The following is a 144,179-nucleotide window of genomic DNA, read 5'->3' on the forward strand; positions in this document are numbered from 1 at the left end:
CTACATTTTTAAAATCATATTTGCTCCAATATGCCTACTGCTGCTTTAACTGTTTATAACCAGCCCTTTTTTCTTTGCCAGTTTGGCAAAATGGTCATGTCTTTGAGTTCCAGCATTTGTATCTGTTGCTGTTTTTTTTTTTTCTTTTGTTACCTGTTGACCTGCTGCCTGCTCTGCCCCTTATGGTATTTGTTTGCCATTCAAATGACCCACACATTCACAGGAAATGATGCATGCATTAGTGTTTGTAATGTAACCCAATCCTTTTATTTTGAAGCAATGGGAAACAGCCACAGTGAGCTGTTAGAGGAAGAGCTACTGTGGTTTGGGTGAACCAGCAAACCTCGACACACAAACCAACACACCCTTGAACATTCATCCATCCATTATCTGTAACCGCTTATCCCATTTCGGGTTCGCGAGGCTGAAGGCAGAGACAGACAACCATTCATGCTCACATTCACACCTACGGGCAATTTAGAGTCAACAATGAACCTAACCTTCATGAACCCAAGATTAGATAACTCGAGTAACAAAGCACAGTCTGTGGAAAAATATCCTGAAACAGTTTGTTCATTTCCGATGTACCGGACGTGTCACGCTGGACAGACTCATTTGCATAAAGGACTGTTCCCGCCTTTTCATTTTGAAAGAGCAACGGCCAATGAGGAAACTCCAACACTTGGCCGACCAATCGTGTACCTTCATCAATCAGTCAGTCAGTGATAGATTTTTGCGTTTGTAGGGCTGGCCCTCTGCAGTCCAGCCAAAAAGCATCCATGTCAGAGCCTCCTTCCAACCTCCTGATCAAACAAAAGTTCAGGCTCTTTCACCACATGAGTGTTGCAATTATGATCTCAAACTTGATCAAACAAACCTTATTTGATCTATGGCCTCAGGGTCCTGAGGGGGAGTGCTGAAGAGACACAGTGACACACTGACAGCTGTTGTATGATGAGTAAGTGAGTGTGTGTGTGTGTGTGTGTGTGTGTGCATGTGCGTGTGTGTGTGAGTGTGTGTGGGTGTGAAGCGGAGGTGGGTTTCTCTATCAGAGGCTATTTATGAGATGCTGACTCTGGATAGTTCCACTCAGGATCATCTCGATCAGTCATGGGTCGTCCTGGGCTTCAGATGTGGACATGGACCCTGTGTGTCTTCTTCAGCTGGATGTGTGTGGGGGAAGCAGTGACAGGACCGTAAGTTTACTTGTACTGTCCAAACAAATAATAATGGCGTGTGATTGAATGAATATAAATCTCGGGTAATGATTTTTTTTGCTACATAATCTTCTGTGTTGGAGTTTCGTCCATGCCAGATCCAGTGAGATCTACTGTGTGTGTATGTTTCTGTGGCTGTAGGCAGTACATGGTAGCCATTCCTGCGGTTCTTGAAGCCGGAGCTGAGACCAAATTCTGTGCGAGTCTCCTGCATCCCAACGAGACTCTGGTCATGACCGTCACTCTGATGTCCCAAGAGGTGAATACAACCCTCCTCAAGCAGTCGTCCAGTGAAGACTTCCATGCCTGCCTTCAGTTTCAGGTCAGCTCTCCAGATTTGATTCATTTGCTCATTTACACAACATTCTTTGAACATGTTTTAATAGAAAACTCACACATAGAGTAAGACACACAGATTTGTAACACAAAGTACACGGTATAAAATAATAAAGTGTTTTTTTCAGTAAGGCAATGGCTCTCTTGGTGTCTAAGAAATATCTTTCTGTCACAGGTTCCGTTAGTGAAGAATGGAGCAGTGCATAATTTCGAGGTGGAGGTAAAAGGCGACACATTTTACTCAAAAGAAGTCAGGAAAGTCCAGATCAATGTCTATCAACCAATGACATTCGTCCAAACAGATAAACCAATCTACCTCCCTGGACAAACAGGTAACCACGAACTGATGATCTATGATGTTGTGCACAATATGGTACCATGCTGTTTATAGAAGGATTTCCCCTTTACAAATAATTACAGATGTGCATGCAGCACAGGGTAGAAAATTAATTTCCACAATGTCATCACAACTTATATATGAACATTTTTAGGATGTATAAATAAAACACCTTGCTTGTTTGGACGTAAATGTGTATGCAGCATTCATCCTTGCTTTCCTAAAACATTTTTACTTAATGTCACATGTCGACATTAACTCTCGCAGGTACAGAGAAATTCATTTTGTGTGTGTGCCCCAAAATGTCAACAGGCAGTACGTGTTAAATTCACAGAAGCCCAGAAACAACATGTTAGCGTGAAATACTATTGTTAGCATATATGAATAAGTAACATTAGCTTATAGGAAAAAAGTTACGTTAGCATATATGAAAAAATAACAATAGCTTACATGAAAAAAAGTTTTGTTAGCATACATGAAAAATTAACATTAATTTATTTGAAAAAAGTTACATTAACATATGAAAAAAGTTATGTTGGCCTACATGAAATTTCTGCTGTTTTCCTGCTGCACCAGTTAGGAGCACAGAAGTCCCCCCATTCTGGATATCAATGTCACAAATTTACAATATTCATTAAAAACATGTGAGCTATCTCACATTAAATGCAGCGCTGGAATGCGGCCTGCGCCAAGCTGCCATGCAATGTCTATGAAAAGCTGTAGCGGCCGCTTCAGAGTTCAGCGAGCTGCGGCCTTTTGATTCTGCAGCGAAGTGCAGCCAAACTAAAAGTTGGAAAACGTTGAACTTTTAGCGGCGAGGCGCGGCCAGAAAGTACCCGCAGTAAATCAGTAAACACATCCTGTGACCCCTGTGACCCCTGTGACACGGTGACGTTGACTGCAGTTTATGGCTGACAACAGGGGCTATAATGTAAATGCCATTAGTAAATTATCTATTTTTCTAACCTTTCCTAACTTGTAAATTTGATAGTAATGATGTAATGTCTGAGTTGTCAGAAGATCAGTTTCACTAGCCTGTGAGGATGTTTACCTCTGCTGTAGAAGAGCTGTAAAAGCACTGGACACTAAGATGAGACCTGCCAGTCAGCTGGTGAGTGTTTGAACAGTCTCTCCTTTCTTTAGATCTCAGTCATGAACCACGCTGAAGCTCTGGCTCAATAGTACAACCACAGCCCCTTTAGGTAAACCTGCCTGTACTGCGCTGAAGGTCTTCCAACATGTTTGTTGACCCAGTGATAAATCCATCAACCCCTAACACTAGTTTCTCATTTTGCAACATGTTGTCGCACATAATGTCATTTTAATTGGTAATAACAGTGGAAATATACTAAAGATTAAATAGAACTGTATATGTTTTTTCCGAATGACATACTCTGAAGACAATACTTTTTATGTTAATGTATGTCACATGTTTCATATTTTCAAATCATCAATACAAGAGCTGAAGTTTGTGTTGGCCTCTGCAGTAAATACCTGTAGATTGTAAAACATCCGAGCACTGCCTGCTCATCACCATTGAACCAATGATTTCTTAATGAAAAATGACGTGCAGTGAATCACCTTAAACTGAACTCATTAGCACACTGTATGACGAGAGCAATATATACCAGCTTGTCCTTTAACAAATCTCCCTCTTTCTTTCTTTTTTGCAGTACAATATCATCGAAATTGAGGTAAGACTAATAATAAAACTATCCACACTTTGACACACACTGAAGGTCACTTAATTTAAGTATACTTTCTAAAATACCATGTGCACCCCAGCTAAAAAAGAAGTGCACCGATGTTCACTTAATTTAAGTATACTTAGTATACTTCCATGTGCTCCCCAGCAAAAAAAAGTGCACTGAAGTTCACTTAATTTAAGTATATTAAGTATACTTCCATGTGCTCCTTAGCTAAAACAAAAAGTGCAGTGAAGTTCACTTAATTTACGTATACTTAGTATACTTCCATGTGCTCCTTGGCTAAAAAAAAGTGCAAGGAAGTTCACTTAATTTAAGTATACTTAGTATACTTCTATGTGCTACAAAATGTTTGATTCTGATATCAAGTTGTGAGTGATAAATATACAGTAGGTACTGTGGCAGGATATTTTACACTGAACAACTTGAACAGGGCATTTCTGAATGATGACAGTAAGTATAAAGTGTAAAAAGTAAATATTGACCTTGGAAACAAAACATCTTAAGTCAAAAATCATGTTTTACAGGCTGCATTTGTTTTTCTTATTTTTCCCTTAACCTACTTAAATCAAGTTATTAATGTAGTTTGACAAAAATCCTAAATCAAGCTCGACCTACAAGCATTTTCTGGAGATACTAACTGTCTTCATCAGTAGATGGAGTTTGCTCGGTTTTGTTGTTGTTGTTATAAAAGCTAATAAGTTAAGATTGCAGAAACTGAAAAATTATTATTATTATTAAAATATTAGCCTGCCAATACATTGATCAGAATCTGTTTGAGTGTAGTTTCAAATAGTATGTTATGAAAGTGTTCGCTTCAAGCTTATTCAAAAGTACACATGATGCTTTTCACAATGAGAGTCAACAAGTATAAGAAAAAGAAACAATCAACATGCTCTCCATGTATTCACATGAGTTTCCTATTTTTGTCATGAATACATGCTCTTCCCATTTATTTTATTCATTAGGATGCTAACAACAACCGGATTGGACAGTGGTTGAATGAAATATCCAACAGTAAGATACTGCAGCTTTCTTACGCCTTGAACTCCGAGGCCCGTGAAGGAACCTACAAAGTTACTGTGTCGATTGGGTCAACTAAAAGACATCACAGCTTCAAGGTAGAGAAATATGGTAAGTTCTTTTTTTTTACCTTGCGTTTCAATCCATTTGTAATGAAGCAAGAATGCTAATAATTATATTTTGTCCCCAGTTCTGGCTAAATTTGACGTAAAACTAGATGTAACCAATGAAGTAAGTATTGATCAGGAAGAAATCAAAGCTGAAGTATGTGCAACGTAAGTAAAAGCTCTTTCGCTCATTACACTCTTAAATAATCTAAAATGGGTCCAGATTGGAGAGTGAATGGCTCCTTTTCAACTACGCTATATTTTTCTTTGTCCATCTAATAGGTATACATACGGACAGCCTGTACCAGGCAGTGTTAAAATGAAGGTGTGCCGACCTCTTAATAGCTACGTGAGTAGAGTAGATCTAATCAACCCTGATGATCCGAATGGAATCCATGATATTACTCCCCCATGCTATGAGGAGACCAAGCAGGTACAGTTGCTATAATGACAATCTCATGTCTGCTGAAAGAAGATGCATATAAATGTAGACCTTACATATTCTGCTACAGAATGGATGTATACTGGAACATACTGTGCACATTTAACACTACATGGGGCGGCTGTGGCTGAGAGGGTAGAGCCGGTTGTCCACCAATCGGAAGGTCGATGGTTCCCCGGCTGCTCCAGGTCACATGTCGATGTGTCCTTGAGCAAGACACTCAACCCCAAATTGATCCCGAAGGCATAGCCATCGGTGTGTGGATGAGTATTTAGATTAGATCCTGATAGGCAAAGTTGGCACTTTAGCAGCCTCTGCCATCAGTGTGTGAATGGGTGAATACTGACATGTAGTGTAAAGCGCTTTGTGTGGTCGGAAGACTAGAAAAGCGCTATATAATTCCAAGTCCATTTACATTAGATCAGATATATTGTCATCTATCTTTAGGGTGACCAGATGAGAATGGGTGAAATTCGGGACAGGGGAGTTGGAGCCGGGCGTGGTCACGTGGCCACAACGGGCGTGGCCTCCAGTACATTACATTCAGAGTCAACGAACCGTAGGGACAGGCGATACCAAACATTTCTAAGTCGATACGATACCGATACTTTTTGTTACATTTTTAACGATATCGATACCGATACCAATACTGATACCAATAAAACACAAATATGAGTACAATTAAATAAAAATATTTGTGCCAAAAAAACAGTCCAGTATTTTACAGAAATACTATAATTAAATAATGAGCAATGCTACATTTCCTTTCTGCCATTCTCTCACATGTTTGATGTGGAAGTGTGCGACTGTACGCCGCTGTACGCTAGATTCTGATGTCACATTGGTTTCCACAGGCATGTGACACTGGCCAGCTAAATATTTCAGGGCTGTTTTGGCACAAATGTTATACAAAAGTAGTGAAAACGTTTGGAAGTGTTGTAACCACCCACGTTTGTATTTATATTAGGGCTGTCAATCAATTCAAATATTGAATTGCAAATTAATCACACATTTTTTATCTGTTCAAAATGTACCTTTAAGGGAGATTTGTCAAGCATTAAATACTCTTATCAACATGGGAGAGGGAAAATATGCTTGCTTTATGCAAATTAAGGTACATATTTATTATTTAGCAAAATAAATATGTTCAAATCATACAGACGTGGACAAAATTGTTGGTACCCTTCCGTTAAAGAAAGAAAAACCCACAATGGTCACTGAAATAACTTGAAACTGACAAAAGTAATAATAAATAAAAATTCACTGAAGATTAACTAATGAAAATCAGATATTGCTTTTGAATTGTGGTTCAACAGAACCATTTTAAAAAACAAACTAATGAAACTGGCCTGGACAAAAATGATGGTACCCCTAACTTAATATTTTGTTGCACAACCTTTTGAGGCAATCACTGCAAACAAGCGATTTCTGTAACTCTCAATGAGACTTCTGCACCTGCCGACAGGTATTTTGGCCCACTCCTTGTGAGCAAACTGCTCCAGCTGTCTCAGGTTTGAAGGGTGCCTTGTTGAGACTGCATGTTTCAGCTCCTTCCACAGATGTTCAATAGGATTTAGATCAGGGCTCATAGAAGGCCACTTCAGAATAGTCCAATGTTTTGTTCTTAGCCATTCTTGGGTGTTTTTAGCTGTGTTTTGGGTCATTATCCTGTTTGAGGACCCATGACCTGCGACTGAGACTAAGCTTTCTGACACTGGGCAGCACATTTCGCTCCAGAATGCCTTGATAGACTTGAGATTTCATTGTACCCTGCACATATTCAAGACACCCTGTGCCAGATGCAGCAAAGCAGCCCCATAACATAACCGAGCCTCCTCCATGTTTCACATTAGGTACAGTGTTCTTTTCTTTGTATGCTTCATTTTTGCGTCTGTGAACATAGAGCTAATGTGACTTGCCAAAAAGCTCCAGTTTTGTCTCATCTGTCCAAAGGACATTCTCCCAGAAGCTTTGTGGCTTGTCAATATGCATTTTGGCAAATTCCAGTCTCGCTTTTTTATGATTTGGTGTCCTCCTCGGTCGTCTTCCATTAAGTCCACTTTGGCTCAAACAGTGACGGATGGTGCGATCTGACACTGATGTACCTTGACCTTGGAGTTCACCTCTAATCTCTTTGGAAGTTGTTCTGGGCTCTTTGGTTACCATTCGTATTATCCGTCTCTTCAATTTGTCATCAATTTTCCTCTTGCGGCCACGTCCAGGGAGGTTGGCTACAGTCCCGTGGACCTTAAACTTCTGAATAATATGTGCAACTGTAGTCACAGGAACATCGAGCTGCTTGGAGACGGTCTTATAGCCGTTACCTTTAACATGCTTGTCTATAATTTCCTTTTTAATCTCCTGAGACAACTCTCTCCTTAGCTTTCTGTGGTCCATGTTCAGTGTGGTACACACCATGATGCCAAACAGCACAGTGACTACTTTTCACCCTTTAAATAGGCAGACTGACTGATTACAAGTTTGAAGACACCTGTGATGCTAATTACAGGACACACCTTAGTTTAACATGTCCCTATGGTCACATTATTTTACATCTTTTCTAGGGGTACCATCATTTTTGTCCAGGTCAGTTTCATTAGTTTGTTTTTTTAAATGATTCTGTTGAACCACAATTAAAAAAAAATGTCTGATTTTCATTAGTTAATTTTCAGTGAATTTGTATTTATTATTACTTTTGTCAGTTTCAAGTTATTTCAGTGACCATTGTGGGTTTTTCTTTCTTTAACGGAAGGGTACCAACAATTTTGTCCACGTCTGTAACATGGTAGACTGCAGCCCAACAGGCAACAACAGCTGTCAGTGTGTCAGTGTGCTGAATTGGCTATGACTTGCCCAAAAAATGCATGTGATTATCATAAGGTGGGCATGTCTGTAAAGGGGAGACTCGTGGGTAGCCATAGAACCCATTTTCATTCACATATCTTGAGGTCAGAGGTCATGGACCCCTTTGTTTGGAGGGTTATTTAGCCTCCTTCCAGAGGTTCCTTAGGTTTTGTAGTTTCATATGATGTCAGTATCTTCACTTTTTAAAACTGAGCCCGCTGCAACCTAAAAATTGCAAGATGCATTAATGCGTTAAAGAAATTTGTGGTGTTAAAATGAATTTGCGTTATCGCGTTAACATTGAGAGCCCTGATTTCTATAATTGTATTATCAATACTTTTTAAGGAATCAATACCAAATGAGTATCTTGTGAGTATCAAAGTATCGATACCACAGTATCGATCCGCCCATCCCTAACGAACAGTAGTAATAATAATAGTAGTATTCTTAGTAGTATTCTTTCCTACAAACTTTGCAAAATTTTTCTTTGGATCTTGTAAGGCAGCAATGATCCACGAGTATTTCCCTCCCCACTCCTCCCGGTACCTGCAGTAACGTGTTGTCTTTCATAGTTGTTAATCAATTTGTGGCACTACTGTACACAGCTAGCAAAAAACTACAACAGCTATAATTCATTTGGGTTACAGACATAACAGTGCCCATCTGTGGGCAACGCCAAAATAATGTTTCACAACAACACGTTTTCAATGTTTTATTAGACTTATTAACTAATCAAAACTCGGGATGTCTGGACACCCTATCTATCTTTTCAGTCTAATGTACAAATTGGGGAGCATAAAAGTTCATTTTTGACCATGGAAATAGTAGTTTGTCATACAAAAAGTTTAAATCAAGCTTACTGGCTTTTTGGGAGCTTCAACTGCATCTCACAGTCTTCACCAGCAGATGAAGCTGCTGCTCAGTTAAAGTACAGAACTTAAAGAAGGGAACTTTACACATAGTCACAAAATAACATACAAAGACAGATTATAACCTCTGTCTCAGTTCAAAGATGGTCTCTGATAGCCAAAGATGGCATGCTTCCTGATCCATACAGCAATGCTCCATAAATACTGGAGCATATGAGGCAACTTGTGAATTGTTTGGGTAATCTGTCCAATTATGCTGTTGGAGGAGATGTCATTGTGCTTTTGACAAACATTCAAGACTGGGGTCATCTTCACATCATATTTTAAATAAGTAGCAAAGTTTCCCCTCATCAGAGCAATTCCATTATGAGTTAAGAACTGTACTGAGCTATATACTATATTCTACTATAAACAGTAGTTTGACACTCTCCCTCAGGCAGCAGCAAACATTAGCTAAATAATAACTTCAAGCTACAGCAGTAATGTATGAAAAGGTAATGTTAGTTTGAAAGTTAATGTGTTAATGTATTTCATTGTATTTCATTGTGTTTTTTAGGCAGACAAGAAAGGCTGTGCCAATTTTATGTTCATGATGTCAACTTTCACAAAAATGGCGCAAAAGGCATTGATAGATACACTGGAAGTCAGTGCCGAAGTGGAAGAGGAGGGCACAGGCAAGTCTATTTCATAATTATATTTATATTTTTAAAAGAGAGTTAGTTTACCAAGACAATTACAATGCCATGTATTGAAACAATGTGTCATACACATAGTTGTAACATGGATGCTGCTTGTACAGGTATTACACGCCCACAAGAGAAGAAAATAAAGATTTCATATGTTATTGGAAAGCTGTCCTTCATTGACACACCCAAGATTTATCAACAAGGATCAGATGTGGAGAGAAAAGTAAGTGCATGTTAACGTCACTCATTCAGTGTGATTCTATACACAAAGCAATGTGCATTCTCAGTGATACACCTTTGTGCTTCCTACAGGTTGAAGCAGTTTATTACAATAATACGCCCATTCCTGGCACCTGTTTGAGGGTGAAAGGTGGTCAGCACGTCTGCTGCAGAATCTCACAACTGATAACGATGGTGTTGCCACTTTCTCATTGAGCACAGCTGACTTTAAAGGGGACATCCACCTCCGCGTAAGTAAGACTAGAACTCATATCTGTAATCCAACATTTGTCAGTCACATCGTAACCCTTTCATGAAGATGACAATGTAGGGATTTGGTAATAACAGGTTTGGTTATTAGCAAATTCATTAATAAATAATAATATAATTATTAATATTAATACAAATTATCAATAAACATAAAAAATAAACGGGGCACCACCCTAGAATCAGGGACCAATAACCAAAACGTTAATATAGTCTCATTAAATATACCAAATTATCAATTTGGAACGTTGATTAATAATTAAATTAATAACTATAACCAAAATAGATAGTAAAGGTTGAAGGATATCGGAGTTCTTGACATAGCAGAGGTTGGCATTATTCACTCTTGTACAACATTAAACAGATCTGCATGTATATTCCAAAAACATTTATTTTCAAGATAATAAAGGTTTAAAACACAATATTAATCTAACTAAATAACTAAACTAAACAAACCAAACAAAGTGTGTAAGCATGCGTGTGTGTTTGTGTGTGTGTGTGTGAGAGAGAGAGAGAGAGAGAGAAATAGAGAGAGAGAGAGGGAGAGAGACAAGATGGCTTCTTGTCTCAAGATGTCTGCCTACAGACAAAAGGGGCGAGCACTGTAAAACTACAAGGCCTCTTTGTTCTTCGGAACACATGTACTCAGGGGGGTGTAGTGGGGGTTAAGATTATCTGAAGCTGTATGTTTAAGTTTAACTAATTCACAGTTTCTGTATGCGATCTTTATGTGTGTCAGACAATGCAGTGGGTTAGAAAAGATGGTTAGTTTGCATGCAAGACCTTGTCTATGTGAAGCATAAACTAAACACATCAGATGTGGCGAAGCCAACTACCCGAATATCTTAATTACAAATAATATCACAACAGTCAAACTCAATGAATAACATTAAACCAAATCAATACAAGTACATTCTAGAAATCAAAGTTGAACAGTCTTGCTCAGCCATGTGCAGTTGCTACTGCTAAGGTAAGCCCAGTACGTTACCAATCCATGGAAGAAAAGGGTTTGTAATTCCATTTGTTGAAGTTGTGGTTCCAAGTCAAAGATGTTGTCTTTGCTGTGCTCAAATCAAGTTGTGCAGATTGGAGGAAGCTGAGCACTCCAATACTTCTTCCAAGCAGCTTGATACCTTGGTGCTAACTTCCTTGCGGTTTTTGCTTGAAGTTAGTTGGTAAAAAGGCAGGCTCTCGCGTCTTGTGCCTTAGAAGATCCTTGTGATCCAATGGCTGTTTCCTAACAGGCCATAGATCAGAGAGCTTAGGTGGGGAGAGCAGCAGCTCACCTCTGCAGGTCAGCAAAGGTGAGGAGAAGGAGCAGAAAAAAGGCAGAAAGAGAAGGAACAAAGAGATTCCTCTGGATTTGTCCTGGGTGAATTTCACACCTATATGTGAATGCTACAGTAGCCAATGGCTACTGAGCTGAGTCCTCAGCCAATGGCTACTGAGCTGAGCTGAGTCCATGGGTCAAGGATCATGTTACTGAGTTCATGTGGTCACTTGCCACCAGTCACATTGGTGGGTCCCTACAACAACCAGTCCAAGAGCATAAACCTAAAATGGTTTCTCAATATGCTGCAATTGACCAAGGTGTCACCATCGTAGCAAGTGGCCCCTTATGAAAAAGTAGTATACTTCAAGTTTATACTTGTAACTTGTAAATGTACTACTTTAATAATTCTTGGGTCTAAATTGGCCAACTTTTTAGTTTATAAAAGTATACTTTTAAGTATTCTTTAAGTATAAGAATAGTAAACTTTGAGTACATAAATAGTTTACACCCAAGTTTTATTTTGTACTGCAACTATACATTAAGTAAATGGATAGTTTACTAGTTGTATACTTGTAGCCCGCTTTTTAGTTAATGAAAGCAAACTTTAGAGTATACTCTCAGTAAACTACTAGTTTCATAGTTTTTATACTGTAAGTATACTTGTATATATTTGTACCCCACTTTATAGTTCATGAAAGTGCACTTTAAAGTATACTTTCAGTAAACTAGTAGTTTCATAGTTTTTATACTGCAAGCATATTCTATTGTGATACAGGCTACCAGAGACAGCTGAACTACAAACATAAAGATGGTGCTTACAGCACATTTGGATCAGGAACAGGAAACACTTGGTGAGAACATTACTGACCAATCATCCACTAAGATTAATTATGGTGTAAAATATTTACTACGTCGTACAGCCATACCCTTTATACCAGTGATTCTCAAAGTACAGTCAGGGGACTCCCAGGGGTCACATGTCATTGGGTCCACAGATTAATCTACAGATTGGGACAATTTGCACCAATAAAACAAGCATATTGTGTCCATTACCACAACCCACGTTAGCTTCACTCAGGGCGCAACAAACTGTTCCTGCTGCTGCTTAGCTTAGCTTATTAGCCAGTTAGCTAGCTGGCGAGCATGGAGAAATATTTGAGACAGTCCACATCGACAAGTGACGCTAAGCCCAAACTAACTAAGTTGAGAAAATATGACGACAGTTATATCGAGCGACAGCCGAGCTAAAGCAGCATCTGATTACAAAGCACCTGAATCCCAGCAGCTTGATAGCTTGGTGCTAACGTCCTTGCTGTTGTTGCTTGAAGTTAGTTGGTAAAAAGGCAGGATCTTGTGCCTTCTACTTTAGAAGAAAGTTCCTTGTGTTTCTATGTCTGTTTCCTAACAGGCCATAGATCAGAGAGCTTAGGTGGGGAGAGCAGCCGCTCACCTCCAGCAAGGCCAAAGGGGTGAGAAGAAAGAGAGGGAACAAAGAGATTCCTTTGGTTTTGTCCATGGGTCAAGGAGCATGTGACTGAGTTCATGTGATCGCTTGCCATCAGTCACATTGGTGGTTCCCAACAATATCTAACTTTGTTTTAACATCCTCCTCAGGCTGACTGCTTTCGTGCTGAGATCGTTTTCCAAAGCGATGTCGTTCATCTACATCGACCCAGCAAAGCTCGAAGAGTCTATGGTTTGGCTGACCGATGAACAACGAAAAAATGGCTGTTTTGAACAGTCAGGGAAGCTCTTTAACAACAGAATGAAGGTAATTAAAGTCCGTCTGGAGTTCCTATGAAAATTAGGTTACATGTTGATCTTCACTGCAGCAGTAGTTAAACACAAATGCACCTTCAGGACTTTCATTCATGGCTCAGTAAATGAACGGAATGTGCGACATGCAAGCAGCAATTTGCAGCATGAGATAATTCCCCCTCATATTGATTTTAACAGGTTTCTCTTATCAAAACAAACGCCATAATGGCGACTCATGCAGGATTATAGGAGAGTTCCGTGGGACTCACAAATGTATTTATACGTTTCCGAGTGACGACCCTTTGTGAAACAGGACACTGCCGCCATTTGCAAACTGCTCAAAATGACTTCTGTGAGTGTGGCCCCTGGGTGTTGGAGGTGCAGTGATGATCTGTGTGTCTGTATGATGCTTCCTCTCTACAGGGTGGTGTGTCTGACGAAGTGACCCTCAGTGCCAACGTCAATGCTGCCTTCTTGGAGATGGAGAAGCCCGTAGATGTGAGTAGACTCCTTTCACTACAAACATCTCATGCTGTTTTAACTGTAAATTGCTTGAAGGAAAGAATTTACTTTACAACATATACACAAACCAATAATTTTTACACTGACAAGTAAGAAATAGAACTATTAAATACTTGACAAATCTCCCTTTAAGGTACATTTTGAACAGATAAAAGATGTGATTCATTTGCGATTAATCGCGATAAACTGTGGACAATCATGAGATTAATCGCGATTCAATATTTCAATCGATTGACAGCCTTAATTATAATGTGTGCTTTTAATCTGTTCTAGGATCCTGTGGTGAAGCAGAGCCTGTCTTGTCTCAAGGAGACCACCAGTGACCTCAGCAACACCTACACTACAGCTCTGCTGGCATACGTCTTCACCCTGGCAGGAGACATGGAGACCCGTGCTCACCTTCTGAAGCACCTAGACACTGTTGCAATACAAGACGGTGAGTCATCCTCCTAAAGGAAATCATTCTGGCTTCATTACTGTGAATGTAGCTCACCTTGTGCCTGTTTGTCTGCTTGTGGATGGCTGTTTTTAGGAGGGTTCCTCCACTGGTCTCAGATAGCAAAAGACAAGTCAGCCTCCCTGTCTGTGGAAATCAGCTCCTACGTGCTGCTGGCCAAACTCAGCGCCGCTCCTACAGCTGAAGACCTGGGCTACACCAGCAGCATCGTTAGATGGCTGACGGGCCAGCAGAACTATTATGGAGGCTTCTCCTCCACACAGGTACGGGCAGCCCAAACAGCATAAAGCTGGACTTTGAATTAAACGTACTGCATTGTCTTCTGGGACAAATATGATGAACAAAGATTATTGAAATGTGTGTGCAATGCACTTTTCAGCTTATTCAACTGTTTCATTAACTTGTGAAGTAGGAACATTTTCTAAATGTATAAAGGAATACTAAATCCTTCAACCTATCTGAAAAATTCAAAATCACATAATTAAGACATTAGGGCTGTCAAAGTTAACGTAATAATAACGCGTCTTTAATGTATTAAGACAACTTGCGATTTTTAGGTTGGCAACTTACTTACGCTAAATTTTGGTGAGGAAAAACTGTCTTGGCTATTTTCAAAGGGGTCTCTTGACCTCTGACCTCCAGATATGTGAATGAAAATGAGTTCTATGGGTACCCACGAGTCTCCCCTTTACAGACATGCCCACTTTATGATAATCACATGCAGTTTGGGACAAGTCGTAGTCAAGTCAACACACTGACACACTGACTGGTTTTCACAGGAAAGCGACATGAGCCCACACCTAAAAAGTTTAATGTCAGTGATTATACCTGACCAAGGACAACAGCGGTGTTATAGCCCTTTAACTACAATTCACATATACTGAGCATACTGTCCTGTTTGAAATTGTAATTTTCTTAATTGATTTCTGTATGAAAATCAACAATTAGAACCTGAAATTGATAAACGTGAACTCCTACATATGAAAGCTATTGTATGTTTTAACAAAAGTCAATACATTTACATTTGTATAAATTTAAGCACATAAAGTATTTGGTATTTTGGTTTGTGTGTGTTGTAGGACACAGTGGTGGCTCTTCAGGCTATGACTCTCTACTCCACTCTGGTGTTCAGTCCAGAGGGTTCCAGCACAGTGACAGTCCAGTCTCCCAGTGGTGAGATCACATTTGATGTGAACCAGAACAACAAACTGCTCTACCAGGAGAAGCTGCTGCAGGACGCGGCAGGAAAGTACAGCCTGGAGGTGAATGGCACTGCATGTGCTGCAATGCAGGTCAGTGGTCACTGCAGCTCTACCTGGTTCTCTTTGCTATACATACACCATCACAAACACTGCTAATATAACTATGCCCTAATGTTAGCAGCTCAGTAGGAATACAGAAAGTTTGGAAGTTCCGTACTTCCATTACGCCTCCACCTGCATTATACTTTGTTTGATCTAAAAATAAGAGGTTGTACCACGGACACCGTAGATCCTATGTTGCACAAACCTCAGTCAGATAAAGGATCAATGAGTGAAGCAGACTATACCCCCCCTCTGCCCCTGAACTCTCTCTGCTACCAGGGGATGGAGAGGAGGGGGAGGGGGGGGGGGAGGGGTGTGTCTACAGCTAATGTAAAATGTCTTCACAGTGAATGGTTGTTTTCATTATTTCTTTCACAGGTTTAACAGGGAAGTGTGGTTAGTCCTCGCGCCGTCACTGATTCCAGTATAATTTAAAATGACTCGCATTTTATTACAGATATATTTGATGTACCTTTACACAACGTCTGTTTGTGTAAACATATACAAACAGTTAACAAGTATTTGCTTGTTAGTATTCTGCCACAATCCGTTGCAGCTGTGTAACTACTGTATGTGTCTGAGGTGAATTGCATGCACGATGGACAATAAAATAATTGTAATGTGAAAAAAAAACTGGTTTTGTGTTGACCTTTTTTAACTGTTCATCTTTCTGCTGTTTATTTATTGTATATGTTTCATCCACAGGCCAGAAGTTTGCAGTTCAGCTTAGTGTGGAAGGTGAAATACGGTTAAAAAAGAAACACGTGTTCTTATGGCTTTCTGAGGAGTCTCTAGTCAAGTCAAACTTTATTTATACAGCACGTCTAAAAACAACCACAGTTGACCAAAGTGCTGAACATAAAAATGAATACAAAGCGAGCAGCAGAAAGAACAGAGTGAAAACAATAAACATAATGTGCACATGACTTTGTTGCAGAGAACCCAATTATAAAACTGGGAAATGGATCTTGTTAGATGGCTGACGGGGCAGCAGAATTATTATGGAGGCTTCTCCTCCACTCAGGTACAGCCTAAACAACTGCATGCTGAACTTATACTGTAGTTCCCCTCCAGACACGTTCGGCTGCTATGATTCATATTTTGTTTAACATGGCAGTATAAGATATATTTTTGTGTGAGAAGGTGTATGAATTATATATTTAAAAGTCTGATTGCCTGGGGGAAAAAACTGTTCCTCAGTCTGCTGGTGAGAGTCCTGGGGGTCCTGTATCTTCTACCAGAGGGCAGGAGGGAGAACAGGCTGTTGTGGGGGTGTGTGATGTCCTTAATGACCCTCAGGGACTTCCTGAGGCACCGCTGGGTGTACAGCTCCTGCAGGCCGGGCAGCTCGCACCCGGTGATTTGTTGGGCCGAGCGAACCACCCTTCCCAGCGCCTTACGGTCCACGTTGGTGCAGTTGCCGTACCAGGTGGTGAAGCAACCTGTCAGGAGGCTCTCTATGGTGCCCCGGTAGAAGTCCCTGAGGATTTGTGGTTTAAGTCTAAAAGTCTTGAGTCGCCTCAGAGCGTACAGTCTCTGCTGGGCCTTCCTGACTACAGCAGTGGTGTGGGTGTCCCATGTCAAGTCCTTATTGATGTTGACACTCAGGTATTTAAAGGTGTCCACCCTCTCCACTGCTGTGCCGTTGATGGTGACTGGGGGGTGAGTGCAACCCCCCCCCCTCCTGTAATCCACGATGACCTCCTTGGTCTTTGAGATGTTCAGGGAGAGGTGGTTGTTCTGACACCACTGTTTCAAAGTGGTCACCTCCGCCCTGTAAGCCGTCTCGTCGCCATGGGAGATCAACCCCACAACTGCTGTGTCGTCCGCAAACTTCACGATAGTGTTTGAAGCTCTTGTTGCCAAACAGTTGTGGGTGTAGAAGGAGTACAGGAGGGGGCTGAGAACACAGCTCTGTGGCCCTCCTGTGCTGAGAGTCAGTGAAGTGGAGGTGAGGTTGTCAATTCTCACCATCTGGGGGCGTTCCGTCAGAAAGTCCAGGATCCAGTCACACAGTGGTGTGTTCAGGCCCAGATCCTTGAGCTTACTGACGAGCCTGGAGGGCACTATGGTGTTGAACGCTGAGCTGTAATCCACGAACAGCATCCTCACATAGGTGTCCCTTCCTTCCAGGTGGGAGAGGGCAGTGTGTAGGACGTGGGCGATGGCGTCCTCTGTGCCTCTGTTTGGGCGGTATGCAAATTGCAGGGGGTCGAGTGTGGGGGGAAGCAAGGGGCAGATGAGGGATTTAACCAGCTTCTCAAGACACTTGCTGGCTATGGGGGTGAGGGCTATGGGGCGCCAGTCGTTTAAGCTGGTCACTTTCTCTCGTTTGGGAATGGGGATGATGGTGGTGGATTTGCAGCAGGTGAGATATAGCGACAGGTTGAAAATTGTTGTGAAAACCACCGCCAACTGGTGTGCGCAGGTCTTCAGGACGCGTCCAGGAATGCCGTCTGGGCCAGCCACTTTGCGTGGGTTGATACGCAGGAGGGTCCGGCGAACATCAGCCGGGGGTTCTGATTGTCTGCAGGGGTGGGGGTGGGGCAGGACATGACACAGGGTCTGACAGAGGAGTCAAACCTGGTGTAAAAATAATTAAGTTCGTCCGTGAGGGTGGGTGCTGTGTCTGTGATCTGTTGTCTAGGTCCTTTAAAGTCTGTCATGGTTTGGAGTCCTTGCCACAAGTGCCTTGGGTTGTTGGAAGTGAGCTTGGACTTCACCCGTTGTCTGTAGTCTCTCTTTGCCTGTTTGATTACTGTCCTTAATGAATAACGTGAATGTTTGCAGTCCTCTGGTGAGCCTGAGGTGAAGGCTGTGTTCCGTGCATTGAGGGCTGCAGGGACATCACAGTTTATCCAGGGCTTTTGATTTGGCTTTGTCTTTATAGTTTTTGTGGGAACCACATCCTCCGTGCATTTCTTGATGTAGCTGGTGACTGTGTCTGTGAAGTCACTGATGCTGTCGTTTGCGGTCCTGAACATCTCCCAGTCCACGTGATCAAAACAATCCTGAAGGATGGCGTCTGATTGGTCTGACCAGCAGTGAACGGTCCTATAGGCGGGGGCTTCACGTTTCAGTCTCTGCCTATAGGTGGGGAGAAGGAGGATGGAGGAGTGATCTGATTTGCCGAAAGGTGGGCGGGGGAGGGCTTTGTAGCCGTTGCGGAAGGGGGTGTAGCAGTGGTCCAGTGTGTGTCCCCCCCCCCGTGTGTTGAAGTGAATGTACTGATACAGTTTTGGAGAAATGTTCCTTAGATTGGCCCGGTTGAAGTCCCCCATAACAATGAGTGCGGTCCTCGGGGGTGCGCGGTCTCCTGCACGTTAACTGCTCTGTTTAACTCCCGGAGCGCTCTGTCCGTGTCGGCCTGGGGGGGGATATAAACACCGGTGATGGTAACCGATGTAAACTACCTGGGTAGCCGAAAAGGCCGACACTGTAGCATGTGGTACTCCAAGTCAGGGGAGCAGAAGGTGCCGATGGTCCTGATGTTCTTTTGGACACACCAAGTCCGGTTAACCAGAAGACATACCCCTCCGCCCCTCGTTTTCCCGGAGAGCTCCTGGTCTCTGTCCGCCCGATGGATGGTGAAACCCGGGGGCTCGATGGCGTGGTCCGGTACCTCAGCTGACAGCCAGGTCTCCGTGAGGCAGATAACGTTGCAGTTTCTGATGTCCGGCTGGAAACATATCCGTGCCCGCAGCTCGCTCAGCTTGTTGTCGAGAGACTGCACGTTTGCCAGTAACATGGTGGGGAGTGGGGGGCGATGAGCGCGCCGTCTCAGCCGAACCAGGACCACGGCTCGCCGGCCTCTCCTTCTCTGTTGGGACCCGGACTTCGGTTGGACCCCGGCTCGCCTGGCTGTCCTCCTCAGTTCGGGAAAGAGAGTTAAATCCGGAGTGAGGAGGTCACGGCTGTGGTGAGTGCTCGTCTTTCTGATGTTCAGAAGTGTCTCTCTGTTGTAACTGATCCTGGGGGCTTTGTTGTTGTTGTTGTTATTGTCGCCGTCGTCCATTCTTAGACGTTGCTTGACTTAACTAGGTGCTATAGAGCCTGAAACTATCAAGAAACCTAAAACTAGCAAAACTTAACAAAATAACATAAAACTGGCCTAAGAATACAAACTAACCTTTAAAAAAACACTAAAATAACCTAAACACGCTCCTGGCATGTCGCCCTCTCTCTACGGCGCCATGGTAACCCATTGCGAGCAATGATACGATGACAGCTACTCGGCTCTGATTGGTCGTTTTGGTTCTTTCAAAAGCCATTAGGAGCACTAGGGGGACGCAGAGGGACATGATTTTTTTCACAGATTGTCTGTCTCATGCACTACTGTCAGGATATAGTGACAGTTTTTTAAAGTACATTTTTATCATATTTGCTCAAAGTTACCAACTAGAACTTTAAGTCAGAGCCTCAAGATCACATAATAAAGCAGGACCCACCTTAAACGTTACTGGATTCTTGTAGCGCAAATTCAAATAAAGTATTCGATAAACTACAATAAATAAATACTCTGATGATGGTGCTAGATGAAAGGTCAGGGATCAAAGTTTTTACAAATCATCCTCTGGGTTGGAATGTTTATACAAGGGCTGTCAATCGATTGATTGATTTATCAAGTATTTAATAATCTTATCAACATGGGAGTGGGCAAATATGATGCTTTATGCAAATGTATGTATATATGTATTATTGGAAATCAATTAACCACATTAGCCACAGGTGCGCCACGTTAGCCATCCTAATGTAAACGCCGATGAATATTAGCGTATGCACGTGCACACACATACACGTGCCGGTTTGGGTGTTTGGAAACATGGTCACCCTAACCTGACTGGTCCCTGGTTTTCTGCTTGCCGTTTCAAACAGGAAACAACATGGCGGCCTGTTCGTAAACTTTCTGTTATTCTGTCTAAACAATCCACCAAAATGTACTTCTTAAAAAAGAGAAATAAGCTATGCCACTGCTGAATCTTGTTTCATTTTAGAACCAAATTGCCTAGTCTGACAGCTTGGTCCAAGTTTTGTGAGCCGGACGTGTCACGCTGGACAGACTCATTTGCATAAAGGACTGTTCTCGCCTTTTCATTTTGAATGAGCAACGGCCAATGAGGAAACTCCAACACTCGGTCGACCAATCGTGTAACTTCATCAATCAGTCAGTCAGTGACAGATTTTTGCGTTTGTAGGGCTGGCCCTCTGCAGTCCAGCCAAAAAGCATCCATGTCAGAGCCTCCTGCCAACCTCCTGATCAAACAAAAGTTCAGGCTCTTTCACCACATGAGTGTTGCAATTATGGTCTCAAACTTGATCAAACAAACCCTATTTGATCTATGGCCTCAGGGTCTCTTGTAGCATAAAAACATATGCACTTTCTTGTGTTTAAACATGCAGTTAATTATAACAGTAAAAGAAAGGGGGCACAGACTTGGCTTCTTTTTTAGTACCAAAAAGCCCAAAACTAAACAAAACGCATGGGTTAATGCCAGGAATGCTGATGCCCCCGTTGTCCCTAAGGGGGAGTGCTGAAGAGACACAGTGACACACTGACAGCTGTTGTTGCTATTGGGTTTGAGTTTGCGATGTTATGATTTGAGCATATTTTTTATGCTAAATGCAGTACCTATGTGGGTTTCTGGACAATAATTGTATCTGATTGGCAAAAGATATTTGATCGTTGTATTTGTCCTGAAAAACATGATAACATCACCCCATAACGGTTCAGTCGAAGAACCAGTCGTTCATGAGCACAAACCCACTGAGACGAAGAACCAGTCGTTCATGAGCACAAACCCACTGAGACGAAGAACCAGTCGTTCATGAGCACAAACCCAGTGAGACGAAGAACCAGTCGTTCATGAGCACAAACCCACTGAGACGAAGAACCAGTCGTTCATGAGCACAAACCCAGTGAGACGAAGAACCAGTCGTTCATGAGCACAAACCCAGTGAGACGAAGAACCAGTCGTTCATGAGCACAAACCAACTGAGACGAAGAACCAGTCGTTCATGAACACAAACCCACTGAGACGAAAAGACGAGTGCTGCTCAGTGACTCTCAATCAGCGAGAACCAAACCAAAGAACCAAAAGAGTCGTTCATGAGTTGGTTCGCTAGTGGCGGGTGAACAGCACAAACCGGTTTACTTAAATTAACTGGTCTTCTCGTCACTATAAGGAGGGACCCCAAAGAAAATTTTGCCTATAGGGCCCCCTGTTGTCTAGAGCCCGGACAGCACAACATTAAAAGTGGTTGCACACAATGCCTACATTTCATAATAAGTCAATTTATATAGTTTATTTTATATTATTTTATAATATTATAATTATTATATATTTACTTCATATTTTATATAGTCAATATTAATAATATAAATAACAAATACTTCATAATTTACAATTTTATAGTTATGTTATAATAAGTAATAAGTCTTATGCAAATGAAAATAGTTTTATTGTTGCCCCGTTTTAAAGTGTTGTAACTCATTTTATCAGTTCTCAAATGTTTACCTACTGGAAAAAATCACCTACTGTGGCCCTAGTAATCAGGTAAAGAGATGTTTGCATGACAAAATCAAACATCCCACGCTGGGTAAAGGGCATTGTTGCAGAACACATCTTACTGTAAGAATGATACGTCCAATGGATTTACGCAAACAGTTGACTTCAGCCGTAACATCCTGGCATTGTCTCCATGGAAGGAATGAGCAGAACAAAAGTTATGCTTAAAAGTTAAATAAAAATTGATTGCGTAATATCCTAAAAATTAGATATAACGTAGAACAATATGACCCTGATTCTGTAGAAAAATGGCATTTTCACATTTTCATTATTATTACCATTAAAATTGCAGTTAGCCCTACACACTACGTTTAACAACATGAAGTCTAGAAATTATTGACTTAAGGGATACGTGGAAATCAAATGAGAGGGGGAGGGGGGTTAGGTAATGAGTAAGTGAGTGGGTAGGCGTGTGTGTGTGTGTGTGTGTGTGCGTGTGTGTGTATGTGTGTGTGTGTGTGTGTGTGGGTGTGAAGCGGAGGTGGGTTTCTCTATCAGAGGCGATTTATGAGATGCTGACTCTGGATAGTTCCACTCAGGATCATCTCGATTAGTCATGGGTCGTCCTGGGCTTCAGATGTGGACATGGACCCTGTGTGTCTTCTTCAGCTGGATGTGTGTGGGGGAAGCAGTGACAGGACCGTAAGTTTACTTGTACTGTCCAAACAAATAATAATGGCGTGTGATTGAATGAATATAAATCTCGGGTAATGATTGTTTTTGCTGCATAATCTTCTGTGTTGGAGTTTCGTCCATGCCAGATCCAGTGAGATCTACTGTGTGTATGTTTCTGTGGCTGTAGGCAGTACATGGTAGCCATTCCTGCGGTTCTTGAAGCTGGAGCTGAGACCAAATTCTGTGCGAGTCTCCTGCATCCCAACGAGACTCTGGTCATGACCGTCACTCTGATGTCCCAAGAGGCGAATACAACCCTCCTCAAGCAGTCGTCCAGTGAAGACTTCCATGCCTGCCTTCAGTTTCAGGTCAGCTCTCCAGATTTGATTCATTTGCTCATTTACACAACATTCTTTGAACATGTTTTAATACAAAACTCACACATAGAGTAAGACACACAGATTTGTAACACAAAGTACACGGTATAAAATAATAAAGTGTTTTTTTCAGTAAGGCAATGGCTCTCTTGGTGTCTATAAAATATCTTTCTGTCACAGGTTCCGTTAGTGAAGAATGGAGCAGTGCATAATTTCGAGGTGGAGGTAAAAGGCGACACATTTTACTCAAAAGAAGTCAGGAAAGTCCAGATCAATGTCTATCAACCAATGACATTCGTCCAAACAGATAAACCAATCTACCTCCCTGGACAAACAGGTAACCACGAACTGATGATCTATGATGTTGTACACAATATGGCACCATAGTTCCCCTTTACAAATAATTACAGATGTGCATGCAGCACAGGGTAGAAAATTGATTTGCACAATGTCATCACAACTTATATATGAACATTTTTAGGATGTAAAAATAAAGCACCTTGCTTGTTTGGAGGTAAATGTGTATGCAGCATTCATCCTTGCTTTCCTGAAACGTTTTACTTAATGTCCCATTTCGACAATAACTCTCGCGGGTAAAGAGAAATTAATTTTGTGTGTGTGCCCCAAAATGTCAACAGGCAGTACGTGTTAAATTCACAGAAGCCCAGAAACAACATGTTAGCGTGAAATACTATTGTTAGCATATATGAAAAAGTAACTTTAGCTTATAGGAAAAAGTTCTGTTCGCAATAGTACTAAAAAGTAACACTAGCTTAGGCTATATGAATAAGTATATATGAAAAAAAAACATTAGATTACATGAAAAAAAGTTAGGTTAGCATATCTGAAAAATTAACATTAGTTTATGTGAAAAAAGTTACGTTAACATATGAAAAAAGTTATGTTGGCATATATGAAATTTCTGCTGTTTTCCTGCTGCACCAGTTAGGAGCACAGAAGTCCCTCCATTATGGATATCAATGTCAAACATTTACAATATTCATTAAAAACATGTGAGCTATCTCACCTTAAAAGCAGCACCAAAGTGCGGCCTGCGGCAAGCTGCCGTGCAAAATCTATGAAAAGCTGTAGCGGCCGCTTCAGAGTTCAGCGAGCTGCGGCCTTTTGATTCTGCAGCGAAGTGCAGCCAAACTAAAAGTTGGAAAACGTTGAACTTTTAGCGGCGCGGTGCGGCCAGAAAGTACCCGCAGTAAATCAGTAAACACATCCTGTGACCCCTGTGACCCCTGTGACACGGTGACGTTGACTGCAGTTTATGGCTGACAACAGGGGCTATAATGTAAATGCCATTAGTAAATTATCTATTTTTCTAACCTTTCCTAACTTGTAAATTTGATAGTAATGATGTAATGTCTGAGTTGTCAGAAGATCAGTTTCACTAGCCTGTGAGGATGTTTACCTCTGCTGTAGAAGAGCTGTAAAAGCTTCATGAAGTCTCTCTGCATTTCTCCCAGTGCATTTCAGAGTCATCACACTGGACACTAAGATGAGACCTGCCAGTCAGCTGGTGAGTGTTTGAACAGTCTCTCCTTTCTTTAGATCTCAGTCATGAACCACAGTGAAGCTCTGGCTCAATAGTACAACCACAGCCCCTTTAGGTAAACCTGCCTGTACTGCGCTGAAGGTCTTCCAACATGTTTGTTTACCCAGTGATAAATCCATCAACCCCTAACACTAGTTTCTCATTTTGCAACATGTTGTCGCACATAATCTCATTTGAATTGGTAATAACAGTGGAAATATACTAAAGATTAAATAGAACTGTGTATGTTTTTTCTGAATGACATACTCTGAAGACAATACTTTTTATGTTAATGTATGTCACATGTTTCATATTTTCAAATCATCAATACAAGAGCTGAAGTTTGTGTTGGCCTCTGCAGTAAATACCTGTAGATTGTAAAACATCAGAGCACTGCCTGCTCATCACCATTGAGTCAGTGATTTCTTAATGAAAAATGACGTGCAGTGAATCACCTTAAACTGAACTCATTAGCACACTGTATGACGAGAGCAATATAAACCAGCTTGCCCTTTAATAAATCTCCCTCTCTTTCTTTTTTGCAGTACAATATCATCGAAATTGAGGTAAGACTAATAATAAAAATATCCACACTTGGACACTTCACTTAATTTAAGTATACTTAATATACTTTCATGTGCTCCTTAGCTAAAAAAAAAGTGCACGGAAGTTCACTTAATTTAAGTATACTTAGTATACTTCCATGTGCCACGAAATGTTTGATTCTGATATCAAGTTGTGAGTGATAAATATACAGTAGGTACTGTGGCAGGATATTTTACACTGAACAACTTGAACAGGGCATTTCTGAATGATGACAGTAAGTATAAAGTGTAAAAAGTAAATATTGACCTTGGAAACAAAACATCTTAAGTCAAAAATCATGTTTTACATTCTGCATTTGTTTTCTTATTTTTCCCTTAACCTACTTAAATCAAGTTATTAATGTAGTTTGACAAAAATCTTAAATCAAGCTCGACTTACAAGCATTTTCTGGAGATACTAACTGTCTTCATCAGTAGATGGAGTTTGCTCGGTTTTGTTGTTGTTGTTGTTGTTATAAAAGCTAATAAGTTAAGATTGTAGAAACTGCAAAATTATTATTATTTTTAAAATATTAGCCTTTCAATACATTGATCAGAATCTGTTTGAGAGTAGTTTCAAATAGTATGTTATGAAAGTGTTCGCTTCAAGCTTATTCAAAAGTACACATGATGCTTTTCACAATGAGAGTCAACAAGTATAAGAAAAAGAAACAATCAACATGCTCTCCATGTATTCACATGAGTTTCCTATTTTTGTCATGAATACATGCTCTTCTCATTTATTTTATTCATTAGGATGCTAACAAAAACCGGATTGGACAGTGGTTGAATGAAACATCCAACAGTAAGATACTGCAGCTTTCTTACGCCTTGAACTCCGAGGCCCGTGAAGGAACCTACAAAGTTACTGTGTCGATTGGGTCAACTAAAAGACATCACAGCTTCAAGGTAGAGAAATATGGTAAGTTCTTTTATTTTACCTTGCGTTTCAATCCATTTGTAATGAAGCAAGAATGCTAATAATTATATTTTGTCCCCAGTTTTGCCTAAATTTGACGTAAAACTAGATGTAACCGATGAAGTAAGTATTGATCAGGAAGAAATCAAAGCTGAAGTATGTGCAACGTAAGTAAAAGCTCTTTCGCTCATTACACTCTTAAATAATCTAAAATGGGTCCAGATTGGAGAGTGAATGGCTCCTTTTCAACTACGCTGTTTTTTTCTATGTCTATCTAATAGGTATACATACGGACAGCCTGTACCAGGCAGTGTTAAAATGAAGGTGTGCCGACCTCTTAGTAGCTACGTGAGTAGAGTAGATCTAATCAACCCTGATGATCTGGGTGGAATCTTCGGTATTACTCCCCCATGCTACGAGGAGACCAAGCAGGTACAGTTTCTATAACAACAGTCTTGTATCTGCTGAAAGAAGATGCATATAAATGTAGACCTTACATATTCTCCTACAGAATGGATGTATACTGGAACATACCGTGCACATTTAACACTACATTAGATTAGATATATTGTCATCTATCTTTAGGGTGACCAGATGAGAATGGGTGAGATTCGGGACAGGGGAGTTGGAGCCGGGCGTGGTCACGTGGCCACAACGGGCGTGGCCTCCAGTACATTACATTCAGAGTCAACGAACCGTAGGGACAGGCGATACCAAACTTTTTTAAGTCGATACGATACCGATACTTTTTGTTAAATTTTTAACGATATCTTTACCGATACCAATACTGATACCAATAAAACATAATTATGAGTACAATTAAATAAAAATGTTTGTGCCATTAAGTGTAAAAAAAGAGTCCAGTATTTTACAGAAATACTATAATTAATTAATGAGCCACACTACATTTCCTTTCTGCCATTCTCTCACATGTTTGATGTAGAAGTTTGCGACTGTACGCCGCTGTACGCTAGATTCTGATGTCACATTGGTTTCCACAGTCATGTGACACTGGCCAGCTAAATATTTCAGGGCTGTTTTGGCACAAATGTTATACAAAAGTAGTGAAAACGTTTGAAAGTGTTGTAGCCACCCACGTTTGTATTTATATTAGGGCTGTCAATCAATTCAAATATTTAATTGCAAATCAATCAAACATTTTTTATCTGTTCAAAATGTACCTGAAAGTGAGATTTGTCAAGTATTTAATACTCTTATCAACATGGGAGTGGGAAAATATGCTTTATGCAAATTAAGGTATATATTAATTTGCTTTATTATTTAGCATAAAAAATATGCTCAAATCATAACATGGCAAACTGCAGCCCAACAAGCAACAACAGCTGTCAGTGTGTCAGTGTGCTGACTTGGCTATGACTTGCCCCAAACTGCATGTGATTATCATAAAGTGGGCATGTCTGTAAAGGGGAGACTCGTGGGTACCCATAGAACCCATTTTCATTCACATATGTTGAGGTCAGAGGTCAAGGGACCCCTTTGTTTGGAGGGTTATTTAGCCTCCTTCCAGAGGTTCCTTAGGTTTTCTAGTTTCATATGATGTCAGTATCTTCACTCTTTAAAACTGAGCCCGCTGCAACCTACAAATTGCAAGATGCATTAATGCATTAAAAAAATTTGTGGTGTTAAAATTAATTTGCGTTATCGCGTTAACGTTGACAGCCCTAATTTCTATAATTGTATCATCGATACTTTTTAAGGAATCAATACCAAATGAGTAGCTTGTGAGAAACAAAGTATCGATACCACAGTATCGATCCGCCCATCCCTAACGAACAGTAGTAATAATAATAGTAGTATTCTTTCCTACAGACTTTGCAAAATGTTTTGTTTGGATCTTGTAAGGCAGCAATGATCCACGAGTATTTCCCTCCCCACTCCTCCTGGTACCTGCAGTAACGTGTTGTCTTTCATAGTTGTTTATCAATTTGTGGCACTACTGTACACAGCTAGCAAAAAACTACAACAGCTATAATTCATGTGGGCTACAGACAACACTGTGTGGGCAACGCCAAAATAATCTTTCACAACAACATGTTTTCAATGTTTTATTAGACTTATTAACTAATCAAAACTCGGGTTTAGTTTAATCTTCGGGACAAACAGGATAGGATTCGGGATTGGAACAATCGCTCATAATATTTTGTGATGTCTGGATACCCTATCTATCTTTTCAGTCTAATGTACAAATGGAGGAGCATAAAAGTTCATTTTTGACCATGGAAATAGTAGTTTGACATAAAACAAATTTAAATCAAGCTTACTGGCTTTTTTGGGAGCTTCAACTGCATCTCACAGTCTTCACCAGCAGATGAAGCTGCTGCTCAGTTAAAGTACAGAACTTAAAGAAGGGAACTTTACACATAGTCACAAAATAACATACAAAGACAGAATATAACCTCTGTCTCAGTTCAAAGATGGTCTTTGATAGCCAAAGATGGCATGCTTCCTGATCCATACAGCAATGCTCCATAAATAATAATGAAATACTGGAGCGTATGAGGCAACTTGTGAATTGTTTGGGTTATCATTGCCATTCAAGACTGGGGTCATCTTCACATCATATTTTAAGATAAGTAGCAGAGCAATTCCATTATGAGTTAAGAACTGTACTGAGCTATATACTATATTCTACTATAAACAGTAGTTTGACACTCTCCCTCAGGCAGCAGCAAACATTAGCTAAATAATAACTTCAAGCTACAGTAGTAATGTGTGAAAAGGTAATGTTAGTTTTAAAGTTAATGTGTTAATGTATTTCATTTTATTTCATTGTGTTTTTTTAGGCGGACAAGAAAGGCTGTGCCACTTTTATATTCATGATGTCAACTTTCACAAAAATGGCGCAAAAGGCGTTGATAGATACACTGGAAGTCAGAGCCGAAGTGGAAGAGGAGGGCACAGGCAAGTCTATTTCATATTATCTTTATATTTTTAAAAATAATATTATACCAAGACAATTCCAATGCCATGTATTATAACAATGTGTCATACACATACTGTAGTTGTGACATGGATGCTTCTTGTACAGGTATTACACGCCCACAAGAGAAGAATATAAAGATTTCATATGTTATTGGAAAGCTGTCCTTCATTGACACACCCAAGATTTATCACCAAGGATCCGATGTGGAGGGAAAAGTAAGTGCATGTTAACGTCACTCCTTCAGTGTGGTTCTATACACAAAGCAATGTGCATTCTCAGTGATACACCGTTGTGCTTCCAACAGATTAAAGCAGTTTATTACAATAATACGCCCATTCCTGGCATGCCGGTGCACCTGTTTGAGGGTGAAAGGTGGTCAGCACGTCTGCTGCAGAATCTCACAACTGATAGCGATGGTGTCGCCACTTTCTCATTGAGCACAGCTGACTTTAAAGGGGACATCAACCTCCACGTAAGTAAGACTAGAACTGATATCTGTAATTCAACATTTGTTAGTCACATCGTAACCCTTTCATTAAGATGACAACCAGTCCAAGAACTGAAACCTAAAATGGTTTCTCAATATGCTGCAATTGACCAAGGTGTCACCATCGTAGCAAGTGGCCCCTTATGAAAAAGAAGTATACTTCAAGTTTATACTTGTAACTTGTAAATGTACTACTTTAATACTTCTTGGGACTAAATTGGCTCACTTTTTAGTTTATACAAGTATACTTTTAAGTATACTTTAAGTATAAGAATAGTAAACTTTGAGTACATAAATAGTTTACACTCAAGTCTTATTTTGTACTGCAACTATAATATAAATATACAGATAGTTTAGTTGTATACTTGTATCCCACTTTATAGTTTATGAAAGTGCACTTTAAAGTATACTTTCAGTAAACTAGTAGTTTCATAGTTTTTATACTGCAAATATACTTCTATATATTTGTAGCCCACGTTTTAGCAGAGATGGGGACTCGAGTCTGCAACTTGGACTTGAGTCACCCTTACGTCACAAACACAGTGACTTGAGACTTGGAAGAGTTTACTACTTCTAAACCTAAACATTTGCTTTGGCTGTAAGAACCAAAGCTTGCTTCTACCTCAACAACCATGAGCTCATTTATAGTGTTTCTTTTCTGCCATCTAGGTGAGCATCTCTCCGACATTGAGCTACATTCCTGACAGAACGCCATACTATGAGACTGGAGATCACACAGTGTCGATGGCCCAACTGTCTTCTCCTGATACTAAAACAGTCAGCTCTCTGGACGTGAAGAAGAAGGATAACCCACTTGCCTGTGACAAAGAAGAAGACATCTCCATCCACTACACTGTAGTTGGAGAGGCCCAGGGCTCTGTGGATATGATGTATTTGGTGAGTGAACATCATCTCGCCTTGTCACCAGTTCTCTTTCAGAGACAAATTTAATCATTCAAATTTGTCTGGGTGGTTAATAACACATTTTTCTGTCAAACTCAGAACACATATTTATTTTTGCTTTACCTGGACTTTAATAACATGATAAATAACCACACACCAGAACAGCAGACAGTGTTGTAATCTGCTGTTAAAGGAAGTCAGTTTTTACTACATTACTCATTCTTTGTGTCATTTTCTCTCAAATTCTCCAGGTCTTATCCAGAGGAGCTATTGTCATGCAAGGAGTTCAGCAGGTTGAAGTGCAGGATAAGTCAGGTGAGCAAAGTTTGATGTCTTGAAAATGACCCTTTAAATGAGCATGGCCAAATAATTCTGTTTTAATGACCTATGGAGGTAATGTGAGAGGTGACTGTCGTTCATAACAGTTGGTTTGTTGTTTCAGTGAATGAGGGCTATGTGTCCTTTAAGCTGGCAGTGTCTCCGGACATGGCACCAGACGTCCAGATTGTGGCATACGCCATCCTCCCCAGTGAGACTGTGATCGCCCACAGTGCCGACTTCTCCGTTGAGAAATGCTTTGCTCACAAGGTCAGCATGAGGAGAAGGTGTGACTGTTCTCATCAGACGTAGTTGTCGAATCAAAGTGTGTATTAGCTGTGTTACAAAACATCACAATATGTAGCCCTGTGTCAAAACAAAAGATCTGCCAGTTGTTATCTATTTACTTAAATACTTAAATAAACTTAGATAAACTTTTAGGGGCAACAGCCAATATTGTGGGGGTTCTGGTGAAAATAACCGATATCTGGGCTAAGACTTTCTTTTCCGTGTGCTGCTCATTAATTACAGTCTGATTAGCAACTTGAGACGTGAGAATAGAGTTGAGAGACGACGTCTACGTCCGGATTGTTTCACAATTAGCCAGTTTACACTCAGTTAATGGTTTATTTTTTAGCTAATAAAAAGCTACATCATTGTCAGACAATAGCTGGTCATATCTGAGATTGCATTTGGGCCAATGCGTTCCATCTCTTTTACTCTTCACACGGACTGTTTACCTGCATTCAAACAGAACCCACTCAAACGTGAAGTGACTGGTCAATACTACTCGGACTACAAACGGAAACCAGAACGCTTGTCCGTAGTCCGCGGATTATGCATTCATATGCAGATATCTGTTTCAATTCATTTCATTAACCCTCTGAGACCCACAATAGACCATTTTCTTTGTCTTTTTTAGGGGGGTAAATGGAGTCTTTAAGGGGAGATAGCAGGTCAGCAGTAGATGTCACATAGAAGTGGTGTACATCATCTGAAAGCTGGGAACCTGAAGATTAATTTGAGATGCAGCACTGTGTGTCAAATTGTTCTAGTCATCAATACGAAATAAACACAATTTAATTAATTTATTAATTAATTAATTAAAATACATTTTGAAAGTATAAAGTAAGGGCTTAGAACATTATGATAGAAGTACATGACTTCCATTCACATGCTCTATTATGTCTCATAAGTTGTTGCAGCAAATTTTGGGTTGATACCATTTTGTTACACAGATTTGGTGCTAAATTTTTACCAATCAAGAATTCATACAAATTAGGAATAATCCCTCCAAAATACCACATTAAGACAGAAAAAGCCATGCTGTGATTTGGTATCAAAAACCTTTGACATTTGGAGATTTCTGCAAAAATTGCATTTTTCTGCGATTGGATGGCGAGCACTGCTGTTCTGGAAACTGCTCAGAAACCCCCTTATTGTCAATCTAGCTGGGACAGCCATCTATCCTCTGAATGGTCTAGGTCTTTAGTTTGTGGCTGTAAAGTTTCATGAGGTTGTGATTATCCTAGAGGTCACCACAGGTCATTTTATACAGTGATGTCCAAGTTAAAAAAATGATCTCACTACAATGAAATGGCCACTATGGGGACTAACATCATCACACATGAATACAGTTGAGCTCATTGAATCAACAAGAGTCTCAGCTTTACAGTGATACCCAAGTTATATAATTCCAAGACTGTTTAGGGACCCCAGTATGCAGAAATATTTAAATACACCATTTTAGAATAGAAGAAAATAAAACATTTATACTGCATGCAAAAACCTGCATGTGAGTATCATAAAGTGGGCATGTCTGTAAAGGGGAGACTTGTGGGTACCCATAGAAGCCATTTTCATTCACATATCTTGAGGTCAAAAGTCAAGTGAACCCCTTTGAAAATCACCATGGCAGTTTTTCCTCCCCAAAATTTAGCCTAACTGTGCAGCATTATTCCTTAGGTTTTCTACTTTCATATGATATCTGTATCTTCACTCTAGCTATAAAACTGAACCTCCTACAGCCTCTGAAAGACGCGAAAGTCGGGTCTCAGAGGGTTAAAAGGGCCCTATGATTAAAAATCAATCAGGGAGATGTTTTTTAGACTAAAGTACACATTTGTGTGAGGTTAAAAAGATCATTGGGTTTTACCACTAAAGTCCAGATGGTGGGATGTGTCTTTTCTGTGTGTGTCAGGTGTCGCTGGAGTTTTCTCCGTCCTCAGCTGTCCCTGGAGAGGAGACCACCCTGCGTGTGACGGCCCAGCCAGACTCTCTCTGTGGGGTGAGCGCTGTCGACCAGAGCGTCCTCATCAAGGAGCCAGGGAAGACTCTGGATGCAGACAAGGTAACTGCTGGAATCAACCACAAATAGATGCATACATCATTAATGTTCCCTCTACATAATCTTTTGCACAATTAACATCATCAGTCATGCAGAGGTTACAGTTTTTACTCTGCTGCTATTTCCTTGTGTCATGTTCATTCTTTCTTCCTTTTCTCCCTCACATATGTGAGGTGTATCGCTGCACCCGATTAGACTGTTATCAGGCCATTAAACAGGCGTTATCAGGCCATTAAACAGGCGTTATCAGTCGCTATAAGCACCATAGATGTGGGTCATTAGGGGCCTACTCCACCTACTATGTTGTGAAAGTGAAACTTAAAAGACACGTTCGAACACGTTGTAAAACTGAATGAAGGAAAAAATAAAAACTTCTTTAGGTTTAGGAAAAAAAAAAACTTCTTTAGGTTTAGGCAACAAAAAACAACTTCTTTAGATTTAGGCTTAAGTTTAGTGAAAAACATTGTGTTTTGAGTTAAAATAACTACGAACACGAACACAACTACACATTGTTGGTTTCACACGTGATGCGAACTCCAGTCTCCTAGGTGAAAACACTGTGTTTTGTTTCCCATCCATCATCCCCGACATCCACCCCTTGTGGAGTTTCACACTGTCTATACTACAGTGCCTGGCTTCCGCCTCTGATCCTGTCATAATTACTACGGTCGCTAGATGCCGCTGTTGTGTTCTTTTATAACTTCTTTCAGTGATCTAGCATGTGAATAGATGATAAAACCTACTAATGGGTGTAGTAGGCCACTATTGACCCACATCAAGGCACTATTTTGACAAATGTACTTTACATCCACGTTTCAAACATTTGTCACTTTATAGCTTTGAACCACACTTTTCTTTTCAGATATTTGACTTGTTGCCTGTCAGAAAAGCATCCTTCATTCCATATGCCGCTCAAGATCCTGTAGAATGCTTGCATGTGAGACCGAGAAGATACATTTTGCCAAATCCCGATGATAGCCATGATGCTTTTACGGTTTTCCAGGTACTTCCTGAACATAAATGAATGTACAATATAAAGAATATACTAATATATTTTGTTGTTGCACATTTAATCAATGTTTCAGTGATGCCTGTATGTTGTTGTATCATCTAGAATGTAGGGATGAAGATGGCAACAAACTTGGTTATCAGAGTGCCTACATGCCTCAAGTTCAAAGGAAGAGAATACCACCAGGGCTACAGCTTTGGTGACTAATTTTTTTGCTCTATCAAGTGACACATGCTAAATATTTACCAGCATTAGAACAGATCACTGTGTAATTGCTTTCCTCTGCTTCTGATGGAACATTTTGCTTTATTTTCAGATACTATGTATATAAATTACGATGTTCCTATGGTAGCCATGAGGCAGGTACAGCTCGGTTCTAGTGGAGGTGGCTATTCTGCTCCTTCACCAATAGAGACCGTCCGCACTTTCTTCCCCGAGACCTGGATATGGGACCTGGTGGAAGTTGGGTGAGTTTTTGCCACGAAGGATTTTGATGGTCATGAAATGAGTGTATTTGAGTGCATTTTTGGGCCCAAAGAGAATGTGCACTAGAGTCCTTCTCTCTGACTTCCTGCTGTCCCCCTGTACACATGAATGGCATGAAAATAATTTACTGAAACTTCTCCTCTAGACTTTTTTTTATTTTTTATTTAACCTCATGGCTTAAAGAGTAATTTAAGGATGTTTGTGATGCTTAGGAAACTGATTTAATTATTAAGAATATTGCCAGAAATTCTTAAGCAACATGGAACCCTGTATTACTAATTTCTTTGAGTTTCTGACTTTCTGAGATCTCAAGAATGCATCTTATGAAGCAATTTCATGTCTCTGTGTATCTACTGATTCAGAGATTCTGGAACAAAGGACGTGTCCCTCACTGTCCCAGACACCATCACCACCTGGGAGACGGAGGCTTTCTGTCTGTCCTCTCGGGGTTTTGGCTTGGCTCCTCGAAAAGAGATCACCGTCTTCCAGCCCTTCTTCATCGAGCTCAGCCTTCCCTACTCCATCATCCGAGGAGAGCACTTTGAACTGAAGGCAACCATCTTCAACTACCTGACCAGCTGTATCATGGTAATGAATGTTTTCACATCACCTAAATGCTAATATCAGCATGCTAACAAGCTGATGTTTAGCAGGTGTAATGTTTACCATATTCACCCTCTTGTGCCTCATTTCCACTGCATGGTTCAGCTTGACTCGACTCAACTCACTTTTGGCTCCAGGTCCTTTTCTGTATTTTGTTTTCTACTGTGAAGAGTACCCCCTCAGTTTAGGCGGAATTCTAAAACTGCCGTGACATCATCTTCAACGCGACACTCGCTAAATCATTTCATCGGCAACCAGACAGAGGAAAGTCTGCACTTCTTCAAGTGTATGCCGTAGTTTTGCAAGCTGCCAATTTTTAAAATCTGGGTTGAATGATTACAAAAATTGCGGTCGCTATTGACGGTAGCTTGGCTATTTAAAAATGGCGAGTTTGTGCAAGATGTCCCGTGTGGCACAAGTGATGATTCTCTCTGACCAATCAGCGGTCTGCAGTGTTTTAACTCCACCTTCTAGTATCAGCTCAGCTCACTTGGAACCTCGACCGAGGTGGTATTAACCTTCCTCCTGTGTTAGCTTTCTGTTACCATCTCTTATGTTAACGGGTCGGTTTTGACCCATGTCTTAAATCAGCTGTAAAATACACTAAAAACAATTATTTATCATCCAATTTGTTTCTCATCTCTTGGTTACCTTGTTAGGCTTCCTTATCCATGAAAATATTGGTTTTAATATTTTTGGTGTGGGCCTCTGGGCCTTTTCTTTGTCAGTATACCCCTCGATTTCAATTAAAAAAATGGTAAAATGAACCTCAAGAGAATCATGTAAATAAATAAAAGGTTGTTGTGTTACCTGACTATTACTAAGGGGTATTAGAACACATCTCTTTTTTTTTGGACAATATGAGACAACAGTGGTGGTGTCTGTAAAAGCAAACTTTGAGGAAAGTGGAGCCCTGTCCTTCACCTGCAAGATTTCAGCGGGCAGCTCAGGTTTATTTTTCTTCACTGTGCCCACCATGGTAAGTTTCCTCCTGAGAAGTTCTTGTCCAAGGTCATAGCTGGTAAAGAAATTATCACAAGTGATATTGTGACCCTGCAGTCCAGTAGTCATATCGAGGACCACACGTTTTCCTTGGTTTTTCTCAGGAATGCCACTCGCAGCTTTGCCTGTGTAAATCTGTAGATTCCAGGCATAGCTGGTTTTTGCATCACAGGCTGCCCAGATTTTTATGCCGTACTTCCCTGGCTTACTGGGTATGTATTGCCGGAAGGGGCATTTTCCTCGGAAAGGGACAAGACGTTCATCCACTCTCAGTGGAAGGAGCTGCACCCATCTGTCCCAGACATCCCTGATGGGGGCAAGCTTGTCAGATCTTGCTCTGGTATCTCTGTTGTCAAATCTGAGGACTCTTGATATCATTTGAAAGGTCTGAAGTGACATTGTTGCCCGGAAAATATTTCTGCCTGTCGATGCGTCCCAGAGACTATCAGTGGCCTCATTGCAGGATCTGTGCACTCCAGCAATAAGAACAACACCAATATAAGCATCCAGGTATTCCTCATCAAGCTGGCTGTCAGTGTGTTGGCTGACAGTGCACTTATGATTTCAGTTTTGGCTCTAATTATTGCTTTATAATCTTATTTTTATAACTGGGTCGAAACCGACCCTAACAACACAAAGGTCATAATTTCAACCAGAGCATTTTATAATTTAGTGAAAAAAAATGTTTTTGTTTTATTTTGTTGAAATAGAGGTTCCTGACAAAGTCAAAAAGCCTTGATGCAATAAACAAAATTTATGTGGTTCTTTTATGCATTTAAAACCTAAAACGGGTCGGTGCCGACCCTAACACAAGAGGAAGGTTAAAAAAAGGACCAGGTAATATCCACTTTTGCTAATGGAAGACCAAAAAAGAGCGAGTCAAGCTGAGTAGAGCTGTGCCGTACCATGCAGTGAAAATGCTGCATTAGTTTTGTGTGTTAAGATACTATCATGTGCTAAGTAGCATTGAACACAAATGACTGATGGGAATGTCATTAGTTCTACATATTTGAGACTGGACAAGAAGACTGAAGAGATAAACACAGATGATTCCCTCATAAATTGTTCTTTTATGCTGATGATCTCCTTTTATACATGTATGACCCCAGTGAATCCAAATTTATTTTACTTAGTCGTTTCTCATCAAACTGATTTGAATAGATAATGACTTTACCCACTACCTTTTCAAGGTGGAATCAAAGAGACTTTTAAAGCCTTGTTGAAATCATAGACTGAATATAAGAAGTGGACGCAGTCACTGTGACGTCACCCACTGGTTTGTGGGCTACCCTTTTGAATGGTTTGAAGCTTCAAGATTGGCATTTTGGCCGTCGCCATCTTGGTTTTTTGGAACCAGAAGTGACCATATTTGGATGAGAGGGTAGAGCTGGGGGTAAATACTGGAACGGATGGTCCAAAGGATAGGAAAGCCTATTGATTAGGGGTAGGAAGCACATAGGAAGCACGTGCAGAATCGGGTAAGCGTCCACTCTAGCATCAGGGCCCGGCAGGGCCAGGTACCGTTGCTAACCATGCTAGCTAGCATCTGTAGTTCATGTTAACTGTGATATTAATGCCAATTAAGAAGCAAATTTTAACTAGAAAAAATCTGACTTGTTTGTAATATACTTGCTTGAAAAGAGCCAACTCTGTACAGTGTCTTTTAGTACAACCCGAACTCTGAGCAATGTTGTGGTAGCGACCTGTCAATCACAAGGTAGCCCCGCCCGAAGCATACACTAGTTTATCAGCTATTTAATTATGAGAGTATGAACTCATTAAGAAAATGTTTACGGAGGTAATTAATCAAGTGAGAAGTAGGGTCCTTTTCTCATAGACTTTTATACAATCAGACTCCTTTTTGCAACCAGTGGAGTCGCCCCCTGCTGGCCATTGGAAATAATGCATGTTTAAGGCACTTCTGCACTGGCTTAAATTTTTTAGACCCAGCGGTTGCCCCTTGGTTGAAACCTGGAGTTGATTACTGGTGAACTTTACCCATGTACAGTATCTCTTGCGAATCCTGTCAACTCACTCATGATGACAGACTTACCAAGGTTCTTGTAAATATTTGGAATAATCCTAATTTTCTTAACTAGGTCAGTTTTCAAACTACTTGATCATTTGATGTCTGCTGTTATTTGGTACAAAAACATTTGCAAGATGCACCTTTGAAAGGTCAAAATGGTGCAGCACTGTGCTGCAGTTTGAACGGTTGTTTGCATTTTTGCCATAAAACTCCAGTTTTTAAATATATTGTGGTCTTTCTTGAACAGGTCAATGTGTCTCCAGCCCCATCCTTAGATTACACCCTCACCCCCCTCTCTGGTGACCTGTACACATCCTGTTTGTGCGGCAGTGAGCGCAAGACCCTCAGCTGGACCATGGCCCCCTCAGCCTTAGGTGAGAGTCATGCTTTCATCCACACTGGTGGGAAATGTTAGAGGCTACCAAGGTGGAGGAACTCTTTTTCATCTCTATGAAATCAGTGAGATCCACCTCAGTGACAAATTGTTTTGACACTTTTATAATTAAAAAAGATTCTTAATCAAGTCTCACACCGTGTTCATTGATCTTTTTTAGGGGTTATGAATGTGTCAGTGACTGCTGAGGCCGTGGCATCCCACACATCATGTGACAATGAGATTGTGAGCGTGCCAGAGAGAGGTCGTATCGACGTGGTCACACGATCTCTCATAGTAAAGGTTGGTACCTTAAAACAAGATGACAAAAGTTTATCTATTAACAAGATGGAAACTCTGGAACTCACATAATTTCCATCCCTCTCAGGCTGAAGGAACTGAGATGACAAAGACCTACAACTGGCTGCTCTGTCCAAAAGGTCAGTATGTTTTACACCAGGCACGGCCCATCAAACAGTTTGAAAAAGGACAGCCCAATGCTCTAAGTTAAGAGGAGGTAGAGTGCATGTCAAAAAAGTAATGTAATTCACTACTTACAGGTAGCACTTAGTTTCATTGTGATTATGCTAATTGTGTTTAGCGTAGGTGTCTCAGATTATTTCAATGTCATTACTTGTATACATTTTATCTACCTAATGGAAGAATCCCCAATTTTGTGGCATATCTTACTTCCAGTCTGACCTGTTTCAGTACATGACCAACTAACCATCCGTTAAATCTTTGTTTTAGTGCTGAGCTGAGTGTTTGTTCTCTGTCTGCACACAGGAGAGGCGTTGACAGAGGAAATAGACATAGAACTCCCTGAAGACGTGATTGTTGGATCTACCCGTGCTTCAGTATCAGTCCTGGGTAAACTTATACATTTGGGTTTTTTTTAGTGTTTAGTTGCACTTCCACATGTTAAACTGAGATTTAAGGTGAGCACAGAGAAATTCTCCTCCTCCTGCAGATGAATTTGAAAACAGCCTACGAGGGGTGAAAGGTCAGGTTAGTTACGTATTCGGTCTCAGTGAGTCAGTGTTTTTGTGCAGGTGACATTCTGGGCCGAGCCCTGAACAACCTGGATGGGCTGCTGAAGATGCCGTATGGATGTGGGGAGCAGAACATGGCACTCCTGGCCCCCAACATCTACATCCTCCAGTACCTGGAAAACACACGGCAGCTGACCCCAGCCATCAAGGAAAAGGCTACCAACTTCCTGACCAGCGGTGAGTCTGTGTTTACTTCATATTGTAGCTGAAATATAAACTCAGGCATTTTGGGCCGATACCGACTCAAAGAGATGGATTGGATATTGGTGACAATGTGGCCAACCTGTTCAATTAAATTCTATGTTTAAATACTATATACATTTTATACTGGGATTTTAATTCCTGTTTAAGTTTTGACCAATTAGTTGCTGCATTAAAAAGGCTTACAGTTGAATTGTAATTCCTGATAATTTTGAAGATTTTTTGCCAACTTTTTGGTGCATTATTTATTATTTTAATGATAAATAACAATTCAATACATTTATATCTATGTATGTATTGTTCACATTTTGTTTTACAAAGTTAGAAAATCAATGTTAAAGTCAAGCCTGAAGTTACCTTACAGATAACAGAATGATCCCAGTCACATCCACACAGTGAGGCATACAGCTTATTAACTAAACGCTGGTATCAGATCGGTATCGGCCGATACCCAAAGCCCAGGTATTGGGACTGAAAAAATCGGATCGGTGCATCCCAACCCAAAATGTTCTTTTTCTTTTAATCTGTACATTCACACTTACGAAATTTACCTCAAATCATGAAATCAGATCTGACAATGTGTGTTTCATAAATGCTCTAATAAGCGTGTTTCTTTTGTGATACAGGCTACCAGAGACAGCTGAACTACAAGCATTATGATGGTGCTTACAGCACGTTTGGATCAGGAACAGGAAACACTTGGTGAGAACATTACTGACCAATCATCTACTAAGATTAATTATGGTGTAAAATATTCACTACGTCGTACAGCCATACCCTTTATACCAGTGATTCTCAAAGTACGGTCCGGGGACTCCCAGGGGTCACATGTCATTGGGTCCACGGAATTATTTGCTATGAATTATAATATCATGCTGTATTATTAAAAAGTACATATCTACAGATGGGGACCATTTGCACCAATAAAACAAGCATATTGTGTCCATTACCACCACCCACGTTAGCTTCACTCAGGGCGCAACAAACTGTTCCTGCTGCTGCTTAGCTTAGCTTATTAGCCAGCTAGCTAGCTGGCGAGCATGGAGAAATATTTGAGTCAGTCCACATCGACAAGTGACGCTAAGCCCAAACTAACTAAATTGAGAAAATATGACGACAGTTATATCGAGTGACAGCCGAGCTAAAGCGACATCTGATTACAAAGCACCTGAATATCAGGGCAAAACAAAGTGGTGTTAACGTGGTTGAAATTTAAATGTGTTTCTGTTTATCACTATCAAACAGGTCGGATGTATTTAGGCTGAATTGTTTCAGAATACAAATAGTTCCAATGGCATCTAAGAGTGCAAATGGTAGTAAGCATTATGGTTAATCGCTTGTCTTATTTCATCAGTTAATATCTAACTTTGTTTTAATATCCTCCTCAGGCTGACTGCTTTCGTGCTGAGATCGTTTGCCAAAGCGCAGTCGTTCATTTACATCGACCCAGCAAAGCTCGAAGAGTCTATGGTTTGGCTGACCGATAAACAACGAAAAAATGGCTGTTTTGAACGGTCAGGAAAGCTCTTTAACAACAGAATGAAGGTAATTAAAGTCCGTCTGGAGTTTCTATAAAAATGAGGTTACATGTTGATCTTCACTGCAGCAGTAGTTAAACACAAATGCATCATCAGGACTTTCATTCATGGCTCAGTAGTAGCTAATACCAGCCTCTGGCCCATTTCACGAAATGGGCGACATGCAAGCAGCAATTTGCAGCATGAAATAATTCCCCCTCATATTGATTTTAACAGGTTTCTCTTATCAAAACAAACGCGATAATGGCGACTCATGCAGGATTATTCGAGAGTCCCGTGGGACTCACAAATATATTTGCAAGTTTCCGAGTGACGACCCTTTGTGAAACAGGACACTGCCACCATTTGCAAACTGCTCAAAATGACTTCTGTGAGTGTGGCCCCTGGGTGTTGGAGGTGCAGTGATGATCTGTGTGTCTGTATGATGCTTCCTCTCTACAGGGTGGTGTGTCTGACGAAGTGACCCTCAGTGCCTACATCACTGCTGCCTTCTTGGAGATGGAGAAGCCCGTAGATGTGAGTAGACTCCTTTCACTACAAACATCTCATGCTGTTTTAACTGTAAATTGCTTGATGGAAAGAATTTACTTTACAACATATACACAAACCAATAATTTTTACACTGACAAGTAAGAAATAAAACTATTAAATACTTGACAAATCTCCCTTTAAGGTACATTTTGAAAAGATAAAAAATGTGATTCATTTGCGATTAATCCCAATAAACTGTGAACAATCGTGAGATTAATCGCGATTCAATATTTCAATCGATTGACAGCCGTAATTATAATGTGTGCTTTTAATCTGTTCTAGGATCCTGTGGTGAACCAGAGCCTGTCTTGCCTCAAGGAGTCCACCAGTGACCTCAGCAACACCTACACTACAGCTCTGCTGGCGTACGTCTTCACCCTGGCAGGAGACATGGAGACCCGTGCTCACCTTCTGAAGCACCTAGACACTGTTGCAATACAAGACGGTGAGTCATCCTCCTAAAGGAAATCATTCTGGCTTCATTACTGTGAATGAAGCTCACCTTGTGCCTGTTTGTCTGCTTGTGGATGGCTGTTTTTAGGAGGGTTCCTCCACTGGTCTCAGACAGCAAAAGACACGTCAGCCTCCCTGTCTGTGGAAATCAGCTCCTACGTGCTGCTGGCCAAACTCAGCGCCGCTCCTACAGCTGAAGACCTGGGCTACACCAGCAGCATCGTTAGATGGCTGACGGGCCAGCAGAACTACTATGGAGGCTTCTCCTCCACACAGGTACGGGCAGCCCAAACAGCATAAAGCTGGACTTTGAATTAAACGTACTGCATTGTCATCTGGTACAAATATGATGAACAAAGGTCTGTGCAATGCATTTTTCAGCTTATTCAAACTGTTTCATTAACTTATGAAGTAGGAACATTTTCTAAATGTATATAGGAATACTAAATCCTTCAGCTTATCTGACAAATTCAAAATCACATAAGTTAGACATTAGGGCTGTCAAAGTTAATGCGATAACAAAGGTATGCTAAATGCAGTACCTGTGAGGGTTTCTGGACAATATTTGTCATTGTTTTGTGTTGTTGATTGATTTCCAATAATAAATACATACATACATTTGCATAAAGCAATTTTCCCAGTCCCATGTTGATAAAAGTATTAAATACTTGACAAATCTCCCTTTAAGGTGCATTTTGAACAGATAGAAAAAATGTTTCTAAATATTTTAATCAATCGAGCCCCATTAGACACACATGGTTTTCAAAGGACAGCGACATGAGCCCATACCTCAACAGTTTAGTGTCAGTGATTATACCTGACCAAGGACAACAGCGGTGTTATAGCCCTTTAACTACGATTCACATACACTGAGCATACTGTCCTGTTTGAAATTGTAATTTTCTTAATTGATTTCTGTATGAAAATCAACAATTAAAACCTGAAATTGATAAAAGTGAACTCCTACATATGAAAGCTGTTGTATGTGTAAACAAAAGTCAATACATTTACATTTGTATAAATTAAAGCACATAAAGTATTTGGTATTTTTGTTTTTGTGTGTTGTAGGACACAGTGGTGGCTCTTCAGGCTCTGACTCTCTACTCCACTCTGGTGTTCAGTCCAGAGGGTTCCAGCACAGTGACAGTCCAGTCTCCCAGTGGTGAGATGACATTTGATGTGAACCAGAACAACAAACTGCTCTACCAGGAGAAGCTGCTGCAGGACGCGGCAGGAAAGTACAGCCTGGAGGTGAAGGGCACTGCATGTGCTGTAATGCAGGTCAGTGGTCACTGCAGCTTTACCTGGTTCTCTTTGCTATACATACACCATCCCAAACACTGCTAATATAACTATGCCCTAATGTTAGCAGCTCAGTAGGAATACAAAAGGTTTGGAAGTTCCGTACCTCCATTGCACCTCCACCTGCATTATACTTTGTTTGATCTAAAAATAAGAGGTTGTACCACGGACAGTGCCATGGGTTAATCAATACACAGCACAGCTAGACTACTGATCTTTCAGAGCCATGGTCGGGGCCGTAGTTTCTAACTTGTCCAAACCTCCGTCAGATAAAGGGTCAATGAGTCAGGCAGACTAGACTAATGGTGCATTTACACCAAGAGTGAAGCAAACTTTTTGCGCAACGCGATTACATACAAAGTCAATGCAAAGAGGTGAATGAGGCGCAAATGACAGTGCAAGGAACCTGTATGTGAATACAGCTCGCCGCCAGGTGATGTTATGAATCCAGACATGACAGCGTTTGGGTTTCCGACATTTCTGGGACTTCCACAAGATGTAAGCTACAAAGCAGCAACAGTGGTTATTCCTTCCACGGTTGATGGCGGAAACGGTGGAAAGAAAAGTTGTTGGTATCTATGGAGACAAGCTCCTTCTTCTCTCCGGCGCATCTAGCACGAATGAACATGAATGATACTAGCAGTACAACTACGCGCGAGTAAAGCGAGGCGAACATTTGCTTTGTTCTTGGTGTGAATGCAACATAACACATTCATCTAACAACCCCTCTGCTCCTACACTCTCTGTATGTACCTCACAATCCTTTAGGAAGGTTAACAAAGAGCATGCTTTTTGGTCATTTTGCTAACAAGGGTGATGACATCCCCCCTCAAATCGCCTACTGGTTGATAGTATGCACAGCAGCCAATGGGGTCAATGCATGTGAAAGTTAGTTATCAACCCTATATCTAAGATGACCAATTCAAAGGTAGCTCAATCAGGTTTGATGCTTAAACGCAGCAACATAAAACTAACATGTGAAAACAAGATGGTACTTCTCAAGGCTTAAATCCTGATGCGTCATAAACTTGAACAAATTTGAGCAAAGGAAATACTTGATATTCTTCTATGAATGTTAAACTTTCCTTGTGTACCTCTTTCCCAGATTTCACTCCGCTATAACATCCCAACTCCTCATGAAATCAGCACTCTCAGTGTCGAGATCAAGGCAGAGGCCGACTGCTCCAGCAAAAGACCGAAACTCTCTCTGAAGCTGAAGTCCCTGTAAGCAATCAACAATGCAGATCCACGTTACAGAACAATACTGACATTTTTGACTGCATCTACCAGCTCTAACTAAGTAACTGTTAATGGACGGACGGGAGAATTGTTTACAACTTGGTAGCAAATTAACGTCACATTTTTGTGGTACTTGTATTACAGATATACTGGAAGGGAGACCAGTACAAACATGGTGATCCTGGATATCAAAATGCTCTCTGGATTTGTCCCACAACCAGAGTCTTTGAAGGCTGTGAGTATATATACAGTATACATAGTATATAGTATATGAGTATAACTTTCACCTTTAGTAGAAATAGAAAAGTTTTCATCTCATTGAGGAACCACCCAGCTGATTATCATCTCCTCACAGCTTAAAGGTGCCCTGCTGGTGGATCGTGTTGAACTAAAGGACGATCATGTTCTGGTGTACATACAGGAGGTGAGAGGAATTCACAGTGAGGAACAAGAGATGCTCTTCAGATTTGTAACTGTCATCTGTTTCTTCCAACAGTTAATAAAGGATATACCCATCAACCACAGTTTAGACCTCATACAGGAGCTCCCAGTGCAGAACCTGAAGCCAGCTGTGATCAAGATCTACGACTACTACCAGCCAAGTAAATCAGTCCTCTAAGCGTCTTTTGCATGGTCAAATCCATTGTTGTCTTCGTATACGTGCGGCAGGCGTGCTCAAACGCGGGACCGACACCGTCACAGACCTATTTTTCGTTTTTTAGTTCAACTTTTGGAACGCAGCAGCACACACAGCATGTCATGTGACGTGGAACAACCAATCACAGCCGGCAGATATATTTTCTTTCTTTATTCTGTAAATATCAGTGAAGGATTTATGGTGCTGGAAATCCATTTATTTTTGTTTTGATTGTGTTTAGTTTCGTCAGTGAGGCTTCCTGCTAAATCACAGCTACTTCATCATTATCATCATTGCAGCACGCAGGTTTTGGTTGCTTAGTAACAGCGGTCGCAACAGGAGCGTAACTGAGCCCCCAGGAAGAGCGCCAGGCTTTGAAGTAAATTTTGGTAGTGGCCAAACGGCGGTACTGCAACTTCAGTGTCCGTCACGTGATACCATTGGGCCAAAAAGACTTACCCATAGACTTACATTAGGAAAGAGACGACTGTAACTCAACGGATAATTTCTTTTTTTGAGGTAAATCAACTTCCCAGTAGGACCACTTGATTAGTCCATTTTTAAATCATTAGGTCCTAAAAGTTGTCATGTGACTGAGCCCCAGAACGAGGGCTGGAGCGAGGGCTGGGAGGCGGGGTTAAAGGAAACGCTACTGCGCCTGCTCTATGGGCCCAATGGATGCGGAAGATCGCCGAATGATCCAGGGTACTTTACAGCGGCTGAGCCACTGAGCTACTTTCATAGGAATGAACGGGAATCCGCCTCCAACGCTGCATCCAGCTATCTTTATACATCCATGAGCACAACCTCCAAAAGCACATTTGAAAGAAAAGAAAGCGGCACAGCTGGCGTTTTCCGCGAGTTTTTAGACGCAGCATGTGTACGGCCCCTAAACCTCCTTTACAGAGACCACACACTGACGAACTCTGCTCCGTAGTAGAGCTGCACAACAACCTGATCAGTTATTAGAATTAGGAGTGTCACGATTCCGATTCTAAATCGGAAATCAATCGAAGTTAACTTCTGATTTCAACCATCGATAACAAAAGCAGGATTGACGATTTATTTTTATTTATTTATTATACTTTTTTTCCACTACCACCTACCTCCCTGTGTTACATAGAAAATACAGCTGTACTCAAGAAATGAGTTTACTCGTGGTTAAAACTATAAAGGCTACAGCCTACATGCAAGTTTTTTACAACCTAATTTAGATTTGGAGAATCGTGACACCCGTAATCAGAATAGTAATTTCCAGTCGTACGTTTGTTAAATGTGATAGACTGTTGAACACATGAAGCAAGTTTGACTCATTTTTTTAAATCTCTCTTCTTCTTTCTTTGCTCTCAGGTGACCAGGATGATGCAGAATACATCTACCCTTGTGCTGCCGGTAACAATATGTAATAGCATAAAGAAGCACTGCAACGTTTCTGACAAAAGTCATTTCCAAAAAAACATTTTCACCCCAACCACAAAAACCTATAATGTCTTAAATTGTTCAGAATCCCTCTCACAAGTATGTACAACAATTTGGAAATAAATCGATGACGAGCCGTGGTCGGTGCCGTAGATCCTATGTTGCACAAACCTCAGTCAGATAAAGGATCAATGAGTGAAGCAGACTATACCCCCCCTCTGCCCCTGAACTCTCTCTGCTACCAGGGGATGGAGAGGATGGGTGGTGGGAGGGGGGTCTACAACTAATGTAAAATGTCTTCACAGTGAATGGTTGTTTTCATTATTTCTTTCACAGGTTTAACAGGGAAGTGTGGTTAGTCCTCGCGCCGTCACTGATTCCAGTATAATTTAAAATTACTCGCATTTTATTACAGATATATTTGATGAACCTTTACACAACGTCTGTTTGTGTAAACATACACAAACAGTTAACAAGTATTTGCTTGTTAGTATTCTGCCACAATCCGTTGCAGCTGTGTAACTACTGTATGTGTCTGAGGTGAAATGCATGCACGATGGACAATAAAATAATTGTAATGTGAAAAAAAAAACTGTTTTTGTGTTGACCTTTTTTCACTGTTCATCTTTCTGCTGTTTATTTATTGTATATGTTTCATCCACAGGCCAGAAGTTTGCAGTTCAGCTTAGTGTGGAAGGTGAAATACGGTTAAAAAAGAAACACGTGTTCTTATGGCTTTCTGAGGAGTCTCGTCAAGTCAAACTTTATTTATACAGCACGTCTAAAAACAACCACAGTTGACCAAAGTGCTGAACATGAAAATGAATACAAAGCGAGCAGCAGAAAGAACAGAGTGAAAACAATAAACATAATGTGCACATGACTTTGTTGCAGAGAACCCAATTATAAAACTGGGAAATGGATCTTGTTAGATGGCTGACGGGGCAGCAGAATTATTATGGAGGCTTCTCCTCCACTCAGGTACAGCCTAAACAACTGCATGCTGAACTTATACTGTAGTTCCCCTCCAGACACGTTCGGCTGCTATGATTCATATTTTGTTTAACATGGCAGTATAAGATATATTTTTGTGTGAGAAGGTGTATGAATTATATATTTAAAAGTCTGATGGCCTGGGGGAAAAAACTGTTCCTCAGTCTGCTGGTGTGAGTCCTGGGGGTCCTGTATCTTCTACCAGAGGGCAGGAGGGAGAACAGGCTGTTGTGGGGGTGTGTGATGTCCTTAATGACCCTCAGGGACTTCCTGAGGCACCGCTGGGTGTACAGCTCCTGCAGGCCGGGCAGCTCGCACCCGGTGATGTGTTGGGCCGAGCGCACCACCCTTCCCAGCACATTATGGTCCATGTTGGTGCAGTTGCCGTACCAGGTGGTGAAGCAGCCTGTCAGGAGGCTCTCTATGGTGCCCCGGTAGAAGTCCCTGAGGATTTGTGGTTTAAGTCTAAAAGTCTTGTGTCGCCTCAGAGCGTACAGTCTCTGCTGGGCCTTCCTGACTACAACGGTGGCATGGGTGGCCCATGTCAAGTCCTTATGGATGTTGACACTCAGGTATTTAAAGGTGTCCACCCTCTCCACTGCTGTGCCGTTGATGGTGACTGGGGGGTGAGTGCAACCCCCCCCTCCTGTAATCCACGATGACCTCCTTGGTCTTTGAGATGTTCAGGGAGAGGTGGTTGTTCTGACACCACTGTTTCAAAGTGGTCACCTCCGCCCTGTAAGCCGTCTCGTCGCCATGGGAGATCAACCCCACAACTGCTGTGTCGTCCGCAAACTTCACGATAGTGTTTGAAGCTCTTGTTGCCAAACAGTTGTGGGTGTAGAAGGAGTACAGGAGGGGGCTGAGAACACAGCTCTGTGGCCCTCCTGTGCTGAGAGTCAGTGAAGTGGAGGTGAGGTTGTCAATTCTCACCACCTGGGGGCGTTCCGTCAGAAAGTCCAGGATCCAGTCACACAGTGGTGTGTTCAGGCCCAGATCCTTGAGCTTACTGACGAGCCTGGAGGGCACTATGGTGTTGAACGCTGAGCTGTAATCCACCAACAGCATCCTCACATAGGTGTCCCTTCCTTCCAGGTGGGAGAGGGCAGTGTGTAGGACGTGGGTGATGGCGTCCTCTGTGCCTCTGTTTGGGCGGTATGCAAATTGCAGGGGGTCGAGTGTGGGGGGAAGCAAGGGGCAGATGAGGGATTTAACCAGCTTCTCAAGACACTTGCTGGCTATGGGGGTGAGGGCTATGGGGCGCCAGTCGTTTAAGCTGGTCACTTTCTCTCGTTTGGGAATGGGGATGATGGTGGTGGATTTGCAGCAGGTGAGATATAGCGACAGGTTGAAAATTGTTGTGAAAACCACCGCCAACTGGTGTGCGCAGGTCTTCAGGACGCGTCCAGGAATGCCGTCTGGGCCAGCCACTTTGCGTGGGTTGATACGCAGGAGGGTCCGGCGAACATCAGCCTCTGTAATGGAGAGGGGACGGTCCTGTTCTGCAACAGCTGGGAGGAGGGGTGTGGAGGTGGTGGGCAATCCAGGTTTTCAGCTGAGGTGGGGGTAGAGGGAAGGGGGGTGTCAGTGCAAGATAGTAGTTGTGGTAAGGGCCGGGGGTTCTGATTGTCTGCAGGGGTGGGGGTGGGGCAGGACATGACACAGGGTCTGACAGAGGAGTCAAACCTGGCGTAAAAATGATTAAGTTCGTCCGTGAGGGTGGGTGCTGTGTCTGTGATCTGTTGTCTAGGTCCTTTAAAGTCTGTCATGGTTTGGAGTCCTTGCCACAAGTGCCTTGGGTTGTTGGAAGTGAGCTTGGACTTCACCCGTTGTCTGTAGTCTCTCTTTGCCTGTTTGATTACTGTCCTTAATGAATAACGTGAATGTTTGCAGTCCTCTGGTGAGCCTGAGGTGAAGGCTGTGTTCCGTGCATTGAGGGCTGCAGGGACATCACAGTTTATCCAGGGCTTTTGATTTGGCTTTGTCTTTATAGTTTTTGTGGGAACCACATCCTCCGTGCATTTCTTGATGTAGCTGGTGACTGTGTCTGTGAAGTCACTGATGCTGTCGTTTGCGGTCCTGAACATCTCCCAGTCCACGTGATCAAAACAATCCTGAAGGATGGCGTCTGATTGGTCTGACCAGCAGTGAACGGTCCTATAGGCGGGGGCTTCACGTTTCAGTCTCTGCCTATAGGTGGGGAGAAGGAGGATGGAGGAGTGATCTGATTTGCCGAAAGGTGGGCGGGGGAGGGCTTTGTAGCCGTTGCGGAAGGGGGTGTAGCAGTGGTCCAGTGTGTGTCCCCCCCCCCGTGTGTTGAAGTGAATGTACTGATACAGTTTTGGAGAAATGTTCCTTAGATTGGCCCGGTTGAAGTCCCCCATAACAATGAGTGCGGTCCTCGGGGGTGCGCGGTCTCCTGCACGTTAACTGCTCTGTTTAACTCCCGGAGCGCTCTGTCCGTGTCGGCCTGGGGGGGGATATAAACACCGGTGATGGTAACCGATGTAAACTACCTGGGTAGCCGAAAAGGCCGACACTGTAGCATGTGGTACTCCAAGTCAGGGGAGCAGAAGGTGCCGATGGTCCTGATGTTCTTTTGGACACACCAAGTCCGGTTAACCAGAAGACATACCCCTCCGCCCCTCGTTTTCCCGGAGAGCTCCTGGTCTCTGTCCGCCCGATGGATGGTGAAACCCGGGGGCTCGATGGCGTGGTCCGGTACCTCAGCTGACAGCCAGGTCTCCGTGAGGCAGATAACGTTGCAGTTTCTGATGTCCGGCTGGAAACATATCCGTGCCCGCAGCTCGCTCAGCTTGTTGTCGAGAGACTGCACGTTTGCCAGTAACATGGTGGGGAGTGGGGGGCGATGAGCGCGCCGTCTCAGCCGAACCAGGACCACGGCTCGCCGGCCTCTCCTTCTCTGTTGGGACCCGGACTTCGGTTGGACCCCGGCTCGCCTGGCTGTCCTCCTCAGTTCGGGAAAGAGAGTTAAATCCGGAGTGAGGAGGTCACGGCTGTGGTGAGTGCTCGTCTTTCTGATGTTCAGAAGTGTCTCTCTGTTGTAACTGATCCTGGGGGCTTTGTTGTTGTTGTTGTTATTGTCGCCGTCGTCCATTCTTAGACGTTGCTTGACTTAACTAGGTGCTATAGAGCCTGAAACTATCAAGAAACCTAAAACTAGCAAAACTTAACAAAATAACATAAAACTGGCCTAAGAATACAAACTAACCTTTAAAAAAACACTAAAATAACCTAAACACGCTCCTGGCATGTCGCCCTCTCTCTACGGCGCCATGGTAACCCATTGCGAGCAATGATACGATGACAGCTACTCGGCTCTGATTGGTCGTTTTGGTTCTTTCAAAAGCCATTAGGAGCACTAGGGGGACGCAGAGGGACATGATTTTTTTCACAGATTGTCTGTCTCATGCACTACTGTCAGGATATAGTGACAGTTTTTTAAAGTACATTTTTATCATATTTGCTCAAAGTTACCAACTAGAACTTTAAGTCAGAGCCTCAAGATCACATAATAAAGCAGGACCCACCTTAAACGTTACTGGATTCTTGTAGCGCAAATTCAAATAAAGTATTCGATAAACTACAATAAATAAATACTCTGATGATGGTGCTAGATGAAAGGTCAGGGATCAAAGTTTTTACAAATCATCCTCTGGGTTGGAATGTTTATACAAGGGCTGTCAATCGATTGATTGATTTATCAAGTATTTAATAATCTTATCAACATGGGAGTGGGCAAATATGATGCTTTATACAAATGTATGTATATATTTATTATTGGAAATCAATTAACCACATTAGCCACAGGTGCGCCACATTAGCCATCCTAATGTAAACGCCGATGAATATTAGCGTATGCACGTGCACACACATACACGTGCCGGTTTGGGTGTTTGGAAACATGGTCACCCTAACCTGACTGGTCCCTGGTTTTCTGCTTGCCGTTTCAAACAGGAAACAACATGGCGGCCTGTTCGTAAACTTTCTGTTATTCTGTCTAAACAATCCACCAAAATGTACTTCTTAAAAAAGAGAAATAAGCTATGCCACTGCTGAATCTTGTTTCATTTTAGAACCAAATTGCCTAGTCTGACAGCTTGGTCCAAGTTTTGTGAGCCGGACGTGTCACGCTGGACAGACTCATTTGCATAAAGGACTGTTCTCGCCTTTTCATTTTGAATGAGCAACGGCCAATGAGGAAACTCCAACACTCGGTCGACCAATCGTGTAACTTCATCAATCAGTCAGTCAGTGACAGATTTTTGCGTTTGTAGGGCTGGCCCTCTGCAGTCCAGCCAAAAAGCATCCATGTCAGAGCCTCCTGCCAACCTCCTGATCAAACAAAAGTTCAGGCTCTTTCACCACATGAGTGTTGCAATTATGGTCTCAAACTTGATCAAACAAACCCTATTTGATCTATGGCCTCAGGGTCTCTTGTAGCATAAAAACATATGCACTTTCTTGTGTTTAAACATGCAGTTAATTATAACAGTAAAAGAAAGGGGGCACAGACTTGGCTTCTTTTTTAGTACCAAAAAGCCCAAAACTAAACAAAACGCATGGGTTAATGCCAGGAATGCTGATGCCCCCGTTGTCCCTAAGGGGGAGTGCTGAAGAGACACAGTGACACACTGACAGCTGTTGTTGCTATTGGGTTTGAGTTTGCGATGTTATGATTTGAGCATATTTTTTATGCTAAATGCAGTACCTATGTGGGTTTCTGGACAATAATTGTATCTGATTGGCAAAAGATATTTGATCGTTGTATTTGTCCTGAAAAACATGATAACATCACCCCATAACGGTTCAGTCGAAGAACCAGTCGTTCATGAGCACAAACCCACTGAGACGAAGAACCAGTCGTTCATGAGCACAAACCCACTGAGACGAAGAACCAGTCGTTCATGAGCACAAACCCAGTGAGACGAAGAACCAGTCGTTCATGAGCACAAACCCACTGAGACGAAGAACCAGTCGTTCATGAGCACAAACCCAGTGAGACGAAGAACCAGTCGTTCATGAGCACAAACCCAGTGAGACGAAGAACCAGTCGTTCATGAGCACAAACCAACTGAGACGAAGAACCAGTCGTTCATGAACACAAACCCACTGAGACGAAAGACGAGTGCTGCTCAGTGACTCTCAATCAGCGAGAACCAAACCAAAGAACCAAAAGAGTCGTTCATGAGTTGGTTCGCTAGTGGCGGGTGAACAGCACAAACCGGTTTACTTAAATTAACTGGTCTTCTCGTCACTATAAGGAGGGACCCCAAAGAAAATTTTGCCTATAGGGCCCCCTGTTGTCTAGAGCCCGGACAGCACAACATTAAAAGTGGTTGCACACAATGCCTACATTTCATAATAAGTCAATTTATATAGTTTATTTTATATTATTTTATAATATTATAATTATTATATATTTACTTCATATTTTATATAGTCAATATTAATAATATAAATAACAAATACTTCATAATTTACAATTTTATAGTTATGTTATAATAAGTAATAAGTCTTATGCAAATGAAAATAGTTTTATTGTTGCCCCGTTTTAAAGTGTTGTAACTCATTTTATCAGTTCTCAAATGTTTACCTACTGGAAAAAATCACCTACTGTGGCCCTAGTAATCAGGTAAAGAGATGTTTGCATGACAAAATCAAACATCCCACGCTGGGTAAAGGGCATTGTTGCAGAACACATCTTACTGTAAGAATGATACGTCCAATGGATTTACGCAAACAGTTGACTTCAGCCGTAACATCCTGGCATTGTCTCCATGGAAGGAATGAGCAGAACAAAAGTTATGCTTAAAAGTTAAATAAAAATTGATTGCGTAATATCCTAAAAATTAGATATAACGTAGAACAATATGACCCTGATTCTGTAGAAAAATGGCATTTTCACATTTTCATTATTATTACCATTAAAATTGCAGTTAGCCCTACACACTACGTTTAACAACATGAAGTCTAGAAATTATTGACTTAAGGGATACGTGGAAATCAAATGAGAGGGGGAGGGGGGTTAGGTAATGAGTAAGTGAGTGGGTAGGCGTGTGTGTGTGTGTGTGTGTGTGCGTGTGTGTGTATGTGTGTGTGTGTGTGTGTGGGTGTGAAGCGGAGGTGGGTTTCTCTATCAGAGGCGATTTATGAGATGCTGACTCTGGATAGTTCCACTCAGGATCATCTCGATTAGTCATGGGTCGTCCTGGGCTTCAGATGTGGACATGGACCCTGTGTGTCTTCTTCAGCTGGATGTGTGTGGGGGAAGCAGTGACAGGACCGTAAGTTTACTTGTACTGTCCAAACAAATAATAATGGCGTGTGATTGAATGAATATAAATCTCGGGTAATGATTGTTTTTGCTGCATAATCTTCTGTGTTGGAGTTTCGTCCATGCCAGATCCAGTGAGATCTACTGTGTGTATGTTTCTGTGGCTGTAGGCAGTACATGGTAGCCATTCCTGCGGTTCTTGAAGCTGGAGCTGAGACCAAATTCTGTGCGAGTCTCCTGCATCCCAACGAGACTCTGGTCATGACCGTCACTCTGATGTCCCAAGAGGCGAATACAACCCTCCTCAAGCAGTCGTCCAGTGAAGACTTCCATGCCTGCCTTCAGTTTCAGGTCAGCTCTCCAGATTTGATTCATTTGCTCATTTACACAACATTCTTTGAACATGTTTTAATACAAAACTCACACATAGAGTAAGACACACAGATTTGTAACACAAAGTACACGGTATAAAATAATAAAGTGTTATTTTCAGTAAGGCAATGGCTCTCTTGGTGTCTATAAAATATCTTTCTGTCACAGGTTCCGTTAGTGAAGAATGGAGCAGTGCATAATTTCGAGGTGGAGGTAAAAGGCGACACATTTTACTCAAAAGAAGTCAGGAAAGTCCAGATCAATGTCTATCAACCAATGACATTCGTCCAAACAGATAAACCAATCTACCTCCCTGGACAAACAGGTAACCACGAACTGATGATCTATGATGTTGTACACAATATGGCACCATAGTTCCCCTTTACAAATAATTACAGATGTGCATGCAGCACAGGGTAGAAAATTGATTTGCACAATGTCATCACAACTTATATATGAACATTTTTAGGATGTAAAAATAAAGCACCTTGCTTGTTTGGAGGTAAATGTGTATGCAGCATTCATCCTTGCTTTCCTGAAACGTTTTACTTAATGTCCCATTTCGACAATAACTCTCGCGGGTAAAGAGAAATTAATTTTGTGTGTGTGCCCCAAAATGTCAACAGGCAGTACGTGTTAAATTCACAGAAGCCCAGAAACAACATGTTAGCGTGAAATACTATTGTTAGCATATATGAAAAAGTAACTTTAGCTTATAGGAAAAAGTTCTGTTCGCAATAGTACTAAAAAGTAACACTAGCTTAGGCTATATGAATAAGTATATATGAAAAAAAAACATTAGATTACATGAAAAAAAGTTAGGTTAGCATATCTGAAAAATTAACATTAGTTTATGTGAAAAAAGTTACGTTAACATATGAAAAAAGTTATGTTGGCATATATGAAATTTCTGCTGTTTTCCTGCTGCACCAGTTAGGAGCACAGAAGTCCCTCCATTATGGATATCAATGTCAAACATTTACAATATTCATTAAAAACATGTGAGCTATCTCACCTTAAAAGCAGCACCAAAGTGCGGCCTGCGGCAAGCTGCCGTGCAAAATCTATGAAAAGCTGTAGCGGCCGCTTCAGAGTTCAGCGAGCTGCGGCCTTTTGATTCTGCAGCGAAGTGCAGCCAAACTAAAAGTTGGAAAACGTTGAACTTTTAGCGGCGCGGTGCGGCCAGAAAGTACCCGCAGTAAATCAGTAAACACATCCTGTGACCCCTGTGACCCCTGTGACACGGTGACGTTGACTGCAGTTTATGGCTGACAACAGGGGCTATAATGTAAATGCCATTAGTAAATTATCTATTTTTCTAACCTTTCCTAACTTGTAAATTTGATAGTAATGATGTAATGTCTGAGTTGTCAGAAGATCAGTTTCACTAGCCTGTGAGGATGTTTACCTCTGCTGTAGAAGAGCTGTAAAAGCTTCATGAAGTCTCTCTGCATTTCTCCCAGTGCATTTCAGAGTCATCACACTGGACACTAAGATGAGACCTGCCAGTCAGCTGGTGAGTGTTTGAACAGTCTCTCCTTTCTTTAGATCTCAGTCATGAACCACAGTGAAGCTCTGGCTCAATAGTACAACCACAGCCCCTTTAGGTAAACCTGCCTGTACTGCGCTGAAGGTCTTCCAACATGTTTGTTTACCCAGTGATAAATCCATCAACCCCTAACACTAGTTTCTCATTTTGCAACATGTTGTCGCACATAATCTCATTTGAATTGGTAATAACAGTGGAAATATACTAAAGATTAAATAGAACTGTGTATGTTTTTTCTGAATGACATACTCTGAAGACAATACTTTTTATGTTAATGTATGTCACATGTTTCATATTTTCAAATCATCAATACAAGAGCTGAAGTTTGTGTTGGCCTCTGCAGTAAATACCTGTAGATTGTAAAACATCAGAGCACTGCCTGCTCATCACCATTGAGTCAGTGATTTCTTAATGAAAAATGACGTGCAGTGAATCACCTTAAACTGAACTCATTAGCACACTGTATGACGAGAGCAATATAAACCAGCTTGCCCTTTAATAAATCTCCCTCTCTTTCTTTTTTGCAGTACAATATCATCGAAATTGAGGTAAGACTAATAATAAAAATATCCACACTTGGACACTTCACTTAATTTAAGTATACTTAATATACTTTCATGTGCTCCTTAGCTAAAAAAAAAGTGCACGGAAGTTCACTTAATTTAAGTATACTTAGTATACTTCCATGTGCCACGAAATGTTTGATTCTGATATCAAGTTGTGAGTGATAAATATACAGTAGGTACTGTGGCAGGATATTTTACACTGAACAACTTGAACAGGGCATTTCTGAATGATGACAGTAAGTATAAAGTGTAAAAAGTAAATATTGACCTTGGAAACAAAACATCTTAAGTCAAAAATCATGTTTTACATTCTGCATTTGTTTTCTTATTTTTCCCTTAACCTACTTAAATCAAGTTATTAATGTAGTTTGACAAAAATCTTAAATCAAGCTCGACTTACAAGCATTTTCTGGAGATACTAACTGTCTTCATCAGTAGATGGAGTTTGCTCGGTTTTGTTGTTGTTGTTGTTGTTATAAAAGCTAATAAGTTAAGATTGTAGAAACTGCAAAATTATTATTATTTTTAAAATATTAGCCTTTCAATACATTGATCAGAATCTGTTTGAGAGTAGTTTCAAATAGTATGTTATGAAAGTGTTCGCTTCAAGCTTATTCAAAAGTACACATGATGCTTTTCACAATGAGAGTCAACAAGTATAAGAAAAAGAAACAATCAACATGCTCTCCATGTATTCACATGAGTTTCCTATTTTTGTCATGAATACATGCTCTTCTCATTTATTTTATTCATTAGGATGCTAACAAAAACCGGATTGGACAGTGGTTGAATGAAACATCCAACAGTAAGATACTGCAGCTTTCTTACGCCTTGAACTCCGAGGCCCGTGAAGGAACCTACAAAGTTACTGTGTCGATTGGGTCAACTAAAAGACATCACAGCTTCAAGGTAGAGAAATATGGTAAGTTCTTTTATTTTACCTTGCGTTTCAATCCATTTGTAATGAAGCAAGAATGCTAATAATTATATTTTGTCCCCAGTTTTGCCTAAATTTGACGTAAAACTAGATGTAACCGATGAAGTAAGTATTGATCAGGAAGAAATCAAAGCTGAAGTATGTGCAACGTAAGTAAAAGCTCTTTCGCTCATTACACTCTTAAATAATCTAAAATGGGTCCAGATTGGAGAGTGAATGGCTCCTTTTCAACTACGCTGTTTTTTTCTATGTCTATCTAATAGGTATACATACGGACAGCCTGTACCAGGCAGTGTTAAAATGAAGGTGTGCCGACCTCTTAGTAGCTACGTGAGTAGAGTAGATCTAATCAACCCTGATGATCTGGGTGGAATCTTCGGTATTACTCCCCCATGCTACGAGGAGACCAAGCAGGTACAGTTGCTATAATGACAGTCTTGTATCTGCTGAAAGAAGATGCATATAAATGTAGACCTTACATATTCTCCTACAGAATGGATGTATACTGGAACATACCGTGCACATTTAACACTACATTAGATTAGATATATTGTCATCTATCTTTAGGGTGACCAGATGAGAATGGGTGAGATTCGGGACAGGGGAGTTGGAGCCGGGCGTGGTCACGTGGCCACAACGGGCGTGGCCTCCAGTACATTACATTCAGAGTCAACGAACCGTAGGGACAGGCGATACCAAACTTTTTTAAGTCGATACGATACCGATACTTTTTGTTAAATTTTTAACGATATCTTTACCGATACCAATACTGATACCAATAAAACATAATTATGAGTACAATTAAATAAAAATGTTTGTGCCATTAAGTGTAAAAAAAGAGTCCAGTATTTTACAGAAATACTATAATTAATTAATGAGCCACACTACATTTCCTTTCTGCCATTCTCTCACATGTTTGATGTAGAAGTTTGCGACTGTACGCCGCTGTACGCTAGATTCTGATGTCACATTGGTTTCCACAGTCATGTGACACTGGCCAGCTAAATATTTCAGGGCTGTTTTGGCACAAATGTTATACAAAAGTAGTGAAAACGTTTGAAAGTGTTGTAGCCACCCACGTTTGTATTTATATTAGGGCTGTCAATCAATTCAAATATTTAATTGCAAATCAATCAAACATTTTTTATCTGTTCAAAATGTACCTGAAAGTGAGATTTGTCAAGTATTTAATACTCTTATCAACATGGGAGTGGGAAAATATGCTTTATGCAAATTAAGGTATATATTAATTTGCTTTATTATTTAGCATAAAAAATATGCTCAAATCATAACATGGCAAACTGCAGCCCAACAAGCAACAACAGCTGTCAGTGTGTCAGTGTGCTGACTTGGCTATGACTTGCCCCAAACTGCATGTGATTATCATAAAGTGGGCATGTCTGTAAAGGGGAGACTCGTGGGTACCCATAGAACCCATTTTCATTCACATATGTTGAGGTCAGAGGTCAAGGGACCCCTTTGTTTGGAGGGTTATTTAGCCTCCTTCCAGAGGTTCCTTAGGTTTTCTAGTTTCATATGATGTCAGTATCTTCACTCTTTAAAACTGAGCCCGCTGCAACCTACAAATTGCAAGATGCATTAATGCATTAAAAAAATTTGTGGTGTTAAAATTAATTTGCGTTATCGCGTTAACGTTGACAGCCCTAATTTCTATAATTGTATCATCGATACTTTTTAAGGAATCAATACCAAATGAGTAGCTTGTGAGAAACAAAGTATCGATACCACAGTATCGATCCGCCCATCCCTAACGAACAGTAGTAATAATAATAGTAGTATTCTTTCCTACAGACTTTGCAAAATGTTTTGTTTGGATCTTGTAAGGCAGCAATGATCCACGAGTATTTCCCTCCCCACTCCTCCTGGTACCTGCAGTAACGTGTTGTCTTTCATAGTTGTTTATCAATTTGTGGCACTACTGTACACAGCTAGCAAAAAACTACAACAGCTATAATTCATGTGGGCTACAGACAACACTGTGTGGGCAACGCCAAAATAATCTTTCACAACAACATGTTTTCAATGTTTTATTAGACTTATTAACTAATCAAAACTCGGGTTTAGTTTAATCTTCGGGACAAACAGGATAGGATTCGGGATTGGAACAATCGCTCATAATATTTTGTGATGTCTGGATACCCTATCTATCTTTTCAGTCTAATGTACAAATGGAGGAGCATAAAAGTTCATTTTTGACCATGGAAATAGTAGTTTGACATAAAACAAATTTAAATCAAGCTTACTGGCTTTTTTGGGAGCTTCAACTGCATCTCACAGTCTTCACCAGCAGATGAAGCTGCTGCTCAGTTAAAGTACAGAACTTAAAGAAGGGAACTTTACACATAGTCACAAAATAACATACAAAGACAGAATATAACCTCTGTCTCAGTTCAAAGATGGTCTTTGATAGCCAAAGATGGCATGCTTCCTGATCCATACAGCAATGCTCCATAAATAATAATGAAATACTGGAGCGTATGAGGCAACTTGTGAATTGTTTGGGTTATCATTGCCATTCAAGACTGGGGTCATCTTCACATCATATTTTAAGATAAGTAGCAGAGCAATTCCATTATGAGTTAAGAACTGTACTGAGCTATATACTATATTCTACTATAAACAGTAGTTTGACACTCTCCCTCAGGCAGCAGCAAACATTAGCTAAATAATAACTTCAAGCTACAGTAGTAATGTGTGAAAAGGTAATGTTAGTTTTAAAGTTAATGTGTTAATGTATTTCATTTTATTTCATTGTGTTTTTTTAGGCGGACAAGAAAGGCTGTGCCACTTTTATATTCATGATGTCAACTTTCACAAAAATGGCGCAAAAGGCGTTGATAGATACACTGGAAGTCAGAGCCGAAGTGGAAGAGGAGGGCACAGGCAAGTCTATTTCATATTATCTTTATATTTTTAAAAATAATATTATACCAAGACAATTCCAATGCCATGTATTATAACAATGTGTCATACACATACTGTAGTTGTGACATGGATGCTTCTTGTACAGGTATTACACGCCCACAAGAGAAGAACATAAAGATTTCATATGTTATTGGAAAGCTGTCCTTCATTGACACACCCAAGATTTATCACCAAGGATCCGATGTGGAGGGAAAAGTAAGTGCATGTTAACGTCACTCCTTCAGTGTGGTTCTATACACAAAGCAATGTGCATTCTCAGTGATACACCGTTGTGCTTCCAACAGATTAAAGCAGTTTATTACAATAATACGCCCATTCCTGGCATGCCGGTGCACCTGTTTGAGGGTGAAAGGTGGTCAGCACGTCTGCTGCAGAATCTCACAACTGATAGCGATGGTGTCGCCACTTTCTCATTGAGCACAGCTGACTTTAAAGGGGACATCAACCTCCACGTAAGTAAGACTAGAACTGATATCTGTAATTCAACATTTGTTAGTCACATCGTAACCCTTTCATTAAGATGACAACCAGTCCAAGAACTGAAACCTAAAATGGTTTCTCAATATGCTGCAATTGACCAAGGTGTCACCATCGTAGCAAGTGGCCCCTTATGAAAAAGAAGTATACTTCAAGTTTATACTTGTAACTTGTAAATGTACTACTTTAATACTTCTTGGGACTAAATTGGCTCACTTTTTAGTTTATACAAGTATACTTTTAAGTATACTTTAAGTATAAGAATAGTAAACTTTGAGTACATAAATAGTTTACACTCAAGTCTTATTTTGTACTGCAACTATAATATAAATATACAGATAGTTTAGTTGTATACTTGTATCCCACTTTATAGTTTATGAAAGTGCACTTTAAAGTATACTTTCAGTAAACTAGTAGTTTCATAGTTTTTATACTGCAAATATACTTCTATATATTTGTAGCCCACGTTTTAGCAGAGATAGGGACTCGAGTCTGCAACTTGGACTTGAGTCACCCTTACGTCACAAACACAGTGACTTGAGACTTGGAAGAGTTTACTACTTCTAAACCTAAACATTTGCTTTGGCTGTAAGAACCAAAGCTTGCTTCTACCTCAACAACCATGAGCTCATTTATAGTGTTTCTTTTCTGCCATCTAGGTGAGCATCTCTCCGACATTGAGCTACATTCCTGACAGAACGCCATACTATGAGACTGGAGATCACACAGTGTCGATGGCCCAACTGTCTTCTCCTGATACTAAAACAGTCAGCTCTCTGGACGTGAAGAAGAAGGATAACCCACTTGCCTGTGACAAAGAAGAAGACATCTCCATCCACTACACTGTAGTTGGAGAGGCCCAGGGCTCTGTGGATATGATGTATTTGGTGAGTGAACATCATCTCGCCTTGTCACCAGTTCTCTTTCAGAGACAAATTTAATCATTCAAATTTGTCTGGGTGGTTAATAACACATTTTTCTGTCAAACTCAGAACACATATTTATTTTTGCTTTACCTGGACTTTAATAACATGATAAATAACCACACACCAGAACAGCAGACAGTGTTGTAATCTGCTGTTAAAGGAAATTTTACTCATTCTTTGTGTCATTTTCTCTCAAATTCTCCAGGTCTTATCCAGAGGAGCTATTGTCATGCAAGGAGTTCAGCAGGTTGAAGTGCAGGATAAGTCAGGTGAGCAAAGTTTGATGTCTTAAAAATGACCCATTAAATTAGCATGGCCAAATAATTCTGTTTTAATGACCTATGGAGGTAATGTGAGAGGTGACTGTCGTTCATAACAGTTGGTTTGTTGTTTCAGTGAATGAGGGCTATGTGTCCTTTAAGCTGGCAGTGTCTCCGGACATGGCACCAGACGTCCAGATTGTGGCATACGCCATCCTCCCCAGTGAGACTGTGATCGCCCACAGTGCCGACTTCTCCGTTGAGAAATGCTTTGCTCACAAGGTCAGCATGAGGAGAAGGTGTGACTGTTCTCATCAGACGTAGTTGTCGAATCAAAGTGTGTATTAGCTGTGTTACAAAACATCACAATATGTAGCCCTGTGTCAAAACAAAAGATCTGCCAGTTGTTATCTATTTACTTAAATACTTAAATAAACTTAGATAAACTTTTAGGGGCAACAGCCAATATTGTGGGGGTTCTGGTGAAAATAACCGATATCTGGGCTAAGACTTTCTTTTCCGTGTGCTGCTCATTAATTACAGTCTGATTAGCAACTTGAGACGTGAGAATAGAGTTGAGAGACGACGTCTACGTCCGGATTGTTTCACAATTAGCCAGTTTACACTCAGTTAATGGTTTATTTTTTAGCTAATAAAAAGCTACATCATTGTCAGACAATAGCTGGTCATTTCTGAGATTGCATTTGGGCCAATGCGTTCCATCTCTTTTACTCTTCACACGGACTGTTTACCTGCATTCAAACAGAACCCACTCAAACGTGAAGTGACTGGTCAATACTACTCGGACTACAAACGGAAACCAGAACGCTTGTCCGTAGTCCGCGGATTATGCATTCATATGCAGATATCTGTTTCAATTCATTTCATTAACCCTCTGAGACCCACAATAGACCATTTTCTTTGTCTTTTTTAGGGGGGTAAATGGAGTCTTTAAGGGGAGATAGCAGGTCAGCAGTAGATGTCACATAGAAGTGGTGTACATCATCTGAAAGCTGGGAACCTGAAGATTAATTTGAGATGCAGCACTGTGTGTCAAATTGTTCTAGTCATCAATACGAAATAAACACAATTTAATTAATTTATTAATTAATTAATTAAAATACATTTTGAAAGTATAAAGTAAGGGCTTAGAACATTATGATAGAAGTACATGACTTCCATTCACATGCTCTATTATGTCTCATAAGTTGTTGCAGCAAATTTTGGGTTGATACCATTTGTTACACAGATTTGGTGCTAAATTTTTACCAATCAAGAATTCATACAAATTAGGAATAATCCCTCCAAAATACCACATTAAGACAGAAAAAGCCATGCTGTGATTTGGTATCAAAAACCTTTGACATTTGGAGATTTCTGCAAAAATTGCATTTTTCTGCGATTGGATGGCGAGCACTGCTGTTCTGGAAACTGCTCAGAAACCCCCTTATTGTCAATCTAGCTGGGACAGCCATCTATCCTCTGAATGGTCTAGGTCTTTAGTTTGTGGCTGTAAAGTTTCATGAGGTTGTGATTATCCTAGAGGTCACCACAGGTCATTTTATACAGTGATGTCCAAGTTAAAAAAATGATCTCACTACAATGAAATGGCCACTATGGGGACTAACATCATCACACATGAATACAGTTGAGCTCATTGAATCAACAAGAGTCTCAGCTTTACAGTGATACCCAAGTTATATAATTCCAAGACTGTTTAGGGACCCCAGTATGCAGAAATATTTAAATACACCATTTTAGAATAGAAGAAAATAAAACATTTATACTGCATGCAAAAACCTGCATGTGAGTATCATAAAGTGGGCATGTCTGTAAAGGGGAGACTTGTGGGTACCCATAGAAGCCATTTTCATTCACATATCTTGAGGTCAAAAGTCAAGTGAACCCCTTTGAAAATCACCATGGCAGTTTTTCCTCCCCAAAATTTAGCCTAACTGTGCAGCATTATTCCTTAGGTTTTCTACTTTCATATGATATCTGTATCTTCACTCTAGCTATAAAACTGAACCTCCTACAGCCTCTGAAAGACGCGAAAGTCGGGTCTCAGAGGGTTAAAAGGGCCCTATGATTAAAAATCAATCAGGGAGATGTTTTTTAGACTAAAGTACACATTTGTGTGAGGTTAAAAAGATCATTGGGTTTTACCACTAAAGTCCAGATGGTGGGATGTGTCTTTTCTGTGTGTGTCAGGTGTCGCTGGAGTTTTCTCCGTCCTCAGCTGTCCCTGGAGAGGAGACCACCCTGCGTGTGACGGCCCAGCCAGACTCTCTCTGTGGGGTGAGCGCTGTCGACCAGAGCGTCCTCATCAAGGAGCCAGGGAAGACTCTGGATGCAGACAAGGTAACTGCTGGAATCAACCACAAATAGATGCATACATCATTAATGTTCCCTCTACATAATCTTTTGCACAATTAACATCATCAGTCATGCAGAGGTTACAGTTTTTACTCTGCTGCTATTTCCTTGTGTCATGTTCATTCTTTCTTCCTTTTCTCCCTCACATATGTGAGGTGTATCGCTGCACCCGATTAGACTGTTATCAGGCCATTAAACAGGCGTTATCAGGCCATTAAACAGGCGTTATCAGTCGCTATAAGCACCATAGATGTGGGTCATTAGGGGCCTACTCCACCTACTATGTTGTGAAAGTGAAACTTAAAAGACACGTTCGAACACGTTGTAAAACTGAATGAAGGAAAAAATAAAAACTTCTTTAGGTTTAGGAAAAAAAAAAACTTCTTTAGGTTTAGGCAACAAAATACAACTTCTTTAAGTTTAGGCAAAAAAAACAACTTCTTTAGGTTTAGGCAACAAAAAACAACTTCTTTAGATTTAGGCTTAAGTTTAGTGAAAAACATTGTGTTTTGAGTTAAAATAACTACGAACACGAACACAACTACACATTGTTGGTTTCACACGTGATGCGAACTCCAGTCTCCTAGGTGAAAACACTGTGTTTTGTTTCCCATCCATCATCCCCGACATCCACCCCTTGTGGAGTTTCACACTGTCTATACTACAGTGCCTGGCTTCCGCCTCTGATCCTGTCATAATTACTACGGTCGCTAGATGCCGCTGTTGTGTTCTTTTATAACTTCTTTCAGTGATCTAGCATGTGAATAGATGATAAAACCTACTAATGGGTGTAGTAGGCCACTATTGACCCACATCAAGGCACTATTTTGACAAATGTACTTTACATCCACGTTTCAAACATTTGTCACTTTATAGCTTTGAACCACACTTTTCTTTTCAGATATTTGACTTGTTGCCTGTCAGAAAAGCATCCTTCATTCCATATGCCGCTCAAGATCCTGTAGAATGCTTGCATGTGAGACCGAGAAGATACATTTTGCCAAATCCCGATGATAGCCATGATGCTTTTACGGTTTTCCAGGTACTTCCTGAACATAAATGAATGTACAATATAAAGAATATACTAATATATTTTGTTGTTGCACATTTAATCAATGTTTCAGTGATGCCTGTATGTTGTTCTATCATCTAGAACGTAGGGATGAAGATGGCAACAAACTTGGTTATCAGAGTGCCTACATGCCTCAAGTTCAAAGGAAGAGAATACCACCAGGGCTACAGCTATGGTGACTAATTTTTTTGCTCTATCAAGTGACACATGCTAAATATTTACCAGCATTAGAACAGATCACTGTGTAATTGCTTTCCTCTGCTTCTGATGGAACATTTTGCTTTATTTTCAGATACTATGTATATAAATTACGATGTTCCTATGGTAGCCATGAGGCAGGTACAGCTCGGTTCTAGTGGAGGTGGCTATTCTGCTCCTTCACCAATAGAGACCGTCCGCACTTTCTTCCCCGAGACCTGGATATGGGACCTGGTGGAAGTTGGGTGAGTTTTTGCCACGAAGGATTTTGATGGTCATGAAATGAGTGTATTTGAGTGCATTTTTGGGCCCAAAGAGAATGTGCACTAGAGTCCTTCTCTCTGACTTCCTGCTGTCCCCCTGTACACATGAATGGCATGAAAATAATTTACTGAAACTTCTCCTCTAGACTTTTTTTTATTTTTTATTTAACCTCATGGCTTAAAGAGTAATTTAAGGATGTTTGTGATGCTTAGGAAACTGATTTAATTATTAAGAATATTGCCAGAAATTCTTAAGCAACATGGAACCCTGTATTACTAATTTCTTTGAGTTTCTGACTTTCTGAGATCTCAAGAATGCATCTTATGAAGCAATTTCATGTCTCTGTGTATCTACTGATTCAGAGATTCTGGAACAAAGGATGTGTCCCTCACTGTCCCAGACACCATCACCACCTGGGAGACGGAGGCTTTCTGTCTGTCCTCTCGGGGTTTTGGCTTGGCTCCTCGAAAAGAGATCACCGTCTTCCAGCCCTTCTTCATCGAGCTCAGCCTTCCCTACTCCATCATCCGAGGAGAGCACTTTGAACTGAAGGCAACCATCTTCAACTACCTGACCAGCTGTATCATGGTAATGAATGTTTTCACATCACCTAAATGCTAATATCAGCATGCTAACAAGCTGATGTTTAGCAGGTGTAATGTTTACCATATTCACCCTCTTGTGCCTCATTTCCACTGCATGGTTCAGCTTGACTCGACTCAACTCACTTTTGGCTCCAGGTCCTTTTCTGTATTTTGTTTTCTACTGTGAAGAGTACCCCCTCAGTTTAGGCGGAATTCTAAAACTGCCGTGACATCATCTTCAACGCGACACTCGCTAAATCATTTCATCGGCAACCAGACAGAGGAAAGTCTGCACTTCTTCAAGTGTATGCCGTAGTTTTGCAAGCTGCCAATTTTTAAAATCTGGGTTGAATGATTACAAAAATTGCGGTCGCTATTGACGGTAGCTTGGCTATTTAAAAATGGCGAGTTTGTGCAAGATGTCCCGTGTGGCACAAGTGATGATTCTCTCTGACCAATCAGCGGTCTGCAGTGTTTTAACTCCACCTTCTAGTATCAGCTCAGCTCACTTGGAACCTCGACCGAGGTGGTATTAACCTTCCTCCTGTGTTAGCTTTCTGTTACCATCTCTTATGTTAACGGGTCGGTTTTGACCCATGTCTTAAATCAGCTGTAAAATACACTAAAAACAATTATTTATCATCCAATTTGTTTCTCATCTCTTGGTTACCTTGTTAGGCTTCCTTATCCATGAAAATATTGGTTTTAATATTTTTGGTGTGGGCCTCTGGGCCTTTTCTTTGTCAGTATACCCCTCGATTTCAATTAAAAAAATGGTAAAATGAACCTCAAGAGAATCATGTAAATAAATAAAAGGTTGTTGTGTTACCTGACTATTACTAAGGGGTATTAGAACACATCTCTTTTTTTTTGGACAATATGAGACAACAGTGGTGGTGTCTGTAAAAGCAAACTTTGAGGAAAGTGGAGCCCTGTCCTTCACCTGCAAGATTTCAGCGGGCAGCTCAGGTTTATTTTTCTTCACTGTGCCCACCATGGTAAGTTTCCTCCTGAGAAGTTCTTGTCCAAGGTCATAGCTGGTAAAGAAATTATCACAAGTGATATTGTGACCCTGCAGTCCAGTAGTCATATCGAGGACCACACGTTTTCCTTGGTTTTTCTCAGGAATGCCACTCGCAGCTTTGCCTGTGTAAATCTGTAGATTCCAGGCATAGCTGGTTTTTGCATCACAGGCTGCCCAGATTTTTATGCCGTACTTCCCTGGCTTACTGGGTATGTATTGCCGGAAGGGGCATTTTCCTCGGAAAGGGACAAGACGTTCATCCACTCTCAGTGGAAGGAGCTGCACCCATCTGTCCCAGACATCCCTGATGGGGGCAAGCTTGTCAGATCTTGCTCTGGTATCTCTGTTGTCAAATCTGAGGACTCTTGATATCATTTGAAAGGTCTGAAGTGACATTGTTGCCCGGAAAATATTTCTGCCTGTCGATGCGTCCCAGAGACTATCAGTGGCCTCATTGCAGGATCTGTGCACTCCAGCAATAAGAACAACACCAATATAAGCATCCAGGTATTCCTCATCAAGCTGGCTGTCAGTGTGTTGGCTGACAGTGCACTTATGATTTCAGTTTTGGCTCTAATTATTGCTTTATAATCTTATTTTTATAACTGGGTCGAAACCGACCCTAACAACACAAAGGTCATAATTTCAACCAGAGCATTTTATAATTTAGTGAAAAAAAATGTTTTTGTTTTATTTTGATGAAATAGAGGTTCCTGACAAAGTCAAAAAGCCTTGATGCAATAAACAAAATTTATGTGGTTCTTTTATGCATTTAAAACCTAAAACGGGTCGGTGCCGACCCTAACACAAGAGGAAGGTTAAAAAAAGGACCAGGTAATATCCACTTTTGCTAATGGAAGACCAAAAAAGAGCGAGTCAAGCTGAGTAGAGCTGTGCCGTACCATGCAGTGAAAATGCTGCATTAGTTTTGTGTGTTAAGATACTATCATGTGCTAAGTAGCATTGAACACAAATGACTGATGGGAATGTCATTAGTTCTACATATTTGAGACTGGACAAGAAGACTGAAGAGATAAACACAGATGATTCCCTCATAAATTGTTCTTTTATGCTGATGATCTCCTTTTATACATGTATGACCCCAGTGAATCCAAATTTATTTTACTTAGTCGTTTCTCATCAAACTGATTTGAATAGATAATGACTTTACCCACTACCTTTTCAAGGTGGAATCAAAGAGACTTTTAAAGCCTTGTTGAAATCATAGACTGAATATAAGAAGTGGACGCAGTCACTGTGACGTCACCCACTGGTTTGTGGGCTACCCTTTTGAATGGTTTGAAGCTTCAAGATTGGCATTTTGGCCGTCGCCATCTTGGTTTTTTGGAACCAGAAGTGACCATATTTGGATGAGAGGGTAGAGCTGGGGGTAAATACTGGAACGGATGGTCCAAAGGATAGGAAAGCCTATTGATTAGGGGTAGGAAGCACATAGGAAGCACGTGCAGAATCGGGTAAGCGTCCACTCTAGCATCAGGGCCCGGCAGGGCCAGGTACCGTTGCTAACCATGCTAGCTAGCATCTGTAGTTCATGTTAACTGTGATATTAATGCCAATTAAGAAGCAAATTTTAACTAGAAAAAATCTGACTTGTTTGTAATATACTTGCTTGAAAAGAGCCAACTCTGTACAGTGTCTTTTAGTACAACCCGAACTCTGAGCAATGTTGTGGTAGCGACCTGTCAATCACAAGGTAGCCCCGCCCGAAGCATACACTAGTTTATCAGCTATTTAATTATGAGAGTATGAACTCATTAAGAAAATGTTTACGGAGGTAATTAATCAAGTGAGAAGTAGGGTCCTTTTCTCATAGACTTTTATACAATCAGACTCCTTTTTGCAACCAGTGGAGTCGCCCCCTGCTGGCCATTGGAAATAATGCATGTTTAAGGCACTTCTGCACTGGCTTAAATTTTTTAGACCCAGCGGTTGCCCCTTGGTTGAAACCTGGAGTTGATTACTGGTGAACTTTACCCATGTACAGTATCTCTTGCGAATCCTGTCAACTCACTCATGATGACAGACTTACCAAGGTTCTTGTAAATATTTGGAATAATCCTAATTTTCTTAACTAGGTCAGTTTTCAAACTACTTGATCATTTGATGTCTGCTGTTATTTGGTACAAAAACATTTGCAAGATGCACCTTTGAAAGGTCAAAATGGTGCAGCACTGTGCTGCAGTTTGAACGGTTGTTTGCATTTTTGCCATAAAACTCCAGTTTTTAAATATATTGTGGTCTTTCTTGAACAGGTCAATGTGTCTCCAGCCCCATCCTTAGATTACACCCTCACCCCCCTCTCTGGTGACCTGTACACATCCTGTTTGTGCGGCAGTGAGCGCAAGACCCTCAGCTGGACCATGGCCCCCTCAGCCTTAGGTGAGAGTCATGCTTTCATCCACACTGGTGGGAAATGTTAGAGGCTACCAAGGTGGAGGAACTCTTTTTCATCTCTATGAAATCAGTGAGATCCACCTCAGTGACAAATTGTTTTGACACTTTTATAATTAAAAAAGATTCTTAATCAAGTCTCACACCGTGTTCATTGATCTTTTTTAGGGGTTATGAATGTGTCAGTGACTGCTGAGGCCGTGGCATCCCACACATCATGTGACAATGAGATTGTGAGCGTGCCAGAGAGAGGTCGTATCGACGTGGTCACACGATCTCTCATAGTAAAGGTTGGTACCTTAAAACAAGATGACAAAAGTTTATCTATTAACAAGATGGAAACTCTGGAACTCACATAATTTCCATCCCTCTCAGGCTGAAGGAACTGAGATGACAAAGACCTACAACTGGCTGCTCTGTCCAAAAGGTCAGTATGTTTTACACCAGGCACGGCCCATCAAACAGTTTGAAAAAGGACAGCCCAATGCTCTAAGTTAAGAGGAGGTAGAGTGCATGTCAAAAAAGTAATGTAATTCACTACTTACAGGTAGCACTTAGTTTCATTGTGATTATGCTAATTGTGTTTAGCGTAGGTGTCTCAGATTATTTCAATGTCATTACTTGTATACATTTTATCTACCTAATGGAAGAATCCCCAATTTTGTGGCATATCTTACTTCCAGTCTGACCTGTTTCAGTACATGACCAACTAACCATCCGTTAAATCTTTGTTTTAGTGCTGAGCTGAGTGTTTGTTCTCTGTCTGCACACAGGAGAGGCGTTGACAGAGGAAATAGACATAGAACTCCCTGAAGACGTGATTGTTGGATCTACCCGTGCTTCAGTATCAGTCCTGGGTAAACTTATACATTTGGGTTTTTTTTAGTGTTTAGTTGCACTTCCACATGTTAAACTGAGATTTAAGGTGAGCACAGAGAAATTCTCCTCCTCCTGCAGATGAATTTGAAAACAGCCTACGAGGGGTGAAAGGTCAGGTTAGTTACGTATTCGGTCTCAGTGAGTCAGTGTTTTTGTGCAGGTGACATTCTGGGCCGAGCCCTGAACAACCTGGATGGGCTGCTGAAGATGCCGTATGGATGTGGGGAGCAGAACATGGCACTCCTGGCCCCCAACATCTACATCCTCCAGTACCTGGAAAACACACGGCAGCTGACCCCAGCCATCAAGGAAAAGGCTACCAACTTCCTGACCAGCGGTGAGTCTGTGTTTACTTCATATTGTAGCTGAAATATAAACTCAGGCATTTTGGGCCGATACCGACTCAAAGAGATGGATTGGATATTGGTGACAATGTGGCCAACCTGTTCAATTAAATTCTATGTTTAAATACTATATACATTTTATACTGGGATTTTAATTCCTGTTTAAGTTTTGACCAATTAGTTGCTGCATTAAAAAGGCTTACAGTTGAATTGTAATTCCTGATAATTTTGAAGATTTTTTGCCAACTTTTTGGTGCATTATTTATTATTTTAATGATAAATAACAATTCAATACATTTATATCTATGTATGTATTGTTCACATTTTGTTTTACAAAGTTAGAAAATCAATGTTAAAGTCAAGCCTGAAGTTACCTTACAGATAACAGAATGATCCCAGTCACATCCACACAGTGAGGCATACAGCTTATTAACTAAACGCTGGTATCAGATCGGTATCGGCCGATACCCAAAGCCCAGGTATTGGGACTGAAAAAATCGGATCGGTGCATCCCAACCCAAAATGTTCTTTTTCTTTTAATCTGTACATTCACACTTACGAAATTTACCTCAAATCATGAAATCAGATCTGACAATGTGTGTTTCATAAATGCTCTAATAAGCGTGTTTCTTTTGTGATACAGGCTACCAGAGACAGCTGAACTACAAGCATTATGATGGTGCTTACAGCACGTTTGGATCAGGAACAGGAAACACTTGGTGAGAACATTACTGACCAATCATCTACTAAGATTAATTATGGTGTAAAATATTCACTACGTCGTACAGCCATACCCTTTATACCAGTGATTCTCAAAGTACGGTCCGGGGACTCCCAGGGGTCACATGTCATTGGGTCCACGGAATTATTTGCTATGAATTATAATATCATGCTGTATTATTAAAAAGTACATATCTACAGATGGGGACCATTTGCACCAATAAAACAAGCATATTGTGTCCATTACCACCACCCACGTTAGCTTCACTCAGGGCGCAACAAACTGTTCCTGCTGCTGCTTAGCTTAGCTTATTAGCCAGCTAGCTAGCTGGCGAGCATGGAGAAATATTTGAGTCAGTCCACATCGACAAGTGACGCTAAGCCCAAACTAACTAAATTGAGAAAATATGACGACAGTTATATCGAGTGACAGCCGAGCTAAAGCGACATCTGATTACAAAGCACCTGAATATCAGGGCAAAACAAAGTGGTGTTAACGTGGTTGAAATTTAAATGTGTTTCTGTTTATCACTATCAAACAGGTCGGATGTATTTAGGCTGAATTGTTTCAGAATACAAATAGTTCCAATGGCATCTAAGAGTGCAAATGGTAGTAAGCATTATGGTTAATCGCTTGTCTTATTTCATCAGTTAATATCTAACTTTGTTTTAATATCCTCCTCAGGCTGACTGCTTTCGTGCTGAGATCGTTTGCCAAAGCGCAGTCGTTCATTTACATCGACCCAGCAAAGCTCGAAGAGTCTATGGTTTGGCTGACCGATAAACAACGAAAAAATGGCTGTTTTGAACGGTCAGGAAAGCTCTTTAACAACAGAATGAAGGTAATTAAAGTCCGTCTGGAGTTTCTATAAAAATGAGGTTACATGTTGATCTTCACTGCAGCAGTAGTTAAACACAAATGCATCATCAGGACTTTCATTCATGGCTCAGTAGTAGCTAATACCAGCCTCTGGCCCATTTCACGAAATGGGCGACATGCAAGCAGCAATTTGCAGCATGAAATAATTCCCCCTCATATTGATTTTAACAGGTTTCTCTTATCAAAACAAACGCGATAATGGCGACTCATGCAGGATTATTCGAGAGTCCCGTGGGACTCACAAATATATTTGCAAGTTTCCGAGTGACGACCCTTTGTGAAACAGGACACTGCCACCATTTGCAAACTGCTCAAAATGACTTCTGTGAGTGTGGCCCCTGGGTGTTGGAGGTGCAGTGATGATCTGTGTGTCTGTATGATGCTTCCTCTCTACAGGGTGGTGTGTCTGACGAAGTGACCCTCAGTGCCTACATCACTGCTGCCTTCTTGGAGATGGAGAAGCCCGTAGATGTGAGTAGACTCCTTTCACTACAAACATCTCATGCTGTTTTAACTGTAAATTGCTTGATGGAAAGAATTTACTTTACAACATATACACAAACCAATAATTTTTACACTGACAAGTAAGAAATAAAACTATTAAATACTTGACAAATCTCCCTTTAAGGTACATTTTGAAAAGATAAAAAATGTGATTCATTTGCGATTAATCCCAATAAACTGTGAACAATCGTGAGATTAATCGCGATTCAATATTTCAATCGATTGACAGCCGTAATTATAATGTGTGCTTTTAATCTGTTCTAGGATCCTGTGGTGAACCAGAGCCTGTCTTGCCTCAAGGAGTCCACCAGTGACCTCAGCAACACCTACACTACAGCTCTGCTGGCGTACGTCTTCACCCTGGCAGGAGACATGGAGACCCGTGCTCACCTTCTGAAGCACCTAGACACTGTTGCAATACAAGACGGTGAGTCATCCTCCTAAAGGAAATCATTCTGGCTTCATTACTGTGAATGAAGCTCACCTTGTGCCTGTTTGTCTGCTTGTGGATGGCTGTTTTTAGGAGGGTTCCTCCACTGGTCTCAGACAGCAAAAGACACGTCAGCCTCCCTGTCTGTGGAAATCAGCTCCTACGTGCTGCTGGCCAAACTCAGCGCCGCTCCTACAGCTGAAGACCTGGGCTACACCAGCAGCATCGTTAGATGGCTGACGGGCCAGCAGAACTACTATGGAGGCTTCTCCTCCACACAGGTACGGGCAGCCCAAACAGCATAAAGCTGGACTTTGAATTAAACGTACTGCATTGTCATCTGGTACAAATATGATGAACAAAGGTCTGTGCAATGCATTTTTCAGCTTATTCAAACTGTTTCATTAACTTATGAAGTAGGAACATTTTCTAAATGTATATAGGAATACTAAATCCTTCAGCTTATCTGACAAATTCAAAATCACATAAGTTAGACATTAGGGCTGTCAAAGTTAATGCGATAACAAAGGTATGCTAAATGCAGTACCTGTGAGGGTTTCTGGACAATATTTGTCATTGTTTTGTGTTGTTGATTGATTTCCAATAATAAATACATACATACATTTGCATAAAGCAATTTTCCCAGTCCCATGTTGATAAAAGTATTAAATACTTGACAAATCTCCCTTTAAGGTGCATTTTGAACAGATAGAAAAAATGTTTCTAAATATTTTAATCAATCGAGCCCCATTAGACACACATGGTTTTCAAAGGACAGCGACATGAGCCCATACCTCAACAGTTTAGTGTCAGTGATTATACCTGACCAAGGACAACAGCGGTGTTATAGCCCTTTAACTACGATTCACATACACTGAGCATACTGTCCTGTTTGAAATTGTAATTTTCTTAATTGATTTCTGTATGAAAATCAACAATTAAAACCTGAAATTGATAAAAGTGAACTCCTACATATGAAAGCTGTTGTATGTGTAAACAAAAGTCAATACATTTACATTTGTATAAATTAAAGCACATAAAGTATTTGGTATTTTTGTTTTTGTGTGTTGTAGGACACAGTGGTGGCTCTTCAGGCTCTGACTCTCTACTCCACTCTGGTGTTCAGTCCAGAGGGTTCCAGCACAGTGACAGTCCAGTCTCCCAGTGGTGAGATGACATTTGATGTGAACCAGAACAACAAACTGCTCTACCAGGAGAAGCTGCTGCAGGACGCGGCAGGAAAGTACAGCCTGGAGGTGAAGGGCACTGCATGTGCTGTAATGCAGGTCAGTGGTCACTGCAGCTTTACCTGGTTCTCTTTGCTATACATACACCATCCCAAACACTGCTAATATAACTATGCCCTAATGTTAGCAGCTCAGTAGGAATACAAAAGGTTTGGAAGTTCCGTACCTCCATTGCACCTCCACCTGCATTATACTTTGTTTGATCTAAAAATAAGAGGTTGTACCACGGACAGTGCCATGGGTTAATCAATACACAGCACAGCTAGACTACTGATCTTTCAGAGCCATGGTCGGGGCCGTAGTTTCTAACTTGTCCAAACCTCCGTCAGATAAAGGGTCAATGAGTCAGGCAGACTAGACTAATGGTGCATTTACACCAAGAGTGAAGCAAACTTTTTGCGCAACGCGATTACATACAAAGTCAATGCAAAGAGGTGAATGAGGCGCAAATGACAGTGCAAGGAACCTGTATGTGAATACAGCTCGCCGCCAGGTGATGTTATGAATCCAGACATGACAGCGTTTGGGTTTCCGACATTTCTGGGACTTCCACAAGATGTAAGCTACAAAGCAGCAACAGTGGTTATTCCTTCCACGGTTGATGGCGGAAACGGTGGAAAGAAAAGTTGTTGGTATCTATGGAGACAAGCTCCTTCTTCTCTCCGGCGCATCTAGCACGAATGAACATGAATGATACTAGCAGTACAACTACGCGCGAGTAAAGCGAGGCGAACATTTGCTTTGTTCTTGGTGTGAATGCAACATAACACATTCATCTAACAACCCCTCTGCTCCTACACTCTCTGTATGTACCTCACAATCCTTTAGGAAGGTTAACAAAGAGCATGCTTTTTGGTCATTTTGCTAACAAGGGTGATGACATCCCCCCTCAAATCGCCTACTGGTTGATAGTATGCACAGCAGCCAATGGGGTCAATGCATGTGAAAGTTAGTTATCAACCCTATATCTAAGATGACCAATTCAAAGGTAGCTCAATCAGGTTTGATGCTTAAACGCAGCAACATAAAACTAACATGTGAAAACAAGATGGTACTTCTCAAGGCTTAAATCCTGATGCGTCATAAACTTGAACAAATTTGAGCAAAGGAAATACTTGATATTCTTCTATGAATGTTAAACTTTCCTTGTGTACCTCTTTCCCAGATTTCACTCCGCTATAACATCCCAACTCCTCATGAAATCAGCACTCTCAGTGTCGAGATCAAGGCAGAGGCCGACTGCTCCAGCAAAAGACCGAAACTCTCTCTGAAGCTGAAGTCCCTGTAAGCAATCAACAATGCAGATCCACGTTACAGAACAATACTGACATTTTTGACTGCATCTACCAGCTCTAACTAAGTAACTGTTAATGGACGGACGGGAGAATTGTTTACAACTTGGTAGCAAATTAACGTCACATTTTTGTGGTACTTGTATTACAGATATACTGGAAGGGAGACCAGTACAAACATGGTGATCCTGGATATCAAAATGCTCTCTGGATTTGTCCCACAACCAGAGTCTTTGAAGGCTGTGAGTATATATACAGTATACATAGTATATAGTATATGAGTATAACTTTCACCTTTAGTAGAAATAGAAAAGTTTTCATCTCATTGAGGAACCACCCAGCTGATTATCATCTCCTCACAGCTTAAAGGTGCCCTGCTGGTGGATCGTGTTGAACTAAAGGACGATCATGTTCTGGTGTACATACAGGAGGTGAGAGGAATTCACAGTGAGGAACAAGAGATGCTCTTCAGATTTGTAACTGTCATCTGTTTCTTCCAACAGTTAATAAAGGATATACCCATCAACCACAGTTTAGACCTCATACAGGAGCTCCCAGTGCAGAACCTGAAGCCAGCTGTGATCAAGATCTACGACTACTACCAGCCAAGTAAATCAGTCCTCTAAGCGTCTTTTGCATGGTCAAATCCATTGTTGTCTTCGTATACGTGCGGCAGGCGTGCTCAAACGCGGGACCGACACCGTCACAGACCTATTTTTCGTTTTTTAGTTCAACTTTTGGAACGCAGCAGCACACACAGCATGTCATGTGACGTGGAACAACCAATCACAGCCGGCAGATATATTTTCTTTCTTTATTCTGTAAATATCAGTGAAGGATTTATGGTGCTGGAAATCCATTTATTTTTGTTTTGATTGTGTTTAGTTTCGTCAGTGAGGCTTCCTGCTAAATCACAGCTACTTCATCATTATCATCATTGCAGCACGCAGGTTTTGGTTGCTTAGTAACAGCGGTCGCAACAGGAGCGTAACTGAGCCCCCAGGAAGAGCGCCAGGCTTTGAAGTAAATTTTGGTAGTGGCCAAACGGCGGTACTGCAACTTCAGTGTCCGTCACGTGATACCATTGGGCCAAAAAGACTTACCCATAGACTTACATTAGGAAAGAGACGACTGTAACTCAACGGATAATTTCTTTTTTTGAGGTAAATCAACTTCCCAGTAGGACCACTTGATTAGTCCATTTTTAAATCATTAGGTCCTAAAAGTTGTCATGTGACTGAGCCCCAGAACGAGGGCTGGAGCGAGGGCTGGGAGGCGGGGTTAAAGGAAACGCTACTGCGCCTGCTCTATGGGCCCAATGGATGCGGAAGATCGCCGAATGATCCAGGGTACTTTACAGCGGCTGAGCCACTGAGCTACTTTCATAGGAATGAACGGGAATCCGCCTCCAACGCTGCATCCAGCTATCTTTATACATCCATGAGCACAACCTCCAAAAGCACATTTGAAAGAAAAGAAAGCGGCACAGCTGGCGTTTTCCGCGAGTTTTTAGACGCAGCATGTGTACGGCCCCTAAACCTCCTTTACAGAGACCACACACTGACGAACTCTGCTCCGTAGTAGAGCTGCACAACAACCTGATCAGTTATTAGAATTAGGAGTGTCACGATTCCGATTCTAAATCGGAAATCAATCGAAGTTAACTTCTGATTTCAACCATCGATAACAAAAGCAGGATTGACGATTTATTTTTATTTATTTATTATACTTTTTTTCCACTACCACCTACCTCCCTGTGTTACATAGAAAATACAGCTGTACTCAAGAAATGAGTTTACTCGTGGTTAAAACTATAAAGGCTACAGCCTACATGCAAGTTTTTTACAACCTAATTTAGATTTGGAGAATCGTGACACCCGTAATCAGAATAGTAATTTCCAGTCGTACGTTTGTTAAATGTGATAGACTGTTGAACACATGAAGCAAGTTTGACTCATTTTTTTAAATCTCTCTTCTTCTTTCTTTGCTCTCAGGTGACCAGGATGATGCAGAATACATCTACCCTTGTGCTGCCGGTAACAATATGTAATAGCATAAAGAAGCACTGCAACGTTTCTGACAAAAGTCATTTCCAAAAAAACATTTTCACCCCAACCACAAAAACCTATAATGTCTTAAATTGTTCAGAATCCCTCTCACAAGTATGTACAACAATTTGGAAATAAATCGATGACGAGCCGTGGTCGGTGCCGTAGATCCTATGTTGCACAAACCTCAGTCAGATAAAGGATCAATGAGTGAAGCAGACTATACCCCCCCTCTGCCCCTGAACTCTCTCTGCTACCAGGGGATGGAGAGGATGGGTGGTGGGAGGGGGGTCTACAACTAATGTAAAATGTCTTCACAGTGAATGGTTGTTTTCATTATTTCTTTCACAGGTTTAACAGGGAAGTGTGGTTAGTCCTCGCGCCGTCACTGATTCCAGTATAATTTAAAATTACTCGCATTTTATTACAGATATATTTGATGAACCTTTACACAACGTCTGTTTGTGTAAACATACACAAACAGTTAACAAGTATTTGCTTGTTAGTATTCTGCCACAATCCGTTGCAGCTGTGTAACTACTGTATGTGTCTGAGGTGAAATGCATGCACGATGGACAATAAAATAATTGTAATGTGAAAAAAAAAACTGTTTTTGTGTTGACCTTTTTTCACTGTTCATCTTTCTGCTGTTTATTTATTGTATATGTTTCATCCACAGGCCAGAAGTTTGCAGTTCAGCTTAGTGTGGAAGGTGAAATACGGTTAAAAAAGAAACACGTGTTCTTATGGCTTTCTGAGGAGTCTCGTCAAGTCAAACTTTATTTATACAGCACGTCTAAAAACAACCACAGTTGACCAAAGTGCTGAACATGAAAATGAATACAAAGCGAGCAGCAGAAAGAACAGAGTGAAAACAATAAACATAATGTGCACATGACTTTGTTGCAGAGAACCCAATTATAAAACTGGGAAATGGATCTTGTTAGATGGCTGACGGGGCAGCAGAATTATTATGGAGGCTTCTCCTCCACTCAGGTACAGCCTAAACAACTGCATGCTGAACTTATACTGTAGTTCCCCTCCAGACACGTTCGGCTGCTATGATTCATATTTTGTTTAACATGGCAGTATAAGATATATTTTTGTGTGAGAAGGTGTATGAATTATATATTTAAAAGTCTGATGGCCTGGGGGAAAAAACTGTTCCTCAGTCTGCTGGTGTGAGTCCTGGGGGTCCTGTATCTTCTACCAGAGGGCAGGAGGGAGAACAGGCTGTTGTGGGGGTGTGTGATGTCCTTAATGACCCTCAGGGACTTCCTGAGGCACCGCTGGGTGTACAGCTCCTGCAGGCCGGGCAGCTCGCACCCGGTGATGTGTTGGGCCGAGCGCACCACCCTTCCCAGCACATTATGGTCCATGTTGGTGCAGTTGCCGTACCAGGTGGTGAAGCAGCCTGTCAGGAGGCTCTCTATGGTGCCCCGGTAGAAGTCCCTGAGGATTTGTGGTTTAAGTCTAAAAGTCTTGTGTCGCCTCAGAGCGTACAGTCTCTGCTGGGCCTTCCTGACTACAACGGTGGCATGGGTGGCCCATGTCAAGTCCTTATGGATGTTGACACTCAGGTATTTAAAGGTGTCCACCCTCTCCACTGCTGTGCCGTTGATGGTGACTGGGGGGTGAGTGCAACCCCCCCCTCCTGTAATCCACGATGACCTCCTTGGTCTTTGAGATGTTCAGGGAGAGGTGGTTGTTCTGACACCACTGTTTCAAAGTGGTCACCTCCGCCCTGTAAGCCGTCTCGTCGCCATGGGAGATCAACCCCACAACTGCTGTGTCGTCCGCAAACTTCACGATAGTGTTTGAAGCTCTTGTTGCCAAACAGTTGTGGGTGTAGAAGGAGTACAGGAGGGGGCTGAGAACACAGCTCTGTGGCCCTCCTGTGCTGAGAGTCAGTGAAGTGGAGGTGAGGTTGTCAATTCTCACCACCTGGGGGCGTTCCGTCAGAAAGTCCAGGATCCAGTCACACAGTGGTGTGTTCAGGCCCAGATCCTTGAGCTTACTGACGAGCCTGGAGGGCACTATGGTGTTGAACGCTGAGCTGTAATCCACCAACAGCATCCTCACATAGGTGTCCCTTCCTTCCAGGTGGGAGAGGGCAGTGTGTAGGACGTGGGTGATGGCGTCCTCTGTGCCTCTGTTTGGGCGGTATGCAAATTGCAGGGGGTCGAGTGTGGGGGGAAGCAAGGGGCAGATGAGGGATTTAACCAGCTTCTCAAGACACTTGCTGGCTATGGGGGTGAGGGCTATGGGGCGCCAGTCGTTTAAGCTGGTCACTTTCTCTCGTTTGGGAATGGGGATGATGGTGGTGGATTTGCAGCAGGTGAGATATAGCGACAGGTTGAAAATTGTTGTGAAAACCACCGCCAACTGGTGTGCGCAGGTCTTCAGGACGCGTCCAGGAATGCCGTCTGGGCCAGCCACTTTGCGTGGGTTGATACGCAGGAGGGTCCGGCGAACATCAGCCTCTGTAATGGAGAGGGGACGGTCCTGTTCTGCAACAGCTGGGAGGAGGGGTGTGGAGGTGGTGGGCAATCCAGGTTTTCAGCTGAGGTGGGGGTAGAGGGAAGGGGGGTGTCAGTGCAAGATAGTAGTTGTGGTAAGGGCCGGGGGTTCTGATTGTCTGCAGGGGTGGGGGTGGGGCAGGACATGACACAGGGTCTGACAGAGGAGTCAAACCTGGCGTAAAAATGATTAAGTTCGTCCGTGAGGGTGGGTGCTGTGTCTGTGATCTGTTGTCTAGGTCCTTTAAAGTCTGTCATGGTTTGGAGTCCTTGCCACAAGTGCCTTGGGTTGTTGGAAGTGAGCTTGGACTTCACCCGTTGTCTGTAGTCTCTCTTTGCCTGTTTGATTACTGTCCTTAATGAATAACGTGAATGTTTGCAGTCCTCTGGTGAGCCTGAGGTGAAGGCTGTGTTCCGTGCATTGAGGGCTGCAGGGACATCACAGTTTATCCAGGGCTTTTGATTTGGCTTTGTCTTTATAGTTTTTGTGGGAACCACATCCTCCGTGCATTTCTTGATGTAGCTGGTGACTGTGTCTGTGAAGTCACTGATGCTGTCGTTTGCGGTCCTGAACATCTCCCAGTCCACGTGATCAAAACAATCCTGAAGGATGGCGTCTGATTGGTCTGACCAGCAGTGAACGGTCCTATAGGCGGGGGCTTCACGTTTCAGTCTCTGCCTATAGGTGGGGAGAAGGAGGATGGAGGAGTGATCTGATTTGCCGAAAGGTGGGCGGGGGAGGGCTTTGTAGCCGTTGCGGAAGGGGGTGTAGCAGTGGTCCAGTGTGTGTCCCCCCCCCCGTGTGTTGAAGTGAATGTACTGATACAGTTTTGGAGAAATGTTCCTTAGATTGGCCCGGTTGAAGTCCCCCATAACAATGAGTGCGGTCCTCGGGGGTGCGCGGTCTCCTGCACGTTAACTGCTCTGTTTAACTCCCGGAGCGCTCTGTCCGTGTCGGCCTGGGGGGGGATATAAACACCGGTGATGGTAACCGATGTAAACTACCTGGGTAGCCAAAAAGGCCGACACTGTAGCATGTGGTACTCCAAGTCAGGGGAGCAGAAGGTGCCGATGGTCCTGATGTTCTTTTGGACACACCAAGTCCGGTTAACCAGAAGACATACCCCTCCGCCCCTCGTTTTCCCGGAGAGCTCCTGGTCTCTGTCCGCCCGATGGATGGTGAAACCCGGGGGCTCGATGGCATGGTCCGGTACCTCAGCTGACAGCCAGGTCTCCGTGAGGCAGATAACGTTGCAGTTTCTGATGTCCGGCTGGAAACATATCCGTGCCCGCAGCTCGCTCAGCTTGTTGTCGAGAGACTGCACGTTTGCCAGTAACATGGTGGGGAGTGGGGGGCGATGAGCGCGCCGTCTCAGCCGAACCAGGACCACGGCTCGCCGGCCTCTCCTTCTCTGTTGGGACCCGGACTTCGGTTGGACCCCGGCTCGCCTGGCTGTCCTCCTCAGTTCGGGAAAGAGAGTTAAATCCGGAGTGAGGAGGTCACGGCTGTGGTGAGTGCTCGTCTTTCTGATGTTCAGAAGTGTCTCTCTGTTGTAACTGATCCTGGGGGCTTTGTTGTTGTTGTTGTTATTGTCGCCGTCGTCCATTCTTAGACGTTGCTTGACTTAACTAGGTGCTATAGAGCCTGAAACTATCAAGAAACCTAAAACTAGCAAAACTTAACAAAATAACATAAAACTGGCCTAAGAATACAAACTAACCTTTAAAAAAACACTAAAATAACCTAAACACGCTCCTGGCATGTCGCCCTCTCTCTACGGCGCCATGGTAACCCATTGCGAGCAATGATACGATGACAGCTACTCGGCTCTGATTGGTCGTTTTGGTTCTTTCAAAAGCCATTAGGAGCACTAGGGGGACGCAGAGGGACATGATTTTTTTCACAGATTGTCTGTCTCATGCACTACTGTCAGGTTATAGTGACAGTTTTTTAAAGTACATTTTTATCATATTTGCTCAAAGTTACCAACTAGAGCTTTAAGTCAGAGCCTCAAGATCACATAATAAAGCAGGACCCACCTTAAACGTCACTGGATTCTTGTAGCGCAAATTCAAATAAAGTATTCGATAAACTACAATAAATAAATACTCTGATGATGGTGCTAGATGAAAGGTCAGGGATCAAAGTTTTTACAAATCATCCTCTGGGTTGGAATGTTTATACAAGGGCTGTCAATCGATTGATTGATTTATCAAGTATTTAATAATCTTATCAACATGGGAGTGGGCAAATATGATGCTTTATGCAAATGTATGTATATATTTATTATTGGAAATCAATTAACCACATTAGCCACAGGTGCGCCACGTTAGCCATCCTAATGTAAACGCCGATGAATATTAGCGTATGCACGTGCACACACATACACGTGCCGGTTTGGGTGTTTGGAAACATGGTCACCCTAACCTGACTGGTCCCTGGTTTTCTGCTTGCCGTTTCAAACAGGAAACAACATGGCGGCCTGTTCGTAAACTTTCTGTTATTCTGTCTAAACAATCCACCAAAATTTACTTCTTAAAAAAGAGAAATAAGCTATGCCACTGCTGAATCTTGTTTCATTTTAGAACCAAATTGCCTAGTCTGACAGCTTGGTCCAAGTTTTGTGAGCCGGACGTGTCACGCTGGACAGACTCATTTGCATAAAGGACTGTTCTCGCCTTTTCATTTTGAATGAGCAACGGCCAATGAGGAAACTCCAACACTCGGTCGACCAATCGTGTAACTTCATCAATCAGTCAGTCAGTGACAGATTTTTGCGTTTGTAGGGCTGGCCCTCTGCAGTCCAGCCAAAAAGCATCCATGTCAGAGCCTCCTGCCAACCTCCTGATCAAACAAAAGTTCAGGCTCTTTCACCACATGAGTGTTGCAATTATGGTCTCAAACTTGATCAAACAAACCCTATTTGATCTATGGCCTCAGGGTCTCTTGTAGCATAAAAACATATGCACTTTCTTGTGTTTAAACATGCAGTTAATTATAACAGTAAAAGAAAGGGGGCACAGACTTGGCTTCTTTTTTAGTATCAAAAAGCCCAAAACTAAACAAAACGCATGGGTTAATGCCAGGAATGCTGATGCCCCCGTTGTCCCTAAGGGGGAGTGCTGAAGAGACACAGTGACACACTGACAGCTGTTGTTGCTATTGGGTTTGAGTTTGCGATGTTATGATTTGAGCATATTTTTTATGCTAAATGCAGTACCTATGTGGGTTTCTGGACAATAATTGTATCTGATTGGCAAAAGATATTTGATCGTTGTATTTGTCCTGAAAAACATGATAACATCACCCCATAACGGTTCAGTCGAAGAACCAGTCGTTCATGAGCACAAACCCACTGAGACGAAGAACCAGTCGTTCATGAGCACAAACCCAGTGAGACGAAGAACCAGTCGTTCATGAGCACAAACCCAGTGAGACGAAGAACCAGTCGTTCATGAGCACAAACCCACTGAGACGAAGAACCAGTCGTTCATGAGCACAAACCCAGTGAGACGAAGAACCAGTCGTTCATGAGCACAAACCAACTGAGACGAAGAACCAGTCGTTCATGAACACAAACCCACTGAGACGAAAAGACGAGTGCTGCTCAGTGACTCTCAATCAGCGAGAACCAAACCAAAGAACCAAAAGAGTCGTTCATGAGTTGGTTCGCTAGTGGCGGGTAAACAGCACAAACCGGTTTACTTAAATTAACTGGTCTTCTCGTCACTATAAGGAGGGACCCCAAAGAAAATTTTGCCTATAGGGCCCCCTGTTGTCTAGAGCCCGGACAGCACAACATTAAAAGTGGTTGCACACAATGCCTACATTTCATAATAAGTCAATTTATATAGTTTATTTTATATTATTTTATAATATTATAATTATTATATATTTACTTCATATTTTATATAGTCAATATTAATAATATAAATAACAAATACTTCATAATTTACAATTTTATAGTTATGTTATAATAAGTAATAAGTCTTATGCAAATGAAAATAGTTTTATTGTTGCCCCGTTTTAAAGTGTTGTAACTCATTTTATCAGTTCTCAAATGTTTACCTACTGGAAAAAATCACCTACTGTGGCCCTAGTAATCAGGTAAAGAGATGTTTGCATGACAAAATCAAACATCCCACGCTGGGTAAAGGGCATTGTTGCAGAACACATCTTACTGTAAGAATGATACGTCCAATGGATTTACGCAAACAGTTGACTTCAGCCGTAACATCCTGGCATTGTCTCCATGGAAGGAATGAGCAGAACAAAAGTTATGCTTAAAAGTTAAATAAAAATTGATTGCGTAATATCCTAAAAATGAGATATAACGTAGAACAATATGACCCTGATTCTGTAGAAAAATGGCATTTTCACATTTTCATTATTATTACCATTCAAATTGCAGTTAGCCCTACACACTACGTTTAACAACATGAAGTCTAGAAATTATTGACTTAAGGGATACGTGGAAATCAAATGAGAGGGGGAGGGGGGTTAGCTAATGAGTAAGTGAGTGGGTAGGCGTGTGTGTGTGTGCGTGTGTGTGTATGTGTGTGTGTGTGTGTGTGGGTGTGAAGCGGAGGTGGGTTTCTCTATCAGAGGCGATTTATGAGATGCTGACTCTGGATAGTTCCACTCAGGATCATCTCGATTAGTCATGGGTCGTCCTGGGCTTCAGATGTGGACATGGACCCTGTGTGTCTTCTTCAGCTGGATGTCTGTGGGGGAAGCAGTGACAGGACCGTAAGTTTACTTGTACTGTCCAAAAAAATAATAATGGCGTGTGATTGAATGAATATAAATCTCGGGTAATGATTGTTTTTGCTGCATAATCTTCTGTGTTGGAGTTTCGTCCATGCCAGATCCAGTGAGATCTACTGTGTGTATGTTTCTGTGGCTGTAGGCAGTACATGGTAGCCATTCCTGCGGTTCTTGAAGCTGGAGCTGAGACCAAATTCTGTGCGAGTCTCCTGCATCCCAACGAGACTCTGGTCATGACCGTCACTCTGATGTCCCAAGAGGCGAATACAACCCTCCTCAAGCAGTCGTCCAGTGAAGACTTCCATGCCTGCCTTCAGTTTCAGGTCAGCTCTCCAGATTTGATTCATTTGCTCATTTACACAACATTCTTTGAACATGTTTTAATACAAAACTCACACATAGAGTAAGACACACAGATTTGTAACACAAAGTACACGGTATAAAATAATAAAGTGTTTTTTTCAGTAAGGCAATGGCTCTCTTGGTGTCTATGAAATATGTTTCTGTCACAGGTTCCGTTAGTGAAGAATGGAGCAGTGCAGAATTTCGAGGTGGAGGTAAAAGGCGACACATTTTACTCAAAAGAAGTCAGGAAAGTCCAGATCAATGTCTATCAACCAATGACATTCGTCCAAACAGATAAACCAATCTACCTCCCTGGACAAACAGGTAACCACGAACTGATGATCTATGATGTTGTGCACAATATGGTACCATGCTGTTTATAGAAGGATTTCCCCTTTACAAATAATTACAGATGTGCATGCAGCACAGGGTAGAAAATTGATTTGCACAATGTCATCACAACTTATATATGAACATTTTTAGGATGTAAAAATAAAGCACCTTGCTTGTTTGGAGGTAAATGTGTATGCAGCATTCATCCTTGCTTTCCTGAAACGTTTTACTTAATGTCACATTTCGACAATAACTCTCGCGGGTAAAGAGAAATTAATTTTGTGTGTGTGCCCCAAAATGTCAACAGGCAGTACGTGTTAAATTCACAGAAGCCCAGAAACAACATGTTAGCGTGAAATACTATTGTTAGCATATATGAAAAAGTAACATTAGCTTATAGGAAAAAGTTCTGTTCGCAATAATATGAAAAAGTAACATTAGCTTAGGCTATATGAATAAGTAGCATTAGTTCATATGAAAAAAAAATTACGTTAGCATTTATTAAAAATTGAAATTAGCATATATGAAAAAATAACATTAGATTACATGAAAAAAAGTTAGGTTAGCATATCTGAAAAATTAACATTAGTTTATGTGAAAAAAGTTATGTTGGCATATATGAAATTTCTGCTGTTTTCCTGCTGCACCAGTTAGGAGCACAGAAGTCCCTCCATTATGGATATCAATGTCAAACATTTACAATATTCATTAAAAACATGTGAGCTATCTCACCTTAAAAGCAGCACCAAAGTGCGGCCTGCGGCAAGCTGCCATGCAAAGTCTATGAAAAGCTGTAGCGGCCGCTCCAGAGTTCAGCGAGCTGCGGCCTTTTCGATTCTGCAGCGAAGTGCAGCCAAACTAAAAGTTGGAAAACGTTGAACTTTTAGCGGCGCGGTGCGGCCAGAAAGTACCCGCAGTAAATCAGTAAACACATCCTGTGACCCCTGTGACACGGTGACGTTGACTGCAGTTTATGGCTGACAACAGGGGCTATAATGTAAATGCCATTAGTAAATTATCTATTTTTCTAACCTTTCCTAACTTGTAAATTTGATAGTAATGATGTAATGTCTGAGTTGTCAGAAGATCAGTTTCACTAGCCTGTGAGGATGTTTACCTCTGCTGTAGAAGAGCTGTAAAAGCTTCATGAAGTCTCTCTGCATTTCTGCCAGTGCATTTCAGAGTCATCACACTGGACACTAAAATGAGACCTGCCAGTCAGCTGGTGAGTGTTTGAACAGTCTCTCCTTTCTTTAGATCTCAGTCATGAACCACAGTGAAGCTCTGGCTCAATAGTACAACCACAGCCCCTTTAGGTAAACCTGCCTGTACTGCGCTGAAGGTCTTCCAACATGTTTGTTGACCCAGTGATAAATCCATCAATCCCTAACACTAGTTTCTCATTTTGCAACATGTTGTTGCACATAATCTCATTTGAATTGGTAATAACAGTGGAAATATACTAAAGATTAAATAGAACTGTGTATGTTTTTTCTGAATGACATACTCTGAAGACAATACTTTTTATGTTAATGTAAGTCACATGTTTCATATTTTCAAATCATCAATACAAGAGCTGAAGTTTGTGTTGGCCTCTGCAGTAAATACCTGTAGATTGTAAAACATCAGAGCACTGCCTGCTCATCACCATTGAGTCAGTGATTTCTTAATGAAAAATTACGTGCAGTGAATCACCTTAAACTGAACTCATTAGCACACTGTATGACGAGAGCAATATAAACCAGCTTGCCCTTTAACAAATCTCCCTCTTTCTTTCATTTTTGCAGTACAATATCATCGGAATTGTGGTAAGACTAATAATAAAAATATCCACACTTGGACACTTCACTTAATTTAAGTATACTTAATATACTTTCATGTGCTCCTTAGCTAAAAAAAAAGTGCACGGAAGTTCACTTAATTTAAGTATACTTAGTATACTTCCATGTGAACCCCAGCTAAAAAAGTGCACGGAAGTTCACTTAATTTAAGTATACTTAATATACTTTCATGTGCTACGAAATGTTTGATTCTGATATCAAGTTGTGAGTGATAAATATACAGTAGGTACTGTGGCAGGATATTTTACACTGAACAACTTGAACAGGGCATTTCTGAATGATGACAGTAAGTATAAAGCGTAAAAAGTAAATATTGACCTTGGAAACAAAACATCTTAAGTCAAAAATCATGTTTTACAGGCTGCATTTGTTTTCTTATTTTTCCCTTAACCTACTTAAATCAAGTTATTAATGTAGTTTGACAAAAATCTTAAATCAAGCTCGACTTACAAGCATTTTCTGGAGATACTAACTGTCTTCATCAGTAGATGGAGTTTGCTCGGTTTTGTTGTTGTTGTTATAAAAGCTAATAAGTTAAGATTGTAGAAACTGCAAAATTATTATTATTTTTAAAATATTAGCCTGCCAATACATTGATCAGAATCTGTTTGAGAGTAGTTTCAAATAGTGTTATGAAAGTGTTTGCTTCAAGCTTTTTCAAAAGTACACATGATGCTTTTCACAATGAGAGTCAACAAGTATAAGAAAAAGAAACAATCAACATGCTCTCCCTGTATTCACATGAGTTTCCTATTTTTGTCATGAATACATGCTCTTCTCATTTATTTTATTCATTAGGATGCTAACAACAACCGGATTGGACAGTGGTTGAATGAAACATCCAACAGTAAGATACTGCAGCTTTCTTATGCCTTGAACTCTGAGGCCCGTGAAGGAACCTACAAAGTTACTGTGTCGATTGGGTCAACTAAAAGACATCACAGCTTCAAGGTAGAGAAATATGGTAAGTTCTTTTATTTTACCTTGCGTTTCAATCCATTTGTAATGAAGCAAGAATGCTAATAATTATATTTTGTCCCCAGTTTTGCCTAAATTTGACGTAAAACTAGATGTAACCGATGAAGTAAGTATTGATCAGGAAGAAATCAAAGCTGAAGTATGTGCAACGTAAGTAAAAGCTCTTTCGCTCATTACACTCTTAAATAATCTAAAATGGGTCCAGATTGGAGAGTGAATGGCTCCTTTTCAACTACGCTGTTTTTTTCTATGTCTATCTAATAGGTATACATACGGACAGCCTGTACCAGGCAGTGTTAAAATGAAGGTGTGCCGACCTCTTAATAGCTACGTGAGAAGAGTAGATCTAATCAACCCTGATGATCCGAATGGAATCCATGATATTACTCCCCCATGCTACGAGGAGACCAAGCAGGTACAGTTGCTATAATGACAATCTCATGTCTGCTGAACGAAGATGCATATAAATATAGACCTTACATATTCTGCTACAGAATGGATGTATACTGGAACATACTGTGCACATTTAACACTACATTAGATTAGATATATTGTCATCTATCTTTAGGGTGACCAGATGAGAATGGGTGAGATTCGGGACAGGAGAGTTGGAGCCGGGCGTGGTCACGTGGCCACAACGGGCGTGGCCTCCAGTACATTACATTCAGAGTCAACGAACCGTAGGGACAGGCGATACCAAACTTTTTTAAGTCGATACGATACCGATACTTTTTGTTAAATTTTTAACGATATCTTTACCGATACCAATACTGATACCAATAAAACATAATTATGAGTACAATTAAATAAAAATGTTTGTGCCATTAAGTGTAAAAAAAGAGTCCAGTATTTTACAGAAATACTATAATTAATTAATGAGCCACACTACATTTCCTTTCTGCCATTCTCTCACATGTTTGATGTAGAAGTTTGCGACTGTACGCCGCTGTACGCTAGATTCTGATGTCACATTGGTTTCCACAGTCATGTGACACTGGCCAGCTAAATATTTCAGGGCTGTTTTGGCACAAATGTTATACAAAAGTAGTGAAAACGTTTGAAAGTGTTGTAGCCACCCACGTTTGTATTTATATTAGGGCTGTCAATCAATTCAAATATTTAATTGCAAATCAATCAAACATTTTTTATCTGTTCAAAATGTACCTGAAAGTGAGATTTGTCAAGTATTTAATACTCTTATCAACATGGGAGTGGGAAAATATGCTTTATGCAAATTAAGGTATATATTAATTTGCTTTATTATTTAGCATAATAAATATGCTCAAATCATAACATGGCAAACTGCAGCCCAACAAGCAACAACAGCTGTCAGTGTGTCAGTGAGCTGACTTGGCTATGACTTGCCCCAAACTGCATGTGATTATCATAAAGTGGGCATGTCTGTAAAGGGGAGACTCGTGGGTACCCATAGAACCCATTTTCATTCACATATGTTGAGGTCAGAGGTCAAGGGACCCCTTTGTTTGGAGGGTTATTTAGCCTCCTTCCAGAGGTTCCTTAGGTTTTCTAGTTTCATATGATGTCAGTATCTTCACTCTTTAAAACTGAGCCCGCTGCAACCTACAAATTGCAAGATGCATTAATGCATTAAAGAAATTTGTGGTGTTAAAATTAATTTGCGTTATCGCGTTAACTTTGACAGCCCTAATTTCTATAATTGTATTATCGATACTTTTTAAGGAATCAATACCAAATGAGTAGCTTGTGAGAAACAAAGTATCGATACCACAGTATCGATCCGCCCATCCCTAACGAACAGTAGTAATAATAATAGTAGTATTCTTTCCTACAGACTTTGCAAAATGTTTTGTTTGGATCTTGTAAGGCAGCAATGATCCACGAGTATTTCCCTCCCCACTCCTCCCGGTACCTGCAGTAACGTGTTGTCTTTCATAGTTGTTTATCAATTTGTGGCACTACTGTACACAGCTAGCAAAAAACTACAACAGCTATAATTCATGTGGGCTACAGACATAACAGTGCCCATCTGTGGGCAACGCCAAAATAATCTTTCACAACAACATGTTTTCAATGTTTTATTAGACTTATTAACTATTTAAAACTCGGGTTTAGTTTAATCTTCGGGACAAACAGGATAGGATTCGGTATTGGAACAATCGCTCATAATATTTTGTGATGTCTGGATACCCTATCTATCTTTTCAGTCTAATGTACAAATGGAGGAGCATAAAAGTTCATTTTTGACCATGGAAATAGTAGTTTGACATAAAACAAATTTAAATCAAGCTTACTGGCTTTTTTGGGAGCTTCAACTGCATCTCACAGTCTTCACCAGCAGATGAAGCTGCTGCTCAGTTAAAGTACAGAACTTAAAGAAGGGAACTTTACACATAGTCACAAAATAACATACAAAGACAGAATATAACCTCTGTCTCAGTTCAAAGATGGTCTTTGATAGCCAAAGATGGCATGCTTCCTGATCCATACAGCAATGCTCCATAAATAATAATGAAATACTGGAGCATATGAGGCAACTTGTGAATTGTTTGGGTTATCATTGCCATTCAAGACTGGAGTCATCTTCACATCATATTTTAAGATAAGTAGCAGAGCAATTCCATTATGAGTTAAGAACTGTACTGAGCTATATACTATATTCTACTATAAACAGTAGATTGACACTCTCCCTCAGGCAGCAGCAAACATTAGCTAAATAATAACTTCAAGCTACAGTAGTAATGTGTGAAAAGGTAATGTTAGTTTTAAAGTTAATGTGTTAATGTATTTCATTTTATTTCATTGTGTTTTTTTAGGCGGACAAGAAAGGCTGTGCCACTTTTATGTTCATGATGTCAACTTTCACAAAAATGGCGCAAAAGGCGTTGATAGATACACTGGAAGTCAGAGCCGAAGTGGAAGAGGAGGGGACAGGCAAGTCTATTTCATATTATATTCATATTTTTTAAAATAATATTATACCAAGACAATTCCAATGCCATGTATTATAACAATGTGTCATACACATACTGTAGTTGTGACATGGATGCTTCTTGTACAGGTATTACACGCCCACAAGAGAAGAACATAAAGATTTCATATGTTATTGGAAAGCTGTCCTTCATTGACACACCCAAGATTTACCAACAAGGATCCGATGTAGAGGGAAAAGTAAGTGCATGTTAACGTCACTCCTTCAGTGTGGTTCTATACACAAAGCAATGTGCATTCTCAGTGATACACCGTTGTGCTTCCAACAGATTAAAGCAGTTTATTACAATAATACGCCCATTCCTGGCATGCCGGTGCACCTGTTTGAGGGTGAAAGGTGGTCAGCACGTCTGCTGCAGAATCTCACAACTGATAGCGATGGTGTCGCCACTTTCTCATTGAGCACAGCTGACTTTAAAGGGGACATCCACCTCCGCGTAAGTAAGACTAGAACTGATATCTGTAATTTAACATTTGTTAGTCACATCGTAACCCTTTCATGAAGATGACAACCAGTCCAAGAGCTGAAACCTAAAATGGTTTCTCAATATACTGCAACTGACCAAGGTGTCACCATCGTAGCAAGTGGCCCCTTATGAAAAAGTAGTATACTTCAAGTTTATACTTGTAACTTGTAAATGTACTACTTTAATACTTCTTGGGACTAAATTGGCTCACTTTTTAGTTTATACAAGTATACTTTTAAGTATACTTTTAAGTATAAGAATAGTAAACTTTGAGTACATAAATAGTTTACACCCAAGTTTTATTTTGTACTGCAACTATAATATAAATATACAGATAGTTTAGTTGTATACTTGTATCCCACTTTATAGTTTATGAAAGTGCACTTTAAAGTATACTTTCAGTAAACTAGTAGTTTCATAGTTTTTATACTGCAGGCATACTTCTATATATTTGTAGCCCACGTTTTAGCAGAGATGGGGACTCGAGTCTGCAACTTGGACTTGAGTCACCCTTACGTCACAAACACAGTGACTTGAGACTTGGAAGAGTTTACTACTTCTATACCTAAACATTTGCTTCGGCTGTAAGAACCAAAGCTTGCTTCTACCTCAACAACCATGAGCTCATTTATAGTGTTTCTTTTCTGCCATCTAGGTGAGCATCTCTCCGAAAATGGGCTACAATCCTTACAGAACGCCATACTATGAGACTGAAGATCACACAGTGTCGATGGCCCAACTGTCTTCTCCTGATACTAAAACAGTCAGCTCTCTGGATGTGAAGAAGAAGGATAACCCACTTGCCTGTGACAAAGAAGAAGACATCTCCATCCACTACACTGTAGTTGGAGAGGCCCAGGGCTCTGTGGATATGATGTATTTGGTGAGTGAACATCATCTCGCCTTGTCACCAGTTCTCTTTCAGAGACAAATTTAATCATTCAAATTGGTCTGGGTGGTTAATAACACATATTTATTTTTGCTTTACCTGGACTTTAATAACATGATAAATAACCACACACCAGAACAGCAGACAGTGTTGTAATCTGCTGTTAAAGGAAATTTTACTCATTCTTTGTGTCATTTTCTCTCAAATTCTCCAGGTCTTATCCAGAGGAGCTATTGTCATGCAAGGAGTTCAGCAGGTTGAAGTGCAGGATAAGTCAGGTGAGCAAAGTTTGATGTCTTAAAAATGACCCATTAAATTAGCATGGCCAAATAATTCTGTTTTAATGACCTATGGAGGTAATGTGAGAGGTGACTGTCGTTCATAACAGTTGGTTTGTTGTTTCAGTGAATGAGGGCGATGTGTCCTTTAAGCTGGCAGTGTCTCCGGACATGGCACCAGACGTCCAGATTGTGGCATACGCCATCCTCCCCAGTGAGACTGTGATCGCCCACAGTGCCGACTTCTCCGTTGAGAAATGCTTTGCTCACAAGGTCAGCATGAGGAGAAGGTGTGACTGTTCTCATCAGACGTAGTTGTCGAATCAAAGTGTATATTAGCTGTGTTACAAAACATCACGATATGTAGCCCTGTGTCAAAACAAAAGATCTGCCAGTTGTTATCTATTTACTTAAATACTTAAATAAACTTAGATAAACTTTTAGGGGCAACAGCCAATATTGTGGGGGTTCTGGTGAAAATAACCGATATCTGGGCCAAGACTTTCTTTTCCGTGTGCTGCTCATTAATTACAGTCTGATTAGCAACTTGAGACGTGAGAATGGAGTTGAGAGACGACGTCTACGTCCGGATTGTTTCACAAGTAGCCAGTTTACACTCAGTTAATGGTTTATTTCTTAGCTAATAAAAAGCTATGTCATTGTCAGACGATAGTTGGTCATTCCTGAGATTGCATTTGGGCCAATGCGTTCCACCTCTTTTACTCTTCACACGGACTGTTTACCTGCATTCAAACAGAACCCACTCAAGTGTGAAGTGATTGGTCAATACTACTTGGACTACAAACGGAAACCAGAACGCTTGTCCGTAGTCCACGGATTCTGCATTCATATGCAGATATCTGTTTCAATTCATTTCATTAACCCTCTGAGACCCACAATAGACCATTTTCTTTGTCTTTTTTAGGGGGGTACATGGAGTCTTTAGGGGGAGATAGCAGGTCAGCAGTAGATTTCACATAGAAGTGGTGTACATCATCTGAAAGCTGGGAACCTGAAGATTAATTTGAGATGCAGCACTGTGTGTCAAATTGTTCTAGTCATCAATACGAAATAAACACAATTTAATTAATTTATTAATTAATTAATTAAAATACATTTTGAAAGTATAAAGTAAGGGCTTAGAACATTATGATAGAAGTACATGACTTCCATTCACATGCTCTATTATGTCTCATAAGTTGTTGCAGCAAATTTTGGGTTGATACCATTTGTTACACAGATTTGGTGCTAAATTTTTACCAATCAAGAATTCATACAAATTAGGAATAATCCCTCCAAAATACCACATTAAGACAGAAAAAGCCATGCTGTGATTTGGTATCAAAAACCTTTGACATTTGGAGATTTCTGCAAAATTTGCATTTTTCTGCGATTGGATGGTGAGCACTTCTGTTCTGGAAACTGCTCAGAAACCCCCTTATTGTCAATCTAGCTGGGACAGCCATCTATCCTCTGAATGCTCTAGGTCTCTAGTTTGTGGCTGTACAGTTTCATGAGGTTGTGATTATCCTAGAGGTCACCACAGGTCATTTTATACAGTGATGTCCAAGTTAAAAAAATGATCTCACTACAATGAAATGGCCACTATGGGGACTAACATCATCACACATGAATACAGTTGAGCTCATTGAATCAACAAGAGTCTCAGCTTTACAGTGATACCCAAGTTATGTAATTCCAAGACTGTTTAGAGACCCCAGTATGCAGAAATATTTAAATACACCATTTTAGAATAGAAGAAAATAAAACATTTATACTGCATGCAAAAACCTGCATGTGAGTATCATAAAGTGGGCATGTCTGTAAAGGGGAGACTCGTGGGTACCCATAGAAGCCATTTTCATTCACATATCTTGAGGTCAAAAGTCAAGTGAACCCTTTGAAAAACACCATGGCAGTTTTTCCTCCCCAAAATTTAGCCTAACTGTGCAGCTTTATTCCTTAGGTTTTTGTACTTTCATATGATATCTGTATCTTCACTCTAGCTCTAAAACTGAACCTCCTACAGCCTCTGAAAGACGCTAAAGTCGGGTCTCAGAGGGTTAAAAGGGCCCTATGATTAAAAATCAATCAGGGAGATGTTTTTTAGACTAAAGTACACATTTGTGTGAGGTTAAAAAGATCATTGGGTTCTGCCACTAAAGTCCAGATGGTGGGATGTGTCTTTTCTGCGTGTGTCAGGTGTCGCTGGAGTTTTCTCCGTCCTCAGCTGTCCCCGGAGAGGAGACCACCCTGCATGTGACGGCCCAGCCAGACTCTCTCTGTGGGGTGAGCGCTGTCGACCAGAGCGTCCTCATCAAGGAGCCAGGGAAGACTCTGGATGCAGACAAGGTAACTGCTGGAATCAACCACAAATAGATGCATACATCATTAATGTTCCCTCTACATAATCTTTTTCACAATTAACATCATCGGTCATGCAGAGGTTACAGTTTTTACTCTGCTGCTATTTCCTTGTGTCATGTTCATTCTTTCTTCCTTTTCTCCCTCACATACAGACGTAGGCAAAGTTGTTGGTAACGTTCCGTTAAAGAGAGAAAAACCCACAATGGTCACTGAAATAACTTGAAACTGACAAAAGTAATAATAAATAAAGATATACTGAAAATTAACTAATGAAAACCAGATATTGTTTTTGAATTGTGGTTCAACAGAATCATTTTAAAAAACAAACTAATGAAACTGGCCAGGACAAAAATGATGGTACCCCTAGAAAAGATGTAAAATAATGTGACCATAGGGGCATATTAAACTAAGGTGTGTCCTGTAATTAGCATCACAGGTGTCTTCAAACTTGTAATCAGTCAGTCTGCCTATTTAAAGGGTGAAAAGTAGTCACTGTGCTGTTTGGTGTCATGGTGTGTACCACACTGAACATGGACCACAGAAAGCTAAGGAGAGAGTTGTCTCAGGAGATCAGAAAGAACATTATAGACCTTCATGTTAAAGGTAACGGCTATAAGACCATCTCCAAGCAGCTTGATGTTCCTGTGACTACAGCTGCACATATTATTCAGAAGTTTAAGGTCCATGGGACTGTAGCCAACCTCCCTGGACGTGGCCGCAGGAGGAAAATTGATGACATATTGAAGAGACGGATAATACGAATGGTAACCAAAGAGCCCAGAACAACTTCCAAAGAGATTAGAGGTGAACTCCAAGGTCAAGGTACATCAGTGTCAGATCGCACCATCCGTCACTGTTTGAGCCAAAGTGGACTTAATGGAAGACGACCCAGGAGGACACCAAATCATAAAAAAGCGAGACTGGAATTTTCCAAAATGCATATTGACAAGCCACAAAGCTTCTGGGAGAATGTCCTTTGGACAGATGAGACAAAACTGGAGCTTTTTGGCAAGTCACATCAGCTCTATGTTCACAGACGAAGAGATGAAGCATCCAAAGAAAAGAACACTGTACCTAATGTGAAACATGGAGGAGGCTCGGTTATGTTATGGGGCTGCTTTGTTGCATCTGGCACAGGGTGTCTTGAATCTGTGCAGGGTGCAATGAAATCTCAAGACTATCAAGGCATTCTGGAGCGAAATGTGCTGCCCAGTGTCAGAAAGCTTGGTCTCAGTTGCAGGTCATGGGTCCTCAAACAGGATAATGACCCAAAACACAGCTAAAACACCCAAGAATGGCTAAGAACAAAACATTGGACTGTTCTGAAGTGGCCTTCTATGAGCCCTGATCTAAATCCTATTGAACATCTGTGGAAGGAGCTGAAACATGCAGTCTGGAGAAGGCACCCTTCAAACCTGAGACAGCTGGAGCAGTTTGCTCACGAGGAGTGGGCCAACATACCTGTCAACAGGTGCAGAAATCTCATTGAGAGTTACAGAAATCACTTGATTGCAGTGATTGCCTCAAAAGGTTGTGCAACAAAATATTAAGTTAATGTTACCATCATTTTTGTCCAGGCCAGTTTCATTAGTTTGTTTTTTTAAATGATTCTGCTGAACCATAATTCAAAAACAATATCTGATTTTCATTAGTTAATTTTCAGTGAATTTTTATTTATTATTACTTTTGTCAGTTTCAAGTTATTTCAGTGACCATTGTGGGTTTTTCTCTCTTTAACGGAACGTTACCAACAACTTTGCCTACGTTTGTATGTGAGGTGTATCGCTGCACCCGATTAGACTGTTATCAGGCCATTAAACAGGCGTTATCAGTCGCTATAAGCACCATAGATGTGGGTCATTAGGGGCCTACTCCACCTACTATGTTGTGAAAGTGAAACTTCAAAGACACGTTCGAACACGTTGTAAAACTGAATGAAGGAAAAAATAAAAACTTCTTTAGGTTTAGGAAAAAAAAAACTTCTTTAGGTTTAGGCAACAAAATACAACTTCTTTAGGTTTAGGCTTAAGTTTAGTGAAAAACATTGTGTTTTGAGTTAAAATAACTACGAACACGAACATAACTACACATTGTTGGTTTCACACGTGATGCGAACTCCAGTCTCCTGTTTGAAAACACTGTGTTTTGTTTCCCATCCATCATCCCCGACATCCACCCCTTGTGGAGTTTCACACTGTCTATACTACAGTGCCTGGCTTCCGCCTCTGTTCCTGTCATAATTACTATGGTCGCTAGATGTCGCTGTTGTGTTCTTTTATAACTTCTTTCAGTGATCTAGCATGTGAATAGATGATAAAACCTACTAGTGGGTGTAGTAGGCCACTATTGACCCACATCAAGGCACTATTTTGACAAATGTACTTTACATCCACGTTTCAAACATTTGTCACTTTATAGCTTTGAACCATACTTTCTTTTCAGATATTTGACTTGTTACCTGTCAGAAAAGCATCCTTCATTCCATATGACGCTCAAGATCGTGTAGAATGCTTGCATGTGAGACCGAGAAGATACATTTTGCCAAATCCCGATGATAGCCATGATGCTTTTACGGTTTTCCAGGTACTTCCTGAACATAAATGAATGTACAATATAAAGAATATACTAATATATTTTGTTGTTGCACATTTAATCAACGTTTCAGTGATGCCTGTATGTTGTTCTATCATCTAGAATGTAGGGATGAAGATGGCAACAAACTTGGTTATCCGAGTGCCTACATGCCTCAAGTTCAAAGGAAGAGAATACCACCAGGGCCGCGGCTTTGGTGACTAATTTTTTTGCTCTATCAAGTGACACATGCTAAATATTTACCAGCATTAGAACCGATCACTGTGTAATTGCTTTCCTCTGCTTCTGATGGAACATTTTGCTTTATTTTCAGGTACTAGGTATAGAAATTACGATGTTCCTATGGTAGCCATGAGGCAGGTACAGATCGGTTCTAGTGGAGGTGGCTATTCTGCTCCTTCACCAATAGAGACCGTCCGCACTTTCTTCCCCGAGACCTGGATATGGGACCTGGTGGAAGTTGGGTGAGGTTTTGCCACGAAGGGTTTTGATTGTCATGAAATGAGTGTATTTGAGTGCATTTTTGGGCCCAAAGAGAATGTGCACTAGAGTCCTTCTCTCTGACTTCCTGCTGTCCCCCTGTACACATGGATGGCATGAAAATAATTTACTGAAACTTCTCCTCTAGACTTTTTTTAATTTTTTTATTTAACCTCATGGCTCAAAGAGTAATTTAAGGATGTTTGTGATGCTTAGGAAAATGATTTAATTATTAAGAAAATTGCCAGAATTTCTTAAGCAACATGGAACCCTGTATTACTAATTTCTTTGAGTTTCTGACTTTCTGAGATCTCAAGAATGTAGCTTATGAAGCAATTTCACATTTAGAATTTTTTTTTAGTAGGGATCATGAACCGATCTGACTATTTCAGACACAATACCGTTATCGATACCTGCGCTTTGGGTATCAGCCTATATCGAGTACCAATTCAATACCAGTGTTTCATTAATACGTTGTATGCCTCACTGTGTGGAAGTGACTGGAATCATTCTTTTATGTGTAAGGCAACATCAGGCTTGACTTAAACATTACTTTCCTAACTGTTTGAAACAAAATGTAACAAATAAATACATTGATATTTAAGTATTTAATTGTTCTTTATTATTAAAATAATAAATCATACACCAGCAACTTGGTAAAAAATCTTCATAATTAACAGGAATTATAATTCAAGTGTAAACCTTTTTAATGCAGCAACTTTTAGGTCAAAACTTAAACAGGGATTTAAATACAGTATATATGTATAGTATATAAACTTGAAATGGAAGTGTATAGATCGGTCCCATTGTCACCAATATTTGCTCCAGCTATTTGAGTCAGTATCAACCCGATATCCGATCCAGTATTGGTATCGGTGCATCCCTAATTTTTTAGCTCACAGTAACTATGATGTGCTGTTGTTACTGCAATAAAGCCTACGTATTAATCATCTAATAACAGTGTTTTTCTTTGACTAATCTGAATCATGAAAGTATGTTTTTAAAGTTCACAGAATGTGTCTCTGTGTATCTGCTGATTCAGAGATTCTGGAACAAAGGACGTGTCCCTCACTGTCCCAGACACCATCACCACCTGGGAGACGGAGGCTTTCTGTCTGTCCTCTCAGGGTTTTGGCTTGGCTCCTCGAAAAGAGATCACCGTCTTCCAGCCCTTCTTCGTCGAGCTCAGCCTGCCCTACTCCATCATCCGAGGAGAGCACTTTGAACTGAAGGCAACCATCTTCAACTACCTGACCAGCTGTATCATGGTAATGAATGTTTTCACATCACCTAAATGCTAATATCAGCATGCTAACAAGCTGATGTTTAGCAGGTGTAATGTTTACCATATTCACCATCTTGTGCCTCATTTTCACTGCATGGTTCGGCTTGACTCGACTCAACTCACTTCTGGCTCCAGGTCCTTTTTCTCTATTTTGTTTTCTACTGTGAAGAGTACCCCCTCAGTTTAGGCGGAATTCTAAAACTGCCGTGACATCATCTTCAACGCGACACTCGCTAAATCATTTCATCGGCAACCAGACAGAGGAAAGTCTGCACTTCTTCAAGTGTATGCCGTAGTTTTGCAAGCTGCCAATTTTTAAAATCTGGGTTGAATGATTACAAAAATTGCGGTCGCTATTGACGGTAGCTTGGCTATTTAAAAATGGCGAGTTTGTGCAAGATGTCCCGTGTGGCACAAGTGATGATTCTCTCTGACCAATCAGCGGACTGCAGTGTTTTAACTCCACCTTCTAGTATCAGCTCAGCTCACTTGGAACCTCGACCGAGGTGGTATTAAAAAAAGGACCAGGTAATATCCACTTTTGCTAATGGAAGACCAAAAAAGAGCGAGTCAAGCTGAGTAGAGCTGTGCCGTACCATGCAGTGAAAATGCTGCATTAGTTTAGTGTGTTAAGATACTATCATGTGCTAAGTAGCATTGAACACAAATGACTGATGGGAATGTCATTAGTTCTACATATTTGAGACTGGACAAGAAGACTGAAGAGATAAACACAGATGATTCCCTCATAAATTGTTCTTTTATGCTGATGATCTCCTTTTATACATGTATGACCCCAGTGAATCCAAATTTATTTTACTTAGTCGTTTCTCATCAAACTGATTTGAATAGATAATGACTTTACCCACTACCTTTTCAAGGTGGAATCAAAGAGACTTTTAAAGCCTTGTTGAAATCATAGACTGAATATAAGAAGTGGACGCAGTCACTGTGACGTCACCCACTGGTTTGTGGACTACCCTTTTGAACGGTTTGAAGCCTCAAGATTGGCATTTTGGCCGTCGCCATCTTGGTTTTTTGGAACCAGAAGTGACCATATTTGGATGAGAGGGTAGAGCTGGATGTAAATACTGGAACGGATGGTCCAAAGGATAGGAAAGCCTATTGATTAGGGGTAGGAAGCACATAGGAAGCACGTGCAGAATCGGGTAAGCGTCCACTCTAACATCAGGGCCCGGCAGGGCCAGGTACCGTTGCTAACCATGCTAGCTAGCATCTGTAGTTCATGTTAACTGTGATATTAATGCCAATTAAGAAGCAAATTTTAACTAGAAAAAATCTGACTTGTTTGTAATATACTTGCTTGAAAAGAGCCAACTCTGTACAGTGTCTTTTAGTACAACCCGAACTCTGAGCAATGTTGTGGTAGCGACCTGTCAATCACAAGGTAGCCCCGCCCGAAGCATACACTAGTTTATCAGCTATTTAATTATGAGAGTATGAACTCATTAAGAAAATGTTTACGGAGGTAATTAATCAAGTGAGAAGTAGGGTCCTTTTCTCATAGACTTTTATACAATCAGACTCCTTTTTGCAACCAGTGGAGTCGCCCCCTGCTGGCCATTGGAAATAATGCATGTTTAAGGCACTTCTGCACTGGCTTCAATTTTTTAGAACCAGCGGTTGCCCCTTGGTTGAAACCTGGAGTTGATTACTGGTGAACTTTACCCATGTACAGTATCTCTTGTGGGTCCTGTCAACTCACTCATGATGACAGACTTACCAAGGTTCTTGTAAATATTTGGAATAATCCTAATTTTCTTAACTAGGTCAGTTTTCAAACTACTTGATCATTTGATGTCTGCTGTTATTTGGTACAAAAACATTTGCAAGATGCACCTTTGAAAGGTCAAAATGGTGCAGCACTGTGCTGCAGTTTGAACGGTTGTTTGCATTTTTGCCATAAAACTCCAGTTTTTAAATATATTGTGGTCTTTCTTGAACAGGTCAATGTGTCTCCAGCCCCATCCTTAGATTACACCCTCACCCCCCTCTCTGGTGACCTGTACACATCCTGTTTGTGCGGCAGTGAGCGCAAGACCCTCAGCTGGACCATGGCCCCCTCAGCCTTAGGTGAGAGTCATGCTTTCATCCACACTGGTGGGAAATGTTAGAGGCTACCAAGGTGGAGGAACCCTTTTTCATCTCTATGAAATCAGTGAGATCCACCTCAGTGACAAATAGTTTTGACACTTTTATAATTAAAAAAGATTCTTAATCAAGTCTCACACCGTGTTCATTGATCTTTTTTAGGGGTTATGAATGTGTCAGTGACTGCTGAGGCCGTGGCATCCCACACATCATGTGACAATGAGATTGTGAGCGTGCCAGAGAGAGGTCGTATCGACATGGTCACACGATCTCTCATAGTAAAGGTTGGTACCTTAAAACAAGATGACAAAAGTTTATCTATTAACAAGATGGAAACTCTGGAACTCACATAATTTCCGTCCCTCTCAGGCTGAAGGAACTGAGATGACAAAGACCTACAACTGGCTGCTCTGTCCAAAAGGTCAGTATGTTTTACACCAGGCACGGCCCATCAAACAGTTTGAAAAAGGACAGCCCAATGCTATAAGTTAAGAGGAGGTAGATTGCATGTCAAAAAAGTAATGTAATTCACTACTTACAGGTAGCACTTAGTTTCATTGTGATTATGCTAATTGTGTTTAGCGTAGGTGTCTCAGATTATTTCAATGTCATTACTTGTATACATTTTATCAACCTAATGGAAGAATCCCCAATTTTGTGGCATATCTTACTTCCAGTTTGACCTGTTTCAGTACATGACCAACTAACCATCCGTTAAATCTTTGTTTTAGTGCTGAGCTGAGTGTTTGTTCTCTGTCTGCACACAGGAGAGGCGTTGACAGAGGAAATAGACATAGAACTCCCTGACAACGTGATTGTTGGATCTACCCGTGCTTCAGTATCAGTCCTGGGTAAACTTATACATTTGTTTTTTTTTGAGTGTTTAGTTGCACTTCCACATGTTAAACTGAGATTTAAGGTGAGCACAGAGAAATTCTCCTCCTCCTGCAGATGAATTTGAAAACAGCCTACGAGGGGTGAAAGGTCAGGTTAGTTACGTATTCGGTCTCAGTGAGTCAGTGTTTTTGTGCAGGTGACATTCTGGGCCGAGCCCTGAACAACCTGGATGGGCTGCTGAAGATGCCGTATGGATGTGGGGAGCAGAACATGGCACTCCTGGCCCCCAACATCTACATCCTCCAGTACCTGGAAAACACACGGCAGCTGACCCCAGCCATCAAGGAAAAGGCTACCAACTTCCTGACCAGCGGTGAGTCTGTGTTTACTCCATATTGTAGCTGAAATATAAACTCAGGCATTTCGGGCCGATACCGACTCAAAGAGATGGATTGGATATTGGTGACAATGGGGCCAACCTGTTCAATAAAATTCTATGTTTAAATACTATATACATTTTATACTGGGATTTTAATTCCTGTTTAAGTTTTGACCAATTAGTTGCTGCATTAAAAAGGCTTACAGTTGAATTGTAATTCCTGATAATTTTGAAGATTTTTTGCCAACTTTTTGGTGCATTATTTATTATTTTAATGATAAATAACAATTCAATACATTTATATCTCTGTATGTATTGTTCACATTTAGTTTTACAAAGTTAGAAAATCAATGTTAAAGTCAAGCCTGAAGTTACCTTACAGATAACAGAATGATCCCAGTCACATCCACACAGTGAGGCATACAGCTTATTAATTAAACACTGGTATCAGATCGGTATCGGCCGATACCCAAAGCCCAGGTATTGGGACTGAAAAAATCGGATCGGTGCATCCCAACCCAAAATGTTGTTTTTCTTTTAATCTGTACATTCACACTTACGAAATTTACCTCAAATCATGAAATCAGATCTGACAATGTGTGTTTCATAAATGCTCTAATAAGCGTGTTTCTATTGTGATACAGGCTACCAGAGACAGCTGAACTACAAGCATTATGATGGTGCTTACAGCACGTTTGGATCAGGAACAGGAAACACTTGGTGAGAACATTACTGACCAATCATCTACTAAGATTAATTATGGTGTAAAATATTTACTATGTCAGAGTCATACCTTTTAAACCAGTGATTCTCAAAGTACGGTCCGGGGACTCCCAGGGGTCACATGTCATTGGGTCCACGGAATATTTTGCTATGAATTATAATATTATGCTGTATTATTAAAAAGAACATATCTACAGATGGGGACCATTTACACCAATAAAACAAGCATATTGTGTCCATTACCACCACCCACGTTAGCTTCACTCGGGGCGCAACAAACTGTTCCTGCTGCTGCTTAGCTTGGCTTATTAGCCAGCTAGCTAGCTGACTAGCATGGAGAAATATTTGAGTCAGTCCACATCGACAAGTGACGCTAAGCCCAAACTAACAAAATTGAGAAAATATGACGACAGTTATATCGAGCGACAGCCGAGCTAAAGCAGCATCTGATTACAAAGCACCTGAATATCAGGGCAAAACAAAGTGGTGTTAACGTGGTTGAAATTTAAATGTGTTTCTGTTTATCACTATCAAACAGGTCGGATGTATTTAGGCTGAATTGTTTCAGAATACAAATAGTTCCAATGGCATCTAAGAGTGCAAATGGTAGTAAGCATTATGGTTAATCGCTGTTACGATAATGAGGGGTCTTTGGAAGATTTTTGTACCATTTAAGGGGTCCCTGGCCCCAACAACTCTGAGAACCCCTGCTTTATACTATACTGATGAGTAGATGATGCAATTACACTTTGGAGCACATTGCTCCAAAAATCATGTGATTTTCCCCCTTCTATTATCACTCATAATAAGTTCTTCACAATAATAACACCAATGCGCTATGTGAACACAAGCATGTTCAAGTATTTGTAATTAATACATGAACTGCATAAATGTTATGTTTAGTATATTGTGGTAATTATCGTGAAGTGCTTCCTCTTGTCTTATTTCATCAGTTAATATCTAACTTTGTTTTAATATCCTCCTCAGGCTGACTGCTTTCGTGCTGAGATCGTTTGCCAAAGCGCAGTCGTTCATTTACATCGACCCAGCAAAGCTCGAAGAGTCTATGGTTTGGCTGACCGATAAACAACGAAAAAATGGCTGTTTTGAACAGTCAGGAAAGCTCTTTAACAACAGAATGAAGGTAATTAAAGTCCGTCTGGAGTTTCTATAAAAATGAGGTTACATGTTGATCTTCACTGCAGCAATAGTTAAACACAAATGCACCTTCAGGACTTTCATTCATGGCTCAGTAGTAGCTAATACCAGCCTGTGGCCCATTTCACGAAATGGGCGACATGCAAGCAGCAATTTGCAGCATGAAATAATTCCCCCTCATATTCATTTTAATAGGTTTCTCTTATCAAAACAAACGCGATAATGGCGACTCATGCAGGATTATTCGAGAGTCCCGTGGGACTCACAAATATATTTGCAAGTTTCCGAGTGACGACCCTTTGTGAAACAGGACACTGCCACCATTTGCAAACTGCTCAAAATGACTTCTGTGAGTGGGGCCCTTGGGTGTTGGAGGTGCAGTGATGATCTGTGTGTCTGTATGATGCTTCCTCTCTACAGGGTGGTGTGTCTGACGAAGTGACCCTCAGTGCCTACATCACTGCTGCCTTCTTGGAGATGGAGAAGCCCGTAGATGTGAGTAGACTCCTTTCACTACAAACATCTCATGCTGTTTTAACTGTAAATTGCTTGATGGAAAGAATTTACTTTACAACATATACACAAACCAATAACTTTTACACTGACAAGTAAGAAATACAACTATTAAATACTTGACAAATCTCCCTTTAAGGTACATTTTGAAAAGATAAAAAATGTGATTCATTTGCGATTAATCGCAATAAACTGTGAACAATCATGAGATTAATCGCGATTCAATATTTCAATCGATTGACAGCCTTAATTATAATGTGTGCTTTTAATCTGTTCTAGGATCCTGTGGTGAACCAGAGCCTGTCTTGCCTCAAGGAGTCCACCAGTGACCTCAGCAACACCTACACTACAGCTCTGCTGGCATACGTCTTCACCCTGGCAGGAGACATGGAGACCCGTGCTCACCTTCTGAAGCACCTAGACACTGTTGCAATACAAGACGGTGAGTCATCCTCCTAAAGGAAATCATTCTGGCTTCATTACTGTGAATGAAGCTCACCTTGTGCCTGTTTGTCTGCTTGTGGATGGCTGTTTTTAGGAGGGTTCCTCCACTGGTCTCAGACAGCAAAAGACACGTCAGCCTCCCTGTCTGTGGAAATCAGCTCCTACGTGCTGCTGGCCAAACTCAGCGCCGCTCCTACAGCTGAAGACCTGGGCTACACCAGCAGCATCGTTAGATGGCTGACGGGCCAGCAGAACTACTATGGAGGCTTCTCCTCCACACAGGTACGGGCAGCCCAAACAGCATAAAGCTGGACTTTGAATTAAACGTACTGCATTGTCTTCTGGGACAAATATGATGAACAAAGGTCTGTGCAATGCATTTTTCAGCTTATTCAAACTGTTTCATTAACTTATGAAGTAGGAACATTTTCTAAATGTATATAGGAATACTAAATCCTTCAGCTTATCTGACAAATTCAAAATCACATAAGTTAGACATTAGGGCTGTCAAAGTTAATGCGATAACAAAGGTATGCTAAATGCAGTTCCTGTGAGGGTTTCTGGACAATATTTGTCATTGTTTTGTGTTGTTGATTGATTTACAATAATAAATACATACATACATTTGCATAAAGCAATTTTCCCAGTCCCATGTTGATAAAAGTATTAAATACTTGACAAATCTCCCTTTAAGGTGCATTTTGAACAGATAGAAAAAAAAATTCTAAATATTTTAATCAATCGAGCCCCATTAGACACACATGGTTTTCAAAGGACAGCGACATGAGCCCATACCTCAACAGTTTAGTGTCAGTGATTATACCTGACCAAGGACAACAGCGGTGTTATAGCCCATTAACTACGATTCACATACACTGAGCATACTGTCCTGTTTGAAATTGTAATTTTCGTAATTGATTTCTGTATGAAAATCAACAATTAAAACCTGAAATTGATAAAAGTGAACTCCTACATATGAAAGCTGTTGTATGTGTAAACAAAAGTCAATACATTTACATTTGTATAAATTAAAGCACATAAAGTATTTGGTATTTTTGTTTTTGTGTGTTGTAGGACACAGTGGTGGCTCTTCAGGCTCTGACTCTCTACTCCACTCTGGTGTTCAGTCCAGAGGGTTCCAGCACAGTGACAGTCCAGTCTCCCAGTGGTGAGATGACATTTGATGTGAATCAGAACAACAAACTGCTCTACCAGGAGAAGCTGCTGCAGGACGCGGCAGGAAAGTACAGCCTGGAGGTGAAGGGCACTGCATGTGCTGTAATGCAGGTCAGTGGTCACTGCAGCTTTACCTGGTTCTCTTTGCTATACATACACCATCACAAACACTGCTAATATAACTATGCCCTAATGTTAGCAGCTCAGTAGGAATACAAAAGGTTTGGAAGTTCCATACCTCCATTGCACCTCCACCTGCATTATACTTTGTTTGATCTAAAAATAAGAGGTTGTACCACGGACAGTGCCATGGGTTAATCAATACACAGATAAACTAGGTCAATGGTCGGGGCTGTAGATTCTAACTTGTACAAACATCCGTCAGATAAAGGGTCAATGAGTCAGGCAGACTAGACTAATGGTGCATTTACACCAAGAGTGAAGCAAACTTTTTGCGCAACGCGATTACATACAAAGTCAATGCAAAGAGGTGAATGAGGCGCAAATGACAGTGCAAGGAACCTGTATGTGAATACAGCTCGCCGCCAGGTGATGTTATGAATCCAGACATGACAGCGTTTGGGTTTCTTACATTTCTGGGACTTCCACAAGATGTAAGCTACAAAGCAGCAACAGTGGTTATTCCTTCCACGGTTGATGGCGGAAACGGTGGAAAGAAAAGTTGTTGGTATCTATGGAGACAAGCTCCTTCTTCTCTCCGGCGCATCTAGCACGAATGAACATGAATGATACTAGCAGTACAACTACGCGCGAGTAAAGCGAGGCGAACATTTGCTTTGTTCTTGGTGTGAATGCAACATAACACATTCATCTAACAACCCCTCTGCTCCTACACTCTCTGTATGTACCTCACAATCCTTTAGGAAGGTTAACAAAGAGCATGCATTTTGGTCATTTTGCTAACAAGGGTGATGACATCCCCCCTCAAATCGCCTACTGGTTGATAGTATGCACAGCAGCCAATGGGGACAATGCATGTGAAAGTTAGTTATCAACCCTATATCTAAGATGACCAATTCAAAGGTAGCTCAATCAGGTTTGATGCTTAAACGCAGCAACATAAAACTAACCTGTGAAAATGGGACACCCTTGAAAACAAGATGGTACTTCTCAAGGCTTAAATCCTGATGCGTCACAAACTTGAACAAATTTGAGCAAAGGAAATACTTGATATTCTTCTATGAATGTTAAACTTTCCTTGTGTACCTCTTTCCCAGATTTCACTCCGCTATAACATCCCAACTCCTCATGAAATCAGCACTCTCAGTGTCGAGATCAAGGCAGAGGCCGACTGCTCCAGCAAAAGACCGAAACTCTCTCTGAAGCTGAAGTCCCTGTAAGCAATCAACAATGCAGATCCACATTACAGAACAATACTGACATTTTTGACTGCATCTACCAGCTTGAATTAAGTAACTGTTAATGGACGGACGGGAGAATTGTTTACAACTTGGTAGCAGATTAACATCACATTTTTGTGGTACTTGTATTACAGATATACTGGAAGGGAGACCAGTACAAACATGGTGATCCTGGATATCAAAATGCTCTCTGGATTTGTCCCACAACCAGAGTCTTTGAAGGCTGTGAGTATATATACAGTATATATAGTATATAGTATATGAGTATAACTTTCACCTTTAGTAGAAATAGAAAAGTTTTCATCTCATTGAGGAACCACCCAGCTGATTATCATCTCCTCACAGCTAAAAGGTGCCCTGCTGGTGGATCGTGTTGAACTAAAGGACGATCATGTTCTGGTGTACATACAGGAGGTGAGAGGAATTCACAGTGAGGAACAAGAGATGATGCTCTTCAGATTTGTAACTGTCATCTGTTTCTTCCAACAGTTAATAAAGGATATACCCATCAACCACAGCTTAGACCTCATACAGGAGCTCCCAGTGCAGAACCTGAAGCCAGCTGTGATCAAGATCTACGACTACTACCAGCCAAGTAAATCAGCCCTTTAAGCGTCTTTTACTTTTTCCCATAGACTTACATTGGGAAAGAGACGTCTGTAACTCAGCGGATAATTTCTTTTTTTTTAAGTAAATCAACCTCCCAGTACGACCACTTGATTAGTCCTTATTTAAATCATTAGGACCTAAAAGTTGTCTTGTGAATGAGCCCCAGACCGAGGGCTAGAGCGACGGCTGGGAGGCGGGGTTAAAGGAAACGCTACTGCGCCTGCTCTATGGGCCCAATAGATGCGGAACATCGCCGGATGATCCGGGTACTTTACAGCAGCTGCGCCACTGAGCAACTTACATAGGAATGAACTGGAGCCCGCCTCCAACGCTGCATCCAGCTATCTTTATACATCCATGAGCACAACCTCCAAAAGCACATTGGAAAGCAAAGAAAGCGGCACAGCTGGCGTTTTCCGCGAGTTTTCGGTGCAGCATGTGTACGGCCCCTAAACCTCCTTTACAGAGACCACACACTGACGAACTCTGCTCCGTAGTAGAGCTGCACAACAACCTGATCAGGTATTAGAATTAGGGGTGTCACGATTCCGATTCTAAATCGGAAATCAATGGAAGTTAACTTCTGATTTCAACCATCGATAACAAAAGCAGGATTGTCGATTTATTTTTATTTATTTTTTATACTTTTTTTTCCACTACCACCTACCTCCCTGTGTTACATAGAAAATACAGCTGTACTCAAGAAATGACACAGCTCCTTTACTCGTGGTTAAAACAATGAAGCCTACACCCTACAGCCTACATGCACGTTATTTTCAACTTAATTTAGATTTGGAGAATCGTGACACCCGTAATCAGAATAGTAATTTCCAGTCGTACATTTGTTAAATGTGATAGACTGTTGAACACATAAAGCAAGTTTGACTCATTTTTTAAATCTCTCTTCTTCTTTCTTTGCTCTCAGGTGACCAGGATGATGCAGAATACATCTACCCTTGTGCTGCCGGTAACAATATGTAATAACATAAAGAAGCACTGCAACGTTTCTGACAAAAGTCATTTCCAAAAAACATTTTCACCCCAACCACAAAAACCTATAATGTCTTAAATTGTTCAGAATCACTCTTACAAGAATGTACAACATTTTGGAAATAAATCGATGACGAGCCGTGGTCGGTGCCGTAGATCCTAACTTGCACAAACCTCAGTCAGATTGATTGTTTTCGTTATTTCTTTCACCGGGTTAACTGAAGTGTGGTTAGTCCTCGCGCCGTCACCGATTCCAGTATAATTTAAAATTACTTGCATTTTATTACAGATATATTTGATGTACCTTTACACAACGTCTGTTTGTGTAAACATACACAAACAGTTATCAAGTATTTGCTTGTTAGTATTCTGCCACAATCCCTTGCAGCTGTGTAACTACTGTATGTGTCTGAGGTGAAATGCATGCACGATTGACAATAAAATAATTGTAATGTGAAAAAAAAAACTGTTTTTGTGTTGACCTTTTTTAACTGTTCATCTTTCTGCTGTTTATTTATCGTATGTGTTTCATCCACAGGCCAGAAGTTTGCAGTTCAGCTTATTGTGGAAGGTGGAAATACGGTTTGAAAAGCAACAGGTGTTGTTATGGCTTTCTGAGGAGTCTCTAGTCAAGTCAAACCTTATTTATATAGCACGTCTAAAAACAACCACAGTTGATCAAAGTGCTGAACATAAAAACGAATACAAAGCAAAGCAGAAAGAACAGAGTAAAAACAATAAACATAATGTGCACATAACAGCAGTAAAAGAGTTGCAGCACAACAGAAGATAAATTTAATCGAACGCCAGCGAGGAGAGTCTTCAGCAGCGACTTAGAGCAGCAGGAGGTAGGATCGGAGTAAATATTAAAAAGTTTAAAAGCGCCGATCAAATATGAATCAATATTCTGTTACTGTAATGTGTATCCCTCGCATAAAATGTTTTCAGAAACATCTTGTAGTGTACTGTTTAGCTTTAAAATTAGAACGTTTGTGACACTGCAGCCATGTTGAGATCAGTTGAGGAAATACCAAGCACCGCCCACCAGCCGGAGGACACTTTTTCATTTTACAGGTAAACAGAACACTACAAGATGTTTCTTTCCAACCACAACAACACATAACAGCTGTAACTCACACTCTGCCTTTTATTTACTCCTCTACTTTATGTGTTTTTTGTTGTTTTTCTTTTTTTATATTTGGCGTTTGATATTGCATACATTGTTGTTAATTGTTTTTTAATTGTTTGTTTATTTTATTGACACAACAATCATTAATTATTTCTGTATCGTTTTCTACCATTTTCATGTTCTTTTTAAATACCTATATTGTAATTTGCTAAATTAATTTTATGTATGTATTTACTGTATATGTTTTGTTTTGTTTTTTATTAGTATTGAATTGACAATAATAGCACCACAGCTATAATACAAATAGGACTAATAACAATAATCAATATCGGTGGATATTATAGAGTGAAAATAGAAATAGCAGTAATAATAGCTGTAATAATAATATAAATATGACTACCACTACTACTAATAGTAGTAGCAGTAATAGTAGCAGCAATAATAATAGTTTATAGTTTGTTAAGGGGATACGGTGTAGCGACAGAACCTCGACACGTACATGTACACCATACCTGACATGAGCCCCCCAAAACTGTTTAACTATGGGCCTCTGGCTTCGGGGTGCAAGAGCTGCCCATCATCCGCAATTAACGTCCCTGCGTCGAATCCAGACAGGAAGTGGCTGCTAAGTTGTATCGTAGACTGCCTTCTCTGTTGATTGAATTTAACATACTGTAGATGTCCTCCTTCACTCCTGTTCAAACGATCTGTTTTCTCTGTCCAGTACTTGTATATTGCTGGACACTGCTGTCCGGACTGGGGGAGCCGGGCGACCCGCTCTACTTCTGAGCCACAGCCGCCCCAGTGTCTCTTGTCCCTGTCCTTGAGGACAGCAATGCACAAACATTGGACAAACGTGTGGGTGTTACATGTGTGCACTAGTGTGTTGTAACCCGTCAGCGTTGTTTGAGGATGGCCAAATGGTCCACTCAGGTTTGTTTACTAGAAAATAATCTACTTTCAATTTAGCAGTCAGGATAATCACTGTTTACACGTCCAAATCAAACATCCCACACAGTTTAAAGGGCACTGTGGCAGAAGTCAAGTTACTGTAGCTTTAATACATCAGTTAGACTGAGGACACCCTGTGATGTGTGTAGAGGTGGTGCACTCTTGGTCTTTTCATAGCTGGAGGTGTACAAAGCACTTGAGCGCTCATGGAAACTATTTGGGATTCAGAATAATTCACTTTCATATCAGTATCAACTAATTTATTCATTTTGTATTTTTGGATTTATCATTTATTCACTTATTTCCCCAAACTTATTTATTTCTGTATTCTTTTCTTTAAATATTTCTTTATGCATTTCTACCTCATTATGCAAATGAGGGGAGCTGTCACTCAACTGATATGCAACGGGAAATTCGTGCAGAAATAAATGAATGCATAAATACATAAATAAATGCACACATTTAAATAAAACCATAACAACACGTGTTGCTTTTCGAACCGTATTTCCACCTTCAACACTAAGCTGACCTGCAAACTTGTGGCCTGTGGATGAAACATATACGATAAATAAACAGCAGAAAGATTAACAGTTAAAAAAGTTCAACACAAGACCAGTTTTTTATTTTTTTTATTTTATTGTCCATCGTGCATGCATTTCACCTCAGACACATACAGTAATTACACAGCTGCAACGGATTGTTGGGGGGGTTGGGGGGGGGGTATAGTCTGCCTCACTCATTGATCCTTTATCTGACTGAGGTTTGTGCAAGGTAGAATCTACGGCACCGACCACGGCTCGTCATCAATTTATTTCCAAATTGTTGTACATACTTGTGAGAGTGATTCTGAACAATTTAAGACATTATAGGTTTTTGTGGTTGGGGTGAAAATGTTTTTTGGAAATGACTTGTGTCAGAAATGTTGCAGTGCTTCTTTATGTTATTACATATTGTTGCCGGCAGCACAAGGGTAGATGTATTCTGCATCATTCTGGTCACCTGAGAGCAAAGAAAGAAGAAGAGAGATTTAAAAAAAATTGTCAAACTTGCTTCATGTGTTCAACAGTCTATCACATTTAACAAACGTACGACTGGAAATTACTATTCTGATTACGGGTGTCACGATTCTCCAAATCTAAATTAGGTTGAAAAAACGTGCATGTCAGCGGAAATAAAAAAAAATAAAAATTATTTTTCCGCTAGGCTAATTCATGTAGTGTAAAATTCCATAAACATGCATGAGGTGGCTGGCCTGAGTATTGTAGTGACAGGGACGACCCACATTTCCCATCATGCCTGCCTAGTCCCGATTGCTGGACTTGGTAGATTAAGTTAGCTGTTTTATGTTCCAAAATGCAAATGTTCCTTTTGTTAGTGTTTGTAATGTAATGTGTATGTTCAGAACATGGTGGCTTATGATGGTGATTGTGATTTTTGTGCTGATTTATAGTTTTAACCACGAGTCAAGTAGCTGTTTAATTTCTTGAGTACATATCTACTTTTTATGTAACCTTGGAAGTATAAAACAGTATCAAAAAGTATAAAATAATGAATAAATTGTTAATCCTGCTTTTGTTATCGATGGTTGAAATCAGAAGTTAACTTCGATTGATTTCCTATTTATAATCAGAATCGTGACACCCCTAATTCTAATAACTGTTCAGGTTGTTGTACAGTTCTACTACGGAGCAGAGTTCGTCAGTGTGTGCTGTGGTCTCTGTAAAGGAGGTTTAGGGGCCGTACACATGCTGCGTCTAAAAACTCGCGGAAAACGCCAGTTGTGCTGCTTTCTTTGCTTTCCAATGTGCTTTTGGAGGTTGTGCTCATGGATGTATAAAGATAGCTGGATGCAGTAGCGTTTCCTTTAACCCCGCCTCCCAGCCCTCGCTCCTGCCCTCAGTCTGGGACTCAGTCACATGACAACTTTTAGGTCCTAATGATTTAAATAAGGACTAATCAAGTGGTCGTACTGTGAAGTTGATTTACCAAAAAAAAAAAGAAATTATGTTACAGACGTCTCTTTCCCAATGTAAGTCTATGGGAAAAAGTATTTTTCAGCCCAATGGCATCACGTGACGGACACGGAAGTTGCAGTACCGCCGTTTGGCCACTACCAAAATCTGCTTCAAAGCCCGCTGCTCTTCCTGGGGGCTCGGTTGCACTCCTGTCGCGCCTGCCGTTACTAAGCAACCAAAATCTGCGTGTTGCAATGATGATAGTGATGAAGTTGCGGTAATTCAGCAGGAAGCCTCACTGACGAAACTAAACACAATCAGAACAAAGATACTGTAAATGGATTTCCAGCACCATAAATCCCTCACAGCAGCTTTACACTCGATTTCTCTGTCTCTCGGATGTTGTGCCATCCTCGGTCAGAAAGGGTGAAGCCAGGAAAACAGTCCGTGGCACAGATGGTAATGCTCTGGGTAGTCCTGCACTAAAATGATTAACTTCTCCTCCATATATTTACCACGTAGATTGATATTTGCAGAAGATAGAAAAGATATCTGCCGGCTGTGATTGGTTGTTCCATGTCACATGACATGCGTTTGTGTGCTGCAGTGTTCCAAAAGTTGAACTAAAAAACAAAAAATAGGTCTGTGACGGTGTCGTTCTCGCGTTTGAGCACGCCAGCCGCACGTCTACGAAGACAACAATGGATTTGACCACACAAAAGACGCTTAGAGGACTGATTTACTTGGCTGGTAGTAGTCGTAGATCTTGATCACAGCTGGCTTCAGGTTCTGCACTGGGAGCTCCTGTATGAGGTCTAAGCTGTGGTTGATGGGTATATCCTTTATTAACTGTTGGAAGAAACAGATGACAGTTACAAATCTGAAGAGCATCATCTCTTGTTCCTCACTGTGAATTCCTCTCACCTCCTGTATGTACACCAGAACATGATCGTCCTTTAGTTCAACACGATCCACCAGCAGGGCACCTTTTAGCTGTGAGGAGATGATAATCAGCTGGGTGGTTCCTCAATGAGATGAAAACTTTTCTATTTCTACTAAAGGTGAAAGTTATTCTCATATACTATATACTATGTATACTGTATATATACTCACAGCCTTCAAAGACTCTGGTTGTGGGACAAATCCAGAGAGCATTTTGATATCCAGGATCACCATGTTTGTACTGGTCTCCCTTCCAGTATATCTGTAATACAAGTACCACAAAAATGTGACGTTAATTTGCTACCAAGTTGTAAACAATTCTCCCGTCCGTCCATTAACAGTTACTTAATTCAAGCTGGTAGATGGAGTCAAAAATGTCAGTATTGTTCTGTAATGTGGATCTGCATTGTTGATTGCTTACAGGGACTTCAGCTTCAGAGAGAGTTTCGGTCTTTTGCTGGAGCAGTCGGCCTCTGCCTTGATCTCGACACTGAGAGTGCTGATTTCATGAGGAGTTGGGATGTTATAGCGGAGTGAAATCTGGGAAAGAGGTACACAAGGAAAGTTTAACATTCATAGAAGAATATCGAGTATTTCCTTTACTCACATTTGTTCAAGTTTATGACGCATCAGGATTTACGCCTTGAGAAGTACCATCTTGTTTTCACATGTTAGTTTTATGTTGCTGCGTTTAAGCATCAAACCTGATTGAGCTACCTTTGAATTGGTCGTCTTAGATATAGGGTTGATAACTAACTTTCACATGCATTGACCCCATTGGCTGCTGTGCATACTATCAACCAGTAGGCGATTTGAGGGGGGATTGTGAGGTACATACAGAGAGTGTAGGAGCAGAGGGGTTGTTAGATGAATGTGTTATGTTGCATTCACACCAAGAACAAAGCAAATGTTCGCCTCGCTTTACTCGCGCGTAGTTGTACTGCTAGTATCATTCATGTTCATTCGTGCTACATGCGCCGGAGAGAAGAAGGAGCTTGTCTCCATAGATACCAACAACTTTTCTTTCCACCGTTTCCGCCATCAACCGTGGAAGGAATAACCACTGTTGCTGCTTTGTAGCTTACATCTTGTGGAAGTCCCAGAAATGTAAGAAACCCAAACGCTGTCATGTCTGGATTCATAACATCACCTGGCGGCGAGCTGTATTCGCATACAGGGTCCTTGCACTGTCATTTGCGCCTCATTCACCTCTTTGCATTGACTTTGTATGTAATCGCGTTGCGCAGAAAGTTTGCTTCACTCTTGGTGTAAATGCACCATTAGTCTAGTCTGCCTGACTCATTGACCCTTTATCTGACGGATGTTTGTACAAGTTAGAATCTACAGCCCCGACCATAGACCTAGTTTATCTGTGTATTGATTAACCCACGGCACTGTCCATGGTACAACCTCTTATTTTTAGATCAAACAAAGTATAATGCAGGTGGAGGTGCAATGGAGGTACGGAACATCCAAACTTTCTGTATTCCTACTGAGCTGCTAACATTAGGGCATAGTTATATTAGCAGTGTTTGGGATGGTGTATGTATAGCAAAGAGAACCAGGTAAAGCTGCAGTGACCACTGACCTGCATTACAGCACATGCAGTGCCCTTCACCTCCAGGCTGTACTTTCCTGCCGCGTCCTGCAGCAGCTTCTCCTGGTAGAGCAGTTTGTTGTTCTGGTTCACATCAAATGTCATCTCACCACTGGGAGACTGGACTGTCACTGTGCTGGAACCGTCTGGACTGAACACCAGAGTGGAGTAGAGGGTCAGAGCCTGAAGAGCCACCACTGTGTCCTACAACACACATAAACAAAAATACCAACTACTTTATGTGCTTAAATTTATACAAATGTAAATGTATTGACTTTTGTTTACACATACAACAGCTTTTATATGTAGGAGTTCACTTTTATCAATTTCAGGTTTTAATTGTTGATTTTCATACAGAAATCAATTACGAAAATTACAATTTCAAACAGGACAGTATGCTCAGTGTATGTGAATCGTAGTTAATGGGCTATAACACCGCTGTTGTCCTTGGTCAAGTATAATCACTGACATTAAACTGTTGAGGTATGGGCTCATGTCGCTGTCCTTTGAAAACCATGTGTGTCTAATAGGGCTCGATCGATTAAAATATTTATAAACATTTTTTCTATCTGTTCAAAATGCACCTTAAAGGGAGATTTGTCTAGTATTTAATACTCTTATCAACATGGGACTGGGAAAATTGCTTTATGCAAATGTATGTTTGTATTTATTATTGGAAATCAATTAACAACACAAAACAATGACAAATATTGTCCAGAAACCCTCACAGGTACTGCATTTAGCATACCTTTGTTATCGCATTAACTTTGACAGCCCTAATGTCTAACTTATGTGATTTTGAATTTGTCAGATAAGCTGAAGGATTTAGTATTCCTATATACATTTAGAAAAATCATCCTACTTCATAAGTTAATGAAACAGTTTGAATAAGCTGAAAAATGCATTGCACAGACCTTTGTTCATCATATTTGTACCAGAAGACAATGCAGTACGTTTAATTCAAAGTCCAGCTTTATGCTGTTTGGGCTGCCCGTACCTGTGTGGAGGAGAAGCCTCCATAGTAGTTCTGCTGGCCCGTCAGCCATCTAACGATGCTGCTGGTGTAGCCCAGGTCTTCAGCTGTAGGAGCGGCGCTGAGTTTGGCCAGCAGCACGTAGGAGCTGATTTCCACAGACAGGGAGGCTGACGTGTCTTTTGCTGTCTGAGACCAGTGGAGGAACCCTCCTAAAAACAGCCATCCACAAGCAGACAAACAGGCACAAGGTGAGCTTCATTCACAGTAATGAAGCCAGAATGATTTCCTTTAGGAGGATGACTCACCGTCTTGTATTGCAACAGTGTCTAGGTGCTTCAGAAGGTGAGCACGGGTCTCCATGTCTCCTGCCAGGGTGAAGACGTACGCCAGCAGAGCTGTAGTGTAGGTGTTGCTGAGGTCACTGGTGGTCTCCTTGAGGCAAGACAGGCTCTGGTTCACCACAGGATCCTAGAACAGATTAAAAGCACACATTATAATTAAGGCTGTCAATCGATTGAAATATTGAATCGCGATTAATCTCATGATTGTCCACAGTTTATCGCGATTAATCGCAAATGAATCACATCTTTTATCTGTTCAAAATGTACCTTAAAGGGAGATTTGTCAAGTATTTAATAGTTTTATTTCTTACTTGTCAGTGTAAAAGTTATTGGTTTGTGTATATGTTGTAAAGTAAATTCTTTCCATCAAGCAATTTACAGTTAAAACAGCATGAGATGTTTGTAGTGAAAGGAGTCTACTCACATCTACGGGCTTCTTCATCTCCAAGAAGGCAGCAGTGATGTAGGCACTGAGGGTCACTTCGTCAGACACACCACCCTGTAGAGAGGAAGCATCATACAGACACACAGATCATCACTGCACCTCCAACACCCAGGGGCCACACTCACAGAAGTCATTTTGAGCAGTTTGCAAATGGCGGCAGTGTCCTGTTTCACAAAGGGTTGTCACTCGGAAACTTGCAAATATATTTGTGAGTCCCACGGGACTCTCGAATAATCCTGCATGAGTCGCCATTATCGCATTTGTTTTGATAAGAGAAACCTGTTAAAATGAATATGAGGGGGAATTATCTCATGCTGCAAATTGCTGCTTGCATGTTGCACATTTCGTGAAACTGGCCCCAAGCTGGTATTAGCTACTACTGAGCCATGAATGAAAGTCCTGATGGTGCATTTGTGTTTAACTACTGCTGCAGTGAAGATCAACATGTAACCTCATTTTCATAGAAACTCCAGACGGACTTTAATTACCTTCATTCTGTTGTTAAAGAGCTTTCCTGACTGTTCAAAACAGCCATTTTTTCGTTGTTTATCGGTCAGCCAAACCATAGACTCTTCGAGCTTTGCTGGGTCGATGTAAATGAACGACTGCGCTTTGGCAAACGATCTCAGCACGAAAGCAGTCAGCCTGAGGAGGATATTAAAACAAAATTAGATATTAACTGATGAAATAAGACAAGAGGAAGCACTTCACGATAATTACCACAATATACTAAACATAACATTTATGCAGTTCATGTATTAATTACAAATACTTGAACATGCTTGTGTTCACATAGCGCATTGGTGTTATTATTGTGAAGAACTTATTATGAGTGATAATAGAAGGGGGAAAATCACATGATTTTTTTAAGCAATGTGCTCCAAAGTGTAATTGCATCATCTACTCATCAGTATAGTATAAAGCAGGGGTTCTCAGAGTTGTTGGGGCCAGTGACCCCTTAAATGGTAGAAAAATCTTCCAAAGACCCCTCATTATCGTAACAGCGATTAACCATAATGCTTACTACCATTTGTTCTCTTAGATGCTATTGGAACTATTTGTATTCTGAAACAATTCAGCCGATATACTTCCGACCTGTTTGATAGTGATAAACAGAAACACATTTAAATTTCAACCACGTTAACACCACTTTGTTTTGCCCTGATATTCAGGTGCTTTGTAATCAGATGCTGCTTTAGCTCGGCTGTCGCTCGATATAACTGTCATCATATTTTCTCAATTTAGTTAGTTTGGGCTTAGCGTCACTTGTCGATGTGGACTGACTCAAATATTTCTCCATGCTAGTCAGCTAGCTAGCTGGCTAATAAGCCAAGCTAAGCAGCAGCAGGAACAGTTTGTTGCGCCCTGAGTGAAGCTAACGTCGGTGGTGGTAATGGACACAATATGCTTGTTTTATTGGTGCAAATGGTCCCCATCTGTAGATATGTTCTTTTTAATAATACAACATAATATTATAATTCATAGCAAAAAATTCCGTGGACCCAATGACATGTGACCCCTGGGAGTCCCCGGACCGTACTTTGAGAATCACTGGTTTAAAAGGTATGACTCTGACATAGTAAATATTTTACACCATAATTAATCTTAGTAGATGATTGGTCAGTAATGTTCTCACCAAGTGTTTCCTGTTCCTGATCCAAACGTGCTGTAAGCACCATCATCATGCTTGTAGTTCAGCTGTCTCTGGTATCCTGTATCACAATAGAAACACGCTTATTAGAGCATTTATAAAACACAAATTGTCAGATCTGATTTCATGATTTGAGATAAATTTCTTTACGTTGTTTCTTGTTTCTGTAAGTGTGAATGTACAGATTTAAAGAAAAACAACATTTTGGGTAGGGATGCACTGATCCGACTTTTTCAGTCTGATCTGATACCAGCGTTTAATTAATAAGCTGTATGCCTCACTGTGTGGAAGTGGCAACTTCAGGCTTAACTTTAACATTGATTTCCTAACTTTGTAAAACAAAATGTGACCAATACATACAGAGATATAAATGTATTGAATTGTTATTTATCATTAAAATAATAAATAATGCACCAAAAAGTTGGCAAAAAATCTTCAAAATTATCAGGAATTACAATTCAACTGTAAGCCTTTTTAATGCAGCAACTAATTGGTCAAAACTTAAACAGGAATCAAAATTCCAGTATAAAATGTATATAGTATATAAACATAGAATTTAATTGAACAGGTTGGCCCCATTGTCACCAATATCCAATCCATGTCTTTGAGTCGGTATCGGCCCGAAATGCCTGAGTTTATATTTCAGCTACAATATGAAGTAAACACAGACTCACCACTGGTCAGGAAGTTGGTAGCCTTTTCCTTGATGGCTGGGGTCAGCTGCCGTGTGTTTTCCAGGTACTGGAGGATGTAGATGTTGGGGGCCAGGAGTGCCATGTTCTGCTCCCCACATCCATACGGCATCTTCAGCAGCCCATCCAGGTTGTTCAGGGCTCGGCCCAGAATGTCACCTGCACAAAAACACTGACTCAATGAGACCGAATACGTAACTAACCTGACCTTTCACCACTCGTAGGCTGTTTTCAAATTCATCTGCACGAGGGGGAGATTTTCTCTGTGTAATTAAACACTCAACAAAAACAAATGTATAAGTTTACCCAGGACTGATACTGAAGCACGGGTAGATCCAACAATCACGTTGTCAGGGAGTTCTATGTTTATTTCCTCTGTCAACGCCTCTCCTGTGTGCAGACAGAGAACAAACACTCAGCTCAGCACTAAAACAAAGATTTAACGGATATTTAGTTGGTCATGTACTGAAACAGGTCAAACTGGAAATAAGATATGCCACAAAATTGGGGTTTCTTCCATTAGGTAGATAAAATGTATACAAGTAATGACATTGAAATAATCTGAGACACCTACGCTAAACACAATTAGCATAATCACAATGAAACTAAGTGCTACCTGTAAGTAGTGAATTACATTACTTTTTTGACATGCACTCTACCTCCTCTTAACTTATAGCATTGGGCTGTCCTTTTTCAAACTGTTTGATGGGCCGTGCCTGGTGTAAAACATACTGACCTTTTGGACAGAGCAGCCAGTTGTAGGTCTTTGTCATCTCAGTTCCTTCAGCCTGAGAGGGTCGGAAATTATGTGAGTTCCAGAGTTTCCATCTTGTTAATAGATAAACTTTTGTCATCTTGTTTTAAGGTACCAACCTTTACTATGAGAGATCGTGTGACCACGTCGATACGACCTCTCTCTGGCACGCTCACAATCTCATTGTCACATGATGTGTGGGATGCCACGGCCTCAGCAGTCACTGACACATTCATAACCCCTAAAAAAGATCAATGAACACGGTGTGAGACTTGATTACGATTTTTTTTTAATTGTAAAAGTGTCAAAACAATTTGTCACTGAGGTGGATCTCACTGATTTCATAGAGATGAAAAAGGGTTCCTCCACCTTGGTAGCCTCTAACATTTCCCACCAGTGTGGATGAAAGCATGACTCTCACCTAAGGCTGAGGGGGCCATGGTCCAGCTGAGGGTCTTGCGCTCACTGCCGCACAAACAGGATGTGTACAGGTCACCAGAGAGGGGGGTGAGGGTGTAATCTAAGGATGGGGCTGGAGACACATTGACCTGTTCAAGAAAGACCACAATATATTTAAAAACTGGAGTTTTATGGCAAATGCAAACAACTGTTCAAACTGCAGCACAGTGCTGCACCATTTTGACCTTTCGAAGGTGCATCTTGCAAATGTTTTTGTACCAAATAACAGCAGACATCAAATGATCAAGTAGTTTGAAAACTGACCTAGTTAAGAAAATGAGGATTAATCCAAATATTTACAAGAACCTTGGTAAGTCTGTCATCATGAGTGAGTTGACAGGACCCACAAGAGATACTGTACATGGGTAAAGTTCACCAGTAATCAATTTCAGGTTTCAACCAAGGGGCAACCGCTAGGTCTAAAAAATTGAAGCCAATGCAGAAGTGCCTTAAACATGCATAATTTCTAATGGCCAGCAGGGGGCGACTCCACTGGTTACAAAAAGAAGTCTGATTGTATAAAAGTCTATGAGAAAAGGACCGTAATTCTCACTCGATTAATTACCTCGTAAACATTTTCTTAATGAGTTTATAGCCTCATAATGAAATAGCCGATAAAGCAGGGTATGCTTAGGGCGGGGCTACCTTGTGATTGACAGGTCACTACCACGACATTGCTCAGAGTTCGGTTGTACTAAAAGACACAATTTTTTTTTTTTCCGGCAAGTATATTACAAACAAGTCTTTTATTCGCTAGTTAACATTAGCATCCCCATTAATATCCCAGTTAACATGAATTAAAGATGCTAGCTATCATGGTTAGCAATGGTAACTGGCCCTGTCGGGCCTTGATGCTAGAGTGGACGCTTAGCCGATTCTGCACGTGCTTCCTATGTGCTTCCTACCCCCTGACCAATAGGCATTCCTAACCTTTGGACCATCCGTTCCAGTATTTACATCCAGCTCCACCCTCTCATCCAAATATGGTCACTTCTGGTTCCAAAAAAACAAGATGGGGACCGCCAAAATGCCAATCTTGAGGCTTCAAACCGTTCAAAAGGGTAGTCCACAAACCAGTGGGTGACGTCACAGTGAGTGACGTCACAGTGACTGCGTCCACTTGTTATATACAGTCTATGATTTCAACAATGCTTTAAAAGTCTCTTTGATTCCACCTTGAAAAGGTAGTGGGTAAAGTCATTATCTATTAAAATCAGTTTGATGAGAAACGACTAAGTAAAATAAATTTGGATTCACTGGGTTCATAAATGTATAAAAGGAGATCATCAGCATATAGGAACAATTTATGAGGGAATCATCTGTGTCTATATCTTCAGTCTTGTCCAGTCTCAAATATGTAGCCATGGTGTAACAGCTGGGTCGAGGAGTAGGGGACTAAGACAACAGCCGTGTCTGTTTTTTCTATAAAGAGGGAAGTATTCAGATAAAACAATGAAAAAGAAGCCACAATGATAGATATAGTCTTAATCCTATATCCGTAGTCTATTTTTTGTCCTGATATTTATGATTATGGTTCCAGATAATGCAAATTAAAGATAGTTAGTTTTTCCCTTAGAAGAAAACTGTAATAGCAAAAAGGCCTCCCACAGACAATCTCTGAAGTATTGGTTAATCACAAATAAGGTATTATAAAACCATAAACTTAATAAATATTGAATGAATTTCCATAACATTTGTATATTTACACCCCAAGGTGAATTTGGTGATCTCTTAACTCTTTCATCATCATCAAGCAAAATATTAAATTTGCCCATTACTTTGGTTTATGACCAAAATACCTGCAGAACTAATGACATTCCCATCAGTCACAGCCGTACTTTGTGTTCAATGCTACTTAGCACATGTAAGTATCTTAACACACTAATCTAATGCAGCATTTTCACTGCATGGTACGGCACAGCTCTACTCAACTTGACTTGCTCTTTTTTGGTCTTCCATTAGCAAAAGTGGATATTACCTGGTCCTTTTTTTAATACCACCTTGGTCGAGGTTCCAAGTGAGCTGAGCTGATACTAAAAGGTGGAGTTAAAACACTGCAGACCGCTGATTGGTCAGAGAGAATCATCACTTGTGCCACACGGGACATCTTGCACAAACTCGCCATTTTTAAATAGCCAAGCTACCGTCAATAGCGACCGCAATTTTTGTAATCATTCAACCCAGATTTAAAAAATGTGGCAGCTTGCAAAACTACGGCATACACTTGAAGAAGTGCAGACTTTCCTCTGTCTGGTTGCCGATGAAATGATTTAGCGAGTGTCGCGTTGAAGATGATGTCACGGCAGTTTTAGAATTCCGCCTAAACTGAGGGGGTACTCTTCACATGAGAAAACAAAATAGAGAAAAAGGACCTGGAGCCAGAAGTGAGTTGAGTCGAGTCAAGCCGAACCATGCAGTGGAAATGAGGCACAAGATGGTGAATATGGTAAACATTACACCTGCTAAACATCAGCTTGTTAGCATGCTGATATTAGCATTTAGGTGATGTGAAAACATCCACTACCATGATACAGCTGGTCAGGTAGTTGAAGATGGTTGCCTTCAGTTCAAAGTGCTCTCCTCGGATGATGGAGTAGGGCAGGCTGAGCTCGACGAAGAAGGGCTGGAAGACGGTGATCTCTTTTCGAGGAGCCAAGCCAAAACCCTGAGAGGACAGACAGAAAGCCTCCGTCTCCCAGGTGGTGATGGTGTCTGGGACAGTGAGGGACACGTCCTTTGTTCCAGAATCTCTGAATCAGCAGATACACAGAGACACATTCTGTGAACTTGAAAAACATACTTTCATGATTCAGATTAGTCAAAGAAAAAAAATTTTTATTAGATGATTAATACGTAGGCTTTATTGCAGTAACAACAGCACATTATAGTTACTGTGAGCTAAAAAATTAGGGATGCACCGATACCAATACTGGATCGGATATCGGGTTGATACTGACTCAAATAGCTGGAGCAAATATTGGTGACAATGGGACCGATCTATACACTTCCATTTCAAGTTTATATACTATACATATATACTGTATTTAAATTCCTGTTTAAGTTTTGACCTAAAAGTTGCTGCATTAAAAAGGTTTACACTTGAATTATAATTCCTGTTAATTATGAAGATGTTTTACCAAGTTGCTGGTGTATGATTTATTATTTTAATAATAAAGAACAATTAAATACTTAAATATCAATGTATTTATTTGTTACATTTTGTTTCAAACAGTTAGGAAAGTAATGTTTAAGTCAAGCCTGATGTTGCCTTACACATAAAAGAATGATTCCAGTCACTTCCACACAGTGAGGCATACAGCGTATTAATGAAACACTGGTATTGGCTTGGTACTCGATATAGGCTGATACCCAAAGCGCAGGTATCGATAACGGTATTGTGTCTGAAATAGTCAGATCGGTTCATGATCCCTACTAAAAAAAAATTCTAAATGTGAAATTGCTTCATAAGATGCATTCTTGAGATCTCAGAAAGTCAGAAACTCAAAGAAATTAGTAATACAGGGTTCCATGTTGCTTAAGAAATTCTGGCAATTTTCTTAATAATTAAATCATTTTCCTAAGCATCACAAACATCCTTAAATTACTCTTTGAGCCATGAGGTTAAATAAAAAATAAAAAAAAGTCTAGAGGAGAAGTTTCAGTAAATTATTTTCATGCCATTCATGTGTACAGGGGGACAGCAGGAAGTCAGAGAGAAGGACTCTAGTGCACATTCTCTTTGGGCCCAAAAATGCACTCAAATACACTCATTTCATGACAATCAAAACCCTTCGTGGCAAAAACTCACCCAACTTCCACCAGGTCCCATATCCAGGTCTCGGGGAAGAAAGTGCGGACGGTCACTATTGGTGGAGGAGCAGAATAGCCACCTCCCCCAGAACCGAACTGTACCTCACTCATGGCTACCATAGGAACATCGTAATTTCGAGACATAGTATCTGAAAATAAAGCAAAATGTTCCATCAGAAGCAGAGGAAAGCAATTACACAGTGATCTGTTCTAATGCTGGTAAATATTTAGCATGTGTCACTTGATAGAGCAAAAAAATTAGTCACCATAGCTGTGGCCCTGGTGGTATTCTCTTCCTTTGAACTTGAGGCATGTAGGCACTCGGATAACCAAATTTGTTGCCATCTTCATCCCTACATTCTAGATGATACAACAACATACAGGCATCACTGAAACGTTGATTAAATGTGCAACAACAAAATATATTAGTATATTCTTTATATTGTACATTCATTTATGTTCAGGAAGTACCTGGAAAACCGTAAAAGCATCATGCCTATCATCGGGATTTGGCAAAATGTATCTTCTCGGTCTCACATGCAAGCATTCTACACGATCTTGAGCGTCATATGGAATGAAGGATGCTTTTCTGACAGGTAACAAGTCAAATATCTGAAAAGAAAAGTATGGTTCAAAGCTATAAAGTGACAAATGTTTGAAACGTGGATGTAAAGTACATTTGTCAAAATAGTGCCTTGATGTGGGTCAATAGTGGCCTACTACACCCACTAGTAGGTTTTATCATCTATTCACATGCTAGATCACTGAAAGAAGTTATAAAAGAACACGACAGCGACCTCTAGCAACCATAGTAATTATGACAGGAGCAGAAAAGGAAGCCAGGCACTGTAGTATAGACAGTGTGAAACTCCACAAGGGGTGGATGTCGGGGATGATGGATGGGAAACAAAACACAGTGTTTTCACCCAGGAGACTGGAGTTCGCATCACGTGTGAAACCAACAATGTGTAGTTGTGTTCGTGTTCGTAGTTATTTTAACTCAAAACACAATGTTTTTCACTAAACTTAACAAATTGTTTTTTGTTGCCTAAACCTAAAGAAGTTGTAGTTTTGTTGCCTAAATCTATTGAAGTTTTTTTTTTTTTCATAAACCTAAAGAAGTTTTTATTTTTTCCTTCATTCAGTTTTACAACGTGTTCGAACGTGTCTTTGAAGTTTCACTTTCACAACATAGTAGGTGTAGTAGGCCCCTAATGACCCACATCTACGGTTGCCTATAGCGACTGATAACGCCTGTTTAATGGCTTGATAACAGTCTAATTGGGTGCAGCGATACACCTCACAAATGTGATCATAACTTGTTCCTATAGCACTTTCACAACAGCGTTCTTACAACTGGGTAAAAATAACTACACAATCAGCACTGAGCTGCATTGAACAACTGTATTAGGCTTCACAGTTGGTAACAATGTACTGCTGGTAGAGGGAGAAAAGGAAGAAAGAATGAACATGACACAAGGAAATAGCAGCAGAGTAAAAACTATAACCTCTGCGTGACCGATGAAGTTAATTTGCAAAAGATTATGTAGAGGGAACATTAATGATGTATGCATCTATTTGTGGTTGATTCCAGCAGTTACCTTGTCTGCATCCAGAGTCTTCCCTGGCTCCTTGATGAGGACGCTCTGGTCGACAGCGCTCACCCCACAGAGAGAGTCTGGCTGGGCCGTCACACGCAGGGTGGTCTCCTCTCCAGGGACAGCTGAGGACGGAGAAAACTCCAGCGACACCTGACACACACAGAAAAGACACATCCCACCATCTGGACTTTAGTGGTAAAACCCAATGATCTTTTTAACCTCACACAAATGTGTACTTTAGTCTAAAAAACATCTCCCTGATTGATTTTTAATCATAGGGCCCTTTTAACCCTCTGAGACCCGACTTTAGCGTCTTTCAGAGGCTGTAGGAGGTTCAGTTTTAGAGCTAGAGTGAAGATACAGATATCATATGAAAGTAGAAAACCTAAGGAATAAAGCTGCACAGTTAGGCTAAATTTTGGGGAGGAAAAACTGCCATGGTGTTTTTAAAAGGGGTTCACTTGACTTTTGACCTCAAGATATGTGAATGAAAATGGCTTCTATGGGTACCCACAAGTCTCCCCTTTACAGACATGCCCACTTTATGATACTCACATGCAGGTTTTTACATGCAGTATAAATGTTTTATTTTCCCCTATTCTAAAATGGTGTATTTAAATATTTCTGCATACGGGGGTCCCTAAACAGTCTTGGAATTACATAACTTGGGTATCACTGTAAAGCTGAGACTCTTGTGGATCCAATGAGCTCAACTGTATTCATGTGTGATGATGTTAGTCCCCATAGTGGCCATTTCATTGTAGTGAGATCATTTTTTTAACTTGGACCTCACTGTATAAAATGACCTGTGGTGACCTCTAGGATAATCACAACCTCATGAAACTGTACAGCCACAAACTAGAGACCTAGAGCATTCACAGGATGGATGGCTTAAGTAGATTGACAATAAGGGGGTTTCTGAGCAGTTTACAGAACAGAAGTGCTCGCCATCCAATCGCAGAAACATACAATTGTTGCAGAAATCTCCAAATGTCAAAAGTTTTTGATCCCAAATCAGAGCATGGCTTTTTCTATGGTGTTCCTCGAGATTTTGGTGTGGTAATGTGGTATTATGGAGGGATTATTGATCATTTTATAAATTCTTGATTGGTAAAAAATTGTTAAATTTAGCACCAAATCTGTGTAACAAATGGTATCAACCCATATTTGCTGCAACAACTTATGAGACATAATAGAGCATGTGAATGGAAGTCATATACTTCTATCATAATGTTCTAAGCCCTTATATACTTTCAAAATGTATTTTAATTAATTAATTGAATTATGTTTGTTTCTTATTGATGACTAGAATAATTTGACACACAGTGCTGCATCTCAAATTAATCTCCAGTTTCCTAGCTTTCAGATGATTTACTCCACTTCCATTTTACATCTACTGCTGACCTGCTATCTCCCCCTAAAGACTCCATGTACCCCCCTAAAAAAGACAAAGAAAATGGTCTATTGTGGGTCTCAGAGGGTTAATGAAATTAATTGAAACAGATATCTGCATATGAATGCAGATATCTATGGACAACGGGACAAGATTTTGGTATCGAAACGTTCTGGTTTCCGTTTGTAGTCCGAGTAGTATTGACCAATCACTTCACGTTTGAGTGGGTTCTGTTTGAATGCAGGTAAACAGTCCGTGTGAAGAGTAAAAGAGGTGGAACGCATTGGCCCAAATGCAATCTCAGAAATGAACAACTATCGTCTGACAATGACATAGCTTTTTATTAGCTAAGAAATAAACCATTAACTGAGTGTAAACTGGCTACTTGTGAAACAATCTGGTCGTAGACGTCGTCTCTCAACTCTATTCTCACGTCTCAAGTTGCTAATCAGACTGTAAGTAATGAGCAGCACATGGAAAAGAAAGTCTTGGCCCAGATATCGGTTATTTTCACCAGAACCCCCACAATATTGGCTGTTGCCCCTAAAAGTTTATCTAAGTTTATTTAAGTATTGAAGTAAATAGATAACAACTGGCAGATCTTTTGTTTTGACACAGGGCTACATATCGTGATGTTTTGTAACACAGCTAATATACACTTTGATTCGACAACTACGTCTGATGAGAACAGTCACACCTTCTCCTCATGCTGACCTTGTGAGCAAAGCATTTCTCAACGGAGAAGTCGGCACTGTGGGCGATCACAGTCTCACTGGGGAGGATGGCGTATGCCACAATCTGGACGTCTGGTGCCATGTCCGGAGACACTGCCAGCTTAAAGGACACATCACCCTCATTCACTGAAACAACAAACCAACTGTTATGAACGACAGTCACCTCTCACATTACCTCCATAGGTCATTAAAACAGAATTATTTGGCCATGCTCATTTAAAGGGTCATTTTCAAGACATCAAACTTTGCTCACCTGATTTATCCTGCACTTCAACCTGCTGAACTCCTTGCATGACAATAGCTCCTCTGGATAAGACCTGGAGAATTTGAGAGAAAATGACACAAAGAATGAGTAATGTAGTAAAAACTGACTTCCTTAAACAGCAGATTACAACATTGTTCTGGTGTGTGGTTATTTATCATGTTATTAAAGTCCAGGTAAAGCAAAAATAAATATGTGTTCTGAGTCTGACAGAAAAATGTGTTATTAACCACCCAGACAAATTTGAATGATTAAACAAATTGCCAAGTATATAAATTAGTTTTAAAATCTTAATAAGCTGTATACAGAGGTGAAGTCCCTCCCCTTCCGATGGACCCCATGGGACCTTATTTAATAATACCTTTTTGATCCCATTTGAATTGCGCCATGAATCGCACATATGATATTTGTCAATTTAAAACATAATTTTGCAAGTCAAGAAAGTCTCAGTTTGTCGTTTTATCATTCAGTTTTGTGTGAAACCGCTAAGTGAACTACATCTCTCGTCCCGCACAATATACGTCACCAACACTAGCTATAGCTAACTTAGCTATATTCCACGCACAAATGTAACGTTATTTTACCTGATGTGTTTTATCCTGCGACTCCTGGTCTTTTTATCAGCCGGGAAGAGAAAGAACGAGCGAAATCCGTTGCTCTTGTGAGTACATCCCAGTACGAGACACACAATAATTGTAGCTTCGGCGAGAGAGACGTCACTTACGCAACATTTGGGTGTGACATCTTTCTAAATACGTTTTTTCACAGTCTTACACTTCAACAGTTTTACAGCAAACTGTGACTTTTCTTGATCTGCAAAATTTTGTTTTAAATTGACAAGCATCATATGTGTGATTCAAACGGGATCAATCCCATGGTGGTCCACTGGAAGGGGTGGGACTTTGCCTCTCTACTGATGCCACTGAAACCACGCCCAATTGCAGGTGAGGGTTGATTACATATACAGTTACGGTATATACTACACTGGTCATCTCACACTGCTGCGCACCCCTTTTGCTCCATGAGCAGAGCATTTGGACCAGAGACTTCCGCTGGCGGAGCCGGCTAACTTCCGGTTTAGCCCTACGCTAACTTGAATGTGGATAAAATAATTCAATCGTGCTGCTCTTCTAGACTTGCCAAATGTTATTGGACCAAAACAAATCTCGGATTGTACTTTACCCGGACTTTAAGTACTTAATGGAATATGTTTATCTTGTTCATGTCAAAAGGTTTGCCTTACAAGTTTAGTGTGTCAGACATCAATAAGCTTGTTTGGCTAAAAAACAGTTGCTAAAAAAAAAAAACCCAGATCTGGGGCCAGTCTCACGATAGTCAATGATATAACTATTCATTCCTGCAGTAAAATGTATTAAAAGGGGAACTCCACTGATTTTACACATCTAAACAAGGTATAGATTGCTACAGGAATGAGTCCTAAAACCCGGAAATGAGTTCGCATTTTAACACTTCCGGTTCCATCGTCTGGAAGTCAATGGGTTATTAGTTAGATGCCTGAAATAAGGTCAATGGTTAACACAAGCTGAAGAGATTTTAACTTTTTGTTATACGACATAAAATACATCAATAAATAGCCCACTCGTGACTCTTGAAACTTTTATGTGTCTTAAAAAAGGCGGTTGCTAACAAGTGGCTAAATGAGACTACTAAACGTCATCACGCCGACTCGTCCGCCTTTACAGCCTCGTTGTGTATATTTGCGCTCATGTAACCGTGTTGTAGTTCGTCTTTAGCCTAACGTTAGCTTTTTACTTCTGGTGATTCCATTTACACTTCATAAATCATAAAAAATGGTGTTCATTTGTGAAGATTATCTTACTGAATAAAAACAAAACAAAAATCCCATTGGCTTTTTTTCAAGGTAACCCAGGGCGATGCTAACTTCCTGGTTGGCCTACAAAAATACCTCATCCCTGGAGCTCTCTATATCTCTCTCTGGTTCTGCTTCATCAATTTTAATCATTTTTTCTAAAAATTTGACCGTGATTCTATAAGTGTTTAATTGCATTAGACTGGATATTTAGCTTCGCCAAGTGTGCTCAACTCCTAATATTAGGATAAAAGTAGTGGGTGGAAACTTTTCTTTGGCAGATTTGCTTTACAGTGTTTCCAGAAGGCCTACAGTGCTTGCCCTGTAAACAATTAACCAGGGTTAACCCAAATGTTGAATGTCAAACTTTGCCTACTATTACCCAATATAGTCCAGGCGTAAATGTTACTATGTAGCACAAAAACACAAAACCTCCTGGTTAACATGGTTTTGGTGTCTCCAGTCTCACCAGGTTAGTTGATCAAGTGTGTTTCATTTCAGCTAGTAATCTGATGTAAAGGTCATTTTAAAACCATTTTCCACATGTCTATGTCTCTGAAAGAGAACTGGTGACAAGGCGAGATGATGTTCACTCACCAAATACATCATATCCACAAAGCCCTGGGCCTCTCCAACTACAGTGTAGTGGATGGAGATGTCTTCTTCTTTGTCACAGGCAAGTGGGTTATCCTTCTTCTTCACGTCCAGAGAGCTGACTGTTTTAGTATCAGGAGAAGACAGTTGGGCCATCGACACTGTGTGATCTCCAGTCTCATAGTATGCTATTCTGTAAGGATTGTAGCTCATTTTTGGAGAGATGCTCACCTAGATGGCAGAAAAGAAACACTATAAATGAGCTCATGGTTGTTGAGGTAGAAGAAAGCTTCACTTCTTACAGCCAAAGCAAATGTTTAGGTTTAGAAGTAGTAAACTCTTCCAAATCTCAAGTCACTGTGTTTGTGACGTAAGTGCGACTCAAGTCTAAGTTGCAGACTCGAGTCCCTATCTCTGCTAAAACGTGGGCTACAAATATATAGAAGTATGCCTGCAGTATAAAAACTATGAAACTACTAGTTTACTGAAAGTATACTTTAAAGTGCACTTTCATGAACTATAAAGTTGACTGCAAGTATATACAAGTATACTTACAGTATAAAATCTATGAAATTAATAGTTTACTGAGAGTATACTTTAAAGTTTACTTTCATTAACTAAAAAGTGGGCTACAAGTATACAACCAGTAAACTATCTGTTTACTTAATGTATAATTGCAGTACAAACTAAAACTTGGGTGTAAACTATTTATGTACTCAAAGTTTACTATTCTTACACTTAAAGAATACTTAAAAGTATACTTTTATAAACTAAAAAGTGGGCCAATTTAGTCCCAAGAAGTATTAAAGTAGTACATTTACAAGTTACAAGTATAAACTTGAAGTATACTACTTTTTCATAAGGGGCCACTTGCTACGATGGTGGCACCTTGTTCAGTTGCAGCATATTGAGAAACCATTTTAGGTTTCAGCTCTTGGACTGGTTGTCATCTTAATGAAAGGGTTACGATGTGACTAACAAATGTTGAATTACAGATATCAGTTCTAGTCTTACTTACGTAGAGGTTGATGTCCCCTTTAAAGTCAGCTGTGCTCAATGAGAAAGTGGCGACACCATCGCTATCAGTTGTGAGATTCTGCAGCAGACGTGCTGACCACCTTTCACCCTCAAACAGGTGCACCGGCATGCCAGGAATGGGCGTATTATTGTAATAAACTGCTTTAATCTGTTGGAAGCACAACGGTGTATCACTGAGAATGCACATTGCTTTGTGTATAGAATCACACTGAAGGAGTGACGTTAACATGCACTTACTTTTCCCTCTACATCGGATCCTTGGTGATAAATCTTGGGTGTGTCAATGAAGGACAGCTTTCCAATAACATATGAAATCTTTATGTTCTTCTCTTGTGGGCGTGTAATACCTGTACAAGAAGCATCCATGTCACAACTACAGTATGTGTATGACACATTGTTATAATACATGGCATTGGAATTGTCTTGGTAAACTAACTCTCTTTTAAAAATATAAATATAATATGAAATAGACTTGCCTGTGCCCTCCTCTTCCACTTCGGCTCTGACTTCCAGTGTATCTATCAACGCCTTTTGCGCCATTTTTGTGAAAGTTGACATCATGAACATAAAAGTGGCACAGCCTTTCTTGTCCGCCTAAAAAACACAATGAAATAAAATGAAATACATTAACACATTAACTTTCAAACTAACATTACCTTTTCACACATTACTACTGTAGCTTGAAGTTATTATTTAGCTAATGTTTGCTGCTGCCTGAGGGAGAGTGTCAATCTACTGTTTATAGTAGAATATAGTATATAGCTCGGTACAGTTCTTAACTCATGGAATTGCTCTGATACTTATCTTAAAATATGATGTGAAGATGACTCCAGCCTTGAATGGCAATGATAACCCAAACAATTCACAAGTTGCCTCATACGCTCCAGTATTTCATTATTATTTATGGAGCATTGCTGTATGGATCAGGAAGCATGCCATCTTTGGCTATCAAAGACCATCTTTGAACTGAGACAGAGGTTATATTCTGTCTTTGTATGTTATTTTGTGACTATGTGTAAAGTTCCCTTCTTTAAGTTCTGTACTTTAACTGAGCAGCAGCTTCATCTGCTGGTGAAGACTGTGAGATGCAGTTGAAGCTCCCAAAAAAGCCAGTAAGCTTGATTTAAATTTGTTTTATGTCAAACTACTATTTCCATGGTCAAAAATGAACTTTTATGCTCCTCCATTTGTACATTAGACTGAAAAGATAGATAGGGTATCCAGACATCACAAAATATTATGAGCGATTGTTCCAATCCCGAATCCTATCCTGTTTGTCCCGAAGATTAGACTAAACCCGAGTTTTGATTAGTTAATAAGTCTAATAAAACATTAAAAACAGATTGTTGTGAAAGATTATTTTGGCGTTGCCCACAGATGGGCACTGTTATGTCTGTAGCCCACATGAATTATAGCTGTTGTAGTTTTTTGCTAGCTGTGTACAGTAGTGCCACAAATTGATAAACAACTATGAAAGACAACACGTTACTGCAGGTACCAGGAGGAGTGGGGAGGGAAATACTCGTGGATCATTGCTGCCTTACAAGATCCAAACAAAACATTTTGCAAAGTCTGTAGGAAAGAATACTACTATTATTATTACTACTGTTCGTTAGGGATGGGCGGATCGATACTGTGGTATCGATACTTTGTTTCTCACAAGCTACTCATTTGGTATCGATTCCTTTAAAAAGTATCAATAATACAATTATAGAAATTAAGGCTGTCAAAGTTAACGCGATAACGCAAATTAATTTAAACACCACAAATTTCTTTAATGCATTAATGCATCTTGCAATTTGTAGGTTGCAGCGGGCTCAGTTTTAAAGAGTGAAGATACTGACATCATATGAAACTAGAAAACCTAAGGAACCTCTGGAAGGAGGCTAAATAACCCTCCAAACAAAGGGGTCCCTTGACCTCTGACCTCAACATATGTGAATGAAAATGGGTTCTATGGGTACCCACGAGTCTCCCCTTTACAGACATGCCCACTTTATGATAATCACATGCAGTTTGGGGCAAGTCATAGTCAAGTCAGCACACTGACACACTGACAGCTGTTGTTGCCTGTTGGGCTGCAGTTTGCCATGTTATGATTTGAGCATATTTATTATGCTAAATAATAAATATATACCTTAATTTGCATAAAGCATATTTTCCCACTCCCATGTTGATAAGAGTATTAAATACTTGACAAATCTCACTTTCAGGTACATTTTGAACAGATAAAAAAATGTTTGATTAATTTGCAATTAAATATTTGAATTGATTGACAGCCCTAATATAAATACAAACGTGGGTGGCTACAACACTTTCAAACGTTTTCACTACTTTTGTATAACATTTGTGCCAAAACAGCCCTGAAATATTTAGCTGACCAGTGTCACATGACTGTGGAAACCAATGTGACATCAGAATCTAGCGCACAGCGGCGAACAGTCGCAAACTTCTACATCAAACATGTGAGAGAATGGCAGAAAGGAAATGTAGCATTGCTCATTATTTAATTATAGTATTTCTGTAAAATACTGGACTCTTTTTTTGGCACAAACATTTTTATTTAATTGTACTCATAATTGTGTTTTATTGGTATCAGTATTGGTATCGGTATAGATATTGTTAAAAATGTAACAAAAAGTATCGGTATCGTATCGACTTAAAAAAGTTTGGTATCGCCTGTCCCTACGGTTCGTTGACTCTGAATGTAATGTACTGGAGGCCACGCCCATTGTGGCCACGTGAGCACGCCCGGCTCCAACTCCCCTGTCCCGAATCTCACCCATTCTCATCTGGTCACCCTAAAGATAGATGACAATATATCTAATCTAATGTAGTGTTAAATGTGCACAGTATGTTCCAGTATACATCCATTCTGTAGCAGAATATGTAAGGTCTATATTTATATGCATCTTCTTTCAGCAGACATGAGACTGTAGCAACTGTACCTGCTTGGTCTCCTCGTAGCATGGGGCAGTAATACCGAAGATTCCACCCAGATCATCAAGGTTGATTAGATCTGCTCTACTCATGTAGCTATTAAGAGGTCGGCACACCTTAATTTTAACACTGCCTGGCACAGGCTGTCCGTATGTATACCTATTAGATAGACATAGAAAAAAAAACAGTGTAGTTGAAAAGGAGCCATTCACTCTCCAATCTGGACCCATTTTAGATTATTTAAGAGTGTAATGAGCGAAAGAGCTTTTACTTACGTTGCACATACTTCAGCTTTGATTTCTTCCTGATCAATACTTACTTCATCGGTTACATCTAGTTTTACGTCAAATTTAGGCAAAACTGGGGACCAAATATAATTATTAGCATTCTTGTTTCATTACAAATGGATTGAAACGCAAGGTAAAATAAAAGAACTTACCATATTTCTCTACCTTGAAGCTGTGATGTCTTTTAGTTGACCCAATCGACACAGTAACTTTGTAGGTTCCTTCACGGGCCTCAGAGTTCAAGGCGTAAGAAAGCTGCAGTATCTTACTGTTGGATGTTTCATTCAACCACTGTCCAATCCGGTTGTTGTTAGCATCCTAATGAATAAAATAAATGAGAAGAGCATGTATTCATGACAAAAATAGGAAACTCATGTGAATACATGGAGAGCATGTTGATTGTTTCTTTTTCTTGTACTTGTTGACTCTCATTGTGAAAAGCATCACATGTACTTTTGAAAAAGCTTGAAGCAAACACTTTCATAACACTATTTGAAACTACTCTCAAACAGATTCTGATCAATGTATTGGCAGGCTATTAGTGCACAGTCAGATATATTGGCATCAGCGTATACTGTCTGTCACTAGATATACAAAGAAATTACAGCAAAAATAAAGTATATATATCCTTTTTTAAACCAAGTTTAATGCAGTTTCTGCAATCTTAACTTATTAGCTTTTATAACAACAACAACAACAACATATTTTTGTCAAACTACATTAATAACTTGATTTAAGTAGGTTAAGGGAAAAATAAGAACAAAAATGCACCATGTAAAACATGATTTTTGACTTAAGATGTTTTGTTTCCAAGGTCGATACTTACTGTCATCATTCAGAAATGCCCTGTTCAAGTTGTTCAGTGTAAAATATCCTGCCACAGTACCTACTGTATATTTATCACTCACAACTTGATATCAGAATCAAACATTTCGGAGCACATGAAAGTATACTAAATATACTTAAATTAAGTGAACATCATTACACCTTTTTTTTAGCTGGGGTGCACATGGAATTATATAAAGTATACTTAAATTAAGTGACCTTCAGTGTGTGTCCAAGTTTGGATAGTTTTATTATTAGTCTTACCTCAATTTCGATGATATTGTACTGCAAAAAAGAAAGAAAGAGGGAGATTTGTTAAAGGTCAAGCTGGTTTATATTGCTCTCGTCATACAGTGTGCTAATGAGTTCAGTTTAAGGTGATTCACTGCACGTCATTTTTCATTAAGAAATCATTGGTTCAATGGTGATGAGCAGGCAGTGCTCGGATGTTTTACAATCTACAGGTATTTACTGCAGAGGCCAACACAAACTTCAGCTCTTGTATTGATGATTTGAAAATATGAAACATGTGACATACATTAACATAAAAAGTATTGTCTTCAGAGTATGTCATTCGGAAAAAACATACACAGTTCTATTTAATCTTTAGTATATTTCCACTGTTATTACCAATTCAAATGAGATTATGTGCAACAACATGTTGCAAAATGAGAAACTAGTGTTAGGGGTTGATGGATTTATCACTGGGTCAACAAACATGTTGGAAGACCTTCAGCGCAGTACAGGCAGGTTTACCTAAAGGGGCTGTGGTTGTACTATTGAGCCAGAGCTTCAGCGTGGTTCATGACTGAGATCTAAAGAAAGGAGAGACTGTTCAAACACTCACCAGCTGACTGGCAGGTCTCATCTTAGTGTCCAGTGTGACGACTCTGAAATGCACTGGGAGAAATGCAGAGAGACTTCATGAAGCTTTTACAGCTCTTCTACAGCAGAGGTAAACATCCTCACAGGCTAGTGAAACTGATCTTCTGACAACTCAGACATTACATCATTACTATCAAATTTACAAGTTAGGAAAGGTTAGAATAATAGATAATTTACTAATGGCATTTACATTATAGCCCCTGTTGTCAGCCATAAACTGCAGTCAACGTCACCGTGTCACAGGGGTCACAGGGGTCACAGGATGTGTTTACTGATTTATTGCGGGTACTTTCTGGCCGCACCGCGCCGCTAAAAGTTCAACGTTTTCCAACTTTTAGTTTGGCTGCACTTCGCTGCAGAATCAAAAGGCCGCAGCTCGCTGAACTCTGGAGCGGCCGCTACAGCTTTTCATAGACTTTGCACGGCAGCTTGCCGCAGGCCGCACTTCGGCGCTGCTTTTAAGGTGCGATAGCTCACATGTTTTTAATGAATATTGTAAATGTTTGACATTGATATCCAGAATGGAGGGACTTCTGTGCTCCTAACTGGTGCAGCAGGAAAACAGCAGAAATTTCATATATGCCAACATAACTTTTTTCATATGTTAACGTAACTTTTTTCACATAAACTAATGTTAATTTTTCAGATATGCTAACCTAACTTTTTTTCATGTAAGCCTCGTTATTTTTTCATATATGTTAACGTAACTTTTTTCATATGAGCTAATGCTACTTATTCATATAGCCTAAGCTAAATGTTACTTTTTCATATTATTGTGAACGGAACTTTTTTCATATAAGCTAAATCCTTCTATAAACAGCATGGTACCATATTGTGTACAACATCATAGATCATCAGTTCGTGGTTACCTGTTTGTCCAGGGAGGTAGATTGGTTTATCTGTTTGGACGAATGTCATTGGTTGATAGACATTGATCTGGACTTTCCTGACTTCTTTTGAGTAAAATGTGTCGCCTTTTACCTCCACCTCGAAATTATGCACTGCTCCATTCTTCACTAACGGAACCTGTGACAGAAACATATTTCATAGACACCAAGAGAGCCATTGCCTTACTGAAAAAAACACTTTATTATTTTATACCGTGTACTTTGTGTTACAAATCTGTGTGTCTTACTCTATGTGTGAGTTTTGTATTAAAACATGTTCAAAGAATGTTGTGTAAATGAGCAAATGAATCAAATCTGGAGAACTGACCTGAAACTGAAGGCAGGCATGGAAGTCTTCACTGGACGACTGCTTGAGGAGGGTTGTATTCGCCTCTTGGGACATCAGAGTGACGGTCATGACCAGAGTCTCGTTGGGATGCAGGAGACTCGCACAGAATTTGGTCTCAGTTCCAGCTTCAAGAACCGCAGGAATGGCTACCATGTACTGCCTACAGCCACAGAAACATACACACACAGTAGATCTCACTGGATCTGGCATGGACGAAACTCCAACACAGAAGATTATGCAGCAAAAAAAATCATTACCCGAGATTTATATTCATTCAATCACACGCCATTATTATTTGTTTGGACAGTACAAGTAAACTTACGGTCCTGTCACTGCTTCCCCCACACACATCCAGCTGAAGAAGACACACAGGGTCCATGTCCACATCTGAAGCCCAGGACGACCCATGACTGATCGAGATGATCCTGAGTGGAACTATTCAGAGTCAGCATCTCTTAAATAGCCTCTGATGGAGAAACCCACCCCCGCATCACACACACACACACACACACACACACACACACACACACACACACACGCACACGCACATACACGCACACACACACACACACACACACACACATACACACACACACAGACACACACACCTACCCACTCACTTAATCATCATGAACCTCCCCGCCCAATTGATTTCCAGGTATTTCTTAAGTCAATCATTTCTAGACTTCATGTTGTTTAGGTAGTGTGTAGGGCTAACTGCAATTTTAATGGTAATAATAATGAAAATGTGAAAATGCCATTTTTCTACAGAAAAGCTGTAGTCAACTGTTTGCGTAAATCCATTGGACGTATCATTCTTACGGTAAGAGGAGTTCTGCAATAATGCCCTTTAACCAGCGTGGTATAATTGATTTTGTCCTGCAAACATGGCCTGATTACCTGATTACTCACAGTAGTCGATTTTTTCCAGTAAGTAAATATTTGAGAACTGATAAATGAGTTACAACACAGAAAGAAATGTTTAAAACGGGGCACCAATAAAACTATTTGCATAAGATTTATTACTTATTATAACATAACTATAAAATAGTAATCACAGATACAGACTACTCCTCTGCAAAAAGAATGCTGCAGCCTGTACCTCCGCCTCATTCCTTTTCCAGCAGCCTGCACTGTCGCCTCCACTTGCTGCCAGGGCCACCTGAAGATCTTGCCAGACAGCTCGACCTCCACCCACAGCCTCTTCCGACAACTTGCACAGCCCCCTCCACCTAAAGACTCTGCCAGACAGTTGCAGCCCGATCCTGCACCTACAGCCTCTACCAGCAACCTTCACCGCTGCCGCCACCTGCAGATCCTTGCAGTCAGCTGCAGCCTGAAATTCCACCCACAGCCATCAACCTGCACCTCCGCCTCCATCTGAAGATTCTGCCGGACAACTGTAGCTCCAACCAGCTTGTTCCAACAATCTCCTGTCCTATTGCCATGTCAAGACCTAAGTGGAACAGCAGGGACCAGAGATAAACTATGATGCTGAACTTCATCGACCAGAAAGAGCTCTTCTTCCTCCTGCCAGTCTGAACTCAATGTAGTGTTGAGCAGGCTGATGTATAGCAGTATGAGATATTTGGTAGTGTCTCATTGTCTAGCCATGCATTTTCAGTTAATCTGATCTTTGAATGCATGTTAGAAATGATCAAGCGTGTAGCAGTCATTATGTGAAAACAGGGATGTTATTTATCTGAGTAATAAAACATCTTAGAATAATATCCAAGGTGGAAACTCTTTTCATGAAAGTAAAAACCTTGAATGTTAGATAGTCTGGTTCTGTTCTGAACATAAATACTACAATTGACTCTGAGTGTAATGGGATTTTAATAGATAATGATGCGTCACAGACTTCCAGATCTACCAGGAGGTGATCAAGGGCCGTGAGGACAACTCCTTCTACAAGAGCTGTGCCTCAGAAATGCTTATTCCTCCTCCACATCCTGCACATTCATCCCCAACTCCTGCTCCTCTCCCAAACTGAGAGCGCCCCTCCCTATCTCAATTCCCCCACCACCAGTTTCTCCCTAAGCAGCTTCATGGAGGTCTGAAGGACGCAGAGACGGTCCACCTGAGACTTTCGGGCCTAACATCTACAACCATGCTCCCTAAAAAGGACGGCCAGTTAGCTGGCTCTGTTACTGTGTACATGTAAACCTTTGCACTGTTGCTCAATAAAGTCCATCATTCTCTGCAGTCGTCATTGGTGAGTCATTTGTGTCCACAAGAAATAACATAAAACAGACACATTAATATTTGAGATCCAAGTGAATTTGTGTAACTTTGAATGATATTTTCTAGTCACACTTTTCTGAATCTTGTTTGTTTCAGTTTTCCAGCAGATACCTTCTTACTTGTTACGTTTTGATAAGTCACCTTATACGAAGGTTTTATATGAATTATTTAATAGATTAAAGGTGTCCCTCACTTTCTAAGAAGTCATCATGTCTGCACTCAGAAATGTTAGTAAGTCATTATTAAAGGATCTTGAGTTTCTCAATTGCTAATAAGCCAGACAACTGCAATTATAAAAGTTAATACATCATTAATAAAGAATTATTATAATCAATCAATTTTGCAGTTGTAAATATTAATAAGTTGCATATAAATTGATTTTGTTCTGGACGCGCTGCAGCCCTTTTTCAAAAAGGAAGTGGTCAAACATTCATCTTCCTGATGAATTAAAGAGCAAGATAGTTATCAGTCAAAATATAACGTGCTTTATAAATGGCCACATAGTGGTGCTATTTTATCAAAAATCATTTGTCCCCTTGTTCACGATCTAACTTTCCACCAAATGTCATTGAAGTCTACATGTTGTTTTTGAGATATCCTGGTAACAAACAAACAGGACCAAATAGCCTACATGTACTTTATGTGGCTGTATGTGTAATACACATTTTGTGATGTGATGGTTATTATTGTATTTATACACAATGGGTGTAAAGTTTATGGGGAGCAACTCTATGTGTCTTTTTGATTATTTGCATGTGTGACTTTATGACAGCTGCTAGATCAGGCCTAATATAGGTGGCAGACAGATGGCTTTGGATGGAAAGTATATCATTTTGTTACACCAATTAATTTGGAGTAGAAAAGAAAATCAAAAACAGTTGTAAGGTGATCCACAGCCAGTGCCATTGTCATGTTCCTTTGCAGCTGGAAAATAATGTTTAAGTAACAACACAATTCTGCATGAGTCAAGCTTTGCCTATATACATTGTAAAAATAAAAAAAATTTTTTTAATAACATCAGAGATCTAGCAAATACATACATGATAATACTATCTAGTGTGACGGGGTTTTCTGTTCTCTGGTGCTGCCTGTGATGTTTTGGGACACACAGTGTTGCATAATTTGAGTTTTGTTGTATTAGATATATAGTATATGTCGTTTCTTGAGTGTGTTTCATCAGCTATTTTTATTCTTCATATTCATTTTATTACTTCTATTTTAAGACCTTTAACATTGCATCCTATGTACCTACCTTTTCCAAATATTGCAGTGTTACGAACAAACGACAAATACAAGTTCAAGTTTCAAAATAATTTATATTATTAGTCTATATTAACAATGGCTCTGTTCTGTTGCGTGTTCAGGAAGCCATTCCAGTGAGCCCATATGCATAATACAAGAGCCCTGAACCTTATTATCACATGTCATCATGTCATTAGTTACACCTGTGCTTTCCCATACCACAACATATCAGAATGTCTGCCATAAAAAAGGTCTATCAGCATAAGAGGGACATCTGTCAGGCAAGCTACATATGAATTTAGACAAATCATGATCAGCATCAGCAGTAACACAATGACATCATTGTGGGGATCTGCTTTATATGAATGCATCTGCCCAGTGTTTACGAATGTTAGATACTCTCTATCATAGTGCACTGAGGTTTGTGACTGGCTGTAAAGTGCTCACACATCCTTGTACCCTGTACACCGAGGCTAATTGGCCCTCTT

General features: G+C 40.6%; 5 protein-coding genes and 1 long non-coding RNA gene across 10 annotated transcripts; 5 read left to right on the top strand and 1 right to left on the bottom strand.

The window, feature by feature from the left end:
• The first annotated feature begins 1,038 nt into the window (after positions 1 to 1,038).
• LOC141770533 (ovostatin homolog 2) lies at positions 1,039 to 1,959 on the top strand. The gene is made up of 3 exons (XM_074640156.1): positions 1,039 to 1,196; positions 1,359 to 1,539; positions 1,729 to 1,959. The coding sequence occupies exons 1-3, from the start codon at positions 1,111 to 1,113 to the stop codon at positions 1,942 to 1,944; spliced, it is 483 nt and encodes a 160-aa protein (XP_074496257.1). The 5' UTR covers positions 1,039 to 1,110; the 3' UTR covers positions 1,945 to 1,959.
• Positions 1,960 to 2,958: 999 nt separating this feature from the next.
• Positions 2,959 to 47,436, top strand: LOC141770532 (alpha-2-macroglobulin-like). Of its 4 annotated transcripts, XR_012594585.1 has the most exons (36): positions 22,422 to 22,575; positions 22,736 to 22,916; positions 23,106 to 23,262; positions 24,401 to 24,453; positions 25,014 to 25,034; positions 25,809 to 25,974; positions 26,054 to 26,138; positions 26,253 to 26,403; positions 28,776 to 28,893; positions 29,021 to 29,130; positions 29,220 to 29,387; positions 30,072 to 30,299; positions 30,557 to 30,620; positions 30,748 to 30,893; positions 32,824 to 32,973; positions 33,833 to 33,973; positions 34,085 to 34,178; positions 34,296 to 34,446; positions 34,828 to 35,053; positions 38,347 to 38,473; positions 38,654 to 38,775; positions 38,861 to 38,912; positions 39,259 to 39,342; positions 39,525 to 39,701; positions 40,352 to 40,427; positions 41,114 to 41,270; positions 41,705 to 41,779; positions 42,077 to 42,239; positions 42,336 to 42,523; positions 43,316 to 43,528; positions 44,655 to 44,773; positions 44,933 to 45,023; positions 45,144 to 45,212; positions 45,285 to 45,390; positions 46,776 to 47,039; positions 47,101 to 47,436. XR_012594585.1 is itself a non-coding variant. In XM_074640152.1 (35 exons), the coding sequence occupies exons 1-35, from the start codon at positions 22,490 to 22,492 to the stop codon at positions 46,829 to 46,831; spliced, it is 4,371 nt and encodes a 1,456-aa protein (XP_074496253.1). In that variant the 5' UTR covers positions 22,422 to 22,489; the 3' UTR covers positions 46,832 to 47,436. The 4 variants fall into 4 exon arrangements, 3 of the variants coding, with proteins under 3 accessions (XP_074496255.1, XP_074496253.1, XP_074496254.1); XM_074640152.1 differs by having other exon boundaries at positions 46,776 to 47,436; XM_074640153.1 differs by lacking the exon at positions 25,014 to 25,034 and having other exon boundaries at positions 46,776 to 47,436.
• LOC141770534 (uncharacterized) lies at positions 15,548 to 16,000 on the top strand. The gene is made up of 2 exons (XR_012594586.1): positions 15,548 to 15,596; positions 15,667 to 16,000. It is a non-coding gene; the product is annotated as an uncharacterized LOC141770534 (long non-coding RNA).
• Positions 47,437 to 53,990: 6,554 nt separating the features above from the next.
• LOC141770536 (alpha-2-macroglobulin-like) lies at positions 53,991 to 79,049 on the top strand. The gene is made up of 36 exons (XM_074640158.1): positions 53,991 to 54,145; positions 54,306 to 54,486; positions 54,676 to 54,832; positions 55,971 to 56,023; positions 56,584 to 56,604; positions 57,379 to 57,544; positions 57,624 to 57,708; positions 57,823 to 57,973; positions 60,346 to 60,463; positions 60,591 to 60,700; positions 60,790 to 60,957; positions 61,642 to 61,869; positions 62,114 to 62,177; positions 62,305 to 62,450; positions 64,380 to 64,529; positions 65,446 to 65,586; positions 65,698 to 65,791; positions 65,909 to 66,059; positions 66,441 to 66,666; positions 69,960 to 70,086; positions 70,267 to 70,388; positions 70,474 to 70,525; positions 70,872 to 70,955; positions 71,138 to 71,314; positions 71,965 to 72,040; positions 72,727 to 72,883; positions 73,318 to 73,392; positions 73,690 to 73,852; positions 73,949 to 74,136; positions 74,929 to 75,141; positions 76,268 to 76,386; positions 76,546 to 76,636; positions 76,757 to 76,825; positions 76,898 to 77,003; positions 78,389 to 78,652; positions 78,714 to 79,049. The coding sequence occupies exons 1-35, from the start codon at positions 54,060 to 54,062 to the stop codon at positions 78,442 to 78,444; spliced, it is 4,371 nt and encodes a 1,456-aa protein (XP_074496259.1). The 5' UTR covers positions 53,991 to 54,059; the 3' UTR covers positions 78,445 to 78,652; positions 78,714 to 79,049.
• Positions 79,050 to 85,576: 6,527 nt separating this feature from the next.
• Positions 85,577 to 111,343, top strand: LOC141770537 (alpha-2-macroglobulin-like). 2 transcript variants are annotated; one of them, XM_074640159.1, is made up of 35 exons: positions 85,577 to 85,711; positions 85,872 to 86,052; positions 86,242 to 86,398; positions 87,580 to 87,632; positions 88,195 to 88,215; positions 89,047 to 89,212; positions 89,292 to 89,376; positions 89,491 to 89,641; positions 92,022 to 92,139; positions 92,267 to 92,376; positions 92,466 to 92,633; positions 93,319 to 93,546; positions 93,767 to 93,830; positions 93,958 to 94,103; positions 96,033 to 96,182; positions 98,640 to 98,780; positions 98,892 to 98,985; positions 99,103 to 99,253; positions 100,312 to 100,537; positions 102,522 to 102,648; positions 102,829 to 102,950; positions 103,036 to 103,087; positions 103,434 to 103,517; positions 103,700 to 103,876; positions 104,527 to 104,602; positions 105,593 to 105,749; positions 106,184 to 106,258; positions 106,556 to 106,718; positions 106,815 to 107,002; positions 107,795 to 108,007; positions 109,135 to 109,253; positions 109,413 to 109,503; positions 109,624 to 109,692; positions 109,768 to 109,873; positions 110,813 to 111,343. In XM_074640159.1, exons 1-35 carry the CDS (start codon positions 85,626 to 85,628, stop codon positions 110,866 to 110,868), a joined length of 4,371 nt encoding a protein of 1,456 aa, XP_074496260.1. In that variant the 5' UTR covers positions 85,577 to 85,625; the 3' UTR covers positions 110,869 to 111,343. The 2 variants fall into 2 exon arrangements, with proteins under 2 accessions (XP_074496260.1, XP_074496261.1); XM_074640160.1 differs by lacking the exon at positions 88,195 to 88,215.
• Positions 111,344 to 113,660: 2,317 nt separating this feature from the next.
• Positions 113,661 to 140,678, bottom strand: LOC141770535 (alpha-2-macroglobulin-like). The gene is made up of 35 exons (XM_074640157.1): positions 140,528 to 140,678; positions 140,185 to 140,365; positions 139,839 to 139,995; positions 138,932 to 138,984; positions 138,349 to 138,369; positions 137,412 to 137,577; positions 137,248 to 137,332; positions 136,981 to 137,131; positions 134,509 to 134,626; positions 134,270 to 134,379; positions 134,013 to 134,180; positions 132,998 to 133,225; positions 130,561 to 130,624; positions 130,288 to 130,433; positions 128,181 to 128,330; positions 127,051 to 127,191; positions 126,846 to 126,939; positions 126,578 to 126,728; positions 125,294 to 125,519; positions 122,732 to 122,858; positions 122,430 to 122,551; positions 122,293 to 122,344; positions 121,863 to 121,946; positions 121,539 to 121,715; positions 120,850 to 120,925; positions 119,702 to 119,858; positions 119,193 to 119,267; positions 118,733 to 118,895; positions 118,449 to 118,636; positions 117,443 to 117,655; positions 116,276 to 116,394; positions 116,026 to 116,116; positions 115,837 to 115,905; positions 115,656 to 115,761; positions 113,661 to 113,956 (listed from the first exon to the last, which is right to left on the bottom strand). Exons 1-35 carry the CDS (start codon positions 140,611 to 140,613, stop codon positions 113,901 to 113,903), a joined length of 4,371 nt encoding a protein of 1,456 aa, XP_074496258.1. The 5' UTR covers positions 140,614 to 140,678; the 3' UTR covers positions 113,661 to 113,900.
• Between the last annotated feature and the right edge of the window lie 3,501 nt (positions 140,679 to 144,179).

The sequence above is a fragment of the Sebastes fasciatus genome, chromosome 7 (assembly GCF_043250625.1).
Source record: "Sebastes fasciatus isolate fSebFas1 chromosome 7, fSebFas1.pri, whole genome shotgun sequence".
In the NCBI taxonomy this organism is placed as follows: domain Eukaryota; kingdom Metazoa; phylum Chordata; class Actinopteri; order Perciformes; family Sebastidae; genus Sebastes; species Sebastes fasciatus.

Coding starts and splice junctions, on each gene's coding strand:
- LOC141770533 (XM_074640156.1), top strand. CDS start 1,111: ATGGGTCGTCCTGGGCTTCAGATGTGGACATGGACCCTGTGTGTCTTC. Junction 1,197..1,358: donor GGGGAAGCAGTGACAGGACC/GTAAGTTTACTT, acceptor CTGTGGCTGTAG/GCAGTACATGGTAGCCATTC. Junction 1,540..1,728: donor ATGCCTGCCTTCAGTTTCAG/GTCAGCTCTCCA, acceptor TTTCTGTCACAG/GTTCCGTTAGTGAAGAATGG.
- LOC141770532 (XM_074640152.1), top strand. CDS start 22,490: ATGGGTCGTCCTGGGCTTCAGATGTGGACATGGACCCTGTGTGTCTTC. Junction 24,454..25,013: donor TGAGACCTGCCAGTCAGCTG/GTGAGTGTTTGA, acceptor TCTTTTTTGCAG/TACAATATCATCGAAATTGA. Junction 28,894..29,020: donor AGTGGAAGAGGAGGGCACAG/GCAAGTCTATTT, acceptor CTTCTTGTACAG/GTATTACACGCCCACAAGAG.
- LOC141770536 (XM_074640158.1), top strand. CDS start 54,060: ATGGGTCGTCCTGGGCTTCAGATGTGGACATGGACCCTGTGTGTCTTC. Junction 60,464..60,590: donor AGTGGAAGAGGAGGGCACAG/GCAAGTCTATTT, acceptor CTTCTTGTACAG/GTATTACACGCCCACAAGAG. Junction 73,393..73,689: donor AGATGGAGAAGCCCGTAGAT/GTGAGTAGACTC, acceptor AATCTGTTCTAG/GATCCTGTGGTGAACCAGAG.
- LOC141770537 (XM_074640159.1), top strand. CDS start 85,626: ATGGGTCGTCCTGGGCTTCAGATGTGGACATGGACCCTGTGTGTCTTC. Junction 94,104..96,032: donor AGAAATGCTTTGCTCACAAG/GTCAGCATGAGG, acceptor TGCGTGTGTCAG/GTGTCGCTGGAGTTTTCTCC. Junction 107,003..107,794: donor GAGGCTTCTCCTCCACACAG/GTACGGGCAGCC, acceptor TGTGTGTTGTAG/GACACAGTGGTGGCTCTTCA.
- LOC141770535 (XM_074640157.1), bottom strand. CDS start 140,613: ATGGGTCGTCCTGGGCTTCAGATGTGGACATGGACCCTGTGTGTCTTC. Junction 130,625..132,997: donor TTGTGGATATGATGTATTTG/GTGAGTGAACAT, acceptor CAAATTCTCCAG/GTCTTATCCAGAGGAGCTAT. Junction 116,395..117,442: donor CTGCATGTGCTGTAATGCAG/GTCAGTGGTCAC, acceptor CCTCTTTCCCAG/ATTTCACTCCGCTATAACAT.